General features: G+C 36.8%; 6 protein-coding genes across 6 annotated transcripts; 3 read left to right on the top strand and 3 right to left on the bottom strand.

Moving 5' to 3' along the window:
- The first annotated feature begins 8,319 nt into the window (after positions 1-8,319).
- On the top strand, positions 8,320-9,117 carry LOC123655064. The gene is made up of 2 exons (XM_045590902.1): positions 8,320-8,892; positions 9,010-9,117. Exons 1-2 carry the CDS (start codon positions 8,320-8,322, stop codon positions 9,115-9,117), a joined length of 681 nt encoding a protein of 226 aa, XP_045446858.1.
- Positions 9,118-67,057: 57,940 nt separating this feature from the next.
- On the bottom strand, positions 67,058-103,531 carry LOC123655063 (neurexin-4). Its single transcript, XM_045590901.1, has 25 exons — positions 103,359-103,531; positions 103,067-103,180; positions 100,007-100,203; positions 98,426-98,567; positions 93,121-93,324; positions 92,694-92,860; positions 91,929-92,105; positions 91,376-91,537; positions 90,587-90,803; positions 90,126-90,270; positions 89,511-89,617; positions 88,417-88,554; positions 87,894-88,091; positions 87,500-87,670; positions 80,925-81,062; positions 80,626-80,762; positions 80,218-80,369; positions 79,731-79,927; positions 71,036-71,176; positions 70,454-70,633; positions 69,809-69,942; positions 68,553-68,763; positions 67,853-67,987; positions 67,414-67,426; positions 67,058-67,294 (listed from the first exon to the last, which is right to left on the bottom strand). Exons 1-25 carry the CDS (start codon positions 103,426-103,428, stop codon positions 67,165-67,167), a joined length of 3,777 nt encoding a protein of 1,258 aa, XP_045446857.1. The 5' UTR covers positions 103,429-103,531; the 3' UTR covers positions 67,058-67,164.
- LOC123655153 (L-aminoadipate-semialdehyde dehydrogenase-phosphopantetheinyl transferase) lies at positions 101,606-102,703 on the bottom strand. The gene has a single exon (XM_045590988.1). It carries the CDS (start codon positions 102,630-102,632, stop codon positions 101,766-101,768), a length of 867 nt encoding a protein of 288 aa, XP_045446944.1. The 5' UTR covers positions 102,633-102,703; the 3' UTR covers positions 101,606-101,765.
- Positions 103,532-103,928: 397 nt separating the features above from the next.
- Positions 103,929-119,295, top strand: LOC123655156 (cytoplasmic dynein 1 intermediate chain). Its single transcript, XM_045590990.1, has 17 exons — positions 103,929-104,240; positions 104,981-105,111; positions 105,901-106,091; positions 106,318-106,445; positions 107,680-107,712; positions 109,532-109,552; positions 110,509-110,556; positions 112,937-113,101; positions 113,996-114,152; positions 114,631-114,885; positions 115,231-115,348; positions 115,698-115,929; positions 116,463-116,623; positions 116,833-116,973; positions 117,141-117,266; positions 117,904-118,061; positions 118,168-119,295. Exons 2-17 carry the CDS (start codon positions 104,989-104,991, stop codon positions 118,169-118,171), a joined length of 2,061 nt encoding a protein of 686 aa, XP_045446946.1. The 5' UTR covers positions 103,929-104,240; positions 104,981-104,988; the 3' UTR covers positions 118,172-119,295.
- A 1,439-nt stretch (positions 119,296-120,734) lies between these two features.
- LOC123655154 (peptide deformylase, mitochondrial-like) lies at positions 120,735-121,797 on the bottom strand. Its single transcript, XM_045590989.1, has 3 exons — positions 121,293-121,797; positions 121,098-121,218; positions 120,735-120,997 (listed from the first exon to the last, which is right to left on the bottom strand). Exons 1-3 carry the CDS (start codon positions 121,626-121,628, stop codon positions 120,804-120,806), a joined length of 651 nt encoding a protein of 216 aa, XP_045446945.1. The 5' UTR covers positions 121,629-121,797; the 3' UTR covers positions 120,735-120,803.
- A 4,215-nt stretch (positions 121,798-126,012) lies between these two features.
- On the top strand, positions 126,013-138,028 carry LOC123655151 (3-hydroxyisobutyryl-CoA hydrolase, mitochondrial). The gene is made up of 4 exons (XM_045590986.1): positions 126,013-126,519; positions 127,407-127,681; positions 137,304-137,445; positions 137,815-138,028. Exons 1-4 carry the CDS (start codon positions 126,036-126,038, stop codon positions 137,958-137,960), a joined length of 1,047 nt encoding a protein of 348 aa, XP_045446942.1. The 5' UTR covers positions 126,013-126,035; the 3' UTR covers positions 137,961-138,028.
- The last annotated feature ends 6,151 nt before the right edge of the window (positions 138,029-144,179 follow it).

The raw sequence follows: 144,179 nt of genomic DNA, 5'->3' as shown, positions 1-144,179 counted from the left end.
TTAGATCTCGATAAAATTTATATGTAACCACATGATAAACATCAGCTTTCGATTAAATTAAAAATTATCAAAATCGGTACACCCAGTAAAAAGTTATTGCAGATTTTCGAGAATTTCCCTCGATTTCTCTAGGATCCCATCATCAGATCCTGGTTTCCTTATCACGGTACCAAACTAGGGATATCTCCTTGCCAACAAAAAAAGAATTATCAAAATCAGTACATCTAGTAGAAAGTTATGCGGTATAATACAACGTAGGTCGACGCAAAAAGCGTCAAGTAAAAACGCATTATTAGATATAACTCGAAAAGTAGTTGTTAGATCTCAAATAAATTTAAATGGGACCAATTGGCACACACCACCTTTCGATTAAAACAAAATTTGTCGAAATCGGTCTACCCGATCAAAAGTTCTGATGTAACATACATAAAAAAAAAAAAAAAAAAAAAAAAAAAAAAAAAAAAATACAGTCGAATTGAGAACCTCCTCCTTTTTTGGAAGTCGGTTAAAAATATTAATGGGACCTTTATCAATGCAAATAGCACCCAAAACAATGATTGATAGAATTTTTGTTTTTAATGATTGAAAATTGAATGATTGTAAGAATTGTTTGAAAATTGTTGGTAAGCTTCACTTACATAAATAAAAAGGTAAGCCAATGAAAATAATCACGTTAAGCATGTAAACAATGTTGTTTGTAATCAATTTGAAGAATCACGTTAATCATTTACCCAACCGACGGTGTTTGTAATCCTAAATAAATCAAAAGATATATCCAAAAAATATTGTCCAAAGTCACTATTCCACGCGGACGAAGTCGTGGGCACAGCTAGTAGTATAATAAAAATAGTTAATAAAAATTTGATATTATTATTAAAAAAATATTCTTTATAGTTCACAAAAAAGAGGCTTTATTTCTTTATCAGTAAATCGACGACCTATAAAACTATTAAATGATAATTATTTCGTAAAAAAATATTAATAATAAGTAAATATTCGTAAAGTTCAAGAGATATCAAAGTCAAATATAGTAGGAAATTAACATAAGTCGACTGCGGTCAAACAGCCTTCAGTGTTGAGCAACTATAATTTATAGCTTTGCGCTTCTCAGCTCATCTGCCGTTAGACGAAGAATAAATAGCATATCGAAGCGTTTAGCAATTCTGTATTGTAATTATACAATATAGACATTTATGACGTTATCTGATATAATTATAGACATTAAAAACAAACGTGATTTGACTATACAATTTAAATAATAACTATTGATCTATTTATTAGTTTTAGTGAAAAGCTTTTTAAGAAATAATGAAATCAAAGGCTATGTACACGTAGCTCAATATAGAATCATATAAGTGTAAAATATAAATGTCGTCAGATATTCTACCAAAAAAATATGTCTTACAAGAGTATAAAATGAAGTTTGATAATATCCTAATATAAAAAGTTCGTATATGTGTGCGTACGCTACAGTTCATCGAGACATAACCTGTACTAGATTTAAAAGTCGTTAAGTACAAACTTTGGTCAAGTTCAGAAATCGAATATCCAACCTAGCACATTAGCAGTTAGCTAAGATCACTGAGCCATTGAGTCGTCAATACCAGTATTGACGCTATAAAGCCGCTATAACATACCATACCGTCTAATAAAAAAACACGATTACAATTTGTTAAATATTTAAAGGTGCCATAAACAATCCAAGTCGAACTTGCCAAGCTTTTAGCAAACGATGTTATGTTTGCGGAATTTACTTAGAAGTTATTTTTCCTAATCAATAAAAACTCTCATACAATAACAAAACGTTTAAGAGCAAACCGCAATTTCTTAAACATCGTGACCTCAGACGATTAGAACGGGAATAGAGCATTGTCAGTTAAAGGCATTTTTTTATATTAATACGATAAATGGCCGTGAAAAAGTAAACGAGTGCCAAGTTATTCGATATGATGATTTACAAGTATAAAATTCGTATTAAGTTTCAAATATTTATCGCCTAGGCCAGTAAAATTAGTATTTATGTTATTATTAAATTGGTTCGTTCGTTTAATTCCAGACTCGAGTCTGCATTTAATTTTTATATACGTTATATATATATAAGGTATTTCTTTATAAATAAACAAATTGCGTTGCTCTGAAAATAAGAGTTTTTATTTCGTTAAATTTTAATTTACATTCTAAGAAAAATCACTTAAATCTATAGAAACTTTCACCTGAAAATAAGAGAAACGACAATTTATGTTTATTATTTATAATTCTTCTGTATTCATTATATTTTATTATTATTTTCCGTTTTCATCAAACACCATATTTTTATACTTTTATTATTTTTTTATGTCATCTGCAATGACAATTCAAAATACTAAATTTAAATATTTAGAGATAAAAGAGGATACTCTTTATATATATACAAAAATTAATTTTAAATCTCATACTTCGAATCTTTTTGTACAGTTTAAGGCTTATGGAACGAAGTTCTTCGTCGCGCGGGACGCACTGAGCGGGATGGAAGTGAGATCGAAAAAAGCGTAACAAGACTTTTTCTCGACAGTACCGAATAGAATAGTACCTGCGTTTGTATATATATTTTTTAATTATTTTATTATTCCATGTACAGCTTTGCGCCTTTTACACATTCCATGTACTCTTCACATTAAATCATTAAAAAGAAATAAATATATTTTATTAGACATTTCATTTAACTCTGTTACCTTATTTTACAATATAAATTATGAATATATAGCAAACGTCTAACCGAAAAGCGAAAGAAACTTCGTTCCGACCTGGGGTTCATAGAATCCTCACGCTGTTTTTTTTTTGTTTTTTGGTTTTATTTGATGGTAAACGATTATAGTAGCTTATAGACGCCTGCAGTACCAGAAGCATCGCAAGCGTGTTGCCGAGCCTACCCTGCTACCTACCCTATACTGCTTGAAAGTAGTGTCATTTAGCTGTGATCTTCTGCATGGTCTAATATTTTGTAATACTAATAAAACCTACTGAGTCATAAAACATTCAGAATTAACGGTTAAATTGTTTTTGTCATGTTTAGAATAATAAGATTAAACATTTTACAGTAAATTACCTTACAAGAGTTAATATTCGGAATACTGTTTTCTTATCTATAAATATAATTGTTTTCATTTCATTTCATATCACGTACTATACAACACATATATCAGAGACTTATTGTAAAATTACAATTTATTGCTAAATTAAATCCGATAAAAACATCTGAATAAATTATATTTTGTAATTAATTACGATTGCAGTACATATATGGTACAATGATTACACCGTTGATTATGGTGGACATAATTTATTAGCCAAAGTGTATATTTTACTTCAAATACATTACATTAGGCGCCACGTTCATTAGCTCGAGTCTACTAATGCAACATAGTATATATATAAAATACAGTATATATGTCTGTATATACAGAGGAGACAAAAATATGTATATCTTGCAGAAATTAATTGTATGCCTAATTGAGGTAAGACGCAGCAGGAAATGTCCTTCCTATTGTAATATGAATGAAAATTGTAATATGAAACTTTGAATAATTACGGGTTTCTGTAAAGAACTCACTATAGACGGCGCCACGGTCGCTTAGACCAAATATAAAATCATCATATCAAAAATTTCGATCTAGCGGACACATCGTTCCATAGCTTAATTGGCTAGAGCACCAACACGGTCAGTCGGAGACGCGGGTTCGATCCCCGCTGGATCGGTCGATTTTTTATATGATATTAAAATAAAATAAAAATGCTTAGGAAATATCCTGCTTAAAATCTGCAGCAGACCAACTGGTGACACGCATATCCTGTGGCTTATTTTACCTCCTTTTAATATCTTATCTTCGAGATAAACTGCATCAACAGCCTCAAAATAACACAAAAACCAAGTATAAAAAAAAAGGCAGTGTCATCGTTAACGTTATTTAAATATCGGTTAAGCGATTGATACCAAACTGGAATCGAAGTCACGTCCTTCGCACTCGCCATCGAAATTTATTACATAAAGGTGTGGCTTCACTCAATATTTTGATTTTGTTTGTCTTTGTACGCCTTATAACATGAGATGAACGGAAAATCGCCTTAAAGTGGTCAAAATGTTTTATTACTATGTGTCTTTAATATACACTTAATAACTGAAAGCGGCCCGACAATTGGTCGCCAGTAATGTGATTGCATGAAATTATGTAGTTAAAATGTTTGTAGAAACAGACATCTATTACACTTCATCCTGTAATATCCCACTACTGGGTATAGGCTTTTTTCCCCATGCAGGAGAAGGATCAGAGCTAAATCCACCACGCTGCCCCAATGCGGGTTGGCGGATATATTCCCTACTATGAGTAACTATCGCTATCAGGTGTACGTGATAACAACCGGGACCGTGCTTGGAGTGCGTGGAGCTTAACGTGCTCTCCAAGGCACGGTGGAGAGACCAACAAGTACTGCACAAACATCCAGACCACGGCAAACGTCTGTATGGCTAAAACACATGTTTGTCATGTGTGATTATCGAACCTGCAACCGCTAGCACAACAGCCACAAACCAGTATTGTGACCGTTGCGCCAACGCGGCGTTGTTAATCAAATATCTTATACAACAAAAACAAAAAACTAAAACAAGCAAGTTTGTGTCACCTAACTACTTACAATTAGAACAAGTTTATTTAAAAAGCGGTATACGATAGTCTTGTGTGGTTACGGCAGTAAAGAATATAGCCACCCCCTCTCTTCCCGTGGGTGTCGTAAGAGGCGACTAAGGGATAACACAGTTCCGCTACCACCTTGGAACTTAAAAAGCCGACCGGTGGCGGGATAACCATCCAACTGCTGGCTTTGAAATACACAGGCCGAAGACAGACAGCAGCGTCTTCGCGATAAAGCCAACCCTGCGGTCACCAACGCGCCTGCCCAGCGTGGACTATGGCCAACACACATGAATTTACGCCATTTTTGGCGCGAGCTTGAAGAGGCCTATGTCCAGCAGTGGACTGCGATAGGCTGAAGTGATACGATAGTGAACAAGAGAAAAAAACCCAAACTTTTATCAATCAGATAACGTCATAAAATGTTTTATCAGCAACGTTTGTAAACAAAAGTTGTAGTTTTATAGTCGTGACTTGTACACGCGGGTGTGAGATGCGCAGACGCGTCTGTGGACAAGTGGACGCGGAGATCCGTCTTCCTGGTTGAACAACATCGGCTTTAATTAACTTTTTTTTTAAGTTGGTTATTTTTTGACTAAAAATCGATTGGTAAGAAATATTAGTAATAATTTCGATTGCTACGCTTGAATGCGATTTGAATTTCCTCTCCTTCGAGGGTAACAACACTAAATTTTGGGATAAAACGTAATATTACGGCATTCCTTACCCATTTACGGACTTAAATTATGATAATTTTCATTCAAACCCATTCAGCTTTCCAATTTATGTATAGCTTAAATATATCCTCAGTCTACAATTTTTTTTTTTTTTTTTGTTATAATCTTAAATAATATAATTACATAAATTACGCGTCACGTTTTTTGTCCGCGATGGACTCCTAAACTACTGAACCGATCATTTTTGAATATCATATCAAAAATTGACCGCTCCAGCGGGATTCGAACCCGCGTCTTCGACATACCGTGTCGACGCTCTAGCCAATTAAGCTATGGAACGATATACTCGCTAGAGCGAAACTTTTGATATGATGATTTTTACTTTCGGTTTAAGCGAACCGTGGCGCCGTCTATAGTGAGTTCTTTACAGAGACTCGTAACTATTCAAAGTTTCATATTACAATGAAAATCTTTGACAGGAGACGACACCATGCTATTTTTAATATGTACGATTTTTATTTTTGTGTTACCCACAATTAGGAATTCTAAACATTTTTGAATATCATATCAAAAATTGGAGCGGTCAATTTTTGATATGATATTCAAAAATGTTTAGAATTCCTAATTGTGGGTAACACAAAAATAAAAATCGTACATACTACTGAACCGATTTTAATCAAATTCGCACATCGTGTGCAGATTGATCCTACTTGAAACATAGGCTAAATTTTATTTTGATATATTTAGATTTCATTAAGACATAGTCCAGGCCTATTATGCAGGCCAATTGTGCAAAAGTGTTACTTGTGCACACTAAGACACAAAAAGCGCACAAAAAGAGTTACTTCAGTCGCGTGGTCTAAAGCACAAACATTTTTTTTAATGATTTGATGTAAAAAACGATTAATCATTTTTTTTATTTTTAAAATAAAATAAATTTACCTTACTAATGTGAGGTGACAGCATTATGCAACATGTTTATTGTCAGCGCCCACTCGCGATCATTGTGATCTAAGATGCGATTTCCTCACACGCTGATTCATTTCGCACGTGCCTGAATCACTTTTGCATAATACACTTCAAAACGGTTAAACACCGAAAAATAACGTCATATTTCTCAATTATTATGAAAACTTTCCTCGAAACATACCTGATTGGTTTTTAAGTAATAACATACACTTACAACTAGTGTTATTTCTTATCTAAGCCTCGACAGATTTTTCAAACTTTCCTGACTCTCATTTCAGTAGAGAACCTTACAGAAGATCACAGCAAAATAATACTGTTTTCAAGCAGTATTGTGTTCCTGTTGGTGAGTAAGGTGACCAGAGCTCCTGGGGGGATTGGGGATTGGGTCGGCAACGCGCTTGCGATGCTTCTGGTGTTGCAGGTGTCTATAAGCTACGGTAATCGCTTATCATCAGGTGAGCTGTACGCTAGTTAGCCGACCTAGTGACATAAAAAAAAGAGAATCCATATAGATAGATATTTTAAGTCATTTTCTATATAAGTCATTTTAAGTCATTGTTCTAACAAAATGTAATCATTTTCTTAACTCCTAGTATGAATTCAACTTATGTATCAAGTATCATTTAAATGTATCAAGTAATTTCCGCGTGATGCATGATCAAGCAAATACATAGACAATTATAATGAGTATGGAAAAGCCATCTAAAAATTTTCAACACCATATACAGATTTGGACCTATTACAGTGCGTTCGTTAGTAAAAATACACTTCCTAATTTGTTACAATGTGTGATAATGTAAATGACTCAAACCGCATATATACTGTTTAATATTTATTACGATATATTATAATCAATGGTAATTCATAATTCAATAATACGAATATGATGAGAGGTCATGAACTTCATCAATATTCAAGACGCACATGCGACTATTTAAATATATTATTTATTACTTAAAATAAAGAATTACGTTACTCCTAAATTATTTACCTTGAAAACGGATTGGCAGATAACCATGGAAAATAATGTATGGCAAAAATGTTAAAGAATTTATTGTATTTTTATAACAGACTTAATTACAATAGTACACAAAATAACAATAAAATATAATTAACCAAATACATATTTGGATATAACAAATACAATTAATTAATTGACATTAGAATGTTAATTTCCTAGAAATGGATTTTATTTTATTTTTCTCAAATTACAGGAATACTCGTAATACTGCTGTCAATAGTGTTGTGTTCCTGTGTAGGGTCGGAGTTTGCATTCATTCTGGTTTCGCAGGCGTCTATAAGTTACGGTATGTCGTAAGCTTGTTTGCGGCCTAGAAATATATAAAAATGAACTGCGAGAAATACACAAATTTTATCCGCTTTTCTAATGTTACCATATTAAACTCTTAGAATATAATTACAAAAAATAGTTTGTCCACTTCCTGCTACCACATAAACAATACACGCCGCTTCATCAGATTTACATGTTCATCATATCCTATACCGACTAGAATTAATTAATACATAAAGCAAATAATTATTCATTAAATTATTAACGTCATTAATTAGATAATGATGCGCACGCACATGACCAACTTAAAGATAAACCAACAAGTCACTGTTTTTTAAAATGGTCAAGAAATTCCCTTTGCCTTTCTATTACTAAATAAAACTCAAAACCAAACTCTACGTTACCGTTACGGAAACGAATCTGTGATCCTGTTTTACCAGTTGCCGTTAAAGCTGTATGACATATGACGATATCCAACAGATAATCATTGAGGTAGAGCGCTCTGGCCACCTCACTCACCAACAGGAACACAACACTGCTTAAAAACAGTATTATTTATCTGTGATCTTCTTTCATGATCAAAGGTTCTTGCCCAGTCGGGCTGCTCCAAATCTGCAGGAAATTTCCTGCCGTACCCTACATCAGGTAAATACTATAATGACCCCGTCCAGGTACACAGGTTACTCTGGATGGGGTCCAGGTCCGGGTTGGGGCCCAGATGAGGTACCTGGGTCTCACCCTGGACGGGAGGTGGGCTTTCGGGGCTCATTTTAACCAGCTAGCCCCGAGAGTCGTGAGAGCTGCCGCCTCACTGGGGAGGCTGCTACCGAACGTGGGTGGTCCGAGTGCCCATTGCCGTCGGCTGTACTCCGGAGTCATCCGGAGTATGGCCATGTACGGGGCACCTGTCTGGGCGGACGCCCTCGGTCGCAGCAACAAGACCCTGCTGCGACGTCCGCAGCGGGTCATCGCGACGAGGGCGATACGCAGTTACCGGACGGTGTCCTGGACGGCGGCGTGCGTGCTGGCCGGCGATCCCCCCTGGGAATTACAGGCGGAGATCCTCGCCGAAATTTACCACTTCGTGGCGGCGAGGAGATCCCGGGGGGAGCCCCCAACGTTGGAGGAGGTCGCACGCATGCGGAGGCAGGCGCAGGACACCCTGTTGCGGCGGTGGACGGAGGACCTGGCTTCACCGGTCCCCGGGCAGTGGACGGTGGACGCGATCAGGCCGGTCCTTCAAAAGTGGGTGAGGCGGCGGTTCGGGCCGCTGACCTTCCGTTTGGTGCAGGTATTTTCCGGACACGGGTGCTTCGGCAAGTACCTGCACCAAATCGCGAGACGGGAGGCGACTCCAGCCTGCCACGAGTGTGGGGCACCAGAAGATACGGCGCTCCACACGCTGGAGGTGTGCGCCGCGTGGGAGTCACAGCGGCGCGCGCTTTCGGCGGTCCTCGGACGGGATCTCTCACTGCCGAGCGTCGTAAAAGCCATGCTCGACAGTGGTAAAAGGTAAATACTATAATACTATTATACTACGATCATATTCCATTATATTTGTCTGATATTGACGACGCCTTGGTGCAGCGGTAATTACACTGGCGGTTGCGCTGGCCGTCACGGGTTCGATTCCCGCTCACGACAGATATTTGTATCGAACATATAGATGGTAGTCGTGGTCTGGGCGTTATATTTGTGTACTGTCTGTGTTTTCGGACCCCCAACACAGGAGAAAATCCTACTGGGGGATCAGTTGAGTGTGAAGTGCTTATTAAGTTTGTATTAGTTTTTATTCGCTCCCTATAAATCCTAACATTTATTTTATTACTTCGTACTTTAAATTTCCTTACGGTGTTTAAAAATAATAAATTCTATCAATAATGTATGTGCGAGATAAATTTTATAATAATTTCTTTATGAGACATCAACAAAGAATTATTAATTTTTATATCAGTACCATCCTCATTCCTGAGGTGATGGCGAGTATGTGCAACTGTGTGTTAACGTGTGTGTAACGTATGCATGTTAGGCCGTGTCATCAGAAAAACTTGCGGTCTTAGCGGATTCGCTCGTCGCTAGCGAAATGTCAAGGAACCGGCGAATATTACTATATAGGAAGATCTAGGAATGTGAAAGTTGAATGTGTATTTCAACTAGCCCGTTGGCGCAGTTTGTAGTGACCCTGCTTTTTGCTCCGAGGGTTGTGGGTTCGATTTCTACCCCGAGTCTGGGGGTAATGTGAATATTTATTTATATATTTATATATGTATTATTTATAAGTATGTTTATCGAAAAAAAATATGTAGTTATATAGCGGTCGGCTGTTACTTATAACACAAGCATAACTTGCTTACTTTAGGAACAGACGACCGTGTGTGTATTTTGTAGATATTTCTTTATTATTTATTTATTTATAACTACTAAAAATCTTATGAAAATTTATTTCAAAGTTAAAAATCTCATGTTTATGTTAATTTTCTATAGTATTTCTAAACAAATGTTAATAATGCTATAATATAAGTCTTTTAAATTTGTTAAATTGATCATTTAATTTTCTGATAATATTTCTAAACAAATAAATTATAAATAAATAAATTTTAAGAAATATTCTATATAATAATCTTTTCCACATTAATTTTCGTACTTTACGATTACTGCTCTTTTATTAGTGTATCACACCGCGATGTTATAAAGCCTAACTTAATTGTAATATACTCAAACATTAACTTCTTTTATTAGAAAAGAAGAAGGAGGTTCTCAATTCGCCTATATTTTTATATGCGAATGCTACCTTATAACTTGTTACGGAGTATACCGAATTTTATTTATCGAAAACTTGTGCTTGTCAAGTTAGACTTGATCGAGATCTGACAAGTACCTTTTGAGTTATTTCTAATAATGCGTATTTACTTGACTATTGTTTTAAGCTAACGCAATTACTTTTCATATTATTATTTTTTATATCACTCACCTGGTGGTAAGCGATTACCGTAGCTTATAGACGCCTGCAACACCAGAAGCATCGCAAGCGCGTTGCCGACCCAATCCCCAATCCCCCAGGAGCTCTGGTCACCTTACTCACCAACAGGAACACAATACTGCTTGAAAACAGTATTATTTTGCTGTGATCTTCTGTAAGGTCGAGGTACTACCCCAGTCGGGCTGCTCCATATTTTGAGCAGGAAATTCCTGCTGTGCCCTACCTCAGTTGAATTTAATTTATATTTGTACTTGAGAGACTGACTCCCCGTGATCGTGGCGATTGAAACATTGCCGAAATAGGGACCTCAACAAAACAAAAAACATGTTATGCAGCCGAACAAATATATATTTAAATACTTGACTATTTTTTCTTTTTTCTTATATTACTTGTCGATATAATTGAAATCGGGTTATTTTTTGTTTGGAAGCGAATACAATTATTCTTTTGCGATTTCTATGTCGAAAGCTTAAACGAATTTACAACTCACAACACAAGACCCACAAATAACTGCTTGCGGTACGCTCTTGACCTACCTCGCGAAATATTTTTCACTTTTGTGTCAAGGTCACATCGTAAACACATCTTAAATCCTTTTGTGAATTTTAATGCCACTTGCTTCTTGCAGTAATCATCAAAACATTTACGACTTTTGTATCGAGTGACACTTTTACTGACAAAATTATTCGTCATAATTTCTGAATCTGTGTTGTATAGCTAAAATTAAATCTTGTTTAGATATCTTTCTAGATACATACATCTTAATATACTATAAATTAAGCGTCACATTGTTTGTCCGCGATGGACTCCTAAACGACTTAACCGATTTTAATCAAATTTACACCTTACACCGTGTGCAGTTTGATCCAATTTGAAAGATATGCTATATTTTACTTTGATATATTTATGTAATTATTATATTTAAGGAAAAAAATAAGGCGGTACGCTGTTTGCCAGGTTAGCTAGTATAATATGAGAATCTCGTGTCACGATGTTTGTCGGCTAAACTCCAAAACTACTCGAGCGATTTTAATGAAATTTTACACAGATATATTACATATCACTTTGTCCAATTTAAAATATAGTCTATATTTTATTTCGATTAATAACTGATATTTCTTTATTGCAAAATTAAAAATTTTCCGATTCGAAATTCACCAGGTCAACTGGTATATACATAAAAATATTATAACCACTCGATACATGTACACAAGAAATTTAAAAGACAAAATGGAGTGTCCTCTAGTTTTTCATTAATCAAGAGGATGCGTAGCGTGAACTTGGGGAGGCCTATGTCCAGCAGTGGACTGCAATAGGCTGAACTGACTGAGTTTTTGATTAAAAAAGAACTTTTTTGAAAAATAAAGCACACATTAAAAACTCTTAGCTCAGGTTCGATTTGTAACACAAACCAAAATAACTTAAATAATAAAACCCGATATGATTATTTTAAGTACTAAGACCAAAAGATATAATTTAATATTCAAAAGGTGCTTGACCGTATTTGAACTCACGACCCTTCGTTCACCTGCTATTTTTAGTGGGCACGAAGTCTTATGTAACAAACTTTGAATGCTACCTTTAAAGATGATTTAATACTCAAATCCATTCTCTCTACTATTACAATTAAAAATACGAATGTTTCACTTAGGTTTTTGAGGTAAAACTTCTTTATGAGACTTGGAAAGTAAGCTGGTGAATGCATGACGAGAGCGTAACGAAAGTGTGATCGGGTGAGGAGAACGGAAGTTAAGATAAAAGTTAAGATAGAAAATGAGTTTCGTAAGTTTTACTTCAATCATGTGGTCTGAAGCACACTCGTTTTTTGTAACTTAATTACAATAGAACGGATATACGGATCTAGATGACATTTGACATAGAGCTTAAAGTTTTATAACCTACAAAGTCTGGAATGACGCAGGATTTCTTTTAAGGTTCCATTTCAACAGGTCAAAATCTAAAATCTCGATATAGATGCAAATATACAGAATTGGTTTAAAAAAACCTGAACGGTTTATCAACGGTTTCTTTTTTGTTTTATATACGAATATATGTACATAGATATTTCATGCAAAAGATGACTAAATTGACAATTCTTTTTTTTTAAGACTTATTGCTGATTATTTTATGCAGAATCTACTTTCCAAATCGGAAGTAGCTTCATAGAATTGGTGGTAGTTTTATATTAACCCTAAATAAATTTAAAAACATAAATATAATCGTAGAATGTCAAAACAGTGCTTTTTTGATTTTGAATATACAAAATTGATTAAAAAACAACGTCTACTAAGGTTTTCGTTATTTTTCCTGATTTTTTTGCGTTATCGTTCAATTTTTAACAAAAACAAATTCTTGAATAATGCTTCGATTGGTTTTTTTTTTTTTTACTTTAGTTTAGATTTGTACACTAAACTTGAACGCAGTTAGATACGGTTGTTGTTTTTGTTTTAAAGTTATTTGAGTATTTTTTGTATGTTGGTATGTTAACAATGCTTTGGAATCTATTTCTGGTATTTAGTTACGGTACCTATATATTTTTTTTATTGTTTATCACCGGTTAGATGTTTTTATTAATAAATAATAAAAATATATGACATTACTATTTTCGTTCGCTTCAGCCTGTAATAGCATAGGCCTCTTTCCCCATGTAGGAGAAGGATCAAAGGATCATATAGGAGAGGATGGATTAAGATCCACCACGCTGCTCCAATGCGGGTTGGCGGACTATTTTATTATAACATTATAATACAGTAAAGTTATCATAGAATGGACGCATTTTGGTCAAACAATATTTTACTATGTTGTAATATTCCTTTGGATAGACAGACAAAGACAGGACTCCATAGCATATAGTAGAACCACAACCAACAACCCAAAAAGGCCCATTCTTCAAACTTATTATCATCCAAATTAAAATCTTGAATGACTTTGTTTTTTTTACTAATAACAACATCCGCGGGCTCTTAGTAGCCCATGTCATTTTTACAACAACAAATATTTCTTACTATACGGCGTGCGTTCTCACATTACTCAAGTAAGCATTAAGAACATTTGAACATTCATTTTACTAATTAAAATTATATTTGTCTTTGATATATTAATTACAGTTATTTTAAATTACCACCGATTTGAAATGTACATTTTATAGAGAAGAGTCAGCAGTAATCTTGAGTACCTAATAAAATAAGAATATCTTATTAGGTAATAAAAACACAAAAAAGGTCTGTATTAAAACTATTTAAAAAGCTTAAAGTTAAATCACAGTAAATTGAAGACAATATCCTACGGTTTCTAGGCAGTCTTGTGTGGCAGTGGAGTTATGGTCTGAAGTGCCACTATAATAGAAAAATGCATTCGAAAAAAAAAGCGCTGGATACAAAAGAGGCAAGGACCGCTAAAGCCAGCCGATGTTGCGGACTTGCGGCCAAATGTATAAAATTGGAGTGTCTGTTTGTAATATTAAAATAACCGCTTTTCAAAAAATTCATATGTATACACGGTTCATATACTAAAATAACATTTTTCGTAATTTTTATCTGTGTGTCTGTCTGACTATCTGTTTGTTCCGGCTCGTCTCTGAAACGGCTGGACCGATTTTGACCGGACTTTCACTATGATACTTTGGTTTTTTTATAACTCTGCGAACTGAAAATGACTATTTTGTTAAATTCGACGCGGACGAAGTCGCGGGCACAGCTAGTTATTAATAGAGAAGTAAAAATACCCAATTAAACACAGAGCTATTCATAAAACTATTACAAGTATCAATACCGATCGCCACGTGTATGAAAGCCTGACATTTCGTTCTGTCTGCGTGGTAAATGCCAGCTGCCATTTCGTCAGCGTGTCGCAAAACACCTGCACACGTTCCGAATACATTACGTGATCTATGAATCTCCGATCTATGAATCTTGAGTCAATATTTGATTAACTCATTGTGTTTGCAGTGAGTCTGCTTTCTGGTTCAGGCGATCAGAGTATTTTATATTCCGAATTGGTGGTACCTTTACAAACAGCTATTATTTATTAATTAATTAAATTACTCTGTAAAATGACAATTTAAATATTGTTTAATAGAGTACTTGAGAAAAAATATCTTGATTTTTGTAAATTTAACGTTTTTGTATCGAATGTAATCGAAATTATCATCCAAAATTTATAAATTCCACTTGCTCGGATTTGCACTCCCGACCTCGAAAATTGCCCTAAGAAACCAGAATGTTCCAGTTTAATTTAATAAATATTATTAGATAGAACCTAATTTACAGGGCTAATAGGCTTAACATTTAGACAAAAAAAAAATATAAATCCATCATTTGATTAAAATATGAAGAATCTTTATTCAGCATTAAGGAAGTAGATTTATATTATACTTGTAAAACTATTTTACAATCTTAGACCAATGTATTGGGATCCGTACACAGTACATAAATTCAGTATACCAATAAACTTTTTTATACAGATAAGTCAGCAACCGTTCTGGTGATTTTAGTGCGAGTCACTCACATCACTTCAGCCTATCGCAGTCCACCACTGGACATAGACCTTCACAAGTTCGCGTCAAAAGGGCGAGAACTCATATCTGTTGCCCATAGTAACCACGCTGGGCAGGCGAGCAGTTGACCGCAGGGCGGGCTTTGTCGCACTGAAGATGGTGCTGCCCGTCTTCAGCCTGTGTATTTCGAAGCCAGCAGTTGGATGGCTATTACTCCACCGGTTGGCTAGTTCCAAAGTGGTGGTAGAGCTGTATTTTCCCTTAGTCGCCTCTTACGACACGAAAAGAGGGGGCGGCTGTATTATTTACTGCCGTAACCGCACAGCGGAGTGAAGTGGTGCGAGTAGTCACCTAAAACACTGACGGTCTGTGGGTTCAATTCCCGCTTGAGATTGATATGTGTATTTGTAGAAATATTTCTTGCCGGTTTTGATGTCTTTCCCTTGTGTCCATCTCCCCACCGTGCCTCGGAGAGCACTCGGAAATGTACTGAACCTTAAATATCTTCATATATTTATATCTAAAATCTGTTTATTTCACCTCAATTCTATTATTAATAAATAATATTATTCATAAATTAAAATAAATTATACAAATCACGACGATATCCTTGTCTGCTCTATATAAGGTCTCGATGTAATAAAATACTAAATATATACAAGTCGATAAAATTTTTAAAATACCATCACATAAGTTTAACCACATTTACATAATAAAAAACTAAACTGCCTAAATGAAAATAACCATCACGTGAAGAAGACAAGGCCTGGTGATTCTTGATTGACTTGATTTGATCATAATTTATCGCTTTATTAACATTCGGATCCAGTTTAATAAATAATTAATTACAGCTTCTTAAGCATCGAGGATTTAAAACGTGAAAATAAATTTATTTTACACGATATAATTTTGTTTTTTTTTTGTGAAAATAAATTAAATCTTGGCAAGTGGCACTAAAATGCAATCCTACTTTTACTATCGTTGTATACTGGCAAATCAGACGACTAGTTTACGACACGACTAGTGTACGACACGACTAGTGTACGACAGTTGTAACAGCTAATTCAATCATTTGAATTGGTAATTATTAATACGTAAATGATGTTCAACTTGACTGACAACTTTTACTTTAACTAAGCTGGGGTAAGGAAATTTCCTGCTCAAAATATGGAGCAGCCTGACTGGGGAAGTACCTCGACCTTGCAGAAGATCACAGCTAAATAATACTGCTTTCAAGCAGTGTTGTGTTCCTGTTGGTGAGTAAGGTGACCAGAGCTCCTGGGGGGATTGGGGATAGGGTCGGCAACGCGCTTGTCATGCTTCTGGGTAATCTCTTACCATCAGGTGAGCCGTACGCTTGTTTGCCGACCTAGTGACATAAAAAAAAATTTGAAAATACGATTAACCATTAAAGACAATTAATTAACATTTATATTTGTAATCAATTTAACAAAGAATTCATTCAAACTTTATTTTTCCTTTCATTTAAAAATTTACATCAGTAAAACGGTATGAATAGAGCACGATTTTTTAAACGATCGAACACAAATGGTTCTTCAACATCAAAAATTTAATATAATTCTAGTTAAGCGCGATTACCAAATTATTATAAAACGTTTATCTCAAAACGACGCAACCGTTGGCCGTAGGACGCTTTAGTAAATCAAGATGATTACATACAAATTATAGGTAAACAGCAATTGAAATCTAATCAACGGTTCCGATACATACAGCATTTGCAATTACTATATTACTAAATAAGACATTTGAACCTACACACGACTGACAGAATATTCGTGGTTAAGGGTTTAATATTTGACGCTGATTAAGTAATTTGTCGTAGCTTTACTAGGCAGTCACAGGACTCTCGATTAGAAGTTCGAATATTCGAAAAAAAAACTAAAAGAAAATACGCCTGTGGTATTAAAATATATGCTGTTCAATAAAAGCCATGGACATTTAGAGCCCGTGGATGTTAATTTTAAATTAAAAAAAAAAAAAAAAAAAACATTGTAAAAGTTTTTACGTATTTCAACAACTATACTTAAATGAGAAATAAGCTGAAGCACTTCCTCGTGATCTTGAAAAATCGTTTGTTCATCTGTAATAATATAGTCAGTAATCGCACGTCATGACCAGTTAACAAAATTACGCTGCAGTTGTTCAATCGTGTAATTTTTCATTTAACATTCGTTATATCACGTTTTTTATGTCTTTTGTTCGAGTCTATTTCATAGGCTTTTTTATTAACTACAAAATCTATTCCTCAATGATCCAATAACAATTTTGTTGTTTAATTATCCAATTATAAGAGCAGTTATTTTAACAATTCGAGTTTGTGATTAAGACTTTGTTTCATTGTCAAAATGCTTAACTCAATAACTATGACTAATGTTGACAATCAAGTAGTTAGACTTGGCTCTAAATATAATTGCGTAAAATATATTTTAATATTCCTAATTGTATAACTGATAATTCTAGTACTCTAACTTCATCCTGCTAATTAATTGAACTTCTGTGGCATAAAGTATTATCTTTTTAATATGAATTTTGTGCGAAGTTTTTTATATAATCTTTAAGCGTAAGAACAACTGAAACGGGTTTTCCCTTTTTGACTGAATTTTTTCTACCTATAGTGCTACAGACTGAAAATATAATTGTGCGCCTTTTTATTTTACAATTATAAAAGGGGTAAACAAACTGACAACACATACTTTCGAGTAATTACTGCTGCCCGGACATCAGCAACATCAGGCGGATTGCTTGCATTCCGGATGCGCTACCAGCCGTTAGAGAAAAGAGTCTGTGTGTCGCTCAACAATCAAAAACTCCCAAGTTGTCATAAGCTCAAAGGGACATTACTTTTCCTAGTGGTAGCATTAAAACAATCTCACATACATCGATATAGGTGAAGCCACGAAATATGTCTAGTTTTATAAAACAGACGAACGAAACACATTGAGTACTTCACTCGATTTAATTCACATCAAATTCAACTTCGATTACTTAAATATTACTTGTGTTTAATCATCGTTGCCCTTCAATTAATCTGTTATAAATTATTATAATCAAAAAAATACTTTATTAATTTCCTTCTCAAATAAAACTAGCAAGCAAGTGGTTGGAAGCTTTAATTGAAAAACTGTTTGTGACTTCGACTTTAAAATGTAATAATATAAGAAACAAAAATATAAGATTTTATTGAACTTAAACTGTTGTATCCTACAGATATTATAAATGCAAGTTTGTGAGGATGGATGTGTGTATGTATGTAGGTATGTGTGTGTTTGTTACTCTGTCACACGAAAACTAATGAAACTTAGTAGATAGCTGGTAATCCAGGCCACACAGACTACTTTTTTGTCCCACAGGGTCGGAAATTAAACAAGTAAAATCGCGTGGCGCAGTAGATAAGTAAGACATAAACATACATTATACATGACAGTCAAAATTAAAAATTTCTTTATTTAATTACACTTTGACGTCGCGTTTGCGCAACGTTTGTGCTTGTGTGTGTGTGTTTCCGGACCCCCGACACGGGGGATAATCCTAGTGGGGGGCGTTAAGTGTGAGGCGTTAATTTGATTCTTTTAAAGCACTTTTAAATCGTTAATTAATGAAGTACATATTATTCTTCTATCAGTGACTTATATTTGACTGCTGACTCGACGGATTTTTTTTCCTGACCATATCGATAATTCGTTCATACAAACCTTATCTTGACAACACAAGTTCAGTTTGAATACCTGCGTTAGCCAGCGTTACTAAGCCTCCAGAACTACGAAATTTATATCATCATTTAAAAACCTTTTTATATAAACTTTGTAATTATTTACTTGTAATTGTATAATTATTTGTGGCTTTTTTAATATATATACGCGTTCCTTGGAATAGCCTAGAAGTTAAATTTTAACTTTATGAAGTCCTAAACGTAAAAATAAATAGAAAAAGAATTATAACATTATAAATTGAGTGTTATCAAAAATGTTTTTAGCAACGGTATCTTTGATTTATTAATGTGCATTTGATTTTATTACATATAAATGTTAGATTATCTTCGCATTTTCACTCATGTTTCGGTATTTGTCAAACTAATATTACTATACTACTAAAATTAGTAGTGGAATGTAATTGATTAATTCTAAATATAAAAATAGAAACGATTTGTGAATAACTTTTGTGATTTGAAATTTAATTACCAGATTATGCAATAATTCTTTTATATAAATCAAAATTATGTAAATTGACAGTAATTTTATGTATATATTACAATAATTTAAATACATATTATAACAATAAAAAAATTTATCATTTTAATTTTGTAATTACTAAACGAAAATCGATTACGGCATCCAATCAAATCCGCCGCTCCCCGACCGCTCTGGTCGTAAATATATAATATAAAATTTGGACATACACCATCCGACTTACTATGGACGAGCTTTCGCAAGACTTTGCGTTTATAACGAATCACGAATAACGACTTGTTAAAGTCTTAATATTAAAAAATTACTACAATTATGGCAACATAATAAAGTAAAAAAAAATAACTTCTTTATTTCAAACACTGCCAGCTGCAGCCAAATACCTTGTATAGCATTTTTTTTTTATATAACTAGTTTGGTAAACAATCGCACGGCTCACTTGATGGTAAGCAATTACCGTAGCTTAATGACGTCTGCAACACCTGAAGCCGTTGCCGATCCTATCCCGCAATCCCCCACTCAAGAGCTCTGTTCACCGTACTCACCAACCGGAACATAATACTGCTTGAAAACAGTGTTATTTAGCTGTGGTCTTCTGTAAAACACACGAAACTCATCAAAAATCAAATAAAACTTCTAAAATATATATGTATAAAAAAAAAATCAAACGACAAATAAATAGTATAATCTATAGCGAGCCTTACTGAAATGTCGCGCTATGACATATCGTACTTGACACCCGCCCGCGACGCGTTCACCTTGACACGCAACGAATGTCGCGCTTGCATAATTAGAGAATAAAAATTATAAAATTGTAACTCGTGGCATCGCGTTAGACGAGAGGCGAGACATTCACCGGCCGCGTGATCGACGCGACTCCATTGTCGCACGACGCGGTATATCGCTAAAATTCTCTTAAACAAGGTAGTCAAGTACACTTTACTAAAAAAAAAATTAAATAAATTAATAAATTTTACTTTTTAGTAAAAAATTCTTAAGATTTTAAATTAACATGGTTATTATTAGTAATAATACTAAAATTATTTAGCAAGAAATCTTGTGTACAAGATATTCGTAGATAATGTCGGAAGATCGAGCTCCGAAAATGAAAATAAAAAAATGGTAAATATCCCGTGTTCGAATAAATTTTTAGTAATTTTTAAGGTGTCTACAATGTTCTTACTGGTTGTTTATTTTCTATATGTGTGTCTTGAATCTTTTTATTTTCTGCAAAACTTTTATATAAGTGTTTTAATTGCATATTTAATAATAATATAAATGAATAATACCACAAAATATCACTACGACTAAAAATAATGGAAATAGACTTTAATATTCTCATTTCATCCCCATAATCCCAGTGCACAAAAATAATGTTCAAGCGTTTAACAACACTAAAATATAATCTTCACATTCCTATCCTTAAATCGAATACCGCGCTTTTTGTGATTACGGCATACAATCTAAGCCAGACAACCAGAGGAAAACTTTATCATATTAGAGACCTGCATATCTCAAAAGCTGAACGAGCATTTGAGCTTCAAAATAGCTTTATAGAGACTATGTAGCTACATACAGATGATAAAACAACTCGCTTGGTAAATATTTCCATAACAAAAAAATTAATGTTTTGTGAAAATCGGTTAATTATATTCCTCTGGATTGAAGACAGAGTCGGCTACGCGCTTGCGATGCTTCTGGTGTTGCTGACGTCTATAACCTACGGTGATCGCTTACCATCGGGTGAACCGTGCGTTTGCCGACCTAGTTATATAAAAAAAAAATCGTGTGATAATGGTTACGTGCTCATCGAATCTCCATAACGATCAGTTTATTTTAAATATGATTATATGAAAAATCGGTCACCGAACACGAGTCGCGGAGGATGGTGGTGTCACAAATACTGCTTGCCGGTTACCATATTAAGGCTGAATTCACCGGTGATGGGTAGCTTATCCTGCAAATAAGTTACGAATAGACTTTAGCAGCAAGAGGTTGAATAGGCCATTATCTATTTTTCTCATATAATAAACTATATCTTTTAATTTTATATTTGCGAATATAAATTATTATGATGGTAAAAAGGATAATGTACCAATGTACCAACTTTTATCTCTCAGATACCGTCATCCGTCGAATAATGTTATCCGTAACCGATGAAACAGGCTTAAGGTATTGGAAATGTAATAGCCTAAATTATTTGAAGTGTAAACATATTTACCGTTTCTCGTATTTTCGACGATTGTATAATACGTGTGTTAAGAATTTGTATGTTGGGCGGTTTTACAAGTTGTAGATAACGCTATTTGACGGATGATAATATTCACCAGATAAAAAAGTTTCCCGATTTATTATTCCATTTTCCTTTTCAGCATCGAGTACCTTTAATTTATCGATTGAGGTGAAACAACTCCGAATGGCCTATTTTACATCTTGCTGTTAAAGTAATCATAACTTATTTTCAGGATAAATTTTATCTTAAAGCTGCTTTTATTAACCGACTTCAAAAAAGGAGGAGGTTCGCAATTTGAATGTATTTTTTTTAATTTGTTTCTTTATCTTGAGCTTTATGAATCACTAGCGATTTGTTTGTCTTCATCAGCTTTAGTCTATACAATCTTAATACGTATTCAAAATGTTTTAAGCAGCGTGGAATTGTCTCATTTTTCTCGTCAAACAGGCGTACGGCTCACCTGATGGTAAGCGATTACCGTAGCTTATAGACGCCTGCAACACTACATGCATCAAACTAGCGATACCGACCCTGCCCCCAGTCCCCCAGGAGCTCTGGTCACCTTACTCACCAAGAGGAACACAACACTGCTTGAAAGCACTGTGATCTTTTGTAAAATCGCGGTACTTCCTCAGTCAGGCTGCTCCAAACTTGAAGCAGGATATTTCGTGCTGTGCCACTATGTTTAAAGTGCAATAAAGAACATACATATATCGTTATTAAATTAATATAGGCTATAATTTAGCTTATATTATTAATCTTATAGTATAATATTTCATAGCCGATGACACTAAAATCAAGATATGAACGTGTTATTTGCTATTTTTATCTTCAGCCATTCTAACGTTTTCGTTATTCCTTTTTCTTGGCCATTTTAAAAGGTTGTCTAGTAGATTGAAGTTGTAGTGATAAGACCGCGTTTTTTTAAATTTACCCTAGCCGACAAAAAACTTCCGTAACGTTAAAAAAAGCGTAAGATTTTTATCAATTTTTATGTATAGTCGTGTATGGTGGCTATACACTATCTAATGTATAGTCTACGTGATGGCTGTTATTATTATTGCAGTTTGCTATTATAATTATATCACTCGATAATAATCATAATATTTTATAAATCATTTTAATAAAATAAAGGTATTCAGATAATTTAGTAAAGTCGATTCTTTTATTTTTATCGATAAAAAAATCATAATAAAGATTGTATACGCGAATAATTATTTTCTTTATTTATTCTTAAGGAACTTCCTTCCTATCTGGTGTCCCGTGACACCACATGATTTTTTCAATTAAATTTGCTCTTCTTAAAAAAGTTGTGTATTTTTTGTTTACATATTACTTATTAATAACGCAACGAACGCATGAAAACACACGGCGATAACGATCGATTATGTTTGTTGAAATACCATCTACCTAATTATGTACGCATAATTAAATTAGTATAACATCAATTAATAATGTTTATTTTGTTCATAATAAATTAATATGTAACATTAATTTTAATGTTACATTAGAGAGAGTAAAGATATGTTTCGTAATCAATAAGTTATTTTGAATTGATTTGAATAAATTTTCCATCTTCTAGCCACAAATCTTAACACAGATGAGGCAGCGTGTATAAATATTCCAATCATTATATCATATAATAAAATATCCACATGTTAAATAAACATAAAAATACATAACGACAAAGTAAATAAACGCAAATCTTTCAATAGCCATAGTACTATTAAATCCGGTCCTGGCCCGGAAAAACAAAACACAAACAAAAACCAAGGCAACGATAACCATATCTATACATAATTTTGTCGTGAACGCGTATTAAGCCAGTAGTGGAACAATACATTGCCATGTACATTACTCTAACACATTATCAGACAATACTTCTCCACTATCACTTATTGCTCTGAACTCTGGCTGTACTGGTTTTAGTATTGCACATAAAAAAAATTCCAGCCGTTACCCAAGAAATAATGATCCGTCCGATTACAATATATTTGACGTTTGGCAATCATTGCAAGCAATTAACATTAAATTTGGACGTCGCCGTCGGTTCACACCCACGACGTCGCTTTGTTTGTCAACGATTAATAAATATGTATACCCTTATTTCTTAATGAACTTCTTCAAATAGAGGTACTATCAAACTACGTGGTTTATATGTATTTAAGGGGATTTGATAACCGTTGTGTTACAGGTGCCAGCTCATCGAGAGTCCGGATTCGACGTCAGTCATTATCAGTGGAATATATTGGACTGCCCTGTTTTTGGCCGATGACTCTACATTCCATTTCAGGATTGTAGGTTCTATTCCCGCCTGCAATTTGAAGATGAGTTTATTTCTGTAATTTTTATTTATAAAAGTTGTAAACATGTGCACAGTTGCTGTTTCAATGACCTCTAGGCCAACGAGCCATTGTCATGAGATTAAGTAAAGATAAAAATCTTGAAGTATCAAAAATCCATCTTATCATCCATCGATTGGAGCTGACATTTAACAAAGGACGAGTAGATCCTGCACAAAACAAAGAATTGTTACATTAGCTTGCCCTTTACGGGACTCGAATGGATGACCTTTGAGGTCACGACGTTATTATTTATATTACTAATTGCGCATCCGTGAGGGCTAAGCTGATAAATGACAATGGTATATTATATTACCTATACAAATAAATAAAATTGATGTGTCTGTTTGTAATATTAAAATAACCGCTATTTAATAAATACATATGGATGGATGTATACACGGTACCTATACCTAAATATTTTTTTTACCATTTTTGTCTGTCTGTCTGTCTGTTTGTTCCGGCTTATCTCTGAAACGGCTGGACTGATTTTCACGGGACTTTCATTGGCAGATAGCTGATGTAATGAGGAGTAATTTAGGCTAATTTTATTTTAAAAATTTATTTATTTTATAACTAAGCGAATTGTACAATAACTTTTTTGTAAAATTTGCAGCTAGTACGTATATAAGTATTTTTACATATAATATTATATTAAAAGTGAATCATGTTCACTATTTTATAACGAATTATAACTAAATCTGGCCAGAGTATTCCGGTTTTTCGACTTGTCAATTTAATCCACATTTAGATTACCTTTGTGATTTCTAGTATTATTTCTACCTGACTCTGACCTGCCAATACTCAATTAAAATGCTCACTGTACATACGGTAAAAGAATACCATATTTTTGTATATTTAATTTGTAATACAGAAAATTATTTCCTTAAAATCTCGTTTATTTATTTACAAATTGAGAAGAGATTTAATTACAGAATTGAGAAGTAAAAAGGATAATACACACTGAGGCGGCCTTGTCTCTCCGTAGCAATTTCTTCCAGACAATCTTAGTGGTTCTTTCCAGGTAATCTTTATATATTTTATTTATATATATATATATATATATTCTATAATAACTATAATATATATAACTTTCACGATCACAACTAACACTCATACATAGAATGAATAAATAATAAGACGGCAAGCAAACAATACATCACAAGTAAATCATATCGACTTATAATTTAAAAGAAATGTATTAACGGCATGTCAAAACAGGCAGACATCGTTAGCAGCGTGCATACGTGCAGTATCAAAAGTCACTTGGCCCTTTGTAGCAGTCACGCGCGCGAACATCAAAGATACAAACTAGGGCGCCTGTGCTCAAAGGGAAGGGAAGACCCATTAATAATCCCTAGAAAAAACTCGATGCCGGGTTAAATCACCTATCGAAACCTATTTTATATAAATATAGCCTATTATTTATTAAAATTAGTATAAAAAAAACGAGTGTGCTTTAGACTACACTACTGAAATAAAGCTTCTGCACAATAGGCCTTCGCAGAGAAATAGAGATAGAAAATGTGTGCTCACACCTCTCTCTCTTGCTCCGTTCGCCTGGCCCGATCACACTTTTCGTAATGCTTTCGTCACGCATTCACCAGCTTACTCCCCACGTTAAGCGTACGTAAAGAGGTTTTACTTCAAAAACATATATATTTTTCTCTTTAGCAATATAAGTATTAAAAATGGGTGCCTGGAATAAATGGCTAAGCAGTCATTAATCAGTCCATGGTACTACAAAGTCTGTAACTACCCTTAAAATTATGTTTAATGTGTAATGTAGTCTAAATAAATAAATAAAAATAAAGTCTTTTATAAGTTGCAAAATTCAATTACAAAATATCGTACATTTGTTATTGTATGATAAAAACCTGCGGTTTAGACTTATATAAAAAAAAATATTTTCAACAATAAAATTCGTCTTACATCTTATTAATAATATCAGATATTTGCCACTAAAGAAACGTCTTAACAAGTGAACAGAACACATGAATTTTTGAAACAAAAGACAAATAATTTAACTTTACCCGCCATAGCCAGTAAAAAAAGTGATACAGATAATGTATACTCGTTAATAGTTTTCATACGCTTCGAAATAGGTTTTGCTCGAGTGCAGGTGTCGGTTATTAGATGACAAAAAGTTGGAAACTTTACCGGATGACACGCGGTCGGTTTTTAAGAGACTTCGTTCCGTAACTTTGTGTACAAAATTATCGAGACCAATTTAATGAAAGTAAATAAGCTGTGATATTATCCGAGTATTTATTATATACAAGAAAAGAATATTTTGATCAAAACCTTAAAAAGTGTTTTAAAAAAATTAATGAATAAATACAAACGAGTATGCTTTAAACCATACAACTGAAGTAAGACTTCTTTAGCACCATCTAATTTATATCCCCCTCTCAACTTCCCTTCACTTCGCCCGATCACACTTTTCGTAACGCTCTCGTCACGCATTCACCAGCTTACTCCCCAAGTCAAGTAAAGAAGTTTTACTTCAAAAACAATGCTGAACTATAAACATCACATTGGGACATAAAAATATTTTCAAAAGATTTATAAAAAAAAAAATTAATTCTATTATTAAATAAAGCAAAAATTAATAACATTCAGTAAAACATAATATGAAGGTAACAATCTTAAACCATAAAACGATGAAGAATTTCATCACTGCAATATTTCAACAACCCATAGACCTTTAATAAATCTGAAGCCCGTCCCCACCTGGGTCCATAACCGCGACATACGCGCCCTCTGACGGAGGGGACATAAACTCGTAAAACCTATGAATTTATGGATAAAAAACAACATTCTATCGTCCTCGAGACGACGCGTGAAGACGACACATTTTTTATAACAATACAAACGACATTAATGATTTACTTAAATGTATCGAACGATCTAGTTGTTTACGATATTTTAGGTAACAATGATGGCGTTACGTTATTATATTAAGGCTTTCGTTGAGGGTATATTACTTACTTCAAAATATTTTTCAAGAAATTATAACACCATTACATACCATATATATAGGAACTAATTCGATCTATCTGTGCTCCGGTATTTGTCGCTGAAAGCCTGTGACGAATTTGTTATATCTCTCACAACACAAGTATTTCTTTTAAAGCTTTCAACATATGATAAACAAAATAAACGCGCTACAATCGACGGCTTTGTAGGATTTCCTACTGGGTCGGGTATCCGAATATAAACACTATACACGGTGATTTTATAACCGTTTTGGAAACGAAATATTTTACTTTGGAATCATCTATAGTACATATAAAAATGGATAAATCAATTGTAATGTTGACTAAAAAAGTTTCAATTTTAATATTCATTTTTATTCGATCGACTTGGAAAGTAGTAAGGCACTGATCATTCATTCATTATTTTATATGAATGAAACACGTCCGTGCGCGTTTCGGTTGATAAAAGTATACCTATAGGCGCGAGCTAGCGAGTACTTACGTAGATAACTCGTTTGTCCTTCACACTTTACACGGGCTTAGGACCGTCAGAAATACCTATTTTATTTAAACTTCTTTTTGATTATTAACCACGATTGTTCTTTTCACAACAAATCAATTTATAAACGGACTGTAGGTATAAACTTCAGGAGTATTTAAAAAATTGGAGTTTTCTACAGAATAATTAACTTACATACCTATTAACAGTTTATTTACACTATTTACACTTCTCTGTATCGAAGCAACTGCTCAAAATGGAGTCCGCTGCGTTCAATACACAAACGTACGCGTTTAATACAATTGTCTTTAATTTTCTTAATGTGTCTTGATCACTTTTCACTTTATCAAAAGCGTCCACTATCGCAATGCGTAAATCATCACAGCTTTCATATTGACTGACATGTATAACTTTTTATTTCCGATCACAAGAAAAAATCCAGGGGCGTTAAGTCAGGACTTCCAGGTGGCCAAGACATAGGCCCTCCTCGACCTATCCACCTATCACTAAACTCACTGTCCAGGTACATCGTCTACTAACTCAGATATTATTCTCCTTAACATCTCTAAGTATGAATTGCCGGTTAGATGACCTTCAATAAAAATAGGCCCTATTAGTTGGTCGTTAATAATACCGGCCTACACGTTCACACTGAAACAAACCTGGTGATGGTTTTCTCGTATCAAGTGGGGGTTAATTAGAGCCCAGTAATGCTCATTGTGTACATTGTATAGTCCCACTCGAGTAAACAGTGACTCGTCCGTCCAGAGTATGTTGTCGTTTGTATTATTTAACAACCACTGGCAAAAGGCGATTCTTTCCGGTGCGTTGTTTATTACGTGAGCCTTACGACAATGATACGGGTGTAATCCTTGTGTACGTAATATCTTCCATACGAAGTTTTGGCTAACATCGAATTCTCTTGCTGCCATCCTTGTCCTCCGCCAGGGATCGCGCTCGAAGTACTCAAGAACATCTTCAAACTCCGGCGAATAATAATTTAAACGTCCTTGACCTTGTTTACGCATGTACCGCTATGGTATTACTGACCGACTGAAAGCCAGGGACGCGGGACGCCGACGATTACAAGGACAAGTGAGCAACGCCGTCATTGGTCGACTCCGGCGCAACTCGGTAGCTTTGTTTTTATTGGCTAACACGATTTTGTGACTCGCTATTAAAACGTATAGTATTTCTATTTTTAGAATGTACCTACCGTGTAGCGCTACTACTGGTTCTCACTTTTTATCTGTAAACGATATGAATATCGACTTTGATGAAAAAAAAATACATATATTATTAAATTAACGTTATATATAGGTTCTGTTATTGATAAATAATTCAAAATTTTCGTTTCCAAAACGCTTTCAAAATCACCCGGTATACAAACACAAAGTCCAGACTACATGTCTGCTTCATATACAATGTTATGTACTGTCAATGAAATACCTTTATTAATTATTTTGAAAAACTCATTTCATTCTATTTAAAAATAAAACTGGAAACTAAATTCTAAGCCCACAACTACAATTTCTCTATAATTAAGTAAGAATAATTATTATTATGAAAACATTTCTTCGGAAACATCAAATACACTATTTTACAAACCAATAATTATTATTATTAAAACATTTCTTTGGAAAAATCAAATACACTATTTTACAAACCAATAATTATTATTATGAAAACATTTCTTTGGAAACATCAAATACACTATTTTACAAACCCTCTCTCTCTCTCTCTCTCTCTCTCGAACGCAATTTCTCAAACTTAAAGTAGCCTCTAGCAAACACCGCTCGGAAAGCAATAAATAAAGCGAAGGAACACCTTGTTAGCTGAAATAATTAACGAGGAAAAATAAACCATTCACCGACTATCACCTTGCTTCATTTATTTATTGTTTCTGTTTACTTTATATATAAATATTTCAACGGGACGTTTTAAAATGTTATGAACGTCTAGAGTTGCGAAGTGTATTATTATTAGTATAAAGCTGTATTATTATCTACGTGACACAACACATTATGCCCTGATCCCTTCCCCTCGAAAACTGTTAAATACACAAAGCTTAAATAATCTTATAACGGAATGGAGATATCTAACAAAAATTAACTATTCCAAGTATATGTTTACGATTATATATTTATATATCTTTGTGTGTTTTTGTCTTAGGCAAGTTAACTTTTCTTTCAGGCAAACTTGTGCGGTAATTGGAACCGAACTTGTACTCCTACTATAACTCCAAATAAAGCAAAATTTAAATACTCTGATATTGGCAAATCCGCAAGAATCCGCATAAATTTTATTTACTTTTTCGTTTTGTGCGAATACCTTAAAAGTAAGAAAAACTTAAAAAAGATGTAATCAGTCAAATCGTTCTTAAGTTAAGGCGTGACCTATTCAAATGGTGATTAAAATAACAATAAAATAAATTAATGTGATAAAAAATAGTTAATAAATAAAATATAAAATAGTTATATTTTTATTTTTAGTTTTATATTAATTTAAAGTTTATAAAAAAAATAACCTACATTGGTGGACACCGCAAAGATAATTTTATTTCAATTTCATTTTAAGTTTATTACGTTTTGATGAACACACAAACTCTGAACACACCTTACTCTGAAAACTTTTATTTACTCTTTTAATTTTTTTAATTTTAATAAGCAAATTTGATTTTTAAATTTATTTGAACATTGTAAAACAAATTCTGCGTTATTATCAACATTTTTGTCACAAATACTTTTTTCATATACAAACCTTAAAATTCATAAAACTGTCCTAATAAATTTAACTATCATGTCTTTATATACTTCCGATGTCTCCATTTAATTAGATTATAATTATAGCAATACAAACTAAATTGCCTTACGTATTCAAGAATCAGACATTAAAACTATTATCCGTGAAAAAAGAAATGAATTAAAAACTAATGTATAATCGTAAAAAAAGATTTATAATTGAGATTAGGCAGTTAAACATGAAACGAGCGCGGAGCCCCATCTAACGAAGTTTCCCTACAAATTAGCGAGGGTCGCTGAATCACCTGTGGGATCGTCGAGACAAATAATATTAACTGCGTCACATTTATCAGTCTGTATGTTTTATCACTTGGAGGTCATTTTTACAACGAACTTTAGATACAGGCATGCATAAAGAATGACCTTTGTTACTGGCAATATAACTTTTTTAAATCTAAAAAGGTCTGCAGTGACAGTATAAGTTATTTTTTATCTGTAAGGTGCATTTGAAAATGGCGCTTAAAAATATTTTAATAAAAATAGATTACCAAACATTTTCGGGTTTATTTATTGTAATTTCGTTTAAATTTGTATTTATTATATTGGTATTGTAAGCTGGATTGTATATTTAATGATAACCATAAAACACTTACCGTTTCTACGGTTATGAAAATAATATTAAGGTTGTAATCTTGACCGCACCGAACATCATCTTCGTATCTTCTCCATTCAAAATCAAAAACGACTTTAATCAAATTCATCATGAGCACTTTAGCATTGTCATTTTACAAGTTAAAATTTCAGTAATTATTATTTTTAAAAGTGAAGCTACCGCCGATTCAAAACGTAGATTCTGCAGAAAATAATCGGTAAGACTCTTACTTACTCTTTTTAAAATAATATAAAAACTGTGTGTTTAATACAAAATTAGTAATATCTTGCATAAAATAAGACGTCACTAAGTCCACACATTTTATCAACCTATTAACCTATTATTATTTTTTTTAATAAATACTTTAAATTTGTGTTGAGAAAATTGCAAAATTGTTTGTGGGATTTTATTATACATGTGAATAAGAATTTTGTAATTCCTTCTCGTGTTTACACTGCGATTATTACTATTGATATCAAAAAAATCAATAGTCTTCTAATTCTACATCCTATACATAATTATACGTGCTAAGTTGCACATTTGAAAGCCATTAAACCAAATGAATGAATGAATGAAAACGGAATTTATTTAATGAATAATTAAGGTTAAAGTTTTTGACATTCTATGACTTATTTTTTTTAATAATAATTCAAACTATTAAGTGAAATAAAAAAACATATGGCTTTATTTATTTTGTCGACAATATAAAATTACATAAATAATTTTAAAAAAAAGTTTATTATAGTAATATTTTAGTTTTACAAACGTCATATTATACAGTCGTGTGACTGATATTACGTCACTTCCGTTATATATTTTTCTTACGGTTGTAGTATCACCTTTTTTTAGTTCGCTCGCCCAGCCAAATGTCAAGCCTGCCGTAAGGAACTTCGTTCCAATAAGTAATTGAGAAAGATAACATTGCCTTAAGTATCAGGCCGGTGAGAAAACATTTTCCAAAGGTCAGTAAAGTACAAAACAACCTTGTATCGTCCTGACGTCGATGTCGAGCTACAAGGTAGCTGTTTACACAAACAGCGTGACTGGCTCAACGCACCCTCCGCGTCTTTATTGACCCCTGTTGTCTGAAAGTACTGTTTCATGCAGCAATTGCTATTTTTATAACTATTATGAAAGTATTTTTTATTATAAATAAATTAGTTTATCTTGCATAATGACTTGTTAAAATGGTTACGGCTTTACTAATAATAATAGTTTATTATGCTTTTGTATGAATTTAACTATCATAATGCAATGGAAGCTGGTATTTCTAAATTTGTGATAATATAATAATTTTAATTAAAAATTAAAATGTTGTTCTGTTCGAGGAGTCTGTAAAAGGAATTTCGAATCGAAGTTATATAACTCTATTAATTCAGATTCTGATGTTGGCAAAAATTATACGATCCGAGAAAACCTTACTTAATTGCGAATGGACATTTGTATAAATAAATAATTGTGTTTGCTCGCAAACGAAAAAAAAACCGACTTCAATTACATCGACGAGTAATACAACGTAGATCGACGAAAAAATAGTCAAGTAACTACGCGTTATCAAAGATTACTCAAAAAGTAGTTATTAGATCTCGATAAAATTTATATGTGACCAAATGACAAACATCAGCTTTCGATTAAATTAATAATTTATTTGAGATCTGATAACTACTTTTTGAGTAATCTTTGATAACGCATAGTTACTTGATTTTTTCATCGATCTACGTTATATTACTCGTCGATGTAATTGAAGTCGGTTTTTTTTTTACGTTTGCAAGCAAACACAATTATGTTTAAAATTTCAGGAAAATCTTGATTCTGTTTTCTATAACTTCCCGCATAAAATGAGCAGTGAGGAAATGGCGCGATTCCATTTTACTTTTACAGACTTAAATGTAAAGGCTGTAACAATAAAATTCCTAGCTTTTATCAGTGTTGCTAAATTTAGGGATATTTTACAAATAGCGGGAAAGTTGTAGGGGATACGTTTATTTAGGGTATTTTTTGGGAATTTTTAACTCGTCTATATACTTTTGTACAATGGAACGGGCTATGCTTGGGGTTTCTCTCAAAGATAGGATTAGAAATGAGACTATCCGCGAGAGAACGAAAGTAACCGACGTAGCCTACAGAATTAGCAAATTGAAGTGGCAATGGGCTGGTCATCTGTGTCGCAGTCGCGTTGGAGTAGACGGGTCCTAGAGTGGAGACCGCGTCTTAGCAAACGCAGTGTGGGACGTCCTTCGGCCCGTTGGACCGACGATCTACGTAAGATTGCCGGTGTCGGCTGGATGAGGATTGCGGAAGACAGGGATATCTAGCGCGAACTTGGGGAGGCCTATGTCCAGCAGTGGACTGCGATAGGCTGAAGTGAGTGAGTTAGTGAGTGATATACTTTTATATAAAAAACTAATAAAAAATAATAATTCTTCAATTATAAAAGAACATGTTCAACGAATATATTAAGCAAAGTATAACAAATAATTTATTTCTACTTTAAAACCCTTTGAAAAATAAAAACTAATAAAAAAATAATGTGACTGATTTTTAAATAATTTCAATTTTAGGCTTAGGGTGTTTTGTTTTTAATTTAAGGACTTCTATTAAAAGATTTAGGGAAAAGTTTTTTCAAGAGTTAGCAGCACAGCAGCGGTGTGATTTACTTACAAATTTTCAGTTCATAACCTATTTCTTGCTTGACTGTAGAGGATTATAATTTTGTTCTTCGTGTTTAAAGCAATATATAAAATTAGTTTACAACGAATTTGGCGATCGAATAATATTAGGTATCTAACTATATCTATAGACAAAATAAGATGATATCTGTAAACTATACTTGAATAAACAATTTGCACATTCACGAACTCCAATTTGGATTTAGGTCTCAATTATCCACGGAAAGTGCAACCCTGAGCTTAAAGCATGCTGTCAGGTATTACACACGACAAACAGACAGAAGCACACCTGTTTATGCCCACTTCTTGGATCTGTCGAAAGCATTTGATCTGGTCATGTACAACATCCTGTGGAACAAGCTACAGCAGGTAGGAATGCTTGCAGAATTGATTTCATTGCTTAAATATTGGTATAGCAACCAATTGAATACTATAAAGTGGGCAAAAGAGTACTCGGAGCCATATAGGTTGGAATGTGGAGTGAGACAAGGGGGGGTTGAGCTCACCTAATCTTTTTAACCTGTATGTCAATGCGCTGATTGAGCGGCTCAGCAGCATGAGGGTCGGATGCCATATTGGTGGCGTATGTTTCAATAATATCAGCTACGCTGATGATATGGTGCTGCTGGCCCCCTCTGTCAGCCTAATTAGGAGGATGCTGGCTTTTTGCGAGTCATACGCTGAGACGCATGGATTGGTGTACAATAACCAGAAAAGTGAATACCTAGTCTTCAAGGCTGGCAACAGACTACCGGGAAATATACCCTTAATAAAGTTAAACGGGGCATGTCTTGTTAGAGTACACCAATTCAAGTACCTAGGTCACATTGTCGCAGAAGACCTAAAGGGTAATGTTGATATTGAGCGAGAACGCAGGGCGTTGTCGATCAGGGCGAACATGTTGGCCCGCAGATTTGCTCGTTGCTCAACACCAGTTAAGATCACGCTTTTTAAAGCACTTCTTTTTATACGAGCAGTCTATGGGTCAGCTATACTCAGAGGTCTCTCAACGCCTTGCGTGTACAGTTGTTCGCGCACGCAGGGGTCGACAGTTTACCGGCCATTCTGCGCAAAAAAGCCCACTTTTAAGGCGAGTGCGCGGCAGCCGCAACAATGTCTTAAGGGTCATCGCCGATAGCGGGGACTGTCCACTACTTAGGCATTTGTATGACATTACAAGATCACTTTTAGTTATTAAGTACTAACATTAGTTATTAAGCTTTCATCTTTTATTTATACTAACAATTATGGACCTCTTTGTTGTCTGAGTAATAAACATTTTTATTTTTTTATTTTATTTTTAAAACTTACAAAAAAGTACCTTTGTATTTGGTAATTTGAAAATTAACATTATTCTAAAATTGTTAGCTTTGTGTGTTGTGTATAATTTCTTTATTTATTCAGCAAAGATAGTAATTATTCCTTTCTCAAAACCTGTTACATGATAATTACAAACTGTCGCTACCAGTGACAAACGAATTAATTTATAGTTTCCTTCTCAAAGTCATCTCTTCATCATTACATGTACCACAAAGTCTGTCTAAAATATAATATTTTTGAAGACAATCGTATTTAACTTGAAAATAAATATTAATTTGCCATTATTTTTGCTATAGAAGAAAATATTACAAAAATGACCACCATTTTTTTTGCTACGGCCAAATACGAGACTTAAAGAATTATTGTATTAGTTATATATAAGTATAAGTAATGTGACTAGCATCTATATATTAATACGTGATGCAGAAACTTTGTACCCATTTTTACGAAAATTGCGCGGACAGAGAAATATGAAATTTCGCACACTTATAGTTTATATAGAAGAGTGCAAAATGCTAATATACATTAAATCAATTAAAAACCATTACACATACTACTACCTTGTATTTGACACACACACGCATATATACTCTTTTGTTTATTGTTATAGAAGTATAGTCTTTGACAACAGAACAATAATAATGTTTAAACTTATAATTTAAATTATTTATGGTCAAATCTCGACCACTAAGCGATCACTAGCTATACTAAACACGCAACAATATCACAATCAGACAGACCGGGCGCCGAATGATATTCAAACGATATTCAGTACAAATTTTTTACCGAATTATGTTTTAAAATTTACGACATTAAAATACGAGAAGCTTAAAAATCTTGTCCTATCTGTTGGCCGCCCTCCAAACTACCTGCGCTGTAAATAATGCAATCTGAACGATGCCGCTGTTATTAAGACTGTCACCTATAAATATTACATTTTACCTTTTTTTATATTTTATGTCTTTTATGATAATAGCAAAGAAAATGTGATTTAGACCCGAATAGCTTCTGTTGTCTGGATTTAGCTGTGGTTTACTAGTAAATTCTAACTATTTCAGAAAAGTTTTAAGTTCAGTAGCAACTATTAATTAATGAATGATGACCGCTCAGGTGTAATGGAGCGTGTGCCGGGTCGGCGGCGGTAAAACACCGACGGTCGCGGGTTTGATTCCCGCTCGAAGTGGATATTTGTGTTTATACAAATATTTATTTCCGGTCTGGTTGTTAGTCCATGTGGGTCTCCCCACCAGCACGTTAAGCTGTCGGTCCGGTGTCGGTTGTTATCATGTACACCTGATCCCTGCACCCGCAGTGGAGCAGCGTGGTGGATTAAGCTCTGATCCTTCTTCTACATGGGGAAAGAGGCCTATGCCCAGCAGTGGGATATTTTTTTAATATAAATAATATACATCCACGGGCTTTTGAACCCATGTCCGTTTTTAATTCTAAAACGTGCAATTTTTTTTAAATCAAGGTAGTCGTTACTCAGCAACATCATTGTTTAAGTTAGACTAACTTAACAGAGACGTGAGTCCACCGACCGGTTCTTATTCTAACGTATGATACATTTTTTTTTTGTGAGCAGTGGGATATTGTAGGCTGAAGCGTATATACAACAATAGGTAGCAATCAATGTCAATTCGTCCAGTATTTATATCATAAATTGCTTTATGGAAGTACACTTCAAAAGCACTTTTGAGTCACCGTTATCACACATTTTATTAAAACCAAAAAGAATCAACAAAAATAGCTATCTATTAAATAACAAATAAATAAATAAATAACACCTTAATGTTATCAGTTAAAGTAGGCAATTAAAAATATGTACAATTTTCAAACATTCTCGAATGTTCGTAGCGATTTTAATATCGCCTAATGTTTACTGAAGCGAAAACAGTGTCAGCTGTTAGCGGTGCGGTCAAGGATCGGACCGGAAACCGAATGGCGACAGGTGGAGTACGGAAATGGCGGCACATCCGGCCCTGAGGAAGAAGTGCCATTACATCTCAATAACGCTTAAGAAAGGTATAAATTTTAAAGGAACTAAAATAGAGGTGTTATTTTTTTTCCAATGCTACAATAAAATTTTTATATAGTTGTTACATAACATAAAATCAATAAAGGAAACTTTATTTATTAGACATATGAAGTTAACGAACTTGGAAGCTTAAAAATCAGTCACGTTATAGAATTTACAGGAAAACACAAGAATAACATAACGTCTAGTCTAATACATACACAGCTGGTGACGCCTGGAACTGTCCTAACTTTTTGATATCGGTTAATAATGTTGCAATCACAAAAGTAAGTAAAGTAAAGTAAAATAAAGTTACACCAGTACCGGCACACATTAGGCGGTAGGCAGCGCGGGCAGATAAACAATATCAGCATAATTCAGCTGTAAAGCACGCAGCGCCTGGACCGCCGCCAACCGTCTACGTTACCTGTTTGTGTTTTTAATATTTTTTTTTTACTTTTATGTTTTGATTGTTTATTTCAGTGTAATAAAAATAGTTATAACTCTCAGCGAGCTGTTTTTGTTTTCTGGCAATTATTTTCAATATCACAAATATTTTTGTATATGGCTTTATCGCACCGTTTGTGTATTTGAAAACCAGCAGTTTGATGGTTATCCCGTCATCGGTCGGCTTTTGAAGTTCTAAGGTGGTAGTGGAACTGCGCTATCCCTTAGTCACCTCTTTTGGAAGAGACGGGAAGAGAGGGGGTGTCAAGTAATCTATATCAGCCTGTCAGTCTTAGGTGCGACAAAGCCAGCCCTGCAGTCACCAACCCCTGCCCAGCGTGGCGACTATTAGCAACACACATGATTTCATGCCATTTTTGGCACGAACTTGTGGAGGCCAATGTCCAGCAGTGGACTGCAACGGCTGAAATGATGATGATGGTGACGATGACTCTGAAAGTGATAAGTCAAAAATGCTATCGAAGCCCACTTGAATAAAGAAAATCTTAACTAAAAAAACTATGACTCTTATAACATAAGATTTATTATAACATAATGATGTTATAATAAATAAATAAAAATAAAAATGTTTATTAGTCGGACGACAAAGGTTCCATAATTGTTAATAAAAATATAAAGATAAAATACTTAATAACTGAAAGCGATCTCGTACTGTGACACATACGCTCGACTATAAAGTCAAAATTCTTAATTGCTTGGAAGAGTCCCTAAAAGAATCCTAAACAGTATCACCAGTTTGCAAAAATGGTAATAAATAATCCTCGCATATGTGCGTAACTGCGTATATGGATAATAATGGCATACCTACGTCTATTTAGAAAGGTAGCACAATGCACCGCTGGCCGGTGCAGCACTAATTCATTGCAATGACAACACGCTGTGATTTACAGGCAACGTGTCAAAGATCAAACGACTTTTGTGAATAATTTTATAGCTGTACCGTTTTAAATTGAATGCAACATTAATTTAAATACGATGTAGTATGATTAAATTTTTTTTATTTAAATTTTGAAAATATTGATATTTTTACTTATTTTGGATGCAACCTAATTGAGTTTTGCTAAAAATCTAGAAGAGTAGAGCGCTACGGGGCAAGTACCACAAACTCACAGAAGATTTAGAGAAGTGTAAAATTAAATTTATATAATGTATTCGCTTCAGTCTGTAATATCCCACCGCTGGGCATAGTTCTTCACAGCGTCTTCAGTGCGAGAAAGCCAGCTCTGCGGTTACCAATCCGCCTGCCCAGCGTGGTGACTATAGGAAAAACACATGAGTTTACCTTATAGCCTATGTCCAGCAGTGGACTGCGGTAGGATGAAGTGAGGGGCATAGGCCTCTTTCTCCATGTAGGAGAACGATCAGAACTTAATATGCCACATTGCTCCAATGCGGGTATCTAAATTATATATATATATATTAGCAAAAACTATTTACTTTGTATTTACATATGCATATACGAGTACATATATATGTCTTTGACAAGATATTAAATTTACCTAAGTAAATAGGAAAACGCAATACGGAAAGATAACACAATTTATTATTTTTCCGCACTTTTGATGTATTTATAATATCCATTGAAATCTTATTTAAATGTAATAATATTTATACGTAATTACTCACTATCCGAGTTAACTGTATCCGTGACAATAATAAAAATATAGATTTTTTTTTCGTCTAAAATCGAAAAACCTTGGAACGCATGAGCTAAACTTATTATAACCATAAGAGAGGAGTGTGATGACCACAAATTAATACATTACAAAATTACACATCATCTCATAAAACCGCAACAAAAAAACTCTTAAGATAAATATAAGTATATTTTCATTTTACTAATCCAAAACCTACTTATATCAAACCAAAATGAAACTACTATTTCCAAGATAATAATTAAAGCAAACACTTGCTAACGAAAACAAACCGACTTCAGTTACATTGACAAGTACCTAATACAACTTAGGCAGACGAAAAAGACAACTGAATATTAATTATTTGAGATAACTCAAAAAGTACTCGCACCAGAGATTAAAAGACGAATTTTCAAAATCGCTACACTCAGTAAAAAGTTATGAGGTAACACGTAAAAAATTACATCTTCTAAGTTAACAAAAATGTTTATCTAAATAATAACTACTGAGCCAAAGTGAATCATATTTTAATGGGACCAAATGGCAAATATTCCGAATCCAACCAAAATAGAATCACGTAAATTGGATCAGAAATTTCGGCGTAATCGGTGGACATAAGAGAAAAAAAAATACCAACTGAATCAAGAACCTCCTTCTTTTTGAAGTCGGTTTAAAGGACAAAAAAATACAATAAAAAGGTCACCGGTGAATGTCACTAACGAGGTTACAAGTTCATCCAGGCTCGTAGATATAAACGCAGTCCGTCTGGTCTAGACCGAGTTAATTTTCCGAATACCTGCTCACAATGGAACGTTCGAGACTATGAGAAAAGAGCATTTTTCTTCCTCACAATAGCTCAGATAGATCTGGAGCGTTTAAGTTATTTTTGTCTGAATTGTACGAACAGGTGGTATTGAATGTGAAGAACTAGTGGATAATGGAATTAGAAAATTTATAAGTTTATTTCAATGGCTTTGAAAGTAGATTAAAATTGTTTTTGAAAGGCTTTTATTATGAGATCGATAATTGGGAGCTAAAAATATAATGTATAATGTAGTTATATTACAAAATTCAAAACATTTAAATAATTAAAGTGGATAAGTTATTTATATTATGTCTCTTCTTAATAACTTTATACTCGCTGATTTAAAAAATGTACTGATACATTTCAATTTAAATTATTTATGAAACACTATGCCGGCCTATGTTTTGGAGTCGATTCTCATATAAGGCCCCCGGTATGAAAAAATATAAGGAGTACAATCTACTGAACGAATAACCTCGTTACGTTTTTATGCGCCATCTTTGATAGATGGCGTTATTTGATACGTTTATTTACCAGCTGATTTTGTATTAATCATTTTCTTAGACTTGTAAGCCTTTTTTATGCCTATTTAGACTGTCGATCTGAAGGAGCAAACTCCAGTCGTGCGTCGGAGCTGACGCGCACACATTTTTTTATGCATTTGCCTAGAGTCTATGCCCTAAGCGAATGTGTAAAATGGGGTTATATGGTTTTCTTTGCTTTTTTCTTTTTTTATTTATTTAATACTATCTTTAACCCATGATTTCGCTCCAAAAAGTATCCTATGTTACTTCTAATACCTCCAAGAATATGTGTAAAAAGTTTCAAGATGATCGGTTGAGTAGTTTTCGCGTGAAAGCGTAACAAACAACCTTACATTCACATTTATAATATGAGTAGGGTTTTCGAAACCCAACAACACAATAACAATCCATAGCAATAGTACTACAACATTTTGCTAGTGATTAGTATACAAAACTAGTGTATTAATAACACATGTCTTGCGGACAAAATGATTGCACGTCGAACTGTTACATAACCCTTTCTAAGCAATAAATACAAATCGACAAAACAATGAAAAGAAATTCTGGTTCAATTCGCCTCGCCACTGCCATGCCCGAATCGAATACATCAAGTCTACAAAAATTATTTAAGCTTTTACTCGCGCGCTACAGGAACGCATTTTGGCAGTAATTTGTGGATACCAAAGGTAATCTGCCAACCCGTATTGGAGCAGCCTGGTGTACTAAGCTCTAATCCTTGTCCTATATGGGGAAAGAAGCCGAGCTGTGGGATATAACAGGCTGAAGGGTAGAGGTAGTTGATTCTTCTTTTTTTACTATACTTCTTAACGTTTTACACTATATACATGTCTACTACTTTCTACTACTTACTATGGGGAAAGTACGTTGTTAATCACGGTTAATGTTTATTAGAAAGAATTCAATGAGAGACCTGAAAATTCATACTTTATTAAACCTTTTGAGAACAACTTATATGTCGGTCAAAAACAACCAATTCATAACTAAAATTAAGCGATTAAGTTACGGCTCTGAACTAAACATTTGTGGAGAGTACATAGATACAGTCCGTGAGACTCACGATTCGCCTGAGTCGGAGGCGGGTTTTATGGTCGTCTCATTATATCTATGTCTATTTAAGCCCACAGCCGTTTCTGGCGTGGCGCTTGTCCATAGTTGACGACACGCTTTGAACAACTATAGTTTTTTGACATGACAACGTCTAATACGTCGATGAACGCTGGCTGCATGCACGAAAACGATGACTCATTGTAGCGTTACGCTCATTGTACGCTTGCATCTATCTCTCTTCCACTCGATTGGCCTGTGCGTCCGAGGAGATGTTTTGTTATGACGTTGCCACGTTAAGCTGTCGTTCGTACTAACTTTGCAGACAACCATTTTTTTTATTTTTAATTATTATTTATTTATTGTTGGTAATAAAACATACAATAAAAATATCCAACAACATACAATCAATATATTTGTGTAATGGCTTATAAACTTACTAATAACAATATACAATCAATATATTTGTTTAATGACTTATATACTTATAAATTCACCCACCAACCCACCCGCCCAGCGTGGTGACTATGGGCAAAACACATGAGTTCACGTTATTTTTGGCGTAAACTTGTGGAGGCCTATGTCCAGCAGTGGACTGTATAGGCTGTAATGATGATACTTATAAATGACAATTATGATTCTGTTATGAGATTGTAATGTTTTTCTGAGTTTAGTTACTTATCAAATGAGTCAGATACCATATAATGAGTAAGGTTTTAAAACATGTTTAACACATTTCTATAAGAAGAACAAAAAATAAGGCATGTTTTATTAACTTCTAACTTTTTAATATAGTAGCAGTGAGTGCCGAAAATAATTTTTGCATATTTGATGACCATAAAAAATATCTTTGTGTGTAATAATATAAAAAAGACTATAAAATTAAAGGAACCTTAATCGTTTTATTTTTCGGATTACAAAACAAATTCCAATAAACATAAAACAAGACTAAATTAGCAAGTTTTAGTTTAATTTTAGATTGCTGATTAGATTGAACGATTGAATTTTAAATTGCTGTCAGTTATTCAGAAACGGGACGAATTTCACAAAAACCTCATTAGAAATATTTGACAAAATTCCCTATACGTTAAACACGTTTTACACCATTGGAAAACCACCCCTCCTCAAGTGATCCAATAAGTAGGGGCTAATAAAATCCGTCCGTCTTTAGGCGGCTAACACCTAAGCTCTTGAGACGTTCGTGTGGCCACACCTTAATGATCCGTGCACCATTTCTGCGGAACTATCTGCATATTATCCACGTATCTCCGCATATATATCTATATATGCGTATCTCGTAAGAAATAACATTATAAAGTTAAATTTGTTCCTGTTTACAGATGCAAATCGTGAAAATTTATCGCTGATGGAACGATTCCGTAAATTATTTTGTTCTTACAATTATTAGTACCTGGGTGATCGAGTTTAGCTCGGTATTGTTAGTAAATCGTGTTTTTTTTTAATCATATTTAAATATGAATTACATATTTATAAAATATAAATAATATTTTTTTACCGACAATGATAAAAAATATAAATAAATATAAAAAATCAAAAATAAAAAATAATTAATAAATAATAATGATAAAATATGAATATTATTTTTCGATTTTACCGACAGTAATAAAAAGTAAGAACTGGCTATTTAAATAAAAAATAATTTTTTAATTTTTAGTATCTCTTAATGTAACGTTAGACTTTTTTATAAATTAGAAATTTATTAATTTTTTTGCAAACGATAAATTAGGAGATCATCCAAACAGTAAAACAAACTCGTGAACTATGTTATATCTATATAATTATTCCACAAGGATAACAAGACTTAAAATCATGTAAAACAAAAACTTTAATAAATCATTTATAATTAAAATTTACTACACGTTCATTCAAATTAGGATCAATAACAAAGACAATAAATTGAATTCTATATCTACAAGTGAATCACAAGATAATTGAACTCCTCGAGAACTCAGATCGAAGTTGAGAACATTAAAGCCACTTAGACCAAATACCTGGATAACTGGATAATACCGGTCCGGTCTGGATTAAACTAATCCCATTTAGCCCATCAGGCGTCGAAGAGCAGGTATGTTGGACTCGGAGGAATATCTACCGGAAATGCCATCGAGATAACTTGCCACAATTTTGCTAAGACATACTTAAGTAAAATTCAAATTAATATTTTAGTCGCGATTTACTTTTTATATTTCATTATTCGGTTTTATACAGTAAATTTTTCATTTGGATTATTATAAAAACGAATTTAGTATATCAACCCATAAGCATAAGTTCGGCCTATACAAACAGTTGTCATGAGCTGAAATCGAACTCATGACTACTAAAGCAACATCCAGTTGCCGTAGCCACTGTGGCAACCAGTCATCAAAAATCATAAAATGTGTATGAATAAAGTAAATAGTAGAATATTTTTTTCATTAGAATATGTCAACGTTAATACCAACTTACCTTTACGCTACGCTTACCAGTTACCCATATGCTAAAGATATGAAATACATAAGAAATCATGTTTATTCAAGGTATAGTAACATTTCATATGAAGAAATAAAATTGTCGAATATTGCTCTGTACTGGATGAATCATTTTACTTTTTACTTTTATATACATACATATTGGTTACTCATATACTTGAGTATTATAGAAAGGTGGTCTCAATGGTAATACAGCTTATAATGTAATATTATGGCGCGTATAATAGCGGTAATCTTGACGGATGACGCGAGGTGGGGCTCATGATTGTGACCGCGCATCAATGCGAGTGATGGATCGACAGATCCCTATTTGATGTAATAAAGTATGTCGTAATAGGTGAATGTAAATAATTTCCATCAATATTAGGTATAGTTAGTTCTTTTTTTTTTCTAATAGTTGTTTTACTACATTAAGCACTTGTTTCTATCACACTATCGGCGTGCGTTTTTTTACAATAAATTTACTTCAGAGCAACAGTTCGAAGACTATCTAGAATCGCTTCTAACAGTTGTTTCAAGTTCTTTTACTCACTATATATAAGCTATGGTTTATGCTTCACATAAAGTGTTAAACCACGTTATGATTTAAATAATAGCCTTCAGATTATCAATTCTTATTTCACTTATTACATTGGTTCTTATTAAGATTTCTGTTAACATTACAACTTGCAAGTCAAGTTCAAGTTTTGCTTACAGATTTGACAAAATGACGGACAGAGTGACAATTTTTATTAATTGGGATGCATTAACTAGACTTAGCTAAGTAGGCTAAACGTTGATGCAAACGTTATTTTTTATTTTCACTAAATATAGCTTCAATTTCAACCCTACCATTTTTCCTTTCCAGCCAACTCCTCATATTATGACTAATACGCACAAAAACTCCGTAAATCCTAAACGAAAACGAACAAACGACTGCACCCCGACTAAGTCACATAAATAATGTTCCATTCGCAATAACCTCGTGGGACGTTTGCGCAAAATATTTGCATGTAAAGCAGGAGCAATCCACTTACAGCGTCTTTACCTGCAACGCGCTCGACTTTTACACTCTTCCGGAGTAGAGACGGCCGTGGAGTGACATTGTACAATGTTATATGAAAACTTGATCTTATGTCTTTCGCAGATCTTCTTGGTATCTAAATATTGTTACCGTGATATTTATGTCAGTTTGAAACAGATAAAACTATTAATTATTTGATTTTTCGTATTATATAATTTATTGTAGGGTACAAAATGAAAATAAATTTGCCACAATAGTTTTGTTTTTCGTACTTTTCGTTAATATTTCTATTACCATAAAATTTTGAATTTAGATATTATTCAATTTTGTTATAAAAGTGTGTATAGATTTTATGTTTTAAAATTAAGATCGACAATAATTTTTGATTCCCATTTTTTGTTTCTGAATTCTATTTTTCTTAAATAATATAAACTTATCAACGAATAAGAAAATCTATTCATAAACCTATTTTTAGTTTAATTAGTACTTAGGACTAAATTAAAATTTTACTTAAATGTTATCACAAATTAATGCAAGAAATTTAGAATACGTGTATAATTTATAGTTAAGAATAATTAAAAACTATAATTAAAAATTATTTTCATATGATCTGTCGCCGTCTCCACGCCAGCAGTAGCCGGACAATTTGTCGACGACTTACCTCTTCATAAAGAGGGTTGGAATTTTTCTTTATTGTCCGGATTATTGAACAGACTCCTGAGAGGTTTACGCGATCTCAAGATGGCTGCCGGTCTTTTACGACGTTATCAAACTTCCATTTACCTTGTATTAAGTTATTGGTTCAAACTCGGGATTCTGTGTAACTAAAAGATATCGGCCCTTTGATATGGAGTTATAACTTTTTTACTCATTATTTAACTTTCATAGAGATGCAATTATGACTCAATTGTGTATTTGATTTAAAAAAGTAATGTATTTATATAGGCCAACGTAGGCTAGACTTGGTATTATAGTTTCCTACATGCATGCAAGCATTCAGCCTGAACACCCCACTGCCTGAGGCCTATGCCTAGCATAGGCCTCTTTCTCCACGTAGGAGAAAGATTGGAGCTTAATCCACCACGCGGCTTCAATACGGGTTGGCGGATATGTTCCCGACTACGAATAAAGATCGCATCTATGATAACAACTGGGACCGACAGCTTAATGTTCTCTCCGAAACATTGTGGGGTTACCCATCCCAAGCAGGATTCGAACTCGCAAACCGTCGGTGTTTTGGGCAACTACTGGCACCACTACACCAGAGCGGTCGTTATTGTATAGCTTCATATTAAAAGCCAATTTTTACATCTGAAGTTTAATATTCCCTAGTATTCGATGCTCGGAGTATAGTAATCTAGATCCGTCACATTGCTAGCGGAGCGGCGCTGCGGACTTGCGACGATGGAAGGTTGTGGAGATAAATTATCATTAGTGTACACTGCACAGGCAGGCGGATGCGTCGTCGCGGATGTCGGATGACTTGGATGAGGCATATAAATAAATTAACGCTGAACGCTCAACGCCGAAATAGAATGTAAATTCCGTGTCAGTAAATCGCACAAAAGAAACACAAATGACCAGACTACAACAAACTTCCGTATTGCCTATACTGACAAAATATTGTTTATTTTTTAAATCAGTTTATAACGATTCTTTCACGGGCTGGATATTTTTATTAGCACAAAAAATTGTTACCGATCTGGCTACCGTTCTACCCTCCAGTAGCAGCCTCCCTACCGTCCCTCAGAGAGCTCGTAAAAACTGTGGATCTCGGTTATTATCATTGACACCTCAAAGCAATCGTCACTTATAGTATGGAGCCACCAACAATCCTAAATCAGCGTGGTGGATTAAGCTCGGACTCTTCTCCTACACGGGAATCTGGCATAAGCTCAGCTATGGAATGTTACGGGCTGAATCAGTCAAGAAAGAACACTTAACGCTAATGTCAAACAATTGCCTTCTCCAAATCTCGTATGAATATTCGAACATCCATTTCAGTGGCGTATAGACTGCACTTACGGTGAAACAGTACAAATTGAAAACTCAACCGACGGTAAACGACGCCCGACGTTGATTTGTCGACTGTTCCAGCTTCAGAGCGTTGTCTCATACGTTGCATTCTCTTATAAATTTATCGTGAAAGAATTAGGTTATAGCGTCCGAGATAAGTAATTGTTTTATTAAAGAAATAAGTACATTTGTATTTTATTTAAATACACTTACAGAGATTAGGAGACGTTTCATACGGTTTATAGTACAGGGCTGCATATAGGAGGGAGATTGGAGCTTAATCCACCACGCTGCTCCAATGCGGATTGGCGGATATATTTCTACTATGAGTAACGATCGCTATCAGGTGTACATGATAACAACCGGGAGCGACAGCTTAACGTGCTCTCCGAGCCAACGTGGGGAGACCCACGAGGAATAACAACCAGACCGGAAATAAATATTTGTACAAACACAAATATCCACTCCGAGCGGGAATCGAACCCGCGACCGTCGGTGTTTAGGCGCCGCCGACACGGCAAGTTTATATTTCTTACGAGCGTGTAATTGTAAGTGGGTATTAATAATACAATATTAATTTTTACTAAGCAATAGGTAATTTCAATATTTGTTTTTGTAGACGTTCAAAATTAAAGCGATTTTGGAACGTGTCTGTTACTGTCTTATAATTGTTGTTCGCGAATACGCGTAGCTAAAAATGATATGTTCAACTTTATTACATTTTAATTGAAATTGTTACCAACCATTATAGCAATCAAAAGGTTTTTAAAAACTATAATGACAAGAAACTTCTTTAAAATATATTATTCCACCGTATACCTGCGCTTTACAACTTATAAAAAAAAAAACTTTTTGACTCTTACTACAATTGCTTACAAGTTGTTACTTAAAAAGAATATCATCTTCATCTTTGTATAAATTAATTATTATAAATAATTAATAATTATTATAATTTAATAATTGCTATAAATTAAAAAAAAAATTGGTTTTTATTGCTGACATAAAGAAACCTACAATTTCATTTTAAATATCTAAACATTTCTCATGTAAACAAAGGTGTTAAACAAGCGTGCGGTTCGCCTGACGGTAAGATAACATAGCTAATGGAAGCCTGTAATACATTACCAACGCGATGCTGACCATGTCCTCGACCATGCCCAGGAGCTTAGGTCTTACTCACCACGGGAACACAACAATACTTGACAGAAGTTATTTAGCGGTGATTTTCACCATTATACGCCTAAATACAAAAATAATATTCAGTTCCATGTAACCTTCCTTCTTCTCATCTCAAAATGCAGTAAGTCTTCTGAAATGATAACTTCTGGCAAGGTAATAAACATAAATCTTCCGCTGTAAGTAGACGTCACCCTGACATCACGAGCAAGTTGCAGGTACGGTTTTTTATCGACTGCAAACTTGAGCTGAGAGTAATCGACAGAGAGAATTAATGTGGCGTCACTAACTCGACAGTCGCCTCTGACTTTTAAAAAATCTCTCTTTCTTAATTTTTACATCGTTGCAAGGTGTTAGATGGGTAGGGATGGTCGGTGGTTTTCTTATCGATTTAATATCGATAATTTTTATTTAAACATTCTGTAGCAATATTTTCACAACATTTAATTTAAGTATTTTCTTGTTATTAACAAACTAAATTTTATTTTTTATTTCTAGTACTTTCATGTAAAATGGACTAACCGCGATTGTTGTTTTCAGATTTCCAATATTTTAGCGATGTTGCAAATGCAATATTTTCACATTATTAAATTTTTAAACTAAATTTTATTTTTTATTTGCGATTTTGCGATTTTATTGCGATTGTTGTTTTCAGATTTCCAATATTTTAGCGATGTTACAAATGCCATAGGCTCGGGGCGACTAACTTTAAATGAAAGTGTTAAACTAAGATTTAAATAACTGATATAATTATACTCGTATCTGAGGTAGGGCACAGCAGGAAGCTTAGAAATGTCGTACATTAAGGCAGCAGTATTGTCAACAGTATACATCACACTTCAGCCTGTAATATCCCATTGCTGGAGATAGGCCTCATTCGCCATGCAGAAGAAAGATCAGAGCCTAATCCACCACGCATACCTACATATTAATAATATATATATTTACCTTTACAGCATATTAATTAATTAAAATCCAAGACTATACAAGTACATCGATATCGATAACCGTCAATCCCTTTGCACGTCTTTGTAAAACCTATTAATAATTCGCGGGTGGAAAAGTTTTTAAAGTGTTTTCCACCACCTTGTCGGGCGATGTCGGCAGTGGTCGGATATTGTCGGCTTAGCCAGTAATACTGACCTCGCGAATTTGATGATGTTGAATTTTTTATGAAGGGAACGAAATAATGAGATTATTTTGTGATTATGATATACTTTACAAGAAATAAATTAGTACAAATATTTTGAAAATAACTTACATTTGACAGCATCTTTGTTCGAGGTTTTTTTGTATTTCGAGGAAGATTGTGTCCACTGTCTAAATATTGCATAAAACTATACCAATTTCTACAATCAAAGATAATAGGAGTTCAATAACATAATCTACAGAACATACATACAAATAAATAAAATTGGAGAGTCTGTTTGTAATATTAAAATAACCGCTTTTTACTTAATGCATATGGATGTATACACGGTGCATATAGTAAAATAACGTTTTTTACAATTTTTGTCTGTCTGTCTGTCGGTTTGTTCCGGTTAAGCTCTGAAACGGCTAGACCGATTTCGACGTGACTTCCACTGGTAGCTTGTCTAATAAGTTGTAACTTAGGCTACTTTTATTTTAGAAATTTATTTATTTTATAACTCTGCGAACTGAAAAATAACTTTTTGTCAAATTCCACGCGGACGAAGTCATGGGCACAGCTAGTCTTATATAATCTTACAATTATACATATACTTGTGGGGTTGCGTGAGAAACAAGGTGTTGAGTTCCTCGTCCGCCATCGCAAAGAGAGGATCCTCCGACCAGACGGGTGTTATGTCTGGCGGGCTACTGGCCCAACGGTTGTTGTCGGGATCTTGTATATATACTCAATCACTTTGATAACTTTGATAGCGCGATTTAGGATACGTCAGTTTTCTCTAGTTGTATGCCGCTAGATAGATGTCGCTACATACTTAATTACAATTAATAATATCATATACATCTCTTACATCACGATTCATCCTGTATCATCCACTGCTGGGCATAGGCCTCTTTCCCCATGTAGGAGGAAGATTGGAGCTTAATCTACACCACTGTTCCACTGCGGATTGGCGGATATATTCCCTACTATGAGTAACGATCGCTATCAGGTATTTATGATAATAATTGGGACTGACGGCTTAACGTGCTCTTCGAGGAACGGTGGGTAAAACCCACAAGAACAGATCGAATCCAGTCCGGACGGAATCCAAACCCGCAAACCGTCGATTTTAGTCGACTACACCACCACTACAACAGTTAGATACAAATTTAAAAAATGTCGTAATTTTAATCTCAATAAAGTCATTTACAACGATAATAAGTATGTATAAAATATACTTAAGAACAACACATTATGACGAGGTTCCCTTGATTTTCTAATTTACTTGTCGAGCATTTTCTTAAGGGGAAATTAAATACAAAATGAATATATCTACTATTCTAAGGCATATTGATCCTTAACACTTTGTAATAAGAGTTTTTAGATGCTAAAATAAACTTGGTCATAGGCTGCGGTAGTGAATGTGACAGGTCTGCGAGGTGCTCTCAAGGTGTAAATGGATTCTTGAAATTCTTTTGTGTGAATTGTTTTCATTTACTTTTCCATAAAAAAATTGTTTTCCGATTTAAAATGAAAATATTGTTCAAAACTGTGCTAACTTATATATTTCAGAAAAAGAAAATTATGGGTGAAAATGTATTTTTAACCGACTTCAAAAAAGGAGGAAGTTAATTCGACCGTATATATATATATATATATATACCTATATATTGTGTATGTTCGGGGATAACTTCGTCGTTTATAAACTGATTGTGATAATTCTTTTTTTTTTGTTGGAAAAGAGATATCCTAAGTGTGGTACCATGATAAGGAAACCAGGATCTGACGATGGGATCCCAGAGAAATCGAGGGAAAACCTCGAAAATCCGCATAACTTTTTACTGGGTGTACCGATTTTGATAAATTTTAATTTAATCGAAAGTCGATGTTCATCATGTGGTCACATTTAAGTTTCTATTTAAATATTTTTATACATTATTTGTTATAGCTGCATAATATAATTTTACAATTGAAATCTATACTAATATTATAAAGCTGAAATGTTTGTATGTTTTACTCAGGAACTACTGAAATTCTTTTGTGTGTATTTGATTTTTATTTTGTGTGAATACCCCATTTACTGAGGAAGACTATAGGTTATACTATCATTAACATATTATATGCAAATGATTATCGTGAATGAGAATTTGAGCTCCAAAATAATAATTTGTTTTTACGTTGTTTATTTGATTAAAAAAAATGAAAAGAAAATGTGATAATGTAAGGCTATAACTACATGGATCCTAGGTACTTAATGCAGTCCATTCATAATTTTTTTCTCAAAATAACATAAAAATTTTCGTGTGATTTTAATTTAAACATTCTCACCAAGCAATAATGGTTGACAATATTTATTTTATTTATGGTTGACAGCACTAGTTTGTATTGGTCATAAAAATGTTTACCGTGATCTGGGTGTTTGTACAATCCTTATGTCCCCACCGTGCCTCGGAGAGCACGTTAAGCCGTCGCCCGGTTGTTATCATGTACACCTGATAGCGATCATCATTCATAATAGGTAATATATCCGCCAATCCGCATTGGAAAGCTCTGATCCTTCTCCAATTTGGGGCCCAGCAGTGAGATATTACAGGCTGAAGCGAGCGAGCGAATATTTTTAATACTTAACCACAAGAAGTGTAAAAGGCCAACTATGGAAAAAAGTCTTCTTGTTTAAAATATATATTTCATATTCTCAGTTAATTATGTGCAGATTTTGATAGTTGAGTTAGTATTCAATTTAAAAAAAAAAACCTAATTTTACATCGACAAGTATAAAACACTAAACATTAGGGATAAGTAACTCAAAAACTTTCCTTTTCCAGCTTTCAAATAAATAGAATCATCAAAATCGGTACACCTAGTAAAAAGCTATAAAGAGAAAAGTCTGTTAACATACTTTATAAAAATATCTAGTTTCCAGAACCGACGACTCGGAGCTAAAAGTTTTAAGAAAATTCCACGCTGGAACTGTGTTGTAACTTGTTCTCGACGGCTTCGCTTGCTTGAAATGAGTTACTTATCTTTTCTTAATAAAATATGAAGTTGTCTGGTTGGTTCATTAATTTTAACTACTAAGAATATTATAGTATAAATAAATCATTTGTTATATCCAAGACCTAGAAAACTTCGGACCGTCAAATTTTTATTTCAATTAACATTCATTTCTTTTCAAATTTCCGTATATAGAAATCTCGTCCTGGCAATAAAGAACTCCAATTATGTCGCTGTCATTTGAAAGCTATGCGCAAATCTACGTAAATTTTCGACGACTTTTTTTTATTTACATAGATATTAGTATACATTTAATACCATCATTAATTAGTTAAGAGACAATATTACTATAAATAGGAAAATATAAATCAATAAATTTATGAAACATAATTATTTTAATTACTTTGAAGTAACTTTCATGAGCTTTTAAAAGCATTAAACTACGTTAGGATATGTTTTTTAACGTCCGTCAAAACAGGAAGTCGCCTAAAGCGCTTCCGGCCGATAACAACATCCGATGCGAAGTTTGACGAAGTTTCTCGAAGTTTTTCACAACTTCGCGAAGCAGGTGCCTCTTTTCGGATAAAAATTTCCACCTTTTGTTGGCGAAAATCTTTTTATGAGTATAAGTTTTAAGACGGATCTGTTTTATGGGGAATTATTGTCGTCTTTCAAGTAATATGGTTAGATGGGGAAAGTTTCCAGTCTGCGCACTTTTAAGATAATTTTCTGAATAGTTATACACGGGGTTATGACCTTAGTATACTTTAGTATGCACGTTGTTACTTCGTTGTACCTGAAGATCTAGGTAAAACACGGTTTATGTATTATTTTCAAAAGAGTAACTGCGGAGCTTCTTGGAGTTGTAGAATCTGCATTTCGAATCGGTGGTAGGTTGGGTTGAATAGGTGGTACATTTAAAAATAATTCGAAAGTTCTTTTGAGGCCTGTTTGTATAAATTTTTTGATTTTGATCAGATTATAGCGTAGCATTCATTTTATCCCTTAAAAACATTTTTATTTTTCGGAGAAACATGACACATTTCACAATCTATACATACGTTCTTGAAATTATTAAACTTTTCTGTTTTTTTCTTCTTTTTTGTAAACTTTAGAAAATCACTTCTTTTTTTCTTGATTACAAATTAATTAAATTTACACTGATCAAACGTCATCCGTGTTGGAATTTATTTCTGAATCTAAAGACACTTTAAAATACGTTAAGACAAATGTCATGACAAAACGCTCTCCTCTTTGCAAGACAGAATCTCGTTTTCAGAGTATTAGAGTAGAACAAGACAACAACTAATTGAGCACAACATCATATATTTGCTTATATCGTGTTTATTTTAATTTCGTTCCTGTAAAATATGGCCATCCAACATCGACCTCCTTCGATTACTTCTGACAATCACCTGTCCAAAACTCCTCGGTATTAACACGGTTTGGAAAATCAATTACCAGCGAAATAGTAATTAAGATAATAACATCCATTTATCAGATCACGAAGTACCTGATCTGACGTCTCAACATTAAACAACAATTTAGACTCAGGTATTATAATAAATCTTCCGAGTCGCCCCAGGGCCACCCACTCAATACTTCAAAACGCAAATTGAAACTATTTCTAGAACAAAGGAATTTAAATCTTATTTCATTGTAATAGAGGTGAGGGTAGTTGCAAAATTATGTTTAATTGTGTGTAATGGCCGCCGGGTTAGGGCCGGTACACACGATAGCGGGAGATATTAATCCGTCAGATCGTGATTAGATTCGGTGGCACGGAGTAATATATCCAAGGTGTCGGCTGTAGAGATGTGATAATTTCGATAATGTTACATTTATAAATAAATTGTGTTTTTGGTTAAAACCTATCTTTTGTTGTTCTAAAAGTATATATTTTATTGACACGTTTTTACCGATTAGTCTTAAACACAAAAAATACAAAATCATCACTTTCTGCACATTTATTTATAAAAAGACTAAAGCGCTAATTTTATTGTATTTACCTCAGTAAACATGGAGTCAAAAAAATATACCTTACAGTCCGTAATACTATTATTTATATTATATGTAAAGCGGGATAATCCTATACCGAATTTGCAAAACACGACTACATTTCACCGTGAAAATAGTACATGCAATAGTCCTGAATCAACGTCACTTTACAAAAGACCATGTTAATAGAAATGTATATCAGCATAATAAGAAATAGAACTAGTGATAAAAGAAAAGATAAAGTTCTGAGAATATATATAATTTTAATATCGATATACAGGTAGATCAACGGCAGGAATCACTAAACGCGCGCGGGAGCGGCGATGGGCAACGTTCGTGCCGCGGCAACCGTCCGCCGTCTTAGCGACACCTTCGGTTATCAATAACTTGTACATAAGTGATTCAAGTTTACTGTTTATAGCTACGAGCTCGCACACCGCGGGGAAATGCTTTACGATAGTGTGCTGGTGCGGAGAGATTGTGATTGCTATGAATAATGTACCTGGATACTTCGTTTATGTAGGCGTTCGTAGCCCCTTACGTTACTTATTTAATATTAAATTGTTATTTTTTTAATAATCGAATCCTAAGATTAAACATTTATACATTTCAAGTCATAAATAAATTAATAGAATTATCCACATCTCTACAAGTATTTCTATAACAATACCCATTAAAAATATGTCTAGGCTAAGATCTAGATTAGGTAAAACCGAATTTCGGGACCGTGGGGGGATGGGGGGGGAGAGGGTGGGAAACGCTACCCCTGGTACCACTGTCACACCTCGGAACCCCATGGTTATGGAGATATCCATGGTTAAAGTTTTGAGGTTAGAAGAAGAATTTCGAAAGTTAGAGGAACGCTTGGCTCCGGCGCTACGGGAAGTGCAGACCTTGCGTGCGAAAGCACGCTCACTCATGCTCCGTACAAAAAAAAACCGAATTATGGGGTTTTTGGGTGTGGAGGGTGGAGGGTGTAGGGGAATCTATACAAGGTAACACTGTCATACCTCAAAACCCCATGGTTATGGAGATATCCATGGTTAAAGTTTTGAGGTTAGAAGAAGAATTTAAAGCTATTATAATACCTTTGAGCTCGTACTGTTTGCATTGTGTGACAAATCGACACTTTTAAACAAAATAACGCGTCAGACATAATATTCTAATAAAATTAGTAACATTGCGTGCTAGAATATAGGTTTAGAAATTCGAAAAATACCCAAAACCGAATCGGAGCACCCCACTATCCACGTGGTCTTGGTCTGCCCTACCCCTAGAGTGTTTTTTTTGTGCCGCGGAGGCGCGAAGGGAGGGCAGCCCTTCCCGTAGCGCCGAAGCCAAGCGTTCCTCTAACTTTCGAAATTCTTCTTCTAACCTCAAAACTTTAACCATGGATATCTCCATAACCATGGGGTTCCGAGGTGTGACAGTGGTACCAGGGGTAGCGTTCCCCACCCTCTCCCCCCCCATCCCCCCACGGTCCCGAAATTCGGTTTTACCTAATCTAAAGCTTTACCTATGTCTATAATAATACTAAAAATTAACAAGAATGAAATTCTTGTCAAGATTTTTTTTTTTATACAATTTAAAAATGCTTAATAAATTCATTTTAAAATAATTCCGTTAACTAATTATAATACTATACTTATCATTTAGCAAATAAGTAGCTACCAACTAACATCAAACAACAAATAATCTATCTAAAAGTAAGGTACAAAGCCTTTTAGAATTCATTTATGCATTTATTAGTATCTATTGAGAGCAACAATCACAAAATTTAAGCCGTTCGAAGCCTGACAAGTCCCGTCAGAAGTAATCGGCTCAGACAGGTGAACGCATTTTAATTTGAAACTAATTTCTACCGCTTAGCAGTTAAAGCGGATCGTAAAGTTGGTAATTACGGAAAAGTTCCATGAACTGAACTGTGGACAGTCGATTTTTAGATGTCTACTTTCGGAAACAATTCGCCAGTTTTTACTTTATGTAAGTTGGTAGAATGAGTTTGAATTTGTTGAATTAGCTTGCGTTTAGCTGGAAACGATGTTGAAGTTTTAGACATTCTCTAGCACATTTTTGATATTGTAGACATGATTGATAAGTAAATTATTCGCAAAATAATCATGAACGCAACCTACGAAAAGTACTCTAGTAGGGGGACAGTACCGTTTGATATAGTAGGCACAATAATTACATGTGAACACAATTAAGCTTTGATATTTCACAATCAGTGACAAATTTGATTGATTAGCATAATCGCACGAATTCTCGTCTTTTATTTTATTTAATTTCTATTTTTATTTTTCTACTAGCTTCTGCCAGCGACAACGTTCGCGTGGAATAGTTACTTGGGGCTAACGCTAACTTTAACCTGCACATAAACTGTTTACGCAGCGCACACAGCGGAAGCTCTCAAAAAAAAAATCCCGATTTTGAAACATTCTTCATTGGTGCTCCGCTACTATATATTTTAGCGAGATAATATATATTCTATAGCCTTCCTTGATAAATGAGCTATCTAACACTGAAACAATTTTTCAAATCGGAATCTTCAGCTTTATAATATGTTTTTTTTTTCACCCGTTACCGGAGGATTCCCACGTTACCTTTACCTTACGTCATATTCCTACGTATTGAAACGTTTTACTATCCAAAACTTTTTTATAAAGTAATTTTTAAACCCACAAAGTTTTATTTTCTAATAAAGATCGTTAAATCTGATAATATAAATGTCAAAAACAGTCTGTCAACTTTAACACCACACAATAAATAGGCCGCACCCGGTGGGCGGTGTCATTACGTATCACTAAATAATAACAATCATCTACATTGCTCAAAGCGAATAGCGATCGTAAACACCTCCGCAAACAAATTGTACGTAATTACACGTCGAGGTAGGTAGCGCGTGATCCCTGTAATCTGAACGAAATTATGGTTCTTGATTATAGGGGACACTTCAATATGCTTCGAATTTCAACGCTGATGATTATTAATTCAAAGACATCTGAGACCTTTTCTGAAACTGAATATTTGTAGATGACTACCCGTGTCGCTACTAATATTATAAATGCTTGAAGGACAGTCGGTTGTTTGCTACTGCCGGACCAACTGTTATAAAACTTAATATAGGGTACCTATAGCCATAATTCTGGTATCTACACATTAAAAATATATAATAAATAACACTCTCACACTCTCATCTTACTGTCGGCCTAAGGCCATGAGGCCCACAGTATGGTAAGAATCTTATGTATGATGTCCATAAACTACGAATCATCCCAGTGAACGAGAAATGAGAAACCGTCTGATGCAACTTCATAATTTTTATTTACTTAATTCAATTTAGAAATAACCTTTTGTGTCGGTGTGCAAAAAGTGTAAATAAATAAACCCTTAAGACTTATCGTACCTACTCCTTAAAAAATTAAAATCACAGTTATTTTAACCTTATATTTTACTGATAGCTTAATATTACCATCTTAGCTCCTGATAAAATATTTAAGCATTCTGTTTAATTAGTTACAGTAAGATAGTGAAACATAAAAAAAAATAATAATAGTGATGTTCTAGCTTGATGCTTCAAAACAACTAAATACTTTTGTCAACGACAGTATTTTGTCAGCCCTTTCATCTCCAAGGGACGAAGCACCGATTTAGTTAAACCTTAACAATAATATCTCTCCCGAGACTCGTAGTACTAAGGTAACTCGGACAGGTAGGGGAACACCGGGCAAGATGGGGTAGTTAAGGTTTAAAGCTCCAGAAATCGTAGGGGTTCATGGTTTCATAATCATATTTATTCTTAATCAGGCTTGTAGTTATCAATCTTACATATTAAATTGAAATCAGGAACACAGCACCACAGAATTGTTAATAATATAACAAAATGTAAAATATGACATATCACCCCATCATGCCCGATAGGTCGGGTAAGATGGGGTGGGCCTAATGGGCAAGATGGGGTATAGCCATTCTCTCGACTATTGAGGAGTGCAGAACTCGCAAATGAATGTTGCTTCGGCATCATTATCATCCACTCCTGCGCAGCCATAATGTAACCATTTACCACAAGAAGAATAAGCAATCCAACCTTTCTTGGAGCTGAAATATAACCCTGTAGAATGTAGGCATGGAGTGCTTTCGGTTTCAACATCACTCTTTTCAGAAGACGACTGTCTAATACGTTTTTTTGGATTATATTTCTTTGTGGCTTTAGTCTTGAAATAGGTTTTGTTACTCTTCCTTTTTCTGTTTTCGCCCCTTTTTTCTCTGTCTGATTTCCTTGTTTTACTTTTTTAACTTTTCTGTCACATTTTTTTTAAATAAATTCTTCTTACTTAACTCTTAACAACTTCTGTTTAAAGGGTGAAGAGGTTATGATAGTAGTTTTACCGCGTTTTTTCGCCACTTTTAATGTCTTCTTGGTCACTGGAAGAGGCAATAGTTGCTTTGGGCTGGCTAATGCACTAAATTAGGCCAATAAGAAAATCTAGGGGAAGGACTCAAATTTAAATATGTGTTAATTTCAGTTGTACTAGTTGTCACAACTGTTGAAGTAGCAGGATCTGTAACAACAGCTGCAGTGCTCGTTGCTGTTGTTGTAAGAGGTGCTGCCACAGTATCTACAGTTAAAAAAAAACGATTTCTATGTCTAATAAAGCCCATCCTCTTCTTCTTCTTTTTGCGAGAATACTGGTATCCAAAGGTACCTTTACATTCTTTTTTCCCCTTTTTTACCTTTCATTCCAATGTAGTTTGTGGGACTAAGAAAATTTTTTCAGCCAACATATATCCCATTTCTCGCTTCAAAACAACTTCTATCGCCTTATACAGTGCTTCCCTTGACCGTTTTCCTCTTCCTGAGTTTCTTTTATAAACATATATGACTTTTTTTAAATATAAATCATCCTAAAACAATATATAAAAAAATATAAATAATCAAAATCGTGTCAGGCAAGATGGGGCAGATATGGATCATGCATCATGATCCATACGCCATCATCATGGATCAGATACCCCATCTTGCCCGTTAATTCGTTTCAACATTAATATTCAAACAAAAAAAAATTGAATAATGTTTCATAACAAAACAAGTTATTACCTGTTACTGCAATGTACTGTATATAGGATTTACTGAGGTGCCACTTAAAATTCACTAAATACAAGTTTCATGTACTACGAAACGTATATATAAGAAATTTTAATACGAACAAACTAAATCTACTTTTCGACGATAACTAAAACAAATGAATAGCCACCGTGTTAGTACTCGTGTGACTAAGAGCTGTCGTGGCGGCTAGTAGCGAGATGGCAGAGCGAATGAGATTGATCAATTTAAATTACCTGAAAAGCCTGATGCCCCGTCTTGCCCACCACCCCGTCTTGCCCGGTGTTCCCCTACGTTGTATTACTTTTTACCACCACAGTGCCCTCTGGAGCGGTGAACTTAACCGTGGTTGCTGGCGCTTACGAACCCTTCCTCAGTTTTAAAGCTGAAGTAAAGCAATCTATGTAAATAATTATTAGTCCTCAGTAAGGTCGTAATAATTCTACGTAAAAAATGTAAAACTTTACAATATATGTTATTATTAAAATCTGTAAGTACATATGTACAAGAAACAAACCAACCAACAACTAACTAAGTTATGAGAGATGGTGAGTGGTGGTGGCTTGGTGAGTTGGTTTTGACAGCAATTACGACGATTATAGACGACGCTTCAGCGCTACGTTCAGAGCACTGGCTTATAGCTGTTGCGCTGGCGGTTGCGGGTTCGATCCCGCGTATTGCAAACATTTGTATAGATTATTCAGATGTTTGTCGTGTTTGCTTGTGTATTGTGTGTGTTTCTCGACCCCCGACACAGGATTAAATCCTAGTGGGGCCGTTGAGTGTGAGGCGATTATTTATTTATTTATTTCATAACTTTGGACCTAAACTTTTATAATGAAAATCTTTCAATAACTTTCGGATTAAAAATTTCCAGTATAGCTTTTCCAGCACATAAGCATAAACAAAAATACTTATAACAAATACACCGCTAAGAAAACCCTCAAAACTATTAGAATGATTTCGTTAAACTGTAAAACCATTTCCAAACAATTAGATAATACCAAGACGCTTCTCCCCCGACCTCCTCGTTTCGCTCTCAAAACTGTCATCGTATCGACTCGGGGGCCGTTTAGACACAATCGCTGCTAAGCACCTGAGCTCTTAACCCGTTTGCAAAGCGCTGACTGCCGGCATCAGGCTCTTTTACGTGAGAAAGTGACGGTTAGGGTTGCCCCAAATTGTGTTCCGTTTGTTTACTTTAACATCTATTTTTATTGTCAATGCCACAAAAATGTTGGACACTTTAACTATTCAACGTCTTATTGATTTATGTATCAAGTAAATATGCAATAATTGTGTTTGCAGTCAAACGAAAAAAAAAACCGGCTTCAATTATATCGACAAGTAATACAACACAGGTAGATGAAAAAATAGTCAAGTCAATACGCATTATCAAAGATTACTCCAAAAGTTGTAATCAGATCTCGATAAAATTTAAATGTGACCACATGATAAACATCGGCTTTCGATTAAATTAAAAATCATTAAAATCGGTACACCCAGTAAAAAGTTATCCAGATTTTCGAGAGTTTCCCTCGATTTCTCTGGGATCCCTTCATCAGATCCTGGTTTCCTTATCATGGTACCAAACTAGGGATATCTTCTTTTCAACAAAAAAAGAGTTATCAAAATCGGCTCATAAACGACGAAGTTATCCCAGAACATACATAAAATACGGTCGGTATATATACGGTAGGTATATATATTTACGGTCGAATTAAATAACCTCCTCCTTTTTTTTGAAGTCGGTTAAAAATATTATATCTACATATTAATAAAGTTTAATGTTTTGTTTATGTAAGAAGATAGTAATTCGATTTATAATTCTTTAATAGCCCTAGACATAATTTTAAGTAGGTACATATTTTCGGAATGGCTTCCTGTAAACACATAGATTGTGATTAACCTATATTTATATAACCTTCTGTTTACTATACGAGAAACGGGTGTTATAAAATGACTTCACTTATTTATTTTACTCTATGACAATTATTTATTTCTAATCTACGAAATCTAGTTAATAGTTCGAAATACAAAGATTCGACATTGGCAGAACCATGCGTGTAATTTTGACATAAATGACAGCTGTAAATTCTAATGAACTAAGATGAAATTACAGACTTGGCTTCGGCCTTACTTTACCAGTCATCGAATCAGAAGAACAATAAAGTTACTTCAGACTTGGCTCCGGCCTTTTGATATATCAGAACGAAACTTATAAATTTAGACTAGGCTGTATGGATTATAGTCCTTTGCCTTTCCCTATTGGGGATAAATTTTAAAACAAAAACTAATGAACTAATGAATGTCGGTTCAGGTATATTTACTTTTTAGGATATCTAAAATTTGACAAATTTTAAATACAGAAAAACGACTGCTTGAAACCACAAGACTGAAGTAAAACTTACGAAACGAAACACTCTCTCTTTCTATCTTCACTAACATATATCTCCCTCTCAACTTCCGTTCGGATCACCCAATCCCACTTTTCGTAACGGTCTCGTCACGCATTCACCAGCTTACTCCCCGAGTCAAGCGTGCGTAAGGAAGTTTGACTTTAAAACATATCGATTTACAATGTAACATATCGACTCCTCGTCAACCCTAGCCAGTATCGAGTGCAAGTGGTCGTTAAGGGAACGATATGTGCCCATCGAGCACGCGCGCGCTCTCGCCACCTCAACTCCAGAGCTGGGTCACTGGGACAGGTGGCGTCCTTGCCGTTTGTTTTTCACTTCGATCTTTTGAGTGTTCTTATTGTTAACTTTTTATAGAAACTTTTCGAGAATAAAAAACTTCCCTGATAGAATTCAGATCACGAAACAAATCAAACAAAAGAACCCTTATAATGTTAAGAGCCATTTCACAAAAATCGGTAACAATCCGCGAAATTGTAATATTTTGACGTCGTTAATCTCAGTGTTGGATGCAATAATGTAATTTATATTCTTGAAATATAATAGAGCAACCTTTGTTGTAGTCCATAGTCAGATCAGAATTTTGATTTATATTATGTGTATAAAATTATTAACCTTTTCATCAGCCTCCTCCCTGGGTAAACGGTCGCAATGTATTCTTTGAAGTCCTACTTTTCAATAACCTCTACGTTGAAACCATTTTAAAAAAATATCATAATATGTGGAATATAATTTTGTTGTCCACTATCATAGATTTTTATTCCATTTGTATCTCTATTAAACGATAAAAAAAATTTAAAGTTACGAATATTTTCCAAATAAGTACAATTTTAAAAGCGATATTTCTCTTAGAAAACTAAGAAATTTTAACGAACTATCTTCATCAAAGTAAACTTACATCATTAAGGAATACAAAAAAAATAATTAAAAGATGTAATTATTTTTAATACATTTTATATTAAATAATAAAAAGATAGTATATATTGCCACGCATCAAGCCCGGTAAATCAGTCGAGCGCTAGCGCTCTTAGAGGTAAGGTCCACGCCAAATTCTGCGCAGCCGTCTCTTTCGCTCACACGCGCCAAGCGCCTGTTATTATAGCGGATAAAACGCATTTGATACTTTCATAATAAAATATAAATAAAATAAACATATTACGAAAATGACTGTAAAATAATATAATAATAATTTCTGTAAACAAATGTATAATTTAATTTTCTTTTCTCACACTATCAATACAAATAGGCATTTCAATCTGTTTGTCTTGTTATTTGTTAATTAATATGTTTGTCGGTGTCGATGTCATTAAATGCTTTTTTATTCATATCGTAAATATTAGATTCATTCGTAAACTGAAAAAACTAAATCAATTTAAAAAAATTGTTTCATAAAATTGATTTTTTTAATTTTATTTTAAATTTATTGACTGTTGTTATATAACATACTTGAAATTTTTAACAAATTAATTATGTAAAAAACATTTTATACCATAGTTATAATTTTTATTATACATCAGAAAATGATCACGATGGTCTTTTGGTTGTCACACTATACGTACTAGCACAAAGATCGCGCGGCTCGTACGACTCGCGCGATGCGACCAAATTTACCTAAACTTGCAGAGCGTAAAATTGTGAAATGGCTCTTAAGCACGATTTTTTCAATAGCAATGTACTAGTTGTGTCAGTTACACAACAACTAGTCACCTCAGTTATAAGAGTACACAATTATGAAGTCGTAGCGTTCATCAGCAAGCCCGTGTCAAGCTGATTATCAGTTCAAAGGACTGTACGTATCTGTTCTATAAGAAACCCGAAACATTAATTCCGAACGCCAATTGAACGCATTATAACTAACTGGCTAACCCGGCGAACTAGCCGCCATGATTTTTATTATTACTTAATAATAATACTCCTGGGGGGGGGGATAGGGTCAGCAACGCGCTTGCGATGCTTCTGGTGTTGTAAACGTCTATAGGCTACGGTAATCGCTTATCATCAGACGAGTCGTGCGCTTGTTTGCCGACCTAGTTCTACATATATGAACACAAAAAAAAACAAATTATTAACAATTCTTATCACCACTACTAGTATGTTAAAACAACCGTTGCATGCTTCATAATTATATTTATACTTTATACTAAGAAGTATAAATTAGTTCTTATAAGATATTTATGTATATTATAAAATTATAATAGGCCTTCTGCACATCAAAGATGTTTCAATATTTATTTTTTATTTTCACCTGTCTGTATGTATCTTGGCGACGGATCACGCCGAAACAACTCTAACACGAGGCATGAAACTTGTCGAACTTTGATTCTCATTATAAGCTACACTTTCCTTGGGAAAGGGAATGAAACAATTAATAGTTGTGAACGAAGCCTACTATAAAACTAAATGAGGACAAAAAATGAAACACCAGCAAGTATTTTGAAAAATGTATTCCGTGATCTCGGTAGTACTAAAATAAAACCTCTAGTCCAGCGCACTGGCGTCGCGGCTGTGAGGCTCGCTCGCCGCGCCCGCACTGGACAACCGCGCCCTCCTCACATTCAGTGCGGACTTCATACTGTGGCACTTATACTCATTATTAAAGCACTCAACGAAAAAAATTGCCAAATCTATAGTCTATTAAAATAACGATTGATTTAGTGATTTTTATCTTACTATAACGAAATGGCAACCCTTCCGCTAGGCCTCTTTTATTTATAGTATATTTGATTTAAGCATAAAGGCAATTGCATACAGTTTTCTATAAATGTCAATGTCGATGGCACGCCAGTGTTGCCACGGTAGCGCGCTGTATTAGCACAATTGTATTATTACGCCCTCGTCATGCCAGTTCTGACGCGCCAGTGACACTCACATATTTGACAATTTACCTTACGTGTATTTTTCTTAACCACAAATTATATTATATTTTAATACATGTTCATATGGAAACGCTATTTTTTTGTGTACAGATTCTCATCCACAATAATTCTAATCTCAGTACAATCTTGTATCGTTTCGATAGAAACCTGTGCCACAGCTACATTCGTTAAACAAATCCCTACTTAACTACACATTACGACTTAATCGAGAATCGAATAGACTATATACCGAACGAACACAAATCAAAAATATACATAAAAAAATACACAATTTTGGACGGAAAACTAAAAACTCAAAACTACTTATTGAAAATAAAAAAAGGAGAAAAGAGATTCAGTTACGATGAAGCTTAAGCTACCTTAGAACTAATTTGTATTTCATTTCATGAGATATTACAATTTATAAAAAAATACTTCAATATTTTACAACGTATATATTAAGTATTACTGCATATGACACTGTACGACGTGTCAGTATATGTGATTACCGGGAATAACAGACGCGCATATTGTTCGAAATATATATATTAGCTAGGCTTGCGTCCTACAAATTATATATTATATATATCATTAAAGGTAATTTACGATTGTCATTTTCGGGTGAGTCACCCGTGACTACGGCTTGCAGTCACCGAAATATCGTATAGTTTCAGTGACAATCGCTGCAAGTCCCGTAGAATAAAAAGTCATAAATATCTTATTTAATTTCATCGTCATGTAAACTTATACATAATAAAATTAAGTTAGTCACATAATTGTATTGTTAGAAATCAGTCAACAAATTGTAAAAAATAAAAGGTTACAAAAAATTAATCTAATTACAAAATAATATTCATTTCAGCATCAAGGGAACGAGATTCTCATTTTCAAAATTATACAGATTGTAATAAAATACATAAAAATGTCTACAAAAATTGAACACTAATTTCTCGTGTGCTTCTCAAAGTGCGTTTATTTCTTACTTCTAAATTAAAAATTAAATTTATTTATAGCAGTGATTTAGATTCCTCGCAGACTCCCTATCGACTCATAGTTTGTTACTGACTTATAATTTTATTTTCCTTCTGTTTCAAGTTATCTAATTTAATGTCATTATTAAAGTAATAATGCTAATATTATGCTCTCATTAGGCGTTAGTAATCATACGTATATTATGAAATATGTGTTTAGCAAGAGCATACATAATTTCATTTATTTTTATAATTATAATTTCATGGATTGTTTTCTGACATTCATACAACTTAGAAGAACAAATTAATTTTTTCAAATTAATAAATTGTGCATATTAATAAAAAAAAATATATATAATAAAAATATTGCAACAATTCTTTAACGACACACATGTATATATTGCAGTGTGCAATCTAATATTTAAATAACAAATATTAAGTAGGTTTTCAAGTATAAAAATTATACCTAAAATTACTTCTTCTTCTTTTACTTTGGCTCCCTGAAGGATTTGTCAATAGCTTATGTTATGAGAATTGTTAAGTTAGGGCAGAAAATTTACTTCTTAAAAATCAGATCAAACTATAAGTCGATAGAAAATCTAAGCGTGGTTAATGTCAATTAGGAAAAACGTGAGAAAAATTCTAAGTGATTTCATTAGAAGTACAAAAGTAGCCACATGGCACCTTATGGGAGATACTTGTAAGAGTACTCAATTATAAAAGATCTAAAGCGTGTCTCTAACTTATATAGAAATGTGTGAATTTTCATCAAATAATTCTCAGAGGCAAAAATTTTGTGGTTTCACTTTGTAATATTAAGTATTATTTCATCTTTAAATGAATATATTTTCGATGAACTAATGTAGTCTGCTTATAACCGTCGAGGAACTACGGCGGTTTTAGTGAAAGTAAAAAAGAATGTCGAGACATAAAATAAATACGTTATCTGTATGTTTAGCGAATCGTGCACCACATAACCACATCGTATATTATACATATATATATATATATATATATATATATATATATATATATATATATATAAGTGTACAGCGTAAATGGAAGATCCGGGTGATGCAGTGATGCAGTGGTGTAGTGATGCAGTGATGCGGTGGTGCAGTGGTGCAGTGGTGCAGTGGTGCGGTGGTGCAGTGGTGCAGTGGTGCGAGCTAGATGAAGAACTCGCGGCGCTTGGTGACCTTGGGCCCGGTGGCGGCGGCCAGCGCGGCCGCGTCCTGGTCCGCCGCGCCCGCCGCGCCGCGCTCCTCCTGCGGGAACGGAACGACCGGATCAGAACGACCGGATATCCGGATCCCTTCTAAGGGACTCCTTATTGTTTTTTTTTTTTTAGATTTAATTATATGATTAATTAGACGTAAAATTATTATTATCTTTTTATTGATTTTATTAAATTGTTTTAATTAATCGATGAATTTAATGTTACATATTGACATTGATTTTAATTTTATTAATATAAATGTAATAATTTGTATTATTATTATGTTTGTTTTTTATGAATTTTATGAATTTTTTAAGTGTGATTATTTATTGATTGTTCATTGATTATTTTATATTTTTTGATTATTTTGTTTTTATTGAATTGTCTAAATTGTTTGTTAAATTTAATGTTATTTGTTGTGATAAACTTAACTAACGCATTGGGTTACTGTAATGTTAGTTTTAAGTTTTTGTTAATGAATAAATAAATAAATTATTTTTCTTTCATGGCTGGGTCTCAGCACCCGGTAACGCTGTCGAGGCTGATGGGGCCAACAGCACTAATCACTCCGAAAATAAATTACCTGCGTGAGGTACTCGCCCTTGTGGCGCGACAGCGCGCGCACCAGCACCACGGCCACCACGAGCAGCAGCAGGAAGATGAACGCCAGCACCGCTGGGGGGGGCACACTTTAGCAACTAAAACTTCCGAATCGCTACATGTATATATTAATATGATATGCAAGTATCAAAATTGAACTGACTTGGGTAATACAAACATTTCGCTGCAAAATATTTTGAATCAATACTACTCGTGAAATGCTGAAATAGAGCATTTTATGAGTGATATCAGTCACGTTTATCAAAATGAATTATTAATTTCAGATTACAGTGTATGATAGCATTAAAGGGTAGTGGTTTGACGAGTAGTGGAGAGTTGGAAAGTGGATGCAGAGTAGTGTTGTGGAGTAGTGATGTGTAGTAGGTTGGCAGTACCGTGCGGTAGTGTTGTAGAGTAGTGATGTGTAGTAGGTTGGCAGTGCCGTACGGTAGTGTTGTAGAGTAGTGATGTGTAGTAGGTTGGCATTGCCATACGGTAGTGTTGTAGAGTAGTGATGTGTAGTAGGTTGGCAGTGCCGTACGGTAATGTTGTAGAATAGTGTTGTAAAGTAGTCTTATACAGCAGTAATTTAATGGAGCAGTGTACGGTTGCGGCGTGGGGTAGGTGTCTTAAAGTAGTAATCTCACTGCCAAGGATGGCCTCATCGGTGCGGTGGAAATCCAGATCTGAGGCAAGGTCGGCCGGGGGTGGCGGTCTCGTCTCTGTCGGCTCAGGCGGATGCGTGAATGGCTCAACACCACAAAAGTCTTCGTGCAAAGAGCCTGTGGAAAATAAATAAATATATATCTATAACAGACACACACGGTCATCTGTACCAAAGGCTTAATACTTAATACTAGTGTCGATGTCGTCGAACTCGAGACTGTCTGTTCCCAGCTCTGTGGTCGCTACGCTACTCTACGCCACTCTACACTACGCTACTCTACGCTACGCTACTCTACGCTACGCTACTCTACGCTACGCTACTCTACGCTACACTACTCTACGCTACGCTACTCTACTCTACGCTACGCTACTCTACGCTACGCTACTCTACTCTACGCTACACTACTCTACGCTACGTTACTCTACGCTACGTTACTCTACGCTACGCTACTCTACGCTACGCTACTCTACGCTACGCTACTCTACGCTACGCTACTCTACGCTACGCTACTCTACGCTACGCTACTCTACGCTACGCTACTCTACGCTACGCTACTCTACGCTACGCTACTCTACGCTACGCTACTCTACGCTACGCTACTCTAGGCTACTCTACGCTACTCTACTCTATGCCACGCTACTCTACGCTACGCTACGCTACGCTAGATGGGCGGAGCTCACCCCCGATGGCGCGCACGTTGGGCGGCGGGTCCTGCTGGAACAGCAGCTTGAGCGGGTAGATGTCGTCGAACTCGACGCGACTGACGCAGCCCGCGAAGCCCTCGTTCATGGTCTCGTTGCGGCCCACGTACAAGTACTGGATGTTGTTGAACTGCGCGTCGGCGGACTCGCGGACGTTGAAGTGGTACTCTTGAGTCTCGTAGTTGTCCACCTGTAGCGTACGTGTACAAACTTAAGACAATGATATATCGCGACGTCATGATTTCAAACGCACGTGTTACAGCTTAAATATACTCGTAAATGACTCTTAACTAAAACTGAGATTGTGAAACTTCAACTAAATGAAATATACATTAAACCATAATTTAAATGAAACAACTTTTTCGGATTTTATCGCGGCTTATTAACTTTTTTGATTCCCGACCTTTCGGAAACTTTACAGCAACCATGGTCACGGGAGGACTGTGACTGTAAGTGTGAGGAGGAATTGAATAGTCTTTTCAATAATAAAGCACTACTACTATTGGATGGGGCACACGTAGCTGCGAGGGAAGCATAAATAAATAAAATTTGATAGCTTTTACTTTTTTTTACTACATATAGTTGTTAAGAATTATTGTACGCTTCAGCCTGTAATATCCCACCACTGGGCACAGGCCTCTTTCTCCATGTAGGAGAAGGATCAGAGCTTAATCCACCACGCTGCTCCACTATGCGTAACGATCGCTATCAGGTGTACATGATAACAACCGGGACCGACGGCTTAACGTGCTCTCCGAGGCACGGTGGAGTGAGTGGAGAATTATTGTATCTGACATTTAATTTTAATTTTGATTTCTGTTTTTCTGATTTTTGTTTCGTTTCTGATTTCAATTCCAGTTTTGATTGAATTTTAGCATTGATTTTTTTTTTTTAATTTTAATTATTGTAGTTTTGAATTTTAGTATTTATTTTAATTTTTAATTTTAATTATTGTAATATTGATTGAATTTTAGTATTGAATTTGATGATCATTTTAATTTTGGGTTTAATTTTAATTTTAGTATATTTATTTTGATTTTAGTGTTCTTTGATTGATTTAGATTTGGTATAATTTGTTTTATCACAATTGTTGAAATTAGCTTAGTTTGCGAAAAAATGTAACTAACAAAAATGTAAAATAAAATATTATTATTATTAACAAGTATTTAAGAAATAAAACATCTAAAAAAAACATCTTCTAAACTTAAAACCCAATCTTGAGCTCAGCGACTCACCTGTAGAACCATAGTAGCGCCGCCGTTCTTTCTAGACAGACGTACATCGTGGTACTGCCCGAGACCGAAATGTTTTCCTTGGAAGATTATCTCCTGCCTCTCAAAGCCAAAGTCGAACACAACTCGAAGATGTCCTGGAATACAAAAGATTACGAACGTTCAACATATATCATACGACTTTTATCGATTTTGCTAAGAAAAGATTAAAACTCATTTCTTTCGGTAAAGGAAAATTTTAAGTTCTGCAAAAAAAAAATAAGGTATAAGGCTAAATCCAAACAGTGGGGCACAAACTAACCTTTTATATAAAAGTAATATATCGGTTGTTGGTGATCTTATAACTCAAGAAAACTAGATGAATTTGAAACTAAAAAGAGCAAAGCATTAAGCTAGTTCGAGTTTGTGGTGGAACATTATTAAACAAAATGTATATCAGAAAGCCTGTTTGAACGTCCTATTATTATTATTTTTTTTTTTTTTTTCTTTTTGATGTTTTTTGTCACGGGATTGTTTGTGTAAAAGAAATTTACAAAAAAAAAGGATGTATAAACGGAAAAAATAGCCATTTTATCCAAAAATTGATGAATATACGGGAAAAATGGCGGTGACAAGTTCTACAGTTATTTTATAATAATCAAAACTTACCAGAATTAGACACCATAAGAGTTAGGTATTCTCCTGAAATGTTTGAGTAGAATCCCAGCAGGAAACCCTTGGGGTTGGTGGTGGTGAAGCCCACGCGGATCTTCTCGTTAATGGTCGAACGCCATGAGCCCAGGAAATCGTACTTGACCATTGAGTTTGGACGAAGATTGACACCGATTTCTGTTATGAATATTTTTTTATGATTTTATTTAGGGTCTAAAGTAAAAAAAGAATGATAAAAATATTTGGAACATTATTTTAATATATCTTAACCTGTTGGAAATCAAAATTCAACTATTTCTCAATTGAATTACGAGATTATTACTACTATAAATTATAGGCAACAAAACTCCCGTAAACCAAAGCATCACAACAAACGTCAGACAATCTATCAATTTTTTTCCATGCCTGACGTTTCGGATACTTTACAACAACCATGGTGACGGGAGTCCTCCACGAGTATCCGAAACGTAGGGCATAAAAAAAAACCGCGGTCAAATCCGAGAAAGCTGTTTCAAAGAGAAAAAGAGAAATCCATTAAGTTTTCGATATGGTCAACACAACAACAAAGGAGTGCGGTACCGTCGGCACAGATGGGCCCCTTGAAGGCCGTCCAGCGGCAGTCGCACGAGTAGCCGTCGTAGCGCTCCAGGCACGTGCCGTTGTTGAGGCAGGGCGACGACTCGCACTTGCCCACGCAGCCCGCCGTCACGCCGTACACGCCTGTCACACACCCGCCTCTTACTCTCTCACGTATTTACAGCACGATAAAAATAAAAATCTTCAATTTTTTATAGTATAATATATATAATCTTCTATAGTATAATATATATAATCGGCCGTTGAGCAGCAGCGCGCGCACGTGCACACACACACACACACACCTCTGGCGGCGTGCGCGCGCAGGTCCACGGCGCGGCCGTTGAGCAGCAGCGCGCGCACGTGCACACACACACACACCTCTGGCGGCGTGCGCGCGCAGGTCCACGGCGCGGCCGTTGAGCAGCAGCGCGCGCACGCAGCCCACGAAGCCGTCCTTGCGGTCGAGCGCGGCGTGCACACACACACACACACACACACACACCTCTGGCGGCGTGCGCGCGCAGGTCCACGGCGCGGCCGTTGAGCAGCAGCGCGCGCACGCAGCCCACGAAGCCGTCCTTGCGGTCGAGCGCGGCGTGCACACACACACACACACACACACACACCTCTGGCGGCGTGCGCGCGCAGGTCCACGGCGCGGCCGTTGAGCAGCAGCGCGCGCACGCAGCCCACGAAGCCGTCCTTGCGGTCGAGCGCGGCGTGCACACACACACACACACACACACACACCTCTGGCGGCGTGCGCGCGCAGGTCCACGGCGCGGCCGTTGAGCAGCAGCGCGCGCACGCAGCCCACGAAGCCGTCCTTGCGGTCGAGCGCGGCGTGCACACACACACACACACACACACACACCTCTGGCGGCGTGCGCGCGCAGGTCCACGGCGCGGCCGTTGAGCAGCAGCGCGCGCACGCAGCCCACGAAGCCGTCCTTGCGGTCGAGCGCGGCGTGCACACACACACACACACACACACACCTCTGGCGGCGTGCGCGCGCAGGTCCACGGCGCGGCCGTTGAGCAGCAGCGCGCGCACGCAGCCCACGAAGCCGTCCTTGCGGTCGAGCGCGGCGTGCACACACACACACACACACACACACACCTCTGGCGGCGTGCGCGCGCAGGTCCACGGCGCGGCCGTTGAGCAGCAGCGCGCGCACGCAGCCCACGAAGCCGTCCTTGCGGTCGAGCGCGGCGTGCACACACACACACACACACACACACACCTCTGGCGGCGTGCGCGCGCAGGTCCACGGCGCGGCCGTTGAGCAGCAGCGCGCGCACGCAGCCCACGAAGCCGTCCTTGCGGTCGAGCGCGGCGTGCACACACACACACACACACACACACACCTCTGGCGGCGTGCGCGCGCAGGTCCACGGCGCGGCCGTTGAGCAGCAGCGCGCGCACGCAGCCCACGAAGCCGTCCTTGCGGTCGAGCGCGGCGTGCACGCACACACACACACACACACACACACACCTCTGGCGGCGTGCGCGCGCAGGTCCACGGCGCGGCCGTTGAGCAGCAGCGCGCGCACGCAGCCCACGAAGCCGTCCTTGCGGTCGAGCGCGGCGTGCACACACACACACACACACACACACACCTCTGGCGGCGTGCGCGCGCAGGTCCACGGCGCGGCCGTTGAGCAGCAGCGCGCGCACGCAGCCCACGAAGCCGTCCTTGCGGTCGCGCGCGGCGTGCACACACACACACACACACACACACCTCTGGCGGCGTGCGCGCGCAGGTCCACGGCGCGGCCGTTGAGCAGCAGCGCGCGCACGCAGCCCACGAAGCCGTCCTTGCGGTCGAGCGCGGCGTGCACACACACACACACACACACACACACCTCTGGCGGCGTGCGCGCGCAGGTCCACGGCGCGGCCGTTGAGCAGCAGCGCGCGCACGCAGCCCACGAAGCCGTCCTTGCGGTCGAGCGCGGCGTGCACGCACACACACACACACACACACACACACACCTCTGGCGGCGTGCGCGCGCAGGTCCACGGCGCGGCCGTTGAGCAGCAGCGCGCGCACGCAGCCCACGAAGCCGTCCTTGCGGTCGAGCGCGGCGTGCACACACACACACACACACACACACACCTCTGGCGGCGTGCGCGCGCAGGTCCACGGCGCGGCCGTTGAGCAGCAGCGCGCGCACGCAGCCCACGAAGCCGTCCTTGCGGTCGAGCGCGGCGTGCACACACACACACACACACACACACACACACCTCTGGCGGCGTGCGCGCGCAGGTCCACGGCGCGGCCGTTGAGCAGCAGCGCGCGCACGCAGCCCACGAAGCCGTCCTTGCGGTCGAGCGCGGCGTGCACACACACACACACACACACACACACCTCTGGCGGCGTGCGCGCGCAGGTCCACGGCGCGGCCGTTGAGCAGCAGCGCGCGCACGCAGCCCACGAAGCCGTCCTTGCGGTCGAGCGCGGCGTGCACACACACACACACACACACACACACCTCTGGCGGCGTGCGCGCGCAGGTCCACGGCGCGGCCGTTGAGCAGCAGCGCGCGCACGCAGCCCACGAAGCCGTCCTTGCGGTCGAGCGCGGCGTGCACACACACACACACACACACACACACCTCTGGCGGCGTGCGCGCGCAGGTCCACGGCGCGGCCGTTGAGCAGCAGCGCGCGCACGCAGCCCACGAAGCCGTCCTTGCGGTCGAGCGCGGCGTGCACACACACACACACACACACACACACCTCTGGCGGCGTGCGCGCGCAGGTCCACGGCGCGGCCGTTGAGCAGCAGCGCGCGCACGCAGCCCACGAAGCCGTCCTTGCGGTCGAGCGCGGCGTGCACACACACACACACACACACACACACCTCTGGCGGCGTGCGCGCGCAGGTCCACGGCGCGGCCGTTGAGCAGCAGCGCGCGCACGCAGCCCACGAAGCCGTCCTTGCGGTCGAGCGCGGCGTGCACACACACACACACACACACACACACCTCTGGCGGCGTGCGCGCGCAGGTCCACGGCGCGGCCGTTGAGCAGCAGCGCGCGCACGCAGCCCACGAAGCCGTCCTTGCGGTCGAGCGCGGCGTGCACACACACACACACACACACACACACACACCTCTGGCGGCGTGCGCGCGCAGGTCCACGGCGCGGCCGTTGAGCAGCAGCGCGCGCACGCAGCCCACGAAGCCGTCCTTGCGGTCGAGCGCGGCGTGCACACACACACACACACACACACACACACCTCTGGCGGCGTGCGCGCGCAGGTCCACGGCGCGGCCGTTGAGCAGCAGCGCGCGCACGCAGCCCACGAAGCCGTCCTTGCGGTCGAGCGCGGCGTGCACACACCACACACACACACACACACACCTCTGGCGGCGTGCGCGCGCAGGTCCACGGCGCGGCCGTTGAGCAGCAGCGCGCGCACGCAGCCCACGAAGCCGTCCTTGCGGTCGAGCGCGGCGTGCACACACACACACACACACACACACACCTCTGGCGGCGTGCGCGCGCAGGTCCACGGCGCGGCCGTTGAGCAGCAGCGCGCGCACGCAGCCCACGAAGCCGTCCTTGCGGTCGAGCGCGGCGTGCACACACACACACACACACACACACCTCTGGCGGCGTGCGCGCGCAGGTCCACGGCGCGGCCGTTGAGCAGCAGCGCGCGCACGCAGCCCACGAAGCCATCCTTGCGGTCGAGCGCGGCGTGCACACACACACACACACACACACACACCTCTGGCGGCGTGCGCGCGCAGGTCCACGGCGCGGCCGTTGAGCAGCAGCGCGCGCACGCAGCCCACGAAGCCGTCCTTGCGGTCGAGCGCGGCGTGCACACACACACACACACACACACACCTCTGGCGGCGTGCGCGCGCAGGTCCACGGCGCGGCCGTTGAGCAGCAGCGCGCGCACGCAGCCCACGAAGCCGTCCTTGCGGTCGAGCGCGGCGTGCACACACACACACACACACACACACACCTCTGGCGGCGTGCGCGCGCAGGTCCACGGCGCGGCCGTTGAGCAGCAGCGCGCGCACGCAGCCCACGAAGCCGTCCTTGCGGTCGAGCGCGGCGTGCACACACACACACACACACACACACACCTCTGGCGGCGTGCGCGCGCAGGTCCACGGCGCGGCCGTTGAGCAGCAGCGCGCGCACGCAGCCCACGAAGCCGTCCTTGCGGTCGAGCGCGGCGTGCACACACACACACACACACACACACACCTCTGGCGGCGTGCGCGCGCAGGTCCACGGCGCGGCCGTTGAGCAGCAGCGCGCGCACGCAGCCCACGAAGCCGTCCTTGCGGTCGAGCGCGGCGTGCACACACACACACACACACACACACACCTCTGGCGGCGTGCGCGCGCAGGTCCACGGCGCGGCCGTTGAGCAGCAGCGCGCGCACGCAGCCCACGAAGCCGTCCTTGCGGTCGAGCGCGGCGTGCACACACACACACACACACACACACACACACACCTCTGGCGGCGTGCGCGCGCAGGTCCACGGCGCGGCCGTTGAGCAGCAGCGCGCGCACGCAGCCCACGAAGCCGTCCTTGCGGTCGAGCGCGGCGTGCACACACACACACACACACACACACACCTCTGGCGGCGTGCGCGCGCAGGTCCACGGCGCGGCCGTTGAGCAGCAGCGCGCGCACGCAGCCCACGAAGCCGTCCTTGCGGTCGAGCGCGGCGTGCACACACACACACACACACACACACCCCTGGCGGCGCGCGCGCGCAGGTCCACGGCGCGGCCGTTGAGCAGCAGCGCGCGCACGCAGCCCACGAAGCCGTCCTTGCGGTCGAGCGCGGCGTGCACACACACACACACACACACACACACACCTCTGGCGGCGTGCGCGCGCAGGTCCACGGCGCGGCCGTTGAGCAGCAGCGCGCGCACGCAGCCCACGAAGCCGTCCTTGCGGTCGAGCGCGGCGTGCACACACACACACACACACACACACACCTCTGGCGGCGTGCGCGCGCAGGTCCACGGCGCGGCCGTTGAGCAGCAGCGCGCGCACGCAGCCCACGAAGCCGTCCTTGCGGTCGAGCGCGGCGTGCACACACACACACACACACACACACACCTCTGGCGGCGTGCGCGCGCAGGTCCACGGCGCGGCCGTTGAGCAGCAGCGCGCGCACGCAGCCCACGAAGCCGTCCTTGCGGTCGAGCGCGGCGTGCACACACACACACACACACACACACACCTCTGGCGGCGTGCGCGCGCAGGTCCACGGCGCGGCCGTTGAGCAGCAGCGCGCGCACGCAGCCCACGAAGCCGTCCTTGCGGTCGAGCGCGGCGTGCACACACACACACACACCCACACACACACACACACACACACACACACACACACACACACACACACACACACCTCTGGCGGCGTGCGCGCGCAGGTCCACGGCGCGGCCGTTGAGCAGCAGCGCGCGCACGCAGCCCACGAAGCCGTCCTTGCGGTCGAGCGCGGCGTGCACACACACACACACACACACACACACCTCTGGCGGCGTGCGCGCGCAGGTCCACGGCGCGGCCGTTGAGCAGCAGCGCGCGCACGCAGCCCACGAAGCCGTCCTTGCGGTCGAGCGCGGCGTGCACACACACACACACACCCACACACACACACACACACACACACACACACACACACACACACACACCTCTGGCGGCGTGCGCGCGCAGGTCCACGGCGCGGCCGTTGAGCAGCAGCGCGCGCACGCAGCCCACGAAGCCGTCCTTGCGGTCGAGCGCGGCGTGCACACACACACACACACACACACACACCTCTGGCGGCGTGCGCGCGCAGGTCCACGGCGCGGCCGTTGAGCAGCAGCGCGCGCACGCAGCCCACGAAGCCGTCCTTGCGGTCGAGCGCGGCGTGCACACACACACACACACCCACACACACACACACACACACACACACACACACACACACACACCTCTGGCGGCGTGCGCGCGCAGGTCCACGGCGCGGCCGTTGAGCAGCAGCGCGCGCACGCAGCCCACGAAGCCGCCCTCGCGGTCGAGCGCGGCGCGCACACACACACACACACACACACACACCTCTGGCGGCGTGCGCGCGCAGGTCCACGGCGCGGCCGTTGAGCAGCAGCGCGCGCACGCAGCCCACGAAGCCGTCCTTGCGGTCGAGCGCGGCGTGCACACACACACACACACCCACACACACACACACACACACACACACACACACACACACACACACCTCTGGCGGCGTGCGCGCGCAGGTCCACGGCGCGGCCGTTGAGCAGCAGCGCGCGCACGCAGCCCACGAAGCCGTCCTTGCGGTCGAGCGCGGCGTGCACACACACACACACACACACACACACCTCTGGCGGCGTGCGCGCGCAGGTCCACGGCGCGGCCGTTGAGCAGCAGCGCGCGCACGCAGCCCACGAAGCCGTCCTTGCGGTCGAGCGCGGCGTGCACACACACACACACACACACACACACACACACCTCTGGCGGCGTGCGCGCGCAGGTCCACGGCGCGGCCGTTGAGCAGCAGCGCGCGCACGCAGCCCACGAAGCCGTCCTTGCGGTCGAGCGCGGCGTGCACACACACACACACACACACACACACCTCTGGCGGCGTGCGCGCGCAGGTCCACGGCGCGGCCGTTGAGCAGCAGCGCGCGCACGCAGCCCACGAAGCCGTCCTTGCGGTCGAGCGCGGCGTGCACACACACACACACACCCACACACACACACACACACACACACACACACACACACACACACACACCTCTGGCGGCGTGCGCGCGCAGGTCCACGGCGCGGCCGTTGAGCAGCAGCGCGCGCACGCAGCCCACGAAGCCGTCCTTGCGGTCGAGCGCGGCGTGCACACACACACACACACACACACACCTCTGGCGGCGTGCGCGCGCAGGTCCACGGCGCGGCCGTTGAGCAGCAGCGCGCGCACGCAGCCCACGAAGCCGTCCTTGCGGTCGAGCGCGGCGTGCACACACACACACACACACACACACACACACACACACACACACACACACACACACACACACACCTCTGGCGGCGTGCGCGCGCAGGTCCACGGCGCGGCCGTTGAGCAGCAGCGCGCGCACGCAGCCCACGAAGCCGTCCTTGCGGTCGAGCGCGGCGTGCACACACACACACACACACACACACACCTCTGGCGGCGTGCGCGCGCAGGTCCACGGCGCGGCCGTTGAGCAGCAGCGCGCGCACGCAGCCCACGAAGCCGTCCTTGCGGTCGAGCGCGGCGTGCACACACACACACACACACACACACACCTCTGGCGGCGTGCGCGCGCAGGTCCACGGCGCGGCCGTTGAGCAGCAGCGCGCGCACGCAGCCCACGAAGCCGTCCTTGCGGTCGAGCGCGGCGTGCACACACACACACACACACACACACACCTCTGGCGGCGTGCGCGCGCAGGTCCACGGCGCGGCCGTTGAGCAGCAGCGCGCGCACGCAGCCCACGAAGCCGTCCTTGCGGTCGAGCGCGGCGTGCACACACACACACACACACACACACCCCTCTGGCGGCGTGCGCGCGCAGGTCCACGGCGCGGCCGTTGAGCAGCAGCGCGCGCACGCAGCCCACGAAGCCGTCCTTGCGGTCGAGCGCGGCGTGCACACACACACACACACACACACACACCTCTGGCGGCGTGCGCGCGCAGGTCCACGGCGCGGCCGTTGAGCAGCAGCGCGCGCACGCAGCCCACGAAGCCGTCCTTGCGGTCGAGCGCGGCGTGCACACACACACACACACACACACACACCTCTGGCGGCGTGCGCGCGCAGGTCCACGGCGCGGCCGTTGAGCAGCAGCGCGCGCACGCAGCCCACGAAGCCGTCCTTGCGGTCGAGCGCGGCGTGCACACACACACACACACACACACACACCTCTGGCGGCGTGCGCGCGCAGGTCCACGGCGCGGCCGTTGAGCAGCAGCGCGCGCACGCAGCCCACGAAGCCGTCCTTGCGGTCGAGCGCGGCGTGCACACACACACACACACACACACACACCTCTGGCGGCGTGCGCGCGCAGGTCCACGGCGCGGCCGTTGAGCAGCAGCGCGCGCACGCAGCCCACGAAGCCGTCCTTGCGGTCGAGCGCGGCGTGCACACACACACACACACACACACACACCTCTGGCGGCGTGCGCGCGCAGGTCCACGGCGCGGCCGTTGAGCAGCAGCGCGCGCACGCAGCCCACGAAGCCGTCCTTGCGGTCGAGCGCGGCGTGCACACACACCCACACACACACACACACCTCTGGCGGCGTGCGCGCGCAGGTCCACGGCGCGGCCGTTGAGCAGCAGCGCGCGCACGCAGCCCACGAAGCCGTCCTTGCGGTCGAGCGCGGCGTGCACACACACACACACACACACACACACACACACCTCTGGCGGCGTGCGCGCGCAGGTCCACGGCGCGGCCGTTGAGCAGCAGCGCGCGCACGCAGCCCACGAAGCCGTCCTTGCGGTCGAGCGCGGCGTGCACACACACACACACACACACACACACCTCTGGCGGCGTGCGCGCGCAGGTCCACGGCGCGGCCGTTGAGCAGCAGCGCGCGCACGCAGCCCACGAAGCCGTCCTTGCGGTCGAGCGCGGCGTGCACACACACACACACACACACACACACACCTCTGGCGGCGTGCGCGCGCAGGTCCACGGCGCGGCCGTTGAGCAGCAGCGCGCGCACGCAGCCCACGAAGCCGTCCTTGCGGTCGAGCGCGGCGCCCAGCGCCAGCGCCGTGCTCAGGTGCAGCGCCCGCACCGGCTCCTTGGCGGTGCGGATCTCGTTCTTGAGCGCGCCGTCCACCACCACGCGCGCCTCCTTCCTGTGCGCAGACGTACATACATAAAACAACAATACACGTGAAAATTATACAATTGCACCATTGTGTGAGTGGAGACAGCGTGGTGGCAAAAGCAGTCTAGGACGTCCTCACGTACGTTGAACAAATGATCTACGTAAGATTGCCAGTGGAGCCTGTCTGAGGATTGAGCTAAGCCTGGATGTTTGCCACGAGCTTGGGGATGCCTATGTCCACTAGACTACGATAGGCTACAGCAGTAAACTGCGATAGTCTAGTGTGTATGTATATGTCCGTATCAACCATCAGCATACCTGTTTCTTTCAATGGAGACGGAATGCCATGTGTCGTCTGAGAGTCGCTTGCTCGTGTCTACTGACACTCCTAGAGGAGTGTCTCCGACTTGAAACTGAAATTGCAACTGGTCGCCGCCGACGATCGAAAGCTTAATGTAATCTTGTGGCCCCTGAAAAAGTACGATTGTTTAAATTTTTTAATTATGAAAATTTATTATTTTAGTTGATAATTGGCTACTCCAAAAATAATTTTACACGGTAATTATTTTTATATACACTAAAATCTCCTCTCAATCAACCTCTACTACGACACCAACCTTACGAAAATGACAAAGATTTAATCCTATTTTGACCACTATTACTAACAGACAATAAATTTTTTGACAGGTTGTCAGGAAGTTTTTTTTTAACAGACTAAAAATTTACCTTTGAGTGTAAGAGCACAGCGTTCTCCTGTGTGGTACGGAACTCGAAATAGATGTCACCGCTGTGTCCAAGGTCGAAGGTGGGCAACAATATCACGGAGTCTGCTATGCGGAACGTTATTGCGTTGCTGAACAGGTCTGTTTATAAAAAAAAAAATTATTAGACAAATTGAGTTCAAAAACTTTTTTTTTTTAATTTATAATGGAAATTAATTTGCATTTTAGTAAACAAAAAATACATATAATTTTAAATTTTCTCACTAAAAGTCTAATTTTTAAAGTAAGACAATAGATACAAACCATCGCCTTCACAGAGCAGGGGCCCAAGTGTGTATCTACCCTCTTTCTCGTCGAGATGCGTGCCCGTGTCGCCGAACCGCAGCTGCTTCACGGGTAGGAACTCCTTTTCTGTTATATCTCCACCGTCCACTTGAAACTCTTGAACGAAAATACATCACACAATTAGAGTATTTTTTTTATTTTATAATATGTTACATTCAATTAGTTGTAGCTTATTTATTAGCTTATTTATTACTACGCCTTCTGAAGGATTAGTAGAAGAGAGAGTTAAAATAATTTGCTGCCGGTATGGATGAAGTCTTTTTTAATAATGACGAACCGTCTCGAACAAAGTAATATAAAATTATAAAATAAAAAATGACGGTGAAATAAAAATTATCAAGTGCATACAAATTACAAGATTGAGTTTGCTTCTAAAAACTGACAGGCGCTCCAACATGCCCCCGGGCGTTGAAAGGAACTTTCAACTCGAACTTATAACTGGTAACGGGCAGATTCTGTTAAAATCTCTTCTCACTATTCCCGTTTATGTTTGTATGTCAGCAACACGAACGACTCCATCGATCCCCGGATGGACGGCAACAATTCGTCCTAATTTCCATTTCAGTGGAGGGAGATTTTCTTCCTTTATAACTACTAAGGAATTCAGCTGTAAATCGTCCTTACGTGAATGCCATTTAGTGCGTTGTTGTAATTCAGAAACGTACTCTTTACTCCATCTCGCCCAGAAATGTTGGCGGAGTTGCTCGATTCTTTGAAAACGAGTTAAATGATTTATGGAGTGATCTTGATATTTTGGCTGTGATATGGAAGTAAGAGGGCGACCGATGAGAAAATGGCCTGGAGTCAGCGGCATGTAGTCAGCAGGATCTGAAGACAGCGGTGTTAGTGGACGAGAGTTTAATATGGCTTCAATTTGAATTAAAATGGTGTTAAATTGCTCTTACGTCAAATTACAATTTTCCAACACTCGCTGAAGATGATACTTTGTTGACTTGACACCCGCCTCCCAGAGACCACCAAAATGAGGAGTATACGCGGGAATGAAATGGAACTTAATTCCATCATTGGCCATACTTTCACCCAAGTAATCGCTATTAGTTTTTAAAAATTTCGAAAGCTCATTGTACGCACCAACAAATGAGGTACCGTTATCAGAAAAAATATCAGTCGATTTTCCTCTTCGCGAAATAAATCTATATAAGGCTAGTAAAAAGCTTTTACATGTTAAATCACCCACAAGCTCTAAATGTATAGCCTTGGTGGTGAAGCAAATAAAAATTGCTATATACACCTTCACCAACCTACATCCGCGACCTTGGCGACTAGCGCACGTCATCGGGCCGGCGTAATCTACGCCGGTTGTCTCAAAGGGATGACCACCTGGAAGGACGCGCTCCCGTGGCAAGTTACCCATTAAAGGAGTAACAACCCTACCTTTCATTCGATGACAGCGCACACATTTATGATAACAAGCCTTCGCTAAATTGCGACCTCCTATTGGCCAATAGTTTTCCCTAATTGAAGCTAACAATAACTGAGGGCCAGCGTGCATCAATCTTTTATGCTCATAATCAAATAACATTTTCGTAAAATGATGAGTGGACTGTAATAACAATGGGTGTTTTTTATTATAAAGAAAATTAGAATTCTCAAGACGTCCCCCAACACGCATTAAATTATTTTCGTCTAAATAAACATTAAACTTTAAGAGAGGACTACTTTTAGGTAAACTTTGTTCTTTAATCAATAAACTATATTCTGGAAAAGGTTCCTTTTGACATTTCAAAATAATTAAATTTAATGCATTCTTCAATTCATCGTCAGATAAAAACTTATTAACTGGTAATTGTTTTTGCAACACCTAACAAACCGCATCACATAGGCTACGGAACGAACAAGACGTAAATAGTTAGAAAAACGATTAAACTGAATTAATCCATTATGTAATGTACTGTTGTCAACGACAGCGCTTAACGACACGTCAGGTCGAGTTTCCGGTAGAAGCTCAGAATGTTTGACTTGAGAAGGCCAACGAGACGAATCCTTCATCAAAAATTCGGGACCAGACCACCACAAATCATGTTTGTGCAAAGTACTAATATCAATACCACGAGATATCAAATCAGCTGGATTCATGCAGGTTGGAACGTGTCTCCATATGCAAGTGTCCGTTTTTTCTAAAATATCAGCAACGCGGTTGCGTACAAATGGCTGAAGCTTACAAGGCAACATCTGTAACCAACCCAGCACTATGGTCGAATCAGTCCAGCAAAAGACACGACTTATCTTTGCCCGAAGCGAGCCTACGACCTTGTCATATAAACGGGCTCCTACCAAAGCTCCACACAATTCCAATCGTGGTGTTGTCATAGGTTTTATCGGTGCTACTCGACTTTTAGCCGTTAACAAACGAACTATGCAGTTGCCTTTATCATTTAAGGAACGAACATAGACGCAGGCCCCATATGCCCGCTCAGATGCATCTGTAAAAATATGAAGCTCTAATTCTTTGTATGAATCACAGACTACATACGAGGAATGCGGAAATTATTTAAAAGATGAAAGTCTTTGACAATGTTTTGCCAATGCATACTAATTTTAGGCGGTAATGTGTCATCCCATGATAACTTGTCTAACCACATTTGTTGCAATAGCATTTTCATGCTAATGACACATGGGGACAACAGCCCTAAAGGATCAAAGATGCGAGCTATGATTGAAAGTAAATCGCGTTTCGTATTACCATGAGAAGTCATTGATGAGTCTATAGAAAATGAAAACTCATCAGAAGTGGCATACCAGCTTAGGCCCAGTAACTTGTTGGGCTCATTAGATCCAATATTTAAGTTACATGATGATTCAGCAGAATCTGATACTAGGCTTGGTTCTTTTGACATCCATTTTTTCAATGGCAAACATGCTGACAAGAATGCTTTGGTGACTTCATACAACGCCGTGATGCCCGCATCAATGAACGTGATGAATCGGCTCTAATTTGGTCCATAATACCTACAGATGAAGGACTAATGTTGGCAAAATTGCAACATATATTTGTAGAAACTAATGTAACATGCTTGTTACTGATAGTACCAGAGACTATCCAACCTAATTTGGTTTCACAGAGCACAGGCTTTCCATCACCTAATTTTATTTTGTGTGACCCTAACAAGTCCCAGAATAGGTCAGCGCCTATTAGGATGTCTACATCAGAGGGCTTGTAAAACGTAGGGTCAGCTAAACATATCTCAGAGGGAATGTTTAAGTTAGTTAAGTTTAACTGAGAACTTGGCACTTGAGTAGTAATTGATGGTAAAACAAAACAATAAACGTCAGTAGAAAAACTGTTATCTAATGATGTCATGGAAACATGACAAGTTTTACCTACGTGAGAGCTCACGTTATTTATGCCTAAGATTGACCTATTTATCTGACTAGTTGGTAAATTTAATCTTTTACACAACCTATCAGTCATAAAACTCGAAGTACTGCCACTGTCAAGAACGGCGCGAACGGTATGCACACGATTATTACGATCATACAGATTTAATAAAGCGGTTGATAACAGAACTTCGCACTGCTTAAGGTCACCGCAGGATGTGATGTGAGCTGACAAGGCTACATTATTTGCGTCGCTCATAGTACATGGTGATGGCGATGATGACGGTCTATCGGTCACGCTACTAAAATTATTGTCGTTGCGATTATTCAAAATATTCTTAAAGTTCGAAACATGAATGAGCGTATTATGCTTACGTTTACATAACTTACAACCCGATTTTTTACAGCGGTTAGCAAAATGACCCTTATGAAAACAGTTATAACACACCTTATAATCTGGCAATAATTTAAAACGATCATTGTTACTCAACGAAAGAAATTGTGGGCAAGTATTTAGATTATGGTCACCTTTACATTTAGGGCAAATTCTTGTAACAAAATCTGTGTCGGAATTGATTGGACTTTGAGCCACCATGGACTTCAACTTAGCACCCTTTACAATTGAATTTGATACATTGTTTCGCGACAGTTCTATTGTTTCAATTAAATCAGCGCGGTTACGCATAAACCTAATGAAATCCTTAAATTTTATAGAATAGTCTTTATCTTCACGTCCCTTAAATTCCTCCCATTCACGAAATGTTTTTTGATCTAACTTGCGTGTAACAATGTAAATTAAAAGTGTGTCCCAGTGCTTCACCGGTTCACCAAGCGACTCTAACGCTCGCAAATTTTTATTTAATTGATCAATGAGACGTTTCAAAGTTAACGATGATTCCTTTACAATCGGTTCAACATTAAACAAAGCGGAGATGTGATTTTGAATTAACAACCGTTTATTGTCAAACCTATCGCACAATAACTGCCAAGCCACCGAGTAGTTACTCGCTGAGAATTCGATGGATTGAATTACCACAGCAGCAGATCCCTCCAGGGAAGCGCGTAAATAATGAAATTTGTTAACGTCATCTATTTCATCGTTAGAATGAATGAGGCTAGTGAAAGTGTCGTGAAACTCCAACCAAGTTTCATAAGAACCGTTAAATTTGGGCAATTGTATAGTGGGTAGTTTAACAAATTTATGATTACTAGCACGAGTACTTCTATTACTACTAATCGAATTATTGTCGTTATTAAACTTAGTTAACAGATTCTGAGCCATTGCTAAATATTTATAATATTGTGACTCAAACTCGGATCGCTCAGAGAACTGTGCGCGAGCATCTTCGACGATGCATTCTAAACGCGTCTGTACCTCATCATATTGTTCGTACAAAGATTCAATCTTACCCAGTCGTAATTTTATCTCAGTTGCCTCAAACTCGTTTAATGTTTTAATATTGAGAGTTTCGAGATAATTAATGAAAGCAGTTAATCGGCCTTTAAAGCTCCCTCGCTTTTTTATTAGTTCTCGTTCCTCTGACATTCTGGGAGTCGAGTGCAGTCAACCTGGAATTTGTACAGTACTAAGGTTAAACAAACTTTTAAAAAGAATAATGATGACTAACAGAAATCTAATGCAAGATGATTAATAGAAATTTAAAATTGCAAAATCTAAAGTAATTGTGACTAGTATAAATTATAATTAAGCCGGTACAAAATCTACGTTAAAACAATTAAAATTAGCAAGTAAATTGATAACAAATTTATATTCGACAAAAAACTAATAAATACCCACTTTCACTAATCTACAATTTAATACGAAAGTAACAAAAATAATCAAGCTTTATTTGTAATTATTTTGAGAATTTAGTAACAATGAGAAAAAAGTATCTTATTATCAAGGGAATACAATTTTAAAAGTACCAATCAATCAATTAAACAACTTAACGCAGCGCAAAATATAAATGTGGGTAACCAAATAATTTTACTAGCAGTACCCAACGTAAAGTATATAATTATTATATTATTGTTACAAATACCTGTGCATTACTATTTAATTATTTAATAATAATAAATATTGTTCTATAAATCAAGCTAATCTAAAATAATGTAAGCACTTAACTTACTGTACCTTAAAACTAGGCACGTTAACTTGAATAGAATAACTTGTTATACAATGTAATAATAGTTAAAATAATGTAAGCATTAATTCTTACTGTACCTAATAAATATATAAAAATAATAGGTACGTTTTAACTTTATTGCTAACAAATCTTAAAATGCTACAAGTCTACAATAAATAATACAATTAATACTATACTCCAAAATAATAATTATGATAACTCACCTTATAAAATAAGCTTATACTAATTATGTTACCTGAGTGTTGGGTTAAGATATTATGACTAGTAAAAAATCAAGTTCAATATTAACACCACTAAATAAATCCTCTTCATCCACATTACACGATTGCAAATCTTTCTTCTTTTAAAATATAAATCCTCTAATATAATAGCTGATTCTTCTCTGAATAATATCCGGTTCGAAGTTCGACCACATGAAGGATTAGTAGAAGAGAGAGTTAAAATAATTTGCTGCCGGTATGGATGAAGTCTTTTTTAATAATGACGAACCGTCTCGAACAAAGTAATATAAAATTATAAAATAAAAAATGACGGTGAAATAAAAATTATCAAGTGCATACAAATTACAAGATTGAGTTTGCTTCTAAAAACTGATAGGCGCTCCAACACCTTCTTTATCGAATTTGTCTGTTTGTTTTGCTTGCAAGTACTTGGGCGTCTTCACGACATTAGGAATCCTTCTGTTATGAATATGCACATACAATTTTTTTTTTTTTTATATCACTAGGTCGGCAAACAAGCGTACGGCTCACCTGATGGTAAGCGATTACCGTAGCTTATAGACGCCTGCAACACCAGAACCATTGCAAGCTCGTTGCCGACCAAATCCCCAATCCCCCCCAGCAGCTCTGGTCACCTTACTCACCAACAGGAACACAATACTGCTTGAAAACAGTATTATTTAGCTGTGATCTTCTGTAAGGTCGAGGTACTACCCCAGTCGGGCTGCTCCATATTTTGAGCAGGAAATTCCTGCTGTGCCCTACCTCAGTTACAAGTCACCTGCGCTCCCGCCCACACAGGCCCCCGCGCACTCACCGTCCCTGCCGAGCGGGCCGTGCTCGGCGTCGCAGTTGCACCACTTGGTGGGGTCGAGGCAGGAGCCGAGCACGCCGCACTGGCACATGCGGCTGCCGGCCGGCGCGCCCGCCCAGTGGTCCATGCGCTGCCCGCTGCGCGACACCCACCACGCGAACGGGTGGAAGTCGCTCTCCGTGCCTGCCATTTTATTATTATCATCTCAATCTCAATTTGAATCGACTTTTATCAAATATCAAAAGCACCGAATCGTCATTATACTAATAATTAACATTGTAACTATCGTTGAAAGTGAAGCTACCACCGATTCGAATGTAGATTCTACAGAGAATAATTGACAGTAACAAACACAATTATCGAAATATTGGGACAGGGCTTTAGAAGAGGAACAAATTATACTAACTGGGCGAGTTGAGTAAACGCGAGTGTCGACACATGTACTCGAGGCGCTGACTACAGGCGAGACTGCGGTTGAGGAGGGCTTCTAGCTGCGCTCGAGAGGCGTCATAGATCACGTCCTGGCGGAAACTGCCCGCCTCTTGGTAGCCGTCCACCGCGCTCTGGGGCGCCGAGTGATGAACTGCAGTTACTATGCGGTCCGCTGAAGAGGACAAAATGCCATTTTGTTTAGAAAATAAGTAATCCATAACTCAGAACTATTTGAAACTAGAAAATTCGTATATGCTAAGATGTAACATCGTGTGAGAAATGAGTCGTTATTTGTAACATATATGTAGTTGGCAGCTGGTATACATAAAATGAATTTCGATATTTCTACTTTTGTCATAACTCCGGGAACGTAGCCATACTACGTGATCCTTTTGAGATGCGCCTTTAAAAATGCTACTTTTGAACAGCAGGCGAGACAAACAGTAAAAGCTATGTCGGGCAGTATGGATATGTTCCGCAGACGGCGCGGCACTCACAGTAGAAGTGGCAGGTGGCGGGGAAGGGCGGCAGCGGGCCCGAGCCGTCCACGTCCAGCAGCACGGCGCGGCGCGCGCCCGCCTCCGCGCCCGCCGCGCCCGCGCGCCCCAGCGCGCCGCACGACACCGGGTGCACCGCTGCAACACGCGCTGCTCACTGCTGCGGCCCTGGTACCTCTACACGACTCGACTACCGGCTACGCACTGTTGCAACCCTAGTTAGATACTCCTCTACAAGAGACCGCTAGCTCCTGCGAGCTGCTGCGGCCCTGGTAACCTCTACAAGAAACCGCTAGCTCCTGCGAGCTGCTGCAGCCCCGGTAAGCTCTACAAGAGACCGCTAGCTCCTGCGAGCTGTTGCGACCCTGGCACCTAGACACGAGTGGCACTACCTTCTGCCAATTTTTGTTGCACTCAAGCTATATGAAGCGTAAAGGCGGATACTGTTACATCGTATGACAAATATTACGTTCATCATTACGATGAATCTTTTTACATTATTAAGTGTGCTGCTACCTACCTACTTGCATTATAGTTCTAACAATGAATCAAATTTATTTAGCATTTTTCTTAAAAAAATACTTCTAATGTTCGTCTTCGATCTAACAATTCGACACTTGCATGAAAATTGAAAACCACTCTGATATAGTGGTGCAATTAGATTACCAACAGTTTGCGGTTTGTTTCCCGCTCAAGATCGATATTTGTATTTGTACAAATATTTCATTCCGGTTTGGATATCTGTTCTTGTGGGTCTCCTAACCGTGCCTCAAAGAGCACGTTTAGCCGTCGGTCCCGGTTGTTATCCTAAATACCTGAAAGCGATCGTTAGTCATATATAATAGAAACCTATTCGCCAACCCGCAGTGGAGCAGCGTGGTGGATTAAGCTCCAATCATTTTACTTCCCGGAGAAAGATGCCCAAATGTGGGATATCACAGGCTGAATACGAAAATGAAGCACTTGTTGTATTTTTTGCACATACAGGTATAAAATGTACAAATATAATAGTGAGCGGTGTAGAAGAGAAGGATAGAAAGAGACAAAGAGGAAGGACGAGATATGGATGGAGGGGGGTGGGGGGGAGCACTCACGCGTGTGGCAGACGGCGCCCGCGTAGCCGGTGGCGGCGCAGTCGCAGCTGAACTCGTCCGCGCTCTGCGAGCACACGCCGCCGTGCTCGCACGGGTTGGGGTTGCATCTACATAGCATACGAGCTTACACTTCAGGTTTTGTAGTTCGATCAACAGCAAAGTCGAAAATAACTTCAAATAATCTTTAAAAGCACATTTAAATTGACATTTAACAATTTAAAATTTTAATTATTTATCGTTAAAAGTGAAGCTACCACCGATTAGAAATGTAGACTAGCTCCGGTAGTGACATTAACATCCGGCTTGAAGGACCAAAATTCTATCGTACGATACTACGAGTACGATAAATGGCAAGAGCTAGAGACGAAATATCCTAACTGCACGTGTAACGTTTTAAACTAAATTTGTTATAATAAGTGGGTGAAATGTACGTATAGCAGGCAAAGCAAAAGATGTATTACACAAACACACACAGAGCACTCGTTTGACCCGTCAAACTTGCACCATTTCCATTTATAGAAGGTGTACTTCCAACAGAACATTGACAAGGCTTTTACACGGCTTACACCATAAAGTTAAATTAGGCAATAGGCAGTAAAATTGACGCTTTAGTACCTATCGATCATGTGACAAGCCTCGAAAACCAACTCATCGGGACAGCAGTACTCCTCCTTGGCCCAGTCGGTGGGCAGGCGGTAGTTGCCGTCCACAGCTATCTTACGCATGCAGCCCACGAACCCTCGTTGCGGAGCCTTGCCACCTGACAGGTAATCAATTCTGTACTTACTTTCAAAAAATTTTTTATTAGTAATTATAGGCTGTGAATTATACACACTAGCTACATTATAATAAAACAACTTATCAACCATGGTCACGGAAGGTCTTCTGGTGACCATGGTTGCTGTAAAGTATCAAAAAAGTCAGGCGTGTTACAATTTGTGCAATTTGTACAATATTTGCTATCGCTCAGCTGATATTTATACTAAGGGGCAGCTTTTTTCGACTTATCAAATATACAAACAAACAATACTTAAAAAGGCCGAGTAAATTATTTCTATAACTGAGTTTGACATTACCTGCAATGTAGTAAGTGCTTCCGGTAGAGAATTTAAACAGCTTAGTAGTCTTTACGGGTCTGTAGTCTACGGACAAAACTAAGCTATCCGGAGCCATGGTCAACACGAGGGAGTGCCAGCGACCATCGTTGAATTGGTCTGCGTAGTTGTCGAGTTTCACTTTGCTGGAGCCTGAGGTGTAGAGTTCCACCTTCACCTTACCCTCTTCTAGAAATACCTGATGAATGATGAATATTGGTTAAAATGATCATAGAGTAGTAAAACGAGTACGACATTAGCCAAAGACAATACAAAAGAGAAAAAAACGAAAACCCTAATGTGAAATAAGGATCGTATGATTTTTGATTTTGGACTTTCTGAGCGTTAGACAATTTGATTTTTTTACAACCAGAATGGCAGACAAATAATATACATTTCATCTAGTTAGCAGTTACAATAAAAGGAAACCATTACTAGCACTCAGCCGACCATGAGCACCATGCCATGTCACTGTAATACAGGTTTTTTTTCTTTTATTATAACACACACACACACAGGCTCGTCTGTATTTATAGTAAGCAACATAATACTTGTGTTATAGGTAACAGCCGACTATTATACGTAAATACTTTTTTATATAATATTGCAAATATAAATACAAATATTACACCAGACTCAGGCCGGAATCGAACCTGGAACCCGCGGAGCAGAAACCAGGGCTACTACAAACTGCGCCAACGAGCTAAGTTTAGTTCTTATACTTCAATTTTAATAATTATTATTGGTATTCAGAGTTAATATTTAATTTACCTTCACATGGCCGTCATTCTTGAACTTATGGTAGATGAGTAAGCCAAGGTGTTCGTAGGTGCGGAACTCCAGCGACACGTTGAGGGTCCCGCTGCCCGAGTAGCCTCTCAGTTTAACGTACGAGCCCTCTTTAAGGAACGTCACCGGCACTACGGGGGGCTCCTGCGATATTATTTATATTAAACTTCAGAGAGTCATTATCAAAACTATTCAAGTCTACTTTTCTATTATTGAAGTAAGACTTCTTTACGCACACTTGACTCGGGGAGTAAGCTGGTGAATTCGAGACGAGAGCGTAACGAAAAGAGTGTAGCAGTATAAGCACAGGTCAGATGCCCCTGGTGAAATTTATGTCAAAATTTTGATAACGTTTCAAACGTTTATTGAGGAACGGGAGATCCAGCGATGAGTACATTCCAAAATACAACATTAGTAAATGTACAATATTATTAAGAGTATAATCCTACACAATTTTCCAAAAGAATTGTCAAAAACAGTTATAAACAGTTGTCGATTAGATTTAAAATACGAAAACACAGTCACAAGAACTTACCGGACAACTGTACAGCGTATTAAATTTTTGGAACTTGAACGGTTCACCGGATTCATAACCTTGCTTGAGATCTTGGATCACATTCGTATTGTTTAGATACATGTTCTCAATACATCCCGTGAAGTTCTGGTTCACCACCAGACCTTCTTGGAAATTGGGGACTCCACCGATGTATAGCTAAAAAATTTTTTTTATATAAGCATAGCAATTGAATATAGCATAAATAAATAAATGCACAGCGTGGTGACTATGGGCAAAACACATGAGTTCACTCCATTTTTGGCGCGAACTTGTGGAGGCCTATGTCCAGCAGTGGACTGTAATAGGCTGAAATGATGAAATAAATATTCAACAAACATAAAAAACCAAATAGAAAACATAATGTGGTAAGACAAACTAACGACTATGTCCAGTTTTAGAATGGATTATGGGCAGCCGTACGCGTCGAGCTCACACAATCCTGAGACTCGGGACGCCGAAGATAATGTGCACCATTGTTGCGCCAATTTTCCGTAGACATTGCGGAAATCGAAGACGACGAGATTAGTACGGCGCTCGAGCAGCTTAAAACGGGAAGGTCCCGAGGGAAAACGGGATTACGTCTGAGCTCCTTAATGCCGCAAGATAACGAGAAATTTTATGGGCAGCTGTACGCGTCGCGCTCACACAGTTCCGAGACTCGGGACGCCAAAGACCCACTTGCGTTTTTTGAAGTCTGTTAAGGTATGTACAATATTCTTAAGACATTTTAGCCAAAATACTCACAGCCCTGTTCAGATTCAGCCTGGAGAACTCTCCCTTGATCTGTCCTTGGACGATCACGCGGTCCACTGAGAACACGATGTCCCGCCTGTTCCGCGATATGACCACATCGTGCCAGATGTTGTCGTCCAACAAACTGCCCACTGACAGAGATGTCAACGTCCCTGATCCTGTAGAAAATTTTTGGAAGTAGGTATTTGATTTGGAGCTATCAATCAAATATATCATTTTATTGTTCAATTCTAAATCTTACTTGACATAGCCCTGTGTACAGACCATATTATGACCATACTACATGTTTTCAACGAGATAAAATAAATGGAAAATACTTTTAATCATTCAACAATCACTTGATATATATCAGCCATAAGACTGACAGTTAACTAACCCAGTCTACTATCAGTATATATTTTTTTTCAGCAAAACTCACCAAGATTAATATTCAGCACAAGTCGGTTATCCCTCAACTGTAACGCAATATAGTCCCCCTGAGTCCCACGGGAGTACATCAACGCCCCGGATGCGACGCTCGTCTTGAAACGGAATCTTATCACCTCCCGGGACGCGGATACAGGTTCCCGTAGGAGATCTACTTTTACTAATGACGATCCGTTGAAGGATAGAGTATCGGCCACTGTAAACGTATGATTTTGTTAATGATTAACCTGAATAGTACGTAATAATATTATACCTTGTATATAACAAACAGCTACATAATTGGTCCGCTAATTGGTCTGTTGATGATACAGGCGCTACTAAACTATCTCATTTACAACAAGGTTCACATGTTCAGCCGGCCTAGCATGCATACAACGAGATATCTCTTGACGAGAGAGAGAGATAATGTCTACATCGAGTATTTTCTCGATTACCCTAACATGCGCACTACGAGAGACAAAATTCTCTTCCGAAGACTTCGCCTTGTCGAGTAGAGAAACATTATCAACCATAATCACAACTGAATATCATTCTTATTTCTTATGTCGTAAAGTTGAATTTACAAGGTTATTGACCAATTTCAAACGAGTGACACATGTTTTATTTAACAATGTTCTCGGCCTTTTGGCTAAGATAAAAAGTGTATATCTAATTTAAAAAATCTAATATGGAAAATAAAACGGCGTAAGTAAATGAATTTAATTATATATGTAAAACAATATGCTCGTGTTGTGCTTTATATCTTGTCGCACATTAGATAATTGTAATTCTATCACGCATTGTTTTTTTTTTCTTTTTTTTTTTAATTTTTAAAATTTTTTGAATTTTTGAATTTTTTTTTTTTTGATTATTGATTTTACTTTTATTCTATTTAATTTTATTTTTAGTTATTGATTTTTTTAATATAATTTTGTTTTGTTTTTTATTCTGAATGTTGTCTTGTCTTGTTGTACTAACCCAATATGGACTTATACTTTGGTCTGAAATAAAGTATTATTATTATTATTATTTAGAATAAGAAGCAACAGGTTGCAAATACGTTTTTTGTGTCATTATATGGCACACTTCACTCGACTTTTCGCATTTCCCGCTCTTCGTATACCGAAATTATATAATTATAATAGGGAAACGCCATGGTATACAAAAAATAGGCACCCGGTTTTATTTATTTTTTATTTATCGTCTTTCTCGTCGATAATATTGAAGACGAGAAGTTTCTCTTCCTAAAACGACAAAATTCGACAAAATTACGATGTCATGTTAGTTTCCGTAGAGATAAATATCACAGATCACTAAAATTTAATGAATATCTCTTCTTGACGTAACGAGAAGAGTATCGCGTGCACGCATGTTAGCTACTGTAGACATAGAGAGATAATACGAGAAAAGGGGTAGACAAAATTTTGTCGTGGCGCGCATGCTAGGCCTGCAGGTAAACTCGCTATCGACTTTTTTGCACATAAATAATCTTAACCAATTTAACATAGTTCCTAATTCTAATAATCGATATCTGGATTTGGTAATAAGTAATGCTAACAGTGTTTTAGTGAAACAGTGTGAGTTTCCACTAGTTAAAGAAGATTCACATCACCCGGCTCTGGATATTGATTTTACTTATTTAAGGTCTAACTATCTTACGGGTGTTCCGAGGGTTGTTAAGCTTTTTAACAAAGCTGACTACAGTATTATTAATAAAGAGTTGTCTGAGGTTAATTGGCTGGAATGTTTGAATTGCTTGGATATGGAAAGTGCTGTTGAAGTTTTTTATAATATTATCAATAAAGTTATTGATACGTTTGTTCCTACTAAGGTTATACTTGAGCATAGAAAATATCCTATCTGGTATTCTTCTTCTCTCGTCAAGGTTATAAAGGAAAAGTTAAAGTTTCATAAAAAATGGAAAATTTACGGTAACTATAGGGACTATTGTACGTTTAGGATGCTGCGTAAGAGACAAAAAACGGTTGAAAACGATTGCTATAAGAAATACATAGATCATGCTGAGAATACCATTGCTAAAAATTCTAAATATTTTTGGACATTTGTAAAATCTAAACGCCAGAATACTGAATTGCCTGATATGTTTTATCTGGATAATTTTTTTACAAGTGATGGACAAGAGATTACTAATCTCTTTAACAGCTATTTTTATTCATTCTTTGAGTCAAATTCCGGTATTTCTTCGTCTAATAGTAACGACTACGATATTCATACTTGCAACAACAGTTTAAACCTGTTTTCTGTTGATATTTCTTTGTCGATGGTGGACAAATATTTAAAATCTTTAAGTCTAAATAAGGGCAGTGGCCCTGATGGGATACCTGCTATATTTTTGAAGAGCTGTTCTGACAGCTTAAGGTTTCCCATATATTGCCTTTTTTCTAAATCTTTGCGAACATCTGTAATGCCTTCTCAATGGAAAAGATCTTATGTCATACCAATCCTTAAAAGCGGAGATAAACATAACATAAAAAATTACCGCCCTATTTCAAAGTTAAGCTGCATTCCGAAGATGTTTGAAAAGATTATATACGACATTATACTACCTATAATAAGACCTACGATCATTACCCAGCAGCATGGATTTATTAATAGAAAATCAACGGAGACAAATCTTTTGGAATACGTTGATTTTATTTCATGTGCAATGGACAAAGGTTTTCAGGTTGACGCCGTGTACACAGATTTTTCTAAGGCTTTCGATAAAATATCTCATTCGATTCTTCTTGATAAATTGAAATACATCGGTGTGCACGGTGACCTTCTGCGTTGGATTGAGTCGTACCTTGCTAACCGTAGTCAAGCAGTTACTATAAAAGGATTTACTTCATCTTTTATTCCAGTGCCATCCGGGGTACCTCAAGGATCCCATCTCGGGCCTTTATTATTCAACATATATATAAATGACATTACTTCAGCTTTTAAGTGCTCCAATTTCTTATTATACGCGGATGACAGTAAAATTTTCAAAATTATTAAAGACAACAATGACTGTATAGACCTTCAGAATGACCTAGTTCGGTTTAGTAATTATTGTTCAGTGAACTCTTTGTTTATAAATTTGAAAAAATGCAATGTAATAACTTTTAGTAGGAAGCGTTTTTGTATAAATTATTGCTATAAACTGAATGGCGAAGTGATATCGAGGGTTGATGTGGTAAGAGATCTTGGAGTTATTATTGACTCCAAATTACTCTTTGATGAGCACGTCGATTATGTAGCTAGCAAAGCCTATCGTATGTTGGGATTTGTGCTCAGGATATCCAAGGAGTTCAAGCATGCTTCCACCCACACACTTTTGTATAATGCTTTTGTTAGACCTATTCTAGAGTATGCTTCTACTGTTTGGAGTCCTCAGTACGGGTGTCATATTTATAAAATCGACCGTATACACAACAGGTACCTAAAGACTATAACAGCAATCTCTTCGGAAAATTTGAACGTTCTGATAAAACCTATGTCGGCCGTTGACCGGCGTGTTCAGCGGGATCAAGTTCTGTTGTATAATATTGTGAACCAAGTAATTGACTCGTCATATTTGGTTTCAAAATTAAATTTTAAGTGTCCACGTTTAAATTCTAGACATAAAATTACATTTGACATCCCAGCTACAAGAACAAAATTTTATAAAAACGCGTTTATTAACAGAAGTTGTGCCCAGTACAATAATTTGTTTATAAATATTGACATTTTTCATCTCTCTCTCAATCAATTTAAATTGCATGTGATGAATGCTTTGATTTAATGTATCTTTGACAGATGTTATGATATTCGTGATGTTCTTCTTAATTTGATTTTATTTTTTGATTTTAATTTAATTATGATTTTAATTGTAGCTTGATACTTAATTATTTGATTTGTGATTTTTTAAACTGTTTTTTTTTTTTTAATTTATTTGTTCCATAATGCCCGTAATGATTTTTGAATTTCTTTATTGATTACTTTTTTTTCTCTCAATGATTGTTAATCAATTTATAGTAATGTTTTTAGTATTATTATTAAGTTTTTTGATATTGAACTATTGTTGTGAAGCATCTCTTCTGAACTTTGTCATATGTTCTTTTTTAATATCGGAAACTATTTTTGGTTAAGTGATACTATTGTGTTGTGTTTTCCTGTATATTTATGTAATACCGTTTGTTTCCAAAATAAAGTAAAATAAAATAAAATAAAATAAAATAATTTTATGTTGGAGTAATTACTATTAACGTTACTTTTAACAAGATAAATCCGGTATAATATACACTATTTCGTCTTAATCACGTTTTTGTATAATAGGGATTTTTCTAGACCATTAAAATTGTAGAAACAACCGTTTTTAAATCAATTTGGTAGACGATTTAATTGAAATGGTAATTTGAGAATGTGGTTCAATCCTAACAGACTATTTTGGATTGTCTTGCAAGATCAAGATGTGTCAATTTTATCAACTAGCTGTATCCTGTGCGCGTTGCTACGCTTTTTTTTGGGTCGTACCGACACAGAAACCTTTGTGGGCTCATGCACAATACTTTGCTGAAGATTACGATTCTATAAAGGTCTGTATGTCCTATGTCCATACATTCATTATTATGTATATAGATTGAAACAAAATTTGTCTATAAGAAAAGTTGTTTAAAATGTTTTTTTTTTTTATGTGGACTTGGCACAAGGCAAAGGATGATAAAAAAGATTTGCATACAAATCTCTGAAAATCTATATTGTATAACTCAAAGAGGAGACTAATAATTCCTCCTTCCCCTTCTGGATCCGCGCCAACTAATTAATGCGCTAGATCTTCGACCGCCCTTTTGCCTAAAACATGCTTTATCTCTTGTGTCTTGACATACTTGCAATACGCATTTGATAGTAAATCGAGTAAGTCTAGCCGAGATAGCAGTAATTTGAAAAAAAAAAATACCCTTTGAGTCAAACTAAAAGCAGTATTAAAAAGAATGAAATTCAAGATATGTAACTATTAAACTGTCGTCAAGAGCCGGTTTCACCAGTAGTACCTAGATAAAGATTATTTTGCGTAGGCTTTAACCGCAGAAGGTAAAATACGTCATTACGCCTGTTTCATCTCAACTCAATTATTAAACTACTACTTTTCGATTCACAATTGCATAGAACCATCCCATAAATAAAGTGGAATTCCAGATTTATTCATTGGATTGACGTATGACAGGTCATATCATTTTAACGGAACCCCGTGAAACAGGCCCTAACTAAATGAAGAATAAATTTCTAGTCATAGATATATATTTAGGCTAAAATGTATTCATTTTAACTATTAGAAGAAATGTAAAAGGACTTACCATAATCGCATCCATAAAGTTCGACCCTCATAGATATCTTGTCCCGCCATCGCATGGGGTTTATGCGGATGTATTGAGCTATTATGGGAACTTCGAATTCGTTCTTAACTACGGTATTCCCGTCATTGTTACCTTGGAACATCTGAAAGATGATCTCGTCACGTTGAATAAACACGGTCATAGTTCATTGATGATTCAAATGGATTCATTGACAATTGTCTGTATTAAAATAGGATTTTAAATGCAATTTTAAATCGTCACTTTAGTATCAAAAGTGTAATCACCAAACTATATTTGGACTTCCGCTACATAATCGTATATCTTTAACTATGTAATTGATTTTTGTTTTATTAAGTTACAACGTAGTATGAGTTTATTAAATCTGTGCCAAAACATTTAGGCGAAGAAAGCTACTCAAAAATGATCTACAATTAAAGGCATTCGTTGCACATATGTTAACAAGAATCGATTATTTTATGTTTAGCGGTGTGATTGGTCTTCTGAATACAACGTTTCCAGGCTTAATTAATGTGACATACATACAATTTTTTTATTTATTATTGCCTATTTTAATTAGTAAATTAAAACACCAGTTTCGACCATAAATCTATTTCCTTATAAGTAACAATTAAACATATTATATTTTAAAATGTGATGTCACGAAATTTTGGAAACCTTCCCACCTCACCCCTTGTCACAAAGTTACACTTCGTCGACGGCCCCTTTTTACGTGTGACGTAATCAATGGATGGCTCCCAGGAGCAGAATTAAATACCCTCTCAATCAGTCATCTGCATTACCAAGAATGTGCACAAGTTTCGTAACGTTAGGAGTATATAAAAATATATAAATTAATCATATTAAGTAACAAAATTATATACAAAAACAGTTATAAATGTGTCAAAAAAGTTATATATGTGATTAAAATAATATTATGAGATTAGTATCACCCGGTAAATAGACGAAACGAATTTTTTAGAAGTTGCCAAGAGTTGACGATTTTATTATCGTCTACGTTGTGCTCATTTATGGGTCGTTCATAAAATACGTTCTTAAATATGGAAAAGGGGAAATCTTTGCTTAGCATGTAACATAAGAGGAAGATTTTTTATTTCTTCATAATTGTATTTGCTCGTAAACGAAAAAAAACCGACTTCAATTACGTCGACAAGTAATAAAACGTAAGTAGAAGAAAAAATAGTCAAGTAAATGGACATTATCAGAGATAACAGTCGAATTGAAAACCGCCTCTTTTTAAAGTCGATTAAAAATAGAAAAAAAAAAAACAAAACGAATTTATTTATCTGTATGCTATTATGATGAAAAATCAATTAAGAGGGGACTGGGGAGGGCCTAGTTACTGTAACGTAATAGCAGTTAGAACTTAGAAGTCACTGAGTCTTATTTAGCTTAACTAAGAGGTAGGGAGGGGTACAAAACTGGAAACTTTCGTGAGATGTTTTTTATGGACGGCCCTTTACGTATCATTTGGACGATTTTGTAGGTACTGCAACATGTAACCTCTTTGGCACCTTCTAAAAATTCTTTGTCATATAAAATTGCCACATTCCATAACATCACCTGCGCGTATCCATCAGCCATAGCCACGGATCTCCAACTTTCTCCATCATCCGAGTACTGTATCACATACTCTGTGACATATTCCTTCGTATCGGATCGGCCTCTAGTGGCGACTGCCCGTAGGTCTTTGCGTTCGTGCAAGTTTACCGTCAAGTGTTGGTAGTACGAGCTCTCTGTCGCCGTCCAGGCTGACTTTCCTTCACCAATGTTAGTGGTATTTTAGTTAGTGTTACGACTACATGGGTGTATTAGCTGGACCTGAATTCCTCAATACCTATTCTAAGCGTTAAGATATACGACCCGTTTAAGGTACTATTTAAGAGTTTAAGGTCATATCTAAGAGTTTAAAGTCATAAATGTATTTGTTATGAGTAGCAATAAATACCTATCTGACAATTATCTTAAGTAAAAAGAAAAAATAATATAACCATAACGTAATTCATCATGAAGATTAACGAAGGCTACATTGTCCTGTGTGATGTTTGGAATGAACAATTTCAATATCGATGTAATAATAATATTTCATTGTTTAGTTTAACAAAATCATTCTTCAGAAAAAAATGTTCTAAATGGAATTTCACATACGATAAAAAAAATAACAACATTCATTTTAGAACTGGTTTATACCAATAATGGTTTCTTTCAAAGATAGAATTAGAAATGAGACTATCCGCGAGAGGACGAAAGTAACCGACATAACCCACAGAATTAGCAAACTGAAGCGGCAGTGGGCTGGTCATCGGTGTAGCAGGACCGATGACCGTTGGAGCAGAACCGACCGTTGGAAGGGTCCTGGAGTGGAGACCGCATCTTGGCAAACGCGGTGTGGGACGTCCTCCGGCCCGTTAGACCGAAGATCTACGTAAGATCGCCGGTGTAGAATGGATGAGGATTGTGGAAAACCGGTATGTCTGGCGCAAACTTGAGGAGGCCTATGTCAAGCAGTGGACTGCAATAGGCTGATCTGCCTGACTGACTTACACCAATAACATAAATTATCAAAATAATAAAACAAAATTAATAAATTCTTTTTAGAACTTAAGTCGTTATTACAACCTAAATAAATGATAAGAAGGTCCAGCTAAAGCACCTATTAAAAGGAAAATACCCAATATGTTATTAATAAGTTTACATAACTAACAAAGATATTGAAGTATACACCTATTTATTAAAAATAAAAGAACTACAACACCAAACTACAATCGACCAGTGCTTGTGTGAAGCATTAAAACTAAGACATGCATAATATAGACATTCCTGTTAATGTTAGCCCTGTATTTTGCCTTCACCCTTTATATTTATTTACCTTGACTTCTCCACCTGACGCTTTGTACTGTACATAATCACGGCCGTTTGAGCCATAGCTAATGTGGTACTCTTGAACATAGTCTCTTGAGTGTGCTCTTCCCTGAGTGGCGACTCTTGTTATGTTCTTCACAGTTCCCAAATCTATTATGAGTTGTTGATCAAAATCACTCTCAGAAGCCGTCCACGCGTTCAAACCTTTTTATTTAAAATTTTTACTTTTAACTGATGATTAGTCTCCTCTTGTTAGTATTTGTTGTTAGGTTAGTAGTTTTAATAAAATAAATTAATTTCATTTTATTATTTTATTTCTCATTAGATAAATAACACTCATATGATTGAAAGTTATATCTTAAGAACTACATAAACATTTTTCCTTAACACCGCAATTAAAAACAAACATAAGAATTGAAAACATATAAAAAAAAAACTAATTAACCACACAATTTATTTACTAGATTTTTTTAAATTCTTTTGAGATAAAATTGCTAGCAAATGTGGCATCAGGCTCTACTAGTGGCTTAGCATCTCTCACTATATCATCAAAGCTTAAAGAGTCATAGGGGACAGGAGATGTCTTCACATTTCTATCTTGTTGGAAAGACACAGCGACAGCATGCCTGTCATCCAGCAACGTCTCCTCAAATAACCAATCTTCTTTAAGAGTATTATTCACATACAACATTGTGTCAGAGACAATATCACCAACTTTCAATTCAGATTTAACAGAGAAACTTATTTTATCCAACGGAACAGTAATACCAATCCCGATATTCTTAACATAACTCTCCTTCAAGCACCACATACGATAAAAACATGCAATTTGCTTTAGCTCAGTGGGATAACTTAAAATTTTAGACCATTCTCTTTCAGAAAACTGTCTTTTCATAATACGAAAGAATTCTGGTACATTCTTATGTAATGGAGGTTCAATCTTCATTACATCAATGCCTATATTCTTCATCGTATTACCAGCAAGCACGACATAATCGCCTTGGTGTGATACATTAAAATTGATTGGTACATCACCAGCATTAGCCAGGTAAGGCTTGCCTCGGTCATCTCTTTGAAAACGTATATTCTCATAAGGCAACAATGTTGAATCATGTACAAATTTTCTCATCATAAGACGTCCTATCAATGATGATTTTGCATCATCTTGGAAAACAAATCTTGTGATTCTCTCTTTTTCCTCTTGTTGAATATAACTTGATGCTGCTAATATCTGGTCTAGAGTTGGTTGCCAGGAGTTAGCATTGAAAGCCCATCTAACGTTTGAGTTATCCATTATGTTAGAATCACCTATTTGCCTACTATTCATTAGTAACTCCGTCCAAGCTGATAATTGTGAAAATAGTCGCTTATTTCTTTTAAAACAACTATTGACCTGCAGAGGAATTATTCCTAATTCAGGGCTCCTTTTATATTGTTATTGTTTAAAAAATCTCACTAATGTAATAATTAATAAAAATAAATTAAGTGTCGGAAAACAAAATTAAATATTCAGACATGCAAATCAAAAATAATCAGAACACAAACCTACCCCTACACAACTCATTTAAAACAATGCTAGTTAATTAAAATATATAACAGAAATTGCAAATTATAATAAACATAAATCAACACTATAGCAATTATGTAGTTCAAGTTTGTAGTCATAAAATACTTGCATTTATCTAATAAGAGAAAACAGCTTTAAATAATGATATTCTTACAAGTATTTTGACCACTGACAATCAAAGAAACGAGACTAACCATACAACTTGGCATTCTCTGGTCCTCTGTCTCTCAAACTTGAAGTAGCAGTAAGTTTAGCACCTTCAACAAGAGGCTCATTACATTCGTAATCGTAATAATGTTTCGCCGATTCTGTAATAAATAGAAGCTTTTTTTATTTGCCAAAACAATAACTGAAAATTTCTAGTTTAAAATGTTTATTTTATGGCTTTGTATAAAACGTAACATAATAAAAAACTATATAGCTCTGAAAGATTGTTACTCTTGAGTCATGTTTACGAATAATTTAAAATTTATAGTCGTGACTTACCTGTGACTTTTATATAAACAATGCTACAGAAAATTAACAAAGTATAATGAAATTTGGAGCAAATCATCATAATTTCATATTTGATTTAATCTGATAGTATAAATTTGAACAATTCACAAATCAAAAATCAAACTGAATTGTTTGATCATTACGATCAGCGTTGTCACAGTCGTCAAGCCGGACAACACCCAAGTGTGTTTTCCTTGCCAACGTAAAATTGTTTTGTTTAAAAAAACCTAATAATCAGACAGAATTGACTAATCACTAAACTTAATTCAATTCCAATTGGACATTAGGAATCGTTTTCGTATGCTGTCAATGAACTTTTTTTACTACAGTAATATAGAACATACCAACCAACACTTCGTTCAAAAAGTTAAAATTTTGGTATATAATGGAAAAAGATAAAGATTTTATTGATATTGTTTTTTATTATCTGCTTTCTAAATATGTTAAAGTTTTTCTTTCTTAGAGCAAATTATAATTTTAATATTGATAAGTTGAACTTAAAATAGTTCTTATAACTTAAGCTGTCTCGACTTTTTTGTTTTCTTATGTAGCAACATATTCTTATACTAAATTTTTCTCATTTAGAGATCAATGTGAATTTACGAAGTATTGTAAATTGTAATTCCAAAACTTTCTTTTACCATTCCAAATAATAAAAACAGTGATTTACCGCTGGAAATTATAACCAATTTGTCTAATTAAATTTATGTCATATGAGGTTACACCTGTTTCCATATAAGTCTTGCAGTCCGCAACTTTCCCGTTACCTGCATTGAATCAATATTTTGTTTTGCCACGTTTAAGCGGCATTTATTTTCGTGTAGTTACGTTTAATAATGGAATAAACCTCCAGATTTATTTATTAACTATACGGTAAGTTTGTTGTGATAACTATGAGTCATAATTATTCAAATGATCTCAGACTTGCCCATCAAGTGAAATAGGTGTCAACCGTGTTGGGTGAAAAATCAATATAGGGTCCTTAAACTATCGAGTTAAAGCAACAAGTAGTATTTTAGCTTATTTTTTAAGTTAATTTGATATTGAGAATTGAAAGTTCTGCACGAAAAAAAATTTGCTGTTTTTTTCCTAACTTATCCAGCTCTTCTTGTTAGTTGTAACAATTCTATAAAGATAGAAATTACTACAGCATAACTACAGAAAGACAAAAATTACAGCAATTCCTGAGCATTTATTATAATTATTCTAACCCTTTGGTATTGTATACAGCAGAATTACCTTCTTAAGAATAATATTTAAGTACAGTGTTTAAACTTATTGGAAACCGTTCTTTGGAACTATTTGCAATTATATATTCAAAGAGATTGTACTGAAATACAAATATAAATCTAAAGAAACAATGAAGTTAACAAATTTAAGAACTCTTTCTTTTTTATTTAAATTAGTTTGTAGGAAATGTATTTTATTAAATTTTTTGTACATAAATAAAGTATAAATTATTTAATAAATGAAATATATTAAATAAGTTTATTGTATATTGTTTAGTTTGTTAACAAATTAGTTTTTGTGAGTCTTAACGCTGGCGGTTTTACTTCACACTTGTTTTCAGTGTTTGGTAGTTCATATCATACAAGATATACTTTTTTCCGCAGAATTCAGGATGTCCAGCATGTCGGATCGTAAGGCAGAGTTGGAGCGCAAGAAAGCAAAGCTCCAAGCTCTTCGTGAAGAAAAGGACCGTCGACGCCGAGAAAAAGAACAAAAAGATGCAGAAGAGGCATTGGTAACAATTTTTTTTAGTTTTTAACCGACTTCAAAAATGGAGGAGGTTACTCAATTCCACCGTATATATATATATATATATATATATATATATATATATATATATATATATATATATATATATATTTATGTATATTCGGGGATAACTTTCTCATTTATGAACCGATTTTAATAATTCTTTTTTTGTTGGAATGTAGATATCCCAGGTGTGGTACCATGATAAGGAAACCAGGATCTGATGATGGGATCCTAGAGAAATCGAGAGGAAACCCTTGAAAATCTCCATAACTTTTTACTGGGTGTACTGATTTTGATGATTTTTAATTTAATTGAAAATCGATGTTTATCATGTGGTCACATTTAAATTTCATCGAGATCTGATTACAACTTTTGGACTAATCTTTGATAATGCGTATTTACTGCAATATATATTTTTTTTTGTATACCTACGTTGTATTACTTGCCGATGTAACTGATGTCGGTTACTTTCGTTTGCCATTGCCAATTCTGTTTGAATTATTTTATTTATTATGCTTGTTTCGTGAGATGCGAGTTAAATAAATTAATATTGTGTTGCATTTTATTCTAAAAAAGAACAACTATAACAATATTTTGAATTTTTTTTTTTTATAATTTAAATAAAAAACTTTTTGATTCTATTGATTAAGCAGAAGTATTTTTGCTTGCTGATTGTTAATATTATTATATTAATTAAAATATTTTCATTTTACCTAGCATTTTTTAGTACAGGAATGAATAGTCATTACTAAAACTGTCTTTTGCTTAACAGCAACGTGCATCTACTGCTTCGAGCCTGGACAGTCGTAGGGACCTTGATGAGATGTTATCATCGCTAGGAGTGGCGCCAGTCAAAGATGTTTTGTCATCTTTATCCTCAATGACATCACTCACCCCACCACAGACAGCATCGCCGGATGCAAGTCTCCCACATACGGATAAATCCAGCTTACCTCCACATGGGTACATATTTTTTTTTTAGTATCTCTTAGGGTTTGCAACTTTTTATTTATTATAAGTTGCTGTATTCCTGAACTCCTTTTCTACTGGCTCCTTTTTACAATTAGCTTTAACATGAGCCAAGTTGCAGTAAACCAGAGTTACAGATTTACCAAAAACTGTTTAAAATTTTCTCAGTGTTTACATTTTAAAATATTTTTTTTTATTTTTGACGATGAAAATATTTCAGAGGTCCTAAGAAACCGCCCCAGTTGCAAGTCGTCTCTGTACAGTCAACAGACATACCTCCCAAAGAAAATGTCACATATGCAAAGCAAACTCAGACTACAGCATCAGGAGTCACCGAGTTGCGTGATGGTAAGCTATCGTGTTTATATTTCTTGATTTGTTTTGGTTTTTGTTATTAACAATGTTTTTTTATGTTTTTTTTTTTCTTTAAATAAAAAATATTTGTTTGATTTTGCAAATTAAAATTAATAATTATTCTTAAGTTGGAAACAATTTTGAATTTTATTATTGATAAATAATGAGTCACAAGTCCTTTTTTTTGTGCAGTTCATTTTTTATACAATACTCTTAAATCTATCGATAACTTTCACACAATACTAATTAAATTCTCAAATATGTCTCTTATACTTTGCCTCTCTCTAGTTATTTGAGAGTTTAGTTACAATGATAAATAATATATTAATGATTTAACTGTGATGTCTGGGTGATGGTTTTAACAAGGTCATTTGCAAATATTGAACTGTGACTACCATGAGAACAAAAATACCTACCTAGTACAGAGAACACTTATAAAGCGTTTTTATTTATATTTAGCTCCATGGCATTATGTACATTGCCTCGCTTAGTTTTAGTTGTCATTTGTAGCAAGTTCTGTCATGTATATTTGCAAATGAGACTATTTCTATGATAACCAACGACATCCGTAGTTACGAAACAGTATTTACTTTTCCCACGTCGTTTTTTGTTGTCGCCTTGACGGTAGTCTGAATTTATTTTATTTTATAGTTGAATTCGCTTTATTTTGTTTAACTTAGCTCCGGATATAAAATTGTAGATTTCTACATTATTAGAATAGACTATGATATTGATCGATATTGATTTGTTAGTTCCATGGTTAGTCATAAATTCGGACTACGAATTTTCACGCAATTTCATTTATTTTTTTCATTAGCTTAATGTGTTGTCCAAAAGTGCCGGCTGCTTAATTTATTTTCAACTAAATTTGACAATATTTGAAAAAGTTTCTAATAGTTTTATAAAAAATAATAATAACGATTCAAAATTTAGTAATATTGACGTTTACAACGGAAAGGACGAGCCTGAAAGGCGAGAAATAAAAACTTACAAGTAGGTAAGTTTGAACTTTTTATTATTAATCTTTCGACACCGTCCTTTACAGTAAAAATTTAAAATCCGGTAGATAAGCATTTAGCCCTTTTGTTCACGCAACTTTCTTTTTTAATAAATAATTCAAAAAAGTTATATCAATATATGAAAGTAAAAGTAAATACTGTATGAGTTAGGTGCGATGTTTGTTTGTGCTACCATAAAAAAGGCTCTTCCAATGCATCGCCGCTTGCAGGATACATGGAGGACTGGTGGCGGCCACGGAAAGGTAATACAAGTTTATTGACATAAAGGGCTTGATAACGTTATAATATATTCTCTTCTATTTTTATATACCATTGATTCCTATAATATTCATAATACTATTCGTTAGCGAACGAAATTGAATAAAACCGTTAAATAAACCGAAAAATAACCGTTTTTTGGATACAGGAAGCAGGATTTAACTTTTTTTATATGTAACGTAATGTAATGTATGTATTTCATATGTATTTTTTTTTAAAATGCAACACAAATACTGTGTTGCCATAGCTGCCAAATACAAAATTATTTTATAAAAGAATTGCCATATATGAAATTAAATTATACGTTATTTATATTAACAGCAACGTAAAATATATTTTGCGTTGGTTATACTTGATGATGATTTGTACAAACAAACAACAACAAACGATAGACTAAATATATTTGAAAAACGTTATGATTGGGTTGTTTGGAATAAATGCCTAAATAGCCATAAGTCCGTCCAATGTAATTTTTTTTTATATTACAAATTAATGAACTCATACAAAGTATTATAACTATATCGTTTTCAAGCCCCGGCTCATTCACATATTAATAATTATTAAATTAATAATCAATGACCGTTTCCTGTTTTATTTTTAATCGTTATTTATTAATAAAAATTAATGATAACAAAAAAAACTTGATAAAACTAGAACGGTCTTTGATGACTGCACACAGTGTGTTTGTTACAATTCATTTGATTCACAAATAATGCATGTAAATGATAATACCGGGGAGTTTGTGTTAAAGGAGTTATCCATAAAATAAGCTAATTTTAAAAAATATATGAAAAATATAGCGTCCATAAAGTTGTCTTCCGTGGTCTAGACAACATTGTGCTTTGATGGTATTTGCTGGTTTACAAGCTGTACCCGTTTTTTTTTTGGGAATACTCATTTATACCTCCGTCTTCTCTTCCAAAAGAACAATAACCCCCTTATAAACTTGAATTGTGATTACTGTGATTATCCCATTCAGTATTTGTTGCACTGCCAAACCACAGACAAACAGACAAAAAGGCTAGTTTTTTAACTAGCCCATTGGAGCAGTTTGTAGTTGCTCTGCTTTCCGCTCCACGGGTTGCAGGTTCGATTCCCGCCTGAGTCTGGGTGTAATATTTGTATTTATATATGTGATTTCTATGTATCTATCTATAAAACAAAATTGGTTAATATAATATTTATATTAGGGGGGAATAGTACCTTTTTTAAAGATACACAGTATTTTATATTCTCGGTGACGTAAATCTCTCGTAGGCTACTTTTCAGAAGTTTCACTTCTGCCGTGTGTAAATTGCACACTCATTTATTATTTAATTTACATTAACTGAAGGAGTAAATGTAATAAGAATTTTTGGCAAACCGTAGAATGAAAGATGTAAAAAAGTAGATAAAATATTTTATGGATAATGCCTAAAGATTAAAAAAATGTGTGCATGTCATTTTTTGTATTGAATAAACAAACGCATGCTTTTATAACAATATTAATTGAACAAGCACTTTTTATATAATTTTAATGTTCAAAGTATCACTGAGTTTCTTTAATATAAATAAGAAAAACGTTGAAATTAAAGAATATATTGAAAATTTATTCACTTACAAAATTATACCAACTATCAATTTGTTTTTTTTTTTTTTTTTTTATAAACATTATTGCCAGTTTTAAAGCTCAAAACTTATTTTAGTTAAAGAATAAGTGAATAGAGTTTCAAATGAAAAATAATGCTCAGTATAATATTTTATTTATGAAACGATGTGTATATGTAAACTGACGGATTATTTTCATTTTTTGTCCTTATATAGCGCACGCAACTGACTACTACGGTAAGTCATTATTCCCCCTGATCGCTTCCTATCGTTCTCCTAACATTACCTCTCTCTGTTATGTCGGTTATATAACATGGTGTCGGTTTTACTTTCGGTAGGAAAACTATTGTTCTGTATATATAGAGTATCCTGTTTCACGCTTCTAGTTTTTTTTATTCACTAACATTTCATAACTTTGAGCCAGATTACTCGATTTATAGAACTGTCAAGACTATCTAGGAATCTGGTACACTCTACGTATAGAAGTCAAGCAACGCTCGGGACTAATGCATCGCCGTATGATGTGGTACATTCCATTACCAATTAATATATTTAAAAAAAAAATATAAAAATAATGTGGCCTTCCAGAGTTCTCCACGTGGTCGTGTACCACTAACGAGGCCGCAAATATTTATTATCTCGGAAATATAATGTTCTATAAATATAATATGTGTGTATCGATTATGGTGGTGGTATGGGGATCGCCATATCATCTCACGCCCATTTAACCTTTCGACTCCACTAACAAACACTGCACAGGTTTCAACACGACTCATTTACTTTAACTATAGGACTGGACCTTGTATATAATTGGATTGGGACCGAGTCCTACAAACTCAAAATAATTTTTCACAAAAAAAATTTTTTTTTTAAATTACTAATATCCTAAAGTTATATAAAAAAATAAATAAAATGGTCGTTAAATATCACTATAAATGTTTTGAACTGAAAATTCCACGTTAAGATGTTTCGGGCTTCAGCAAGCGTTTGTAGCGCCATGTCCGCAGAAATTTAAAATATGTCATAAACGTTCTCACGACAGTCTTACAGTTAAATCGAGTGCAGTCGCGTTACTCATTATGTATATTATCAGACACGTTTCGCTAATATGTGTATAAAGTTTTATTTATATTTTTTTTATAATGGTCGAAAGATACTGACATTGTTTTTTTTTGTTTCCTCCCCTTTTCAAGACGAGTACAATCTAAACCCGGGTTTAGAGTGGGAGGACGAGTTCACAGGTAGGTTTCAAATCTGGATCATAAGAACCATTGACTAAACTTGCCCTTCGTAGACGCCTGTGCCACTGTCACTAAGCATGTTTGTTCCTTATTTATATGATTCATATATGTAACGCTATCTATTCGTTTAGTACGCTAACAATACATTTAACATAGCACACTTTTAACGATCGTCTCGTAATGTTAACTCATACAGATGGTATCAATACTATTTATTATATATATTAAACTTACAAAAAAAAAGTCGACTTAATGGTTTTTTTTTTAATTTAATATATAGAGTGAAAATATAATTCGTTGTAACTTCTTCCGTGCCACGCGATTTTCAGACAGTTTGACATTTTTGACAATTAAATTGTGACATCTGTCAAATTAATCAGAATGATTTTATCGTGACTGTTTAAGATGGGATGGGATATTGGGGTTTCAAGAATAACAACAACAACGATATTGGGGTAGTCTGGATATTGTATTATCTGTTTATCTTCTCGAATGTCATATTTCTTTTTAGGTCAAGTAATTGCAACGTATCAAATACTTCGTTTGAATTTTTAAAGTTATACTCCTCTTGGCGTGTTATGGAAAAATTATGAGAGTAATTTTGTATTTTGCGCGCGCACACCGTCGCAAAAAACCGACACCCTGAAGTTAGCTAGTCAACGAAAAAATTAGCAACGTGAAGTTAGCTTGGCAATGAAGTATAACTTCTTACATGCGTACCACAAGTATTAAGTACACACAATTTTTTTTTATTATTATTATTATTTTTCATATCATAAAGCATATTCTACCACAAATTAAAGCTATTAATTTACTCCGTATTCAACAACTTAATAGTGTTGGAAAACAAAAAAAAAAGTTTTTTTTTTGTTTTTTGGAATTTTATTTAAATAGACGTTCTAAAAACTATCTGTATGGGTTAACAAATGGTAAAAACTTGACATAATCTGTAGTTTTTATTATTATAATTATTATATTCAAATAACGTTTATCTGTAAGATACGCTAAATATAAATGTCGGCCTTGTGTCTATGATATTAATATGCATGTGACAGAAATTTTGTTTACGCATGACCACGCGTCATCATATCATTATAGTTTTTTTTTTCCGTCGTATATATTTTATGAAGATATCTCTCTAGTGGAGAGCTCGGGAAGTTTGAATATTTTGCATTACATGATTTTTTTTATTTAGAGCTTTCTGTCACTCACATTATCGCTTATTGTGATTGTGTGTGTATGAATTGTTTATTTATTTTATTCAATCCGTCAAAACTCGTGAACCTTTTTAATATAGAGTATATAAAACTAATTACAAAATTACTTAAAATTCGAAGTCAAAAATAGGCACAGACTAATAATTGCTAAGACAACGCTCAAAAGAAGTTTTCTCTTTGACATATTTTAACGCAATATTTATAGTTTTAATTATCAAGAAATTTTCTTTGACATGAAGAAATTTATGTTTTTTTTTTACAATTTAATTAAGCTTGTAATAGTCTTTGATGACAAATAGAAATATAATTAGACAGATATATAATTATTTAATTTTTAATTATAATTAAAAACTCCTTAATATCCAATTAGTCTTGCCATTTCATCTATGTGAAACTTTGATAATAAAAACATTAAATTATTTGCAATTTCCTAAATACGAGATTTATACAATTGCAAAAAAAAGTTCTTTCTTTTTTTAAAATTGATACTACGCTTTATAAATTAATATTATCGCGATTAGGGAACTCCAGCAAAGTATTATAATTGGTATATTTGCGATGTGAGTCTCACCATTGCTTTAATAGAAACTTAAAAGCATGTAAGATTTAAATAAATATTTCTTAACGTTATCAAACTGTCGAATATTGCTGTTATCCAGACATAATTTGAATCACGTTATTTATTCTTACATGGTTTTATCTTTCATTCACTAAGCGTAGTTCATCTTAACATTATTTCGCTAGTAGACTCAAGAGGTAGTTGCAATTTACACGTACTTCCTTTCATACACGAATCACCAAGTGTTTCATGAAGTCGTTTCTCACATTCATAAACTCAACACTTTTAACTAAAACTTTTCTTTTTAATAAATAACATAAACCCATCCACTGTCGATAAATTGATAATGACTTCATGGAATTAAAAAAAAAAAATGGTTACGACTGACTTTAATCACTCGTTAAACGATATAAATATTAAACTATCCTCGATTCAGTCAACACAGTCGCGTATTCGATTACAATCAAAGTAGCTTTCGAAAAGTATCTTGAGCATTATCAGTAGTATAGATAAAAAACGAGGGTAGTTAGCAAAGCGTAGCAAAGTCAGTCGTCGCCGGCCGCCGGCCGTCGGCCGCAAAGGGCCATTCTTATTCACCGTCCAGTGCTTACATTCGACGGGGACGGCGCGCGGCAAGGCGACGACGAGGAGGCCGCGTTCCACGGGAAGCTGCCGCCCGGCATCCTGCCGCACGGCCTGCCCACCGTCAAGGAGGTGCAGCCCGCCGTCACCGCCGCGCCCGAGAAGAAGGAGGAGGAGGAGAAGAAGGGTGGGTGCCACTGCTGCCACACCGCGGCGCTGCCTCGCTTCTGAAGTTCAACTTCTTTACGCACGCTCGACTTGCGGAGCAAGCTGGTGAATGCGTGATAAGAGCGTTGCGAAAAGTATGATCGGGCGAGGGAGGAACTAAAGAAGTTGTACTTCAGTCGTGTGATCTATATACTCTTTCGTTTTTTTTTTTTTTTTTTTTTTGTATAGATACCCTCAAGCTAAGGATTATCCGGTTTATTTTAAGTTATTTTTGCCTTGGAAAGTTTATTCATCACGAGGCATACACTATGAAAACGTAAATGTCCACCGAGCTGAAGAGTATCGAGTATATATGTATTTTAAAAATGATGATTAAAAAAGTCATACTGCAGTAGTAGCTATATCATGTAGCCATATGTATGTACACTGTTTGTACTGTGTAAGTAGTGTATGCGTTCATTGCAACGCACTTTTTTTTTTACTGCTGCGTATTTTATCTTACAATCGTATTCAGCCTGTAACATCCCATTGTTGGGCATAGGCATCTTTTTCCACGTAAAAGAAGGATTGTAGCTTAATCCACTACACTACTCCACTGCAGATTTGACGGATATTACGTTCCCTACTCCTACTAACGATCGCTATCAGGTATTTATGATAACGACCGGGACCGCCGACTTAACGTGCTCTCCGAGACACGGTAGCGAGACCCACAAGGATTAACTTCCTAACCGGAAAGAAATATTTTAAAAAATAAAAATATCCATCCCGAGCGGGAATCGAACCCGCGAATCGTCGGTGTTTTAGGCGACTACTCGCGCGACTACACCAGAGCGGTTGTTCTATTCTACAATACAAGACAACTGTACAATATGAGAAATGCAAACAATGATCGTAAGTAACGCCCCGCCAGTCCGCGAGCTCAGCAACGACGAGAAGCAGACGATCATGCTGTCGGCCGAGTTCCAGAAGTTCATCAGCCGCGCCGGCCGCGTCATCGAGCGCGCGCTGGCCGAGTCCGTCGACATCTACACCGACTACACGGGCGGCGCCGGCGACGAGGACGAGAAGTGGGTGCCGTCTTCCTTCAACTACCCTCGCTTTTAAATTAGTTTATTCGAATGGCTTTTAAAAGTACTTTTGAATCGTTGTTTTAGAAATTGAATTTTTATTTGCCATTATCTTATTTAATTATATTTAAAAGTAACCAATTCTAGCTGTTACTTATAACTCTCCAGTGTTAACTACCCTCCACTAGTTAAACTTAAGAGAACTTCATATTAAATAAAAATTTGGTCTGTTTAAGTGTCATATATTACCATTAATAACCATGTCATAAGCTAGCTTCACACTATAAATAAAGACATTCTGTAACAGTATTTAGTATCAGCACTGCACCCGTGCGAAGCCGGGGCGGGTCGCTAGTAATAATATAAAATGAAAGATGTACAAAGTCGGTCTTCCCGCTGAAAGAGCGACCCGAACAAGCTTCGGGTGTAGAGCGCGGTACCGGCGTGCGGTATTGCGGTAGTGTGGCGTTGCGCGCAGGGACGACCGGTCGCTGGCGCGGCTGGCGCCGGTGCGCACGTTCGGCGACGAGCGCTGGTCGCGCGGGCGCTGCGCCACGTGCCTGGACTGGTCGGCCGCGCACCCCGAGCTGCTGCTGGCCTCCTACCACAACAGCGACGACGCGCCGCACGACCCCGACGGCGTGTGCCTCGTGTGGAACACCAAGTTCAAGAAGCAGACGCCCGAGGACATCTTCCACTGCCAGTCGCCCGTCATGAGCGCCACCTTCGCCAGGTGGGTGCCCGGGCGCTGCTGGGGACTGGGGCTTCTGGTGTTGCAGGCGTCTATGAGCTACGGTCATCGCTTAACATCAGCTGAACCGTTTGCTTGTGTACCTAGTTATATTTTTGAAAAAAAAAAATCTATAAATGTTTTCTGGATGCCCATTAAAAACCTCTAACATTATTGTCCAGAAAATAGGCAACGTTTTTTTTTTTTTCTACAGACTTACCGGCACCTACGGTACTAATAAGGATGACAAACAGTCCAATCTTTCGATTAAAACCATATAAAGATACGCCTTAATAAATAATTTGATTGTATTTGAAACAACATTGAAAATCTATCGTAACGTGGCAGGTTTCACCCGAACTTGATCCTGGGTGGCACGTACTCGGGCCAAATTGTGCTTTGGGACAACCGCGTGCAAAAACGGACGCCCATACAGCGCACGCCGCTGTCCTCGCTGGCACACACTGTGAGTCTGACACTCTTTTACTATCTTCCATTGTTATTGAGAATTTGTACCTTAAAGGCGCCAAAGTAACTAACTTAATAAGTGGAAGCAGTACTACATCTACACAAAATTTTAAAATCAATTTTCGACCTCGTGCCCTTCCCCTGTAAGACTGAACCAAAATAGATACACTGAAAACTATCTTAAAAAATAATTAAGTCCAAATGTCCAATGATCTTGTATAAACATATAATAGCCAATCAAACTTGTTTTTTATTAATTTACTGTGATTTTGATTATCAAAATGTTATAAGACTGTACTTAATACTTATAAAAATACATCATTTTATTATTTTTTACCCCCACACAGCATCCAGTCTACTGCCTGTCGGTAGTAGGTAGCCAGAACGCTCACAACCTGATCTCTGTATCGACGGACGGTCGTATGTGTTCGTGGTCGTTGGACATGTTGTCACAGCCACAGGAAACACTAGAACTTCAACATAGGCAAAGTAAAGCAGTTGCTGTCACTTGTATGGCATTCCCTTACGGCGATGTCAACAACTTCGTATTGGGCAGCGAGGATGGTAATATTTATACTGGTGAGTGAGACTACTCTATATTTATTATGAAATACTTAATCTTGTTCTACAAGTACTTAAATCTTTAGCACGAATACAAGTATTACACATATATCTTGTTTCCCTAGTACAGTTATCGACATTTTTTACCCCCTAGTACGAGTACCGACATCTTGCGCCCCTAGTAAAAGTACCGACATCTTGTGCCCCTAATACAAGTACCGACATCTTGTGCCCCTAGTAAAAGTACCGACATCTTGTGCCCCTAGTAAAAGTACCGACATCTTGTGCCCCTAGTACAAGTACCGACATCTTGTGCCCCAAGTACAAGTACCGACGGCTTGTGCTCCATATTACAAGTACTAACATCTTGTGCCCCCTAGGTCAAGTACTGACATCTTGTGCCCCCCTAGTTCAAGTGCCGACATGTTGTGCCTACTACAATTATCTACATGTTGTGCCCTCTGGTACAAGAGCCGACACGTTGCGCCGCTAGCCCAAGTGTCGACGTGTTGTGCCACTGTGCGTCAGTAACCGCAGCGCCGCGCCCGCAGGCTGCCGGCACGGGCAGCGCGCCGGCGTGTCGGAGAGCGTGGAGGCGCACGCGGGGCCCGTGACCGCCGTGTCGTGCCACGCCGCGCCCGGCGCGCTGGACCTCGCGCACCTCTACCTGTCCTCCTCCGTCGACTGGAGCGTCAAGCTCTGGAGCACCAAGGTGACCGCCTCCACAGCCACCGCCGCCACCGCGCCGGAGACCTGGACACACGACACTACTTGAGACCAATAATATTTTGTTATGATGTTCTTTACAGACCTTACAGTTGAGTTGCATGTTTTGTGAATTACTTTAAAATCTAAAATATGTACAATATTCCGCCTACAAAGTCGCGGGCACAGCTAGTATAACATAAATATTTGTTACAGGAGAACAAGGCGTTGTACTCGTTCGAAGACAGCGGTGACTACGTTGCCGATGTCCGCTGGTCTCCAATACATCCCGCGCTATTCGCTGCTGTGGATGCGGGAGGCCGTCTCGACCTCTGGAACTTAAACAGGGACACTGAGGTATGTGCTCATTGTTTTTTTTACATCTGACAAAATAAAAATGAAAAATTAAAGAAAGAAAGTAATAAGAATTACAAATAAACTATCCTCATATTGGCATCATGTCAATTATACCGAATGTTGAAAAATTGTCAACAAATAACAAGCTTATTATTTATTTATTTCAGGTACCGATAGCGACGGTGATGGCGGAGGGCGGAGCTGCCTTCAACCGAGTGTCGTGGAGCCCCAGTGGAACGCACGTCACAGCTGGAGACGACTGCGGCAAGATCTGGGTCTATGAGGTGGCCGAGGTGAGAGCTGAACAGTATAGGAAAATAAGAATATGTGTGATATCTCATTTATAGCTTTCCACCCCTCCACCTCCCCTTTCGAGCCTTATCTGTTTATTGTACGACCTCTTAGGAGGGCCATCTATAAATAAATAAATGAATATCTTATAACATAGACACATGGTCGTCTGTTCCTAAGGTAAGCAACTTAATGCTAGTGTTATAGGTAACAGCCGGCTGATATTGCTAAATACTTTTTTACATATTAGTTTTGGTAAATATACATGCTTGGAAATATTACATATATAAATACAAATATTACACCCAAGCTCTGGTGGCAATCGAACCCGCAACCAGCGGAGCAGAAAGTAGGGCCACTACAAACTGCGTTGCGTGCGTGAGCTAGTTAAAAAAAGTCTATAAATCATGTCATACGAATTGTAAGATTTTTACCCCCCCCCCCCCCCTCCCCGCCCTTCCTTGTCATAGCTTGTCACATTCATGAGATTTTACAAATTTACATTTCGCTAATTTATATTTTGAAATGTTATGTCACAAAACTTTTGACCACAAGGGGTGGGGCCCTTGTCAGACTGTGTCACTTTCTCGTCACTTCCCCTGACCGTGCGACGCAGTCTCACGCGCAGCCGTGTTGCAGAGCGTGGCGCAGCCGCGGCACGACGAGTGGAGCAAGTTCTTGGGCACGCTGGCGGAGCTGCGCCACAACCAGGCGGACGACGAGAGCGACCGCCTGGGCCTGGCCTCCGGCCCGCCCTCGCTGGCCTCGCTCACCAGCCTGGCCAGCAACCCGCTCAGGTGACTCGGCGGGCGAGAGCGCCTCGCAGTTCGCATTGACCACTTCGAACGATCACCCCAACTGTCTATCGAAAATGTACTATCTAATTTGTCTTCCTCCTTACAGATAACTGATGCATTGGGATATTCGCTGCGGATGGAAATTGTAAGTTTACAGGAAGGCTGGACTCGTGACATGACTGAAGGAAAATTGGTGGTGCATAAAGTACGAATAGTTATTATATATTACATTCGATGTATGGACGATATGTGAATTGTTTCCTGGGGTCAAGTTTATGAACTTTAATAGAAACTGGATACAGTGTTTCCGCTGCGGATTTTATCAGCAATTAAAAAAACAAGCAGGAAATATGTTATAAACAACAAATGTTAGCACAATATCAATACACTCAATGCTTATTATAAACAAAGCAAATATGTACTCAAATTAAAATGTTACATCTTCGTGTTTCCTAATTACTGTTATATGAATTTTAATGTAACATACAAAGAAAATAAAATAAGTAGTGACTGCATTACTATACAGATTATATTTTAATAATTTGCAGTAGCAATTCCTTTTTGATTCAACTTTCGAACAACTAGAACTATTCTGATCCATATTCTATATTTTTATCACTGGGTAGTTAAGCCTTATGCAAATATTCATATAATTATTTTGTCAATATCCAACAACTTATACACAATTTCAAACTATAAAGCCAATAACAAAGAAGTTCAGTTAGTATAGTTTTCAAAAGACATATTGAGGGTAGGTACAAATCAATACATATTGTATTATTGCTGAATATTGAAACATCCTGTACTTACGACTGCTTTGAGGAAAGATATTTTTGTTTAGTAGAAGGTCGGAACTTATATCAGTGTAAAATAATAAAACTTTAGAACCTTTTAGAATATATGCAATGTCTAGCTAGACTTTCAGCTATTTAATTACAAATTACAAAATGTGAGATAACGTAAATTAGAATGTTAATATGCAGAACTGGAAACAGTGAATATAATTTATATCTGAACCGATTTTTAGTGCTGCTTTTATCAAAGGAGTTGATATTATTAAAATGTAATTGTTAGATCATCATAAAGGTGTAATTATTGTTACTTTTGCATGGATAACTCTATCGTAATTATTAAATAAATTATATATTTATTAAAAGACTATTCTTTAAAAAGTTGAAATTAATTTTCTTAGGTATGCTTCGTAATAAAGATGAATAAATAACATTGCTTCAAATAATATTTTAATTTTATTTTACCCTACCATATTGAAACTTTTAGGGTTTTTAGAGTTACTATATACTTATAATTACCTTTTGTATATCTCTGGAGTTTAGAAATACAATCTTAGTCTTTACACAAGTATATACTATTCAATCTAAAATTACAATATATTAAATAATAAGGAGAGTAGACACAATTGGAGTAAATGATATGGCAGGATGTCAAATTATCTTTATATAATTATATAATACTAGCTTTTACCCGCGGCTTTGCCTGCATTGAAAGCTATTAAATAAGTATTAGATAGAGTTTTGATCTTACGCATTTTTTTTAATAAAAACCATCCTATGTTACTTCTAATACCTCCAAGAATATGTGTACAAAGTTTCATGATGATTGGTTAAGTAGTTTTTGCGTGAAAGCGTAACAAACAAACTAACATTCACATTTATAATATTAGTAGGGATTTTCCTAAATTTGGCAGCTTAGTGCCTGTATGTTAGGTGTAGTTCGCGTCATGTAAAAAGAACGCTGGCCTTGAAGCTACGCAGAAGCGATTTATCGGTCTATTTGGTGGTATGGGGGCCCCTAGGGCGGGCGTGTTTATCAAGTGTCGCATGTTTGCCGTTGTACTATTGGTTGGACAGTTTGACGTCGACACAAAATACTATCGCGCACAAAAGTTTTAAATTACGAAATAGTTTTACATAGAAAAGTGAGAAAAATTATTTATAAAATATAATTCGCGTCACGTGAAAAGAACGCTGGCTATCAAAATCACAGAACCACAAATATCAATTTATCATTTTAAACACATAAAAACTAATATAATACGAATATCGAGAGTACAGACAATTAATATTTTGGAATACGACATTTCAATAACTAAAAAATTTTTTATTGCTTTTCTTTAAAAAAAATGTAATTTTGTAAAGTGATAATTATTATACTTATTTAGTCCGAATTATTCGCACTGGCATTTCTATTATTTTTAATGTATCTACCAATAACCATTATAGGAAGCCGCGAGTGAAAGCCTAATTAAAAAATAAAACAGTAGTACTTTTGTGCGCGAGTATACCCATGCGCAAACGCACCCCCTCCATTTTCCTTCAGCGTTCTTTTTACATGACGCGAACTATAACAGCTGAAAAAAATATACAATTTTAATGTCTGAAATGTATATAAAACATATATACATTTCAGACCTTAAAACAGAAAACAGGATGCTACACTGTACTATGTAACAGGTTAGTTAAGACCAATTTTATAATTGTGTTTATTTAAAAATATGGATACGGACAGACTGATTAATGGTATATCATATTCACTACCCAATAAATTGAATTAATTATTTATAATTGTTTTGATAGTTTGAGGTGTTTCAATCATTCTTTAAATTATTGCAACTATTCAATTTTAATTGTTAAGTGTAATATAAATAAAAGTAAGTTTACTAAACAAATAATTTAATAATACAAACATAACAATAACATAATATTTACACTATTTACACTCAAACTACTCAGGGGTAAATGGTATTGCTAGTTTTCCTTTTGACAGATTGACTTCCTCCCAACACACACATTTTAAAGTTTTCCTATCCATAATGTCTGTGTACAGTTTACCATCTAAATGGTCCATCTCGTGCTGGACTATTCTCGCTGGCCAGCCTTTTAAAACTTGGGATATATCTTCCCCATCTGCATTAAAACCTGAGGAAAAAAAAATAAGAAAAGAAATTATTAAAATACATAATATTTACAAAATAAAACTTGTTTGATTAATAAGAAAATATATTGATGAAAACTATACCTGTAACTTGTACTTCATTATACCTTGCAACCTCTGCTGCAAAAGATCTTATACTCTCACATCCTTCGACATGTATAACTTTACTATAATCAATTATTTTTAGTTTAGGATTGATAAAAATCTGAAAATGAAATAATTCGTAGTTAACATACACTTTTCTATCATTTAACTTAAAACATTTTATTTTACACTTACAGTTAGTGGAACGGTTTTGATATCCTGAAGTTTTTTCTTTTCTAACGGTAATGCTGCAATATTCTGAGCTGTAAGTCTCATAACAAATATTCTATTGTTGACTCCTATCTGAGGCGCCGACATACCAACACTTCCAAATTTGTCAAGTACATATATTAGTTTTTGAATAACAGTCTGAATTTCCTTACTTTTAATTTTATCAACCGGTACCGGCTCTGAAACTTTACGTAATGTAGGGTCGCCTATTTGAACTACATGTCTATAGGGAGGCGAAGAATGACCCCAACTCGGAGCTAACCTCGCATACCAATTAGTTGTTTTTCTTAACAGACCCATTTAATAAAACAAAATTTGTACATTAATGATAACTGTACTTAAAGCTGTAACTGTTTCTTTCAGAAATTTGTATATATTGAATTATTTAATAACTATTTTTTATTTCTACTTAAATATTACTGTCATTACTATCAATGTCAATACTGAATTTAGTGATACCTATATACAAAAATAAATGTTGCTAAGCGCATAGGCATAACTCGAGAATGGCTTGATGGTTTTTTTTTTTTGTATGTTTCTTAAGGAAGGTTTTAATCCTAAATAAAAAATAATAAAAAAAAATTGACACAACGAAGTTTGTCCAGACACCTAGTTTAAAATATAAATGAAAAAAAAATAAGAATAAGGGACTTCTACTTGTAAAATTTCTCAGAAACGTTAATAAATAAATCTATTTATCTCATTGTGATAGATATCTAATCAGTAGAAACTTTATTACTTAATAAATATTATATATATTCATGTAAAATTTCAATTGAACAGTTAAAGAAAGAAATAGAATTAATAAAGTCCGGTAACACCACTAATTATAATTGTGTTTACTCGCAAACTAAAAATAACCAACTTCAATTACATCGATAAGTAATACAACATAGGTAGACGAAGAGGTAAATAAATACGCATTATCAAAGATTACTCCAAAAGTTGTAATCAGATCTCGATGAAATTTAAATGTGACCACATGATAAACATCGGCTTTCTATACATTTAAAAATCATCAAAATCGGTAAGTTATGCGGATTTTCAAGGGTTTCCTACGATTTCTCTGGGATCCCATCATCAGAGCCTGGTTTCCTTATCATGGTACCACACTTAAGATATCTCCTTTCCGACAAAAAAAAGAATTATCAAAATCGGTTCATAAACGACGGACGTTATTCCCGAACATACATAAAATACGGTCGGTATATATACGGAAGGTATATATATATATACGGTCGAATTGAGAAATATATATATATATTTATTTATTTATTTATTTATTTATTTTCTTACATCTAATATTACAGGCATAACCCAATTCATTAGACATAGTAAAGGATATATATTCATAGTAAGGATATATATATATATATATATATGGTCGAATTGAGTAACTTCCTTTTTTGAAGTCGGTTAAAAATAGGACTCATTTATAGATTATAGTACACATACTAGTATTGCACTAACGATAAGGAGATTTAAGATGGATGGAATCTGATCGAAAACTAATCTGTAATCTCATATGTGTTTTTATTATTTGTGTCTGTCACACAGAAAATATTCGGATTTACTTTAATATTTTGAAATTCAACTAAAATAGTCACTCATTTTCTGTTAAATAAACAACATTTGTGTTAGTTTATTTTAATTTAATTTTTTAATTAATTAGGACCAGTTTCACGGGCTGTAGATAAAAATTATCCTGCACATCACTACATAGTATAAAACAAAGTCGCTTTCTCTGTCCCTATGTCCCTATGTCCATATGTCCCTATGAATGCTTAAATCTTTAAAACTACGCAACGGATTTTGATGCGGTTTTTTTAATAGATAGAGTGATTGAAGAGGAGGTATAATAACATCCATTAAATAGTGGAGCAATACTGTTATTTTTGAGGTTTCTAATGTGATGTCGTAAATAATTACATTTTTTCCGCTTACATTGCAAGCGCAGCCTGAACCCTACGAGATTTATCAAAATAATGTACTAAGTATTGTACGCATTGAAAAGGTCTACAGAAAACTTCCCTATGGTATATGTCTATCCCTTATGGATATCCCACAATAACATTTTTTTTGTCATTTACTTTTTACGAAAAATAGTGGCTAATTTTCGAAGCGATTTTAACCAATACAGCATTAATACTTATGTAATGAAATACCTTAAATACATTGTTGATTTAATATAGATCTATATGGCCTTTTACAGCATATGATTTAAATGAATATTTTCGAAGATATTACAGATTTAAAAATTGCGGGACGTAGCGTTTGCGGCGGTTCTGGCCGGCCAAGGCAGCGGGACCGTGCCTATAAATAGCGCGTCGGAGGCCGCTGTTCTCCCTGTAGCACTTTGAACTTTGACTTTGAATTTAGCAGCGATCGCACGCGTTTATTATCGAAGCTCTCTAGCGAGGAAAATAAAGAAGCCGGGGCGGGTGGCTAGTATGTTATGAAAAACATTAGGCAGTTGAATAGGCCACTAGGACCTGTTTCTTTTCAGTTGATAAGCTACAACTTTTAGATTAACAAATGCGAATAGAAATATTTTAATAATATAGTTGTATTCGATTGTATAAAAAAATAAAATTATACCACAAACTTTTATATAATAGCGTTTTTTTACAATCACTGAAAGTAAAACGGACCCTAAATAGCTAAAAAGTATTACGAGCATTAATACTGCAGCGCACTATTTCCTCTTCTCACCCTTCTCATTTAAGGATTTATTTCATTTATTTGAATGATTTTACATAGTACTAGTAAAATAGTTGAATCAAGGTCAAGTCCTGATCAGACGAACTATCATTGAATTTTTTCGCAAACAAAAAAAGACCGACTTCAATTACATCAACAAGTAATACACCGTAGGTAGACGAAAAAATAATGAAATGAATACACGTTTTCAAAGATTACTCAAAAAGTATTCATCAGATCTAAATTTAAATGGGACCACGTGACAAGCATTCAAGCAGCTTTCGATTAAAGCAAAAATTATCAAAATCGTTACACCTAGTGAAAAGTTTTGCGGTATAAACTTAAGTCGACGAAAAAATAGTCAAATAAATACGCATTATTACATATAACTCGAAATATCCTTGTCAGATCTCAATTAAATTTAAAACGAACCATATGACACGCACCTTTCGAGTAAGAAAAAATCGTCGAAATCGGTCCACCCACTTGAAAGTTCTGAAGTAACATTAAAAAAAAACGAGTGTGCTTTAGACCACACGACTGAAAAAGCTATAACTTCTTTACTTGCCCCTACTGTTATATACGAAATGTAACTCTCTCCCTTTCTATCTTCACTAACTTATATTTCCCTCTCATCTTCCGTTCGCCTCCCTCGATCACACTTTTCGTAATACTGGCATCACGCATTCCAGGTTCCTCCCCAAGTTAAGCGTGCGTAAAGAAATTTTACTTAAAAAAAAATGAATTATGAACCTCTTACTATTTGGAAGTCGGTCATGAAGTTATTTAAATCGCTGATCGTCTTGATCAACATAAGTTGCTATTAAAAATCATTACCTACTATAAAAAAATTAACTTCCAAACAGGCAAAGTGGTAAACTCAATCATGATTATGGGTCCGTTCCACTGTTAGCCCGCAACGTTATCTACTACGATCGCTGAAATTGTCGTTCCACTTCCACGCCCCATGGTTTCACTAAGTCCACTAACGTAAAAAAACGCCGCGGGCTTAGAGGGCGAATTTCATAAGTAGAACGCATATTTGAGCGCTGTCAGATGTAAGCTGTGTACCAAGTGTACTCACAATATGGCAGCATGGTGAAAACATACGCCTGTGGAGGTTGTGAGTAAATATTTCGCATAGATTGGAGTAAAACTTAATTCAACATGGATTCCCGGGAATTTATCGTTGCGTTTTTGGCGAATCGGATGAGATGTCTCTCATATATCTCATTATATTCTGACATAGACAGTTGTTTATTTTTTTAAATTTCCGCTAAGTTTTAATGAAAACCAACTCTGACCCAACTATATTTTATGGGATAGGTGAGCGCATTGAGGTCATGAACAATGACGTCATCTATAACGTCAAGCTATCTCTCGCAATGACCACGGGCTTTAGATGGAACGATAGAAAGGGCTTTGAATTGTTTGCGGTTGTTGTGGTCGCTCAGTGGTACGCGCCGCCTGTCTTAATAAAAAAAAAAAAAAAAAAACAACTGACGATAGATAAGATAACAAATTTATTTAACTAATTGTAATGTAGAATAGTTTATGTACTAATTTTTTTTTTTATTGAATTAATTTGTTTAGAGATAATAGTTGATAGTAGGTAGTTAAATATTAAACTTAACAACTGAAGTTTCATTAAATTAAAGTTAACGACGCACGTTTCCATAACGTTTCTAAGTCGTTCATTTCTGAATACTTATTTGAATATTAAACTATTATTCACATTAGTGTAAATAGTCAAAGTTTAAATTCATAGTAAGTCATTACGTTACATATGTAATATAACGTTAAAGGTCATTAATAATTAAATTTATTACCATTCTTAATCTCTAAATTATTCATAGTCCAAAGTTATAATAACTAAATGTTATATTCATCATGAGGAATTTATGTAGTATTTATTAGTTTATCTTTAATTATTTTTATACTTTTACATTTTTGCAGATGTTCAAATCAAGATTATTATCACGAACAACGTTTATAATAAAACGCACGATGTCGAACCAGGAACCCGACGTATTATTTGAATCGGTAAATAATGCTGGCATTATTACTCTAAATAGACCAAAAGCCCTCAATTCTTTGAACACATCTATGGTAGAGAAGTTACTGCCGCAGCTACGCGAATGGCAGGACACTAAAAACTTGGTTATTATCAAAGGTGCTGGAGACAAAGCCTTTTGCGCTGGCGGTGATGTAAAAGTAGCAATTGATAGAATTGAAGGTCCAAAATTTTTCCGAGCCGAGTACAATGTCAACTATCTTATTGGAAAATACAAAATACCTTACATAGCCTTTATAAATGGAATCACAATGGGTGGGGGATTAGGATTATCTGTTCACGGAAGATACAGGGTCGCTACGGAGAAAACAACAATTGCAATGCCCGAGACTAAAATAGGACTGTTTCCGGATGTCGGCGGATCTTACTTTCTACCAAGATTACAAGTTAATTTAGGACTTTACCTTGGTCTTACTGGTAAGCATATTTTAAAACACAGAAGTCTATTCTAATGATGTTACTAACAAGCACAGCATTATTACGATATCTGTCAGCCCGCAGTGATCCTATGTGGAGAAAAAAGGGGTAAAGCTTTAGATTAGGTAAAACCGAATTTCGGGACCGTGGAGGGAAGGGGGGGAGAGGGTGGGGAACGCTACCCCTGGTACCACTGTCACATCTCAGAACCCCATGGTTATGGAGATATCCATGGTTAAAGTTTTGAGGTTAGAAGAAAAATTTCGAAAGTTAGAGGAACGCTTGGCTCCGGCGCTGCGGGAAGTGCAGCCCTTCCGCCCTTGCGTGCGAAAGCACCCTCACTCATGCTCCGTTGCTGCCCTCCCTCCGCGCCTCCACGGCACAAAAAAAACACTAGGGGTAGGACAGACTAAGACCACGTGGACAGTGGGGTGCTCCGATTCAGTTTTGGATATTTTTCGAATTTCTAAACCTATATTCTAGCACGCAATGTTACTAATTTTATTAGAATATTATGTCTGACGCGTTATTTTGTTTAAAAGTGTCGATTTGTCACACAGTGCAAACAGTACGAGCTCAAAGGTATTATAATAGCTTTAAATTCTTCTTCTAACCTCAAAACTTTAACCATGGATATCTCCATAACCATGGGGTTTTGAGGTGTGACAGTGTTACCTTGTATAGATTCCCCTACACCCTCCACCCTCCACACCCAAAAACCCCATAATTCGGTTTTTCTAATTCGGTTTTACCTAGTCTAGATCTTAGCCGAAAAAAGGTCTATGCTTATTTTTTTTTCTGTCTTTCATTACTAATATAGTTACTATTATTCTTGTTACAAACTCTATGCTTATTACTTTTTATTATTTATAATTGTTTATTCATAGGTGATAGGCTAAAAGGCAAAGATGTTGTGAAAGCAGGAATCGCTACACATTTTGTGTCAAGTAAACGCTTGTTTGAATTAGAAAAGCTTCTCTCGAGATGTACCAGCGATACAGAGGTACAATCGTTGCTACACAAGTTCAGTGAACCCCCAGAAGAATTTTCACTAGCTTCGCAAATCAAACATATTAACTACTGTTTTGCTGCATCAACTATAGAGGAGATTATTGAGAGACTCGAAAAAGTTCAAAACGATTGGTCCGTGAAGACATTGGAGGTCAGTGACATAATAAGGATACTGTTATTATTATTATTATTATTAAACCTTTATTGCGGATATAGTTAACAATGTTTTTCACAATTTATGTTGATCGACAATATTACAAAAAGGGTACATGCTAACGTATATCCGCGTGTCTTTGGGACACAAAGGCCTCCTCCAACTCCTTCCACTTGTCTCGGGACAATGCAGTCCTCTGCCATAATGGGCCTGCAACCCTTCTGATCTCGTCTGACCATCGCTTCCTTTGTCTTCCTCTCTTTCTTCTGGTGTGAAATCGAGGGGTCCACAGGGACACATCCCTCGTCCATTTATCTCCAGTGTCTCTGAGCATGTGGCCTACCCTGTACTGTCAAGGATACTGTAAATAATCTCTAATATTAATTATTACAATATTAAGTGTGTATTTTGAACTAACTTCGAAAAGGTGGAGGTTCTCAATTCAACTGTTTTTAAACGGTTTTATTTAGCTCACCCCGTTTGTTTTATTTTTTATTCTTGGGTCAAATTTAGTAATTCAAATTTCACCCTCTTCCTGTCAACCGATTAATCTGAAATTTTGTATACACTTTGGATTTTGGTGACAATACAATTATGTTTATTCATTATCATTATAAATTCAAGATGGCCGCCGCTACAAAATGGCGGATAATTTATGTTTTATTAATCCCATCAATATGGGTATCAAATGAAAGGGCTCAACAAGCAGAATACAATATACTATAAAAAATTGAAATCCAAGATGGCGGCCGCTACAAAATGGCGGATAACGTAGGTTTTATCAATCCCATCAATATGGGTATCAAATGAAAGGGCTCAACAAGCAGAATACAATATACTATAAAAAATTGAAATACAAGATGGCGGCCGCTACAAAATGGCGGATAACGTAGGTTTTATCGATCCCATCAATATGGGTATCAAATGAAAGTGCTCAACCAGTATAATCAATGTACTATATAAAATTAAAATCCAAGATGGCGGCCTCTACAAAATGGCGGATAACTTAGGTTTTATCAAACCCATCAACATGGGTATCAAATGAAAGGTCTCAACAAGTAGAATACAATTTACTATGCAAAATTGAAATCTAAGCTGGCCGCCGCTACCAAATGTCTGATAACAATTTTTTATCAATCCCACCAATATGGGTATCAAATAAAAGGGCTTGACAAGAAGAATACAGTGCACTATACAACCTCAATATTTAAGATGGGCCTTGCAATAATGAAGCACTAAATGAATTAAACAGAATGCGAAATAAAAACTAAAAACTAGAAAATAAAAATAGGTAAAAAACTTTTTAAGTTAAACGGTTTTATGTTAAACATACATTGCAATGTTTAAGATAAATGTACTAAAAACCAAAAAATAATAAAATAGATACAGTCGTGGGAATTATAAACATATGCATAGACTAGACTAAAATAAAACCGTGGGGCACGTCAATTGTCTACAAATTATCGACTTAATGTGCGATAGAAGAATCGTTTAATTCGTCGTTAAAATAGGCAGTTGGCCCGCAGACGGTGAGGAAATTACTTACTATTTTCTTGCTCATGGAAATTCCAATAGTTATACACTCCATGTAAATAAAAGAGATGTTTCAACTAGTTTATCGTTGGACATTCACACTGCTGGCTGGCGAGGAATCGTTTCACTGCTCGTAGTTTGTCTTTAATCGACAAAACATATGATAAAAGTACTACTCGCTCACCACTATGAAACCCTAAAACTCGCTTATAATCGAGCTTGCTAGCTTGTTTCCACATTCTAGCCCTACTTATCACACGTCCATCGTTGTCGGTTGAACAACTGCCTAATTATAGTGTAACATTACAAAACAAACATTTTAATTAACGATTGTAGACAATTGACGTGCCCCACGGTTTTATTTTAGTCTAGTCTATGCATATGTTTATAATTCCCACGACTGTATCTATTTTATTATTTTTTGGTTTTTAGTACATTTATCTTAAACATTGCAATGTATGTTTAACATAAAACCGTTTAACTTAAAAAGTTTTTTACCTATTTTTTCTTTTATTAAATCAAAATTTGAAGTGGATGTGAAGAGTACTTTTTGAGAATTCATTATGTTGTAATTTTTTTTTTTTTTGTTTAAAAGCTAACACTTTATAACATATATGTTGGCACTTGTGCTGTTGTACGCAATTAGCAAGAAATTTATAAACAACAGATGCACGGATCATGCCACCTAGCACATTGTTTGATAGTCAACTACCCTCACTCATTATATTTTATGAGTCATTTTGAGTAATTTATTTTGTGCAGATGAATTAAATTGTCACATATTATATTACAATCTATAATTTTTTAATTTATTTATTTATTTATTTATATAGGGAGCCAACGTAGTATACAGTGGTTTTTAACCGACTTCAAAAAAGGAATAGGTTACTCAATTCGACCGTATAAATCTGTTATATAAAATTCTCGTGTCACAGTGTTTGTAGGGAAACTCCTCCGAAACGGCTCGACCGATTCTCATGAAATTTTGTGTGCATATTGGGTAGGTCTGAGAATCGAACAACATCTATTTTTCATCCCCCTAAATGTTAAGGGTAGTCCAATGCAATTTTTTTTTTAATTTTGAGCTACATTATTTTTTATTTTATTATGATTTGGCATTGAAAAATACAGACAACCCTTAATTTTCACCCTTCTACCACCAACCTTTTAAATAACGTTTAGCGACAAGACAACGTTTGCCGAGTCAGCTAGTATATATATATATATATTAATGTATGTTTTGGGGATAACTTCGTAACGTTCCATAGCTTAATTGGCTAGAGCGCCGACACGGTCAGTCGGAGATGCGGGTTCGAATCCCGCTGGAGCGGTCAATTTTTGATATGATATTCAAAAATGTTTACAATTGTGGATTGTTATATTTATGTGTTACCAATTCCCACGCTGTGTCGTAGTTACCTGTTCATGTTTAGATGCTGGATGAGTCGTTTAACATCTCCTCGTAATTTGCTCTTTAGATTCTGCATCTTCTGAGTTTTTGTAAGCAAATTATTATTGTGGATACTTTCTTTTCTTTCCTTTCTTTCTTATACTGTGGATTCTCCTACATATAAATCGTAAGAAGTCGAAGACCATTGTGTATATTTGCCTGTAAATGCAGGCAAGTCAATCTGTGGTGTCGATTTTAGCTGATGAAATGTTGATGTGAGTTTGAGATTCAAAGCTAATTCTTGATTGACTTGTATGAATCTTCGTAGGTATTAAATTCACTATCGTATTGGGTAGGTATACGATCCTTATAGGATATTATCAATTTGTAAATGCAAAGCGTCGATTGCATTCCAGCGCGTTTGTATATTACGTAATTCGTCTTCCAGCTCCCATTTGTCTTGGATTTCATCTACTTTCAAGCTATTTATTTGTCGATGAAAAGTTCTAAATTTCATAAGAAATAATTTAAATTAAAGGAGGTTATTAGTTTGCGAGACAATCACATTGCTGGATGTGCGGTAACCTGTACAATGTGATAGTTTGACATAGTTAAACAATATGAGACGTCTACTAAATAAAATAATTACATGTTGACAGTATACTAACACATAATTGAATAGCTCAATATTTGATAAAAATATTAAAAGCAATTTAATTTAAATACAATTTTTTTTTTGTGTAATACCCACACGAGGAAAATATAAACATTTTTAACGCTCGGAACGGTCTGTATTTTTGATATGATATTATTATTTTTTTTTATAATTTCCTAATTTGTGGATATTACACAAAAAATGTAGTCACAATTGTTCTCCTTTATAACTCTTTTGTAAGATCTATCTTGGAATAGTGCTCAACCGTTTGGAATCCATTTTACAAATGTCATGTTGCTCAGTTGTTCAGTTACTCAATTGGAAAAAAAATAATCATAATACAATTTTTAAGTTACAAAGCTTGCCGCATGTACACGATACCCCGTGTATTCCTTCTTTAGAAAATCGTCGATTAGAGAGAGACCATATATTTTTATTTAAATTACTTTGTAATTTTATCGATTCCGCTTATCCACTAAGCAATATATTATTTAGGTGTCCCAAAATAAACACACGTAATCAGTTCCTATTTTATGTGCCTAAAACTAAGACCTAATATACCCAAAATAATTTTACTCTTAGAGCATGTAAAATATACAACCAATGTTTTCATCACATTGATTTTGCTACTTGTTCAGTGCAACATTTAAGGAGTGAATTAGGTACGATATGCTTATAAACTTTTAATTTATTATTAATTATTTACATAATTCATAAATTTCTAGTAGATTAGTTTGATTTTGTTATAAATTATCTTAATTTTAATTGTATTGTAGTTGGTATGATTGATTTTTAATGTTCAATGTAACTGAATTTGTTATCTTTTAATTATTTATTATTTATTTGGTAATATATGAAATGTTCCTATTCGTATATGTTTACCTAATATTCAATTTACTACTGTTTGAATTATTTATATTTCTGTGTGTAATTTATATTTTAGCTCATTGATGAATTTTTTACTATTGGAAACTTTATTTGTTTATGTATCATTTTTATAAGATTTTTTCTTTGTATTATTGTACTGTTTGTTTATTAAATAAAACAAAATAATAAAAGTAATACAAACAAATTAAAAGTGGCACGGAGTCGTCTCTTGTCAAAGATTTTCATTGTAATATGAAACTGAATAGTTACGAGAGCTGTAAAGGACTCCCTATAGCCGGCGCCACGGTCCCTTAAGAGGAAAGGGTACCGGCTCTTTCTCCATACAAACGTAGTCGACTGTTTTCTCCCTGGATAATGACACTAGATTAAATATTTTTGTGACATAGAACTCTTTGCTGCCATGACCATGCCCCTATGTTTTGATTTTTTTCATATTCTTATTATCATAGGAATTAGGAGACTTCAAAAACGCGAAATATTGCATAATTTTTTGTACATTTTCAGACACTCATTAAAAAAAATATATGCATATTTTTAAAAAAATGAGAACATAGGGGCATAGCCGAAGTCTTCTTTTATTTTCTAAAAAATTTTTTTTAAAAAAATTGCCATGTTTTGAGGAGAAAACAGTCGACTACGAAACACTGTTTTGGTCAAAAATTATCTACCTAAAACGGTCTAAGCTGCAGTTGTTCCTTTCTTGCTTTTTGGGGGATAGGTCTGGGGGAGGGAAGGGTCAAAGCAATACGTATATACGCCAGCGAAGTGATGCCTCATAGTCGATAATTATATCGATACACTAGTGATGTAATTTTTAGTCGATATTTTCTAAAATTCGTATTAACAAAATTAAATAATTTCTCTTTTCATAACTACAATAAAACCGTATTTGTATATGCGGTTTTTATTGTAACACTGTGCAAACCTGGACTAACGAAGGGTTTCGCTAACAAATAACAATGACAATTATGGTAAATAACTGTGTTGTTTGTTTTTGGTATCAAATTAAAGGGCTCAATACAAGGATTTCAAAAAAGTATATTATGATTATTATTACCGTAATACTAATAAAAAATACAATAAGAAAGTTTAAAAAATTAGAATTCTGCTCTTTTCCATGCCTATGCCAAGCAAGCTGCGAGCCGCGCTTCTTCCTCGCCTCCTAGGCGAAAAACAACTTCGGGGTTTACTCTTTCCAATATATTTTTTTTATCAATTTCGGAATACTCTGTAAAAAGTTATGCATGGTCAAACATAAATAAATATAGGTACGCGGCGACTTTAGAACCTCCTCTGTTTTTTTTCATCGGTAAAAAATTGCTTAGTTGTTTTCTTGACATTACTAAGGAGCAGATTATTAAATTTGGTCGAATCTATTTACCTATGCGATTCGTATTTGGACTTCGCAAATAGAATCATATTTCTGAATTGCGTAAAAAACTCAAGTGGCACCACTGGCGTAGCATTCCTTGGAACCCCGGGAACCTTGGGGCCCTGTATCAAAATTAGTGGGGGGGCAGGCAAATGATGGGTAAAGATTTCTGACAAAAAAATGCTTGCATTGAATTAAAATAAATATTTATTGATTATAAGTTATAACTTCCTCCTAGAATAGACAATAGTGAGTGTAGTCTGCTGTAGCTGTTCCTGTTCCATCGAAATCCTTAGGTAATTTTTTATCAGTTTTAGTTTTGAAAAATATCAAGTTAATACCTCCGGAAAACTGGATGCAAGGCTATTGAATTTTATCAGTAATAATTCCATTAGTTCTTTAATGGAATGAATGTTTTGAATTTCGGATTTTAAGCTAATTTAAAGAGCTTGTAGTTCCAAGCTGGAGAGTTATTAGCCTTGACCTACAGCAATAGATGCGGGGGATCGTTCGCTTCAGCCTGTGAGGCCAATACTATTAGTGAATTCCTATGAATCTTCCGCATCTATATGGGGGATTCACAGGCGCATAACCTGAAGAAGAGATTCAACACTGCCTCCAGGTCTTACAGGTAGTAAATCGCTAGGGCAAAGCTCAAACACAGCAGAATTGGCGAGAGACTATTGGGCTTTCCAAATGGAACCCATGCCTTTTGTTTCTTACAAAAGCTGTCGAAGGTAACTTTTTTTTAGTCTACACTTCCATCATTGCGCGAACCTGAAGGCTCTCTGGCACATTATGCGAAAAAGTAAGCAAAAATTCTTTGCACTCTTTTTGCGTCGAATTCAACTCTTGACGATGAGGGAAAAGCACCATCGATCATTCCACGGTGCGAGCACGCAATGCGTAATGTGCACTATGAGCAGTGTCGTTTGTCGTGTTCTGCATTCTTTCGATGTCAAGAAGTCTAGTGGTGCTAATTGTATCCACCAGTGGTTTGCAACCAATGTGCGAGCTTCGTGCGCATTCTTTCCACGTACATTCAAAGTGTGGAATGACCTTGCTAAAATTTGGGGGTTTTCAAGCGTCTAGTGTCTACATATTTTCTCTAAAGGCCATGGGCGACGGTAGCCGTTATAAATCAGATGGCTTCGTCTGCTTGTGTGCCCCATTCTTATATAAAAAAAATAATAATTAATTGTTCATAATGATTAACTGAATCCCGAAATAAACGATACAGAATGTTATCAACAATTGGGCGCACGCTTGACTCGGATAAAAGGGGATTGCTTTCCAGACTTCAGTCATTTCTGAAGTGAAAACTCTATAGGTATGTATGATAGTTTTTTTATTCTTTTTTCCAGGAAGCACAAGATTAAGTGACATTGTGGATAACATTTTACTAATTTTTGCTTACACACCTTAGGGGCCCTGTAAATAGGGGGCTCCGTATCATTGATACGGCTGATACGGCAGTAGTTACGCCCTGAGTGGCACCCAATTCCCTACTGCGGGAATACGTATATTCTCAACTTACTTTATTCTTTTAACCCTGTTGTACCTGCTTATCTTAAACGACGATTTAAATTTCTTAGTGATTCCAATGAACGCAGTCTTCGTTCTGAGGAAAGCTGTTCAAGCTTGTCGACTTAGGAATTCTATAGACGTGTAAAATCGGTTTCTATTTTTAACCGACTTCCAAAAAAGGGAGGAAGCTCTCAATTTAACTGTATTTTTTATGTATGTTGCTTCAGAACTTTTGACTGAGTGAACCGATTTCAACAATTTTTTTTAATCGAAAGGTGGTGTGTGTCATTTGGTCTCACTTAAGTTTATTTGAGATCTAACAACAACTTTTCGAGTTATATAAATAGTACGTTTTTACTTGACTATTTTCGTCGACCTACGTTGTATTATACCGCATAACTTTTTACTGGGTGTACCGATTTTGATGATTTTTAATTTAATCGAAAACAACTTTTTGAGTAATATTTAATAACGCGTATTTACTTGACTATATTTTCGTCTACCTTTGTTGTATTACATGTCGATGTAATTGAAATCGGCTTTTTTTCCTTTGCGTACAAGTCGAACTCGGTCCACCCAGTCAAAAGTTCTGAAGTAACATATATAAAAAAGAAAAAGAAAAATACAGTCGAATTAAGAACCTCCTCCTTTTGTGGAAGTCGGTCAAAAATCTGATACGTATTATTATTTTCTGTTGGTGTACAATAAAGTGTATTGTTATGTTATGTCATGTTAATCAACCACTCTTTAAAAAAATTCAATCGATTACGTAATTTGCCTAACTAAAAAAACATAAATAAAATAATAATTCAAAAAGTCGCCTTCATGATTTTTGTAAGTGTACAGTACATAGTGTGTGAAATTGGTGTGATTTATTTAGCTATCCATGTGTAATTTTTTATCTTGTTCCAGCCTTTTCAATTGACTTTCTAATAGTTGTTCTTCACGCAGGCGGCTTTTCTTGTTTTTTTTTTTTTATTTATAATATTATTTTTAACCATTGTTACCTATATCGCCGCAATTATATGTTAATTAATACATATAACTGCGACAAACATGAGACATTACAAATTATATAGGTACTAAGACAAACATTTTATACTATGTATGTACTACATTATATATATATATATATATATATATATATATATATATATACTATACTTACACTTATACTATGTACTACATGTATACACTATAATTATGTATATATTTCATTACCCATTCTCACACACACCTCAACCATGTAATTACATACCTAATTCATAAATAAAGTACCTAAGTATTTCGATAATTACCCACAAAAATGTATAAGTCACAAAGAGTATCCAAGTAAAAATAATAAAACATAATAATAAGTAGTTTACGAAATTCAATAATAGTAAGCCGAATCACAGCAATACGATGCAGAAGAAATTCGATAAAACAAGCCAAATTCAGAAAAATAGCACTATGCGCTATATGTACTCCTAGTCAATCACAAACGAAAGATGCGAATACTAAAATATCGTCAACAATTAATAGCTGAATGCCCGGCGCACGCACACTAACAACACGACAGTCACACATAGAAAAAACGGAGCGGAGATGGCGCGGGGCGCGGTAGCGGCATGCAGCGCGACAGAAACATTTTATTCAAATACCTATTTTTGAAAAGTCTCTTCGGTACCCTTTCCTCTTAAGACCGAATAAATTCATCATATCAAAGATTTCGGCCGAACGAGTAGTCGTTCCATAGCTTAATTGGCTAAAGCGCCGAAACGGTGAGTCGGAGGTGCGGGTTCGATCCCCGCTGGAACGGTCGGTATTTTTGATATGATATTAAAAATGTTTAAAAAAAAATTGAAAATGTTTAAAAAAAATTGACGCCGCGTTAGCGCAACGGTCACAGCCATGGATTGTGCCGGTTGCGCGGGCGGTTGCGAGTTCGATCACCGCACATGACAAACATTTGTATTGGCCATACGGGTGTTTGCCATGGTCTGGGTGTTTGTGCAGTCCTTGAGGGTCTCCCCACCGTGCCTCGGAGAGCACGTTAAGCCGTCGGTCCCGGTTGTTATCATGTACACCTGATAGCGATTGTTACTCATAGTAAGGAATATATCCGCCAACCCGCATTGGAGCAGCGTGGTGGATTAAGCTTTGATCCTTCTCCTACATGGGGAAAGAGGCCTATGCCCAGTGGTGGGATATTACAGGCTGAAGCGAAAAGTAATTTATTTAAACAAATAGTATGATTTTTATTGCATTTCAGACTCTGAGTAAGATGTGCCCTGGGTCGTTAAAGATTACGTTGAGAGCGCTACAGCGAGGTGCTCAGCTGGATTTGTCTCAGTGTCTTAAAATGGAGTTCCGCATGGCTGTTCATTCAACACAACATCACGATTTTCCTGAAGGTGATTATATTTTGTAAAGCTACAATAAGTAAAACAAATAAATACAATATATACAAAAAATGTGTTTAAATTAATCTTGAGCTTGATAAATTTTTTACATGTTGAATACGATAAAAACAATTTGTAAGAACATGTATTATTTCTTGAAATAACTGTAACATTATTTTTCTATTATATTAATCTTTAGGTTTTGAAAATTAGATTTTTGTCGTTTTGTTTAAAATCATATTTAAAATTTGATGACAATTTTAGACATATTGAAAAGTTTCACAATTCGAAAAAAAGTATTAATAAAGACATCTTTAGACGTATAATATATCAAAATGTGGTAAATTAAAATATTTATTAACATTGAAAGTTGTTTGACAGGAGTACGGGCTCTTCTCATCGACAAGGACAATAACCCTCAATGGAACCCCAAAACGTTAGCTGAAGTAACCGATGATTACGTCGAGAGTTTCTTTAAGAAACTGCCCGAGGATATGGAACTCCAATACTTTGATGCAAAACTTTAAATGTTACAATATTTTGTTCCTGAGTAATTTGTAAGGTATATAAACAAGCATGATACGACCTAGCTCGTCGATCTATTGAATTTGTTTAGCGGTTACTGAATGAGACGGTTTTCATGTAAAAAAGTTGTCTATTTTTGTTTATTCATCTAAAACGTTTAAATTTTGTTTTACAATATTCATTCCAAAATAATGAAAAAAATTAAGTCGATCCAAGTTTGCTCTTTACCTACTCAACTCATACGAGCTTAAAATCACACACACGGTCTTATATACAGGTCTTGCACCGGAGCCCAATTTCAATGGTGAGAGATCAGTACGATAGTGTCATAACTTTTCGTTCACGTCAACGCCGCTGTACGTCACTGCTATCGATGGGCGCATTGGTTATATTTTAAAACATAAATGCAGGAAAATCATAAGTTTCCACAATATAACAAATTGTGTTGTGCTTATTGTATACAAGGGGAGATCCAGAGGGTGGGGGTGGGGTCATGGGGGCATAACCCCTCCCCCCTGGGCTTGGTCTAAGATCTAATTAAAATTGTTAAACATAATATTTTTATATGTTTTTTGTCACTATGTAGAAATTTTTAAGTACAGTACTTACATACGTAAAAGTAGGTATTTTATTAATAAAATACCTAGAAAAATAATAATAGTAGGTATTTTATCAATAAAATACCCACTTTTACGTGTAGCTATTAATATCGAAATTAAATTATAACTTCTTGTGACTTGACCACGACTATGCGACACCCCCCCCGGCGCCAAAGCGGAACCCGCTCTTGATTGTATATGTATATTATATCTATTGTGCTTATTTGTATAATAAACACATGTGAATATATAGAAAAAGAGACAGAATGCTATTCTGTCTTCGTTGCACAGCAGTCAGCACACCCATCTATCGTCATGTCTCTGGCGGCCGTAATTTGAAGGGAAAGGCGCAACCATTATGCCGACGTACCCCCCCACTTGTTGCAAGACACACACATGTGTAGAAAACCGTGATCACACATTTGTACTTAATGATATTTAGTACCACAGATTACTTAGGAACGATTAGCTTCCAAATTGATTATTAAATATTTTTGCCATACATAAATCTGAAATAAGTACTTTTATACAAAAAATAAAACAAACTCAGAAATTGCAGATATTATGTTATATTTAATTATAAGGAAAAATAAAGTGTCATATTTTTTTTTAATTTTGATACATTTTTATAAAGTGTAATCATGTAATCAAGCACAACTATTAAATATATAAATATAAATTACATAAAATAAAATAAAATAAATTCTTAGGTTAAGTCCAAATCCAAAACGCGTATAAAATGTTTATTAAGTCAGGGTAAGTTATATACTTAAATGGTTTAATTGAATTTTAGTCATACAAGTCAAATTATTGTTTCGTTAATAATACGCATCTCCTTCTCAAGTGGCTTATTATGTATTAGAATTAAGTTGATACTTTTCAAAGTTATCTCATATATTACATTAATGATATTGTTAATGAACTAGTTAATATCACAACTATAGAGGATAAAAAAAAATATATATATACAAAAATTCCAAATATATATGAACGACTGAAATATGTATTAAAACTTTAGCGGTGCATTTTAGACGTTTTTTATTGGCTGTGTATTGTATGGAGTGTTGTCGAGTCAAAACTGGGAATTTATTTTTGTATCTTTATAATATTGTACGTAAATATTGTGTAATTTGTAAATGTATTACTATAAAAGATTCAACTCATTAAGCTGTTTTTTATTTATCTCGTCATTTCTACGTCATCGGTTTTGTTATAATAATACGTTAGTTTCATACAAGGTCCATACAATGTAGACCAGTGTTCTTAGCCTTTGAAAATGTTAAAAAGTGAATAAAAATTATAGTAGGAGGAAACCCATTGGAAAAGGAAGAGAATACAATGAAAATGAAAGACAGACTAATTACGGGCGATCTGAGGTCGGGAAGTGGTATACCTTCAAATCAAATAAATGATGCATACAAACTGGTAATTTTACATAATTTAAATGATACAGTATACAAATAATTATCTGTCATTATAATATACCTAACTAGTATTTAAAACATTCAATAATTACATTTATCGAGAATATTACATTTGTATAATTGGCAATGTTACGAAGTATTCTATTACTTAATAGCGAATTAACTGACTTATGCTTTTCAGACTTTCCCATTTGTGGGTCGCTTCTAGGCTGATTCGAGTGGAGAAAAGGCAAAAAAAGAGTTACTTGAGAAATTAGGATAAATAATAACACGCTTTTTTTAATTTTTATTTATTTTAAATTTAACAATAAAATTTTGTGCAATATTTCAAAAAATGTTAACAAAAAAAATATTTATACAAATTTATCTTAACAACGTAACATGTATTTTTTTTTAACTTGCTTTAATTTCCTTTTAATATAGTAATGAAAAAGCCGAATAGGATGATTTCACGATCTGAAAATGAATAGCAAAATTTTTTTTTCATATGTATTTTTTTTCTTCAGGTTAAAATTATAACGAACTTTTGGCAATTGGCAAAATTTCTTTTATATTCATTCAAGAAAAATAATTTTTTACTTTTATGTTCATTTAAATATCCTAAATTAATTTGAGAATTATAAAAATTTGAGAATATTAAAAAAAAGAAGTAATAAAAATTAATTACCTACTTAAACTACTAATATTATTTAACTGACTTCAAAAAGGAGAAAATTCTTAATTCGACTGTATTTTTTATTATTATAATACGTTTAAAAAAATACTTATAACTTTGTACTGAGTGTACCGATTGCGATTCTTTATTTAAACGAAAGTTAGTGCTTGTCATGCGGTCCAATATACAAATTTTGATCGAGACCAGACGGGTACCTACTTTTTAAGTTATCTCCAGTGATGAGTAGGTATCTAGGTACTTGAATATTTTTCATCTACCTACAATTGTTATTACTTATCGATGTAACTTTAGTCGGATCTTTTTCGTTCGAAAACAATTTTAGTCGAGATTGATGCAATAAAATTAACATGTTAGATATAGTAGGTATATACCTACACAATAAAAGATTTAAGTTTTGATGACTATTGATTGAAAAACTTTCTACTTACCAATAAATACGAATTATACGACATATTAAGAATTCCAAGGCTTTGTAAGACAACTGGCTTCTGAAATATAAATAACAGTTAAACACATGTTAAGCTTAATTTTTATCTTACGAGTAGGTATATTAATTTAAATGTTATATTAACACGTTAAATGTCGGCTTGATTTTTTAGTTTTTCTGTTTGGGCTATGGAGACACCATGTAGTCGACATACATTTTTTCCGTTGGTGTCGCAGAGGACACCACAACACGAGCCAGAGTCAAAAAAAAAAATATTACTTAGAAAAATATGTCATTTAGTGTAAGGAAAAATAAGTAAGATCTTTAAGAATGCAGTAATACATTTTTTGTAAATAAGGACTTTTAAACTGGACCTATGGACTAAATAAGTGAGGCCCAACTGGTGTCCCCTATGGCGTTCAACGTGTTAAACTTTAAACTTTTGACGTGATAACGTCTTATTAATCGATAAACATCAAGTGCAAGCGAGAGCGCGGAACAAGCGATAGACAGGCACGATCGGCCCAAGCTTTGGCTTAATTGGGACACATTTATCTCAAGTCTCGTCAACAAATTCAAGAACAGTACTCAAAGATCTCAGGGTGAACGAAATAAGAATTAAAACAATCTTATTTTTGTTTTTTTTTTTTTTTTTTTTTTAATTTTGTTCACGTTTTTTGTTCGACTGTCAAACATTAAATTTTTACAAGTCCGACGCATCCGGGTTCGATCCCCGCACATGACAAACATTTTTATTGGCCATACAGGTGTTTGCCGTGGTCTGGGTGTTTGTGCAGTCCTTGTGGGTCTCCCCACCCTGCCTTGGAGAGCACGTTAAGCTGTCGGTCCCGGTTGTTATCATGTACACCTGATAGCGATCGTTACTCATAGTAGGGAATATACCCGCCAACCCGCATTGGAACAGCGTGGTGGATTTAAGCTCTGATCCTTCCCCTACATGGGAAAAGAAGCCTATGCCCAGTAGTGGGATATCACAGACTGAAGCGTAAGTCCGACGCTACCAAGCGCTATATCCTACTTTAATGGAGAGCCCAATTTGTGGCCTTAATCAAACTAAAGAAGTATAGTCTGAGAACGAGAATCCCGTCGAAGTCGAATTCGTTCAATTCTCTTTTATCAAGGCTTGTTCGACGCTACAATACCTACAGTTGGTTTCAATATATCTAATGTGAATTCTTGTCTCTCTTTTCTATAAAGTTCCTGCGTCAAAACCTATTTTAGCCCAGCTTTTATAAAGCGTCAGATAATTGCTAGTAGTATTCAAATATTGTTATAAATATATTGTGACGTAATTGTTGACGGAAAACACCCCGCGGTGAGACTCGAGCTCCAAGATCTTAAATGCCGCGAGTAACCCTTTTTTGCAAAATAAATATAGTTTAAATATCTGTAGCATTACCCCAAACTAACAGACCGTAAGACTTAATACTATAAAAATTGCTAAAATACTTATAATCAATGTGCAATAGCAGCGTCGGTCAGATAACGAACTTTTCTAACTGCGAATGCTGCCGAGTTGAGTCTACCAGTCAAGGATGACTAATGAGAATTCCACCTTAGTTTCGAATCTTAACCTAAACTAACCTAACCTAAATTTGGGTTCGAATCTAAACGTATGCCTAAGAAAACTAAAGTGTCACTGACAATAAAGCTCTTGTTATTTATTTCTGAATAGTAATTGCGACTTTAACTTTGTTTTAAGCGAAGCTTGAATTCGCGATAAAGAACTGTCCACGTCGTCATTATAATTTATTTTTTTCTATCACCCTTAAAATTAAGCGATGTATCATCAGCATATAATACTATAATCCTGTAGCATATCATTATATATGTTAAAAAAAGAAAAGGACCTAGAATTGATCCCTATGGAACGCTCATTTCTATCACAGTTCGAGAAGACTTCGTGCGCTTATTGATACATGTTTAATTCTATTAGTTAGGAAGCAATGAGATTAAAAGCTTTATCACCGTAATACTCAAGTTTATTTAAACGATTAAATTGCTATCAATAAATAATTAACATTGGGAAAAAATATGATGATTATTTTGTCGAAAACTTTGACGTTTTCAAATCTTCAATAATATGTGTAAATATGACCAGATAAATGGCGTTAAAATAAAAAATTACCTGTGCTTGTACCGTAGCAATAATCAGAAGTTTCCTAATTCTTTCAGATGTTTCACCTCGACAGTGATGCCAACCGGAAGAGAAAATGGCATTTGGAATGAGAGCTGCCTGTCATACAAAAAGCCATTTTCAAAGTCTAAATATGGCACGATATTTTTTTTAAAGATTAAATGTGCAAATTAGAATTTATAGATTCTCAGTAAAAAAACATGACTCTTGAAAATCTCTATACATTACGTAAAATGTGATGTCTCCAGCATTCCACATGATGAACCCAGTAGTCGCCAGGGTTGCAACACCAGTGAAAATTATAGTCGCAGTGTTTACTAGTGTACGTTCTGCGTTCTATACAATTTTACACAATTTTATTATTTTATATTGTCAACGCGCGTTCAAAGAGTATAGAATAAATTCAACATTCGAATTTTATTCATTATAGCTTACCATCATTTGTAGCATTAGAACGCATAAAACGAAAATGTTTATTATTATTTGACCGCTATACAGTAAGTTACAAGACTTTTGAAACTGTCTCGTACACCTAGAAACACAATAATAATAGAGAATTATTATAAAGTAGACAAGATAAGTGCGGCCCACGAGCAGTTTAAAAACAAAAGGGTCCCGGGGGATGACGGAGAAACGACTGAGATCCTTAAGGCCGCAAGACTCTTTAATGCCGTCATTCGCCGGGGTACTCTACACTAGAGTAATCGTGCAGGCTGTAGTTTTTTTTTTTTCAAAAGGGTTTAAATAATTCCCTCATGAACAATCACAGACGGATCTCACTTCTGAGCCACGTCTATTTTTTTTAACCGACTTCCAAAAAAGGAGGAGGTTCTCAATTCGACTGTATTTTTTTCTTTTTTTTTTTAATGTATGTTACATCAGAACTTTTGACCGGGTGGACCAATTTCGACAAATTTTGTTTTAATCGAAAGGTGGT

The sequence above is a fragment of the Melitaea cinxia genome, chromosome 7 (genome assembly GCF_905220565.1).
Source record: "Melitaea cinxia chromosome 7, ilMelCinx1.1, whole genome shotgun sequence".
NCBI lineage: Eukaryota > Metazoa > Arthropoda > Insecta > Lepidoptera > Nymphalidae > Melitaea > Melitaea cinxia.
This window is presented reverse-complemented; position numbering and strand designations above follow the sequence as displayed.

Coding starts and splice junctions, on each gene's coding strand:
- LOC123655156 (XM_045590990.1), top strand. CDS start 104,989: ATGTCCAGCATGTCGGATCGTAAGGCAGAGTTGGAGCGCAAGAAAGCA. Junction 106,092..106,317: donor TCCAGCTTACCTCCACATGG/GTACATATTTTT, acceptor AAAATATTTCAG/AGGTCCTAAGAAACCGCCCC. Junction 115,349..115,697: donor TGTCCTCGCTGGCACACACT/GTGAGTCTGACA, acceptor ACCCCCACACAG/CATCCAGTCTACTGCCTGTC.
- LOC123655154 (XM_045590989.1), bottom strand. CDS start 121,628: ATGGGTCTGTTAAGAAAAACAACTAATTGGTATGCGAGGTTAGCTCCG. Junction 121,219..121,292: donor TCAAAACCGTTCCACTAACT/GTAAGTGTAAAA, acceptor TTTCATTTTCAG/ATTTTTATCAATCCTAAACT. Junction 120,998..121,097: donor TAATGAAGTACAAGTTACAG/GTATAGTTTTCA, acceptor TTTTTTCCTCAG/GTTTTAATGCAGATGGGGAA.
- LOC123655064 (XM_045590902.1), top strand. CDS start 8,320: ATGAGGTACCTGGGTCTCACCCTGGACGGGAGGTGGGCTTTCGGGGCT. Junction 8,893..9,009: donor TGACCTTCCGTTTGGTGCAG/GTATTTTCCGGA, acceptor CACACGCTGGAG/GTGTGCGCCGCGTGGGAGTC.
- LOC123655153 (XM_045590988.1), bottom strand. CDS start 102,632: ATGAATAGTAGGCAAATAGGTGATTCTAACATAATGGATAACTCAAAC.
- LOC123655151 (XM_045590986.1), top strand. CDS start 126,036: ATGTCGAACCAGGAACCCGACGTATTATTTGAATCGGTAAATAATGCT. Junction 127,682..137,303: donor GGTCCGTGAAGACATTGGAG/GTCAGTGACATA, acceptor ATTGCATTTCAG/ACTCTGAGTAAGATGTGCCC. Junction 137,446..137,814: donor ACATCACGATTTTCCTGAAG/GTGATTATATTT, acceptor GTTGTTTGACAG/GAGTACGGGCTCTTCTCATC.
- LOC123655063 (XM_045590901.1), bottom strand. CDS start 103,428: ATGATGATTTGCTCCAAATTTCATTATACTTTGTTAATTTTCTGTAGC. Junction 100,204..103,066: donor AGAGAATGCCAAGTTGTATG/GTTAGTCTCGTT, acceptor ACATTGGTGAAG/GAAAGTCAGCCTGGACGGCG. Junction 70,634..71,035: donor GGGGCCCATCTGTGCCGACG/GTACCGCACTCC, acceptor TATTCATAACAG/AAATCGGTGTCAATCTTCGT.